At 28.8% G+C, this 144,179-nt stretch overlaps 11 protein-coding genes across 19 annotated transcripts; 7 read left to right on the forward strand and 4 right to left on the reverse strand.

The window, feature by feature from the left end:
• Positions 1–796: 796 nt before the first annotated feature.
• Positions 797–2,240, forward strand: LOC111027233. The gene has a single exon (XM_022305512.1). It carries the CDS (start codon positions 845–847, stop codon positions 1,481–1,483), a length of 639 nt encoding a protein of 212 aa, XP_022161204.1. The 5' UTR covers positions 797–844; the 3' UTR covers positions 1,484–2,240.
• Positions 2,241–7,023: 4,783 nt separating this feature from the next.
• Positions 7,024–9,868, reverse strand: LOC111027230. Its single transcript, XM_022305509.1, has 6 exons — positions 9,274–9,868; positions 8,847–9,215; positions 8,643–8,779; positions 8,298–8,514; positions 7,974–8,144; positions 7,024–7,890 (listed from the first exon to the last, which is right to left on the reverse strand). Exons 1-6 carry the CDS (start codon positions 9,706–9,708, stop codon positions 7,690–7,692), a joined length of 1,530 nt encoding a protein of 509 aa, XP_022161201.1. The 5' UTR covers positions 9,709–9,868; the 3' UTR covers positions 7,024–7,689.
• Positions 9,869–14,286: 4,418 nt separating this feature from the next.
• Positions 14,287–15,909, forward strand: LOC111027244 (succinate dehydrogenase [ubiquinone] cytochrome b small subunit, mitochondrial). Its single transcript, XM_022305527.1, has 4 exons — positions 14,287–14,505; positions 14,593–14,693; positions 14,761–14,963; positions 15,589–15,909. The coding sequence occupies exons 1-4, from the start codon at positions 14,472–14,474 to the stop codon at positions 15,764–15,766; spliced, it is 516 nt and encodes a 171-aa protein (XP_022161219.1). The 5' UTR covers positions 14,287–14,471; the 3' UTR covers positions 15,767–15,909.
• A 2,555-nt stretch (positions 15,910–18,464) lies between these two features.
• On the forward strand, positions 18,465–19,078 carry LOC111027246 (cytochrome b-c1 complex subunit 10-like). The gene is made up of 2 exons (XM_022305534.1): positions 18,465–18,649; positions 18,785–19,078. The coding sequence occupies exons 1-2, from the start codon at positions 18,594–18,596 to the stop codon at positions 18,909–18,911; spliced, it is 183 nt and encodes a 60-aa protein (XP_022161226.1). The 5' UTR covers positions 18,465–18,593; the 3' UTR covers positions 18,912–19,078.
• A 1,934-nt stretch (positions 19,079–21,012) lies between these two features.
• Positions 21,013–23,879, reverse strand: LOC111027245 (cAMP-regulated phosphoprotein 19-B). 5 transcript variants are annotated; one of them, XM_022305529.1, is made up of 6 exons: positions 23,768–23,879; positions 23,376–23,499; positions 23,166–23,313; positions 22,646–22,710; positions 22,446–22,565; positions 21,013–21,935 (listed from the first exon to the last, which is right to left on the reverse strand). In XM_022305529.1, the coding sequence occupies exons 4-6, from the start codon at positions 22,697–22,699 to the stop codon at positions 21,732–21,734; spliced, it is 378 nt and encodes a 125-aa protein (XP_022161221.1). In that variant the 5' UTR covers positions 22,700–22,710; positions 23,166–23,313; positions 23,376–23,499; positions 23,768–23,879; the 3' UTR covers positions 21,013–21,731. The 5 variants fall into 5 exon arrangements, with proteins under 5 accessions (XP_022161221.1, XP_022161220.1, XP_022161225.1 ...); XM_022305528.1 differs by lacking the exon at positions 23,768–23,879 and having other exon boundaries at positions 23,376–23,740; XM_022305533.1 differs by lacking the exons at positions 23,166–23,313; positions 23,376–23,499 and having other exon boundaries at positions 23,768–23,853.
• Positions 23,880–23,971: 92 nt separating this feature from the next.
• Positions 23,972–33,852, forward strand: LOC111027239 (protein mahjong-like). 2 transcript variants are annotated; one of them, XM_022305521.1, is made up of 27 exons: positions 23,972–24,118; positions 24,239–24,393; positions 24,654–24,804; positions 24,897–25,028; positions 25,092–25,219; positions 25,307–25,470; positions 25,980–26,128; positions 26,188–26,355; positions 27,416–27,549; positions 27,617–27,755; positions 27,822–28,055; positions 28,121–28,293; positions 28,353–28,623; positions 28,697–28,819; positions 28,945–29,098; positions 29,414–29,559; positions 30,496–30,672; positions 31,176–31,327; positions 31,413–31,631; positions 31,691–31,871; positions 31,926–32,137; positions 32,200–32,284; positions 32,355–32,564; positions 32,651–32,849; positions 32,944–33,098; positions 33,156–33,222; positions 33,325–33,852. In XM_022305521.1, the coding sequence occupies exons 2-27, from the start codon at positions 24,299–24,301 to the stop codon at positions 33,516–33,518; spliced, it is 4,212 nt and encodes a 1,403-aa protein (XP_022161213.1). In that variant the 5' UTR covers positions 23,972–24,118; positions 24,239–24,298; the 3' UTR covers positions 33,519–33,852. The 2 variants fall into 2 exon arrangements, with proteins under 2 accessions (XP_022161213.1, XP_022161214.1); XM_022305522.1 differs by having other exon boundaries at positions 28,121–28,287.
• Positions 33,853–36,554: 2,702 nt separating this feature from the next.
• On the forward strand, positions 36,555–41,204 carry LOC111027242 (deoxynucleoside kinase-like). Its single transcript, XM_022305526.1, has 5 exons — positions 36,555–36,986; positions 37,066–37,208; positions 39,849–39,967; positions 40,029–40,186; positions 40,406–41,204. Exons 1-5 carry the CDS (start codon positions 36,570–36,572, stop codon positions 40,613–40,615), a joined length of 1,047 nt encoding a protein of 348 aa, XP_022161218.1. The 5' UTR covers positions 36,555–36,569; the 3' UTR covers positions 40,616–41,204.
• Positions 41,205–41,408: 204 nt separating this feature from the next.
• Positions 41,409–45,698, reverse strand: LOC111027241 (cytoplasmic tRNA 2-thiolation protein 2). Of its 2 annotated transcripts, none has more exons than XM_022305525.1 (9): positions 45,203–45,698; positions 44,982–45,051; positions 44,725–44,924; positions 44,439–44,661; positions 44,237–44,372; positions 43,088–43,231; positions 42,869–43,018; positions 42,569–42,799; positions 41,409–41,531 (listed from the first exon to the last, which is right to left on the reverse strand). In XM_022305525.1, the coding sequence occupies exons 3-9, from the start codon at positions 44,906–44,908 to the stop codon at positions 41,433–41,435; spliced, it is 1,167 nt and encodes a 388-aa protein (XP_022161217.1). In that variant the 5' UTR covers positions 44,909–44,924; positions 44,982–45,051; positions 45,203–45,698; the 3' UTR covers positions 41,409–41,432. The 2 variants fall into 2 exon arrangements, with proteins under 2 accessions (XP_022161217.1, XP_022161216.1); XM_022305524.1 differs by having other exon boundaries at positions 44,982–45,056.
• A 122-nt stretch (positions 45,699–45,820) lies between these two features.
• LOC111027240 (ribosome biogenesis protein BOP1 homolog) lies at positions 45,821–49,591 on the forward strand. The gene is made up of 12 exons (XM_022305523.1): positions 45,821–46,075; positions 46,155–46,306; positions 46,374–46,491; positions 46,571–46,906; positions 46,970–47,137; positions 47,222–47,396; positions 47,518–47,727; positions 47,810–47,913; positions 48,080–48,253; positions 48,333–48,432; positions 49,110–49,305; positions 49,378–49,591. Exons 1-12 carry the CDS (start codon positions 45,971–45,973, stop codon positions 49,529–49,531), a joined length of 1,992 nt encoding a protein of 663 aa, XP_022161215.1. The 5' UTR covers positions 45,821–45,970; the 3' UTR covers positions 49,532–49,591.
• Positions 49,592–61,255: 11,664 nt separating this feature from the next.
• LOC111027211 (protein yellow-like) lies at positions 61,256–75,648 on the forward strand. 3 transcript variants are annotated; one of them, XM_022305474.1, is made up of 4 exons: positions 61,257–61,376; positions 66,502–66,784; positions 66,842–66,850; positions 70,768–71,876. In XM_022305474.1, exons 2-4 carry the CDS (start codon positions 66,508–66,510, stop codon positions 71,730–71,732), a joined length of 1,251 nt encoding a protein of 416 aa, XP_022161166.1. In that variant the 5' UTR covers positions 61,257–61,376; positions 66,502–66,507; the 3' UTR covers positions 71,733–71,876. The 3 variants fall into 3 exon arrangements, with proteins under 3 accessions (XP_022161165.1, XP_022161166.1, XP_022161167.1); XM_022305473.1 differs by lacking the exons at positions 66,842–66,850; positions 70,768–71,876 and adding an exon at positions 74,266–75,648 and having other exon boundaries at positions 61,256–61,376; XM_022305475.1 differs by lacking the exon at positions 66,842–66,850.
• Positions 75,649–84,505: 8,857 nt separating this feature from the next.
• LOC111027223 (acetylcholine receptor subunit alpha-type acr-16-like) lies at positions 84,506–132,296 on the reverse strand. Its single transcript, XM_022305495.1, has 10 exons — positions 132,234–132,296; positions 127,319–127,363; positions 118,437–118,546; positions 114,125–114,305; positions 112,609–112,681; positions 105,755–105,949; positions 102,717–102,803; positions 93,047–93,156; positions 92,587–92,749; positions 84,506–85,213 (listed from the first exon to the last, which is right to left on the reverse strand). The coding sequence occupies exons 2-10, from the start codon at positions 127,319–127,321 to the stop codon at positions 84,906–84,908; spliced, it is 1,230 nt and encodes a 409-aa protein (XP_022161187.1). The 5' UTR covers positions 127,322–127,363; positions 132,234–132,296; the 3' UTR covers positions 84,506–84,905.
• Positions 132,297–144,179: the final 11,883 nt, after the last annotated feature.

Consider the following 144,179-nt stretch of genomic DNA (forward strand, 5'->3'; position numbering starts at 1 on the left):
TCTGGCGTAATCGATGAAACCCCCGTGTGCTTACTGCCAATAGTAAGAACGATAAGATTTTGAAAATATTGATACTGCATGTAATGAGATCTTTTCCTCACTCGAAATAATGAAGTTTTATCTCATCTCCAATATGGGTATAACAAACGCTTAAGTGGTTTATATACTTGGTAAAAAAAAAGGAAGTTGTGTATTTGCTATGGTTAAAAGTAGAATATATCAATTAGAATAATTTATTGAAGCTGTTAAAATTCAATTATTTTAATAAGCTAAGTGTTATTAGGTACTTAGTGGATTGTTTTTTAAGCTTATTAAAGTTGTCCACGAGGACCAAATGCTTTTTTAATATTTCTGGACTTCTATACCACGGTAGTAAGAATTAGTAATCTGAAAAAAATTTCACATAGGTAGATGTAAAATTATTGTATTTAATTATATTTAGTATAGGTAGGTACTATAGGCGACGAGACTTTCGCGCGTTTCCGAAGAAACAGCGTCGTACGGTCGAAAACATTTTTTTTAGAAAAAACCGGTCTAGCCGAGAACACTTGTCGAAAATAATATTATATTATAATCATATACGCTCGTCGTCATCATATGTTGCGGTGTGCCCTCGTTATTGTGACGACGACGGCGGCGATGGTATAAGCCGGTCAACGGTTTTGTGGGTCAATCGGCGACGGGTCCTGCGCGTGGAATGCATCGCGCCTCCTCTCTACAACCCGGTAACTGGTGATCGCGAAAACCGGCTACCGCTCGCGGCGTCCGGACGGATCGACGAGCTATTATTATAGTATCACGGTCGCGGACGCCGTCGACGACGCCACTATCGTCACTGCCGCCGATGGTCAGTGTCTTCTTAGCAGCCGCCACGCGTACGATGAACGCTCCACGATCGGTTGGGGGTTCGCTAGCGTCGGTTCTTGGGTTCGCGCTCGTACTGGCCGTCGCCGCCGCCGAGTCCGATTCAGCCGGACCTGACGCGTCCTCGCTGCAGACGACCGAGGCCACCGGGCCGGCTGAAGGTCGTGGACACTTCAAGAAGATGATGTTGAACCCGTACATGCTGATACCGCAGCTGATCGCACTGGGCTTCGCGCCGATCGTTCTCGCCAACCTCAAGATGATGGTCATGTCGGCGCTGATGATCAACAACATGGCCCTGAACGCGGCCATTTTCATGACCGTCCGGAACATGGTGTTCGGTCCGCGGCCCAAGGTCAAGTACGTCAACCACGGTTATCATCACGACCACCAAAACCAACATCATCATAGTCTTCGCCAAGAAGACAGCGATCATCCACACCACGACCACAACGACGATGACGGTGTCCAAAGTCATCACGCCAGAAAGAGCGAGCAACGCGCGTCGTCGAGAAGGACGCATACGAGCATAAAACGTCGCCGCCGCAAGACGCCGGATACACAACCCATCGCTGCTTTGTTGCGGCAACGACCGACTCCACCACCGCCGTTAATTTAAAAACATTATTATTTATTTATTCTTTATTTTTTCAAGCGCCTTTTAATAATTTATTCTATTGTGTAAATATCGACTATCTAGTCTATTTAATTTATTAATTTATTTATTCGCATTTTATTCGTACGGTCGAATCAAAGCCCTGCAGAGGCAACCCCGGTGTCATATATACTATACATATAATATGTAAGTGCACACTGCACATGTGCCGAGTTGTGTAAAAAAAATCATTTAACATTTAATGAATCAATACCTAGTCAGCTATGATATACGTATCATATGGTCCCTCAAACACGATGTAGTTGCCCACGATTGGTTCGTTTTGGTGATGAATTTTTTTTTTTTTTATGCAACTCGGCAATAGTTTAATAACTGCAAATACCAATTATATATGGCCAGGTATAAAGTGCCAGAGTGGTGCACCTAGAGTGTTTCACGAAGATTCGCTAGTATAAGGAATGCCAAATGGACGTATATTACCCGGCGGTGACTTCATACATAAGACATCTTCGTGAGATATTCTGTGATCCGAATGCACCTCAAGATTATAGTATTATATAGGTTAGGAACGTGCTTGATGACATTATTTCATATAGTAAACTGTTTGTCAACATGCAAGGAATACGTACCCCGCGTCTTAAGTTTAGCGAGAAAAGTGCCGAACGTCGCGCAATATTGTCAAAATCGAGTTAGTGTTTTCAGATATTACCTTTATAGGTATAACCGTTCGTAGAAAAAAACAATATTTTTCCGATATGAAGCATAGAGGAAATCCGTTTTCTTAAAACTTTTTCGAGCGGCAATTTTCTTGTCAATATGTCATCGGAATATAGTAAAATCATGTATTTTACTAAATCCCTAACTATTCACCTAGGTGAAAATATGACTATTCCGGATATAGTCATTTAATTAAATGCCTATGTATCAAGTCAGGCAAATATTAAAAATGAAACGTTTGTGTATTATTTTAAAAATTAAACTATATTTTGTTACTAATTATTTATTGTTATTCTATATAAAAATAACACATAACTTATTAACACGATATCAAATATATTTTGTATAGGTTCCTATATACATATTATCTTAAATGTTTACATATTAATAAGAAAATACGGTTTAATTTTTAAAACAATACAAAAACATTTCATTTGTATTATTTGCTCGACTTGAAATGGGCATTTAGTTAAACGTTTGGGCATTGAACTAAATAGTAGGAGGATAAAAATATAAAATTAAATTCTTTGAATATGCATTTAGTAAAACTCCTTATTTGACTATATGCCCACGACATATTATATACTACACATATTAGAGAATGTTTGCCCAAAAGTAGGTTAACATTTATTTAATTTTTGTATAAACATAAACCTAATACTTAAATATAGTATAAAATATGTAAAGTATAAAATTAGCAGGCACCTGTACTTAATATTCGCCATTTTATAAAAAAAAATCTATTGAGTATTACCTATAGTATGTCAATGGTATACCGTAAACAGCGTAAATTATTATCCGTAGGGTATGTGTGTGTATACCTATAATAGGTAAATAATAATTATTGTTTTAATTTTTATAATATGTAATTATCTTTAGTCGTACATGTATAGGTAATTGCATATTCTGTATTTCTGTGTATGTAACAGTTCTAAATAAATGAAATATGATATTTTTAACCTTTGTTTGTATTTTGTTGCAAGATACTCGAACACCATTAGCAATATCAATACGATTATAATATAGATCTCCACCATAGGGCTTATAGTCTCCCCAATTTTGAAATATTTTAGCAGTTTGTGGTTCTGAAGGGCTTATTTTGTATATTAAACTAATTTTAACTTTTAAATCTGCTTCTTTTGACCAGGCTTGGCCTTTGAATTTTGGGAAGAGGAAGTAGATGGACAAGGCTAAGTACGTTCGTATTGAAAAAAAGTTTAACTGAGTGCTGAAGCTGAATCATATATATTAATGATTCAGGGTGGACGGTAGGGCATAAATTATAATGACCCAGATAAGTCCATTCAAATTTATAAGTACCTACCTATAAGATTAGATTACAAATATTGTAATTAGTTGTGTGCTAATCACTGAATAAGTAAAGTACCTAGTAAATACTAAAAAACATATGTTTATTTGAATGTAAATCGTAATAATTCTTGTGTCATTCCGTATTCGTCGTTATTGTATATTTCCATTAAGCCTTAGGTATAGGTACTTGGAGAGGCCACTGAAGAGCGTCAAACGGATAACTTAAAATTTGAGTTGGAAATGCGGAGTTTTGAACTTGGCACGCGCTCAAAATTAAAGCCAAAATATGTCAGAATACTGCGGTGAGATTGCTTATAGATATACGTATATCAACGTTTTTTGCAGTTCTTCCTGTTCTCGTTTCACTCTGAATCACAAACGAATAGAACGTTTCGAACAACGTATAAAATAAACATAAAGATGTACGCGTATAGGTCATGATGACCCGCCGTGCGTAGTGATTATAGTATTATATACACGAGAAATGGCACTCTAAACATATCGTACTTTGATACAGGTAGGTTTTACTACGGTGAAAGTGAGTTTACGCATTTTCCAAGTTTCACTGGAACGTTTCGTATTATGACGAAGAAATAATATATACATACCTACTACCTATACAATAGCGGGATAAAATGATATGCACGAAGTCAATTTAATAGCGCATCCTAAATGAAAAGAAAAAAAACCTGTTGGCCGTATAAATTGAATCGAGTCAATTTACCTATACCCCACCTAATACCTATACAATATTATAATATTTTACATAGGTACCTACATAGATTAAGAGGTAGGAAACGGTTAGTCACGTGCGCTTTTCTGTTTTTAAATGGTCTTCAAAAATATGATTATCGCAGAGAAGTCCCGATTTAATGCACGTCCGCTCCTATATACGGTCAATGAGAATATCATTGTTCGTTACATTAAACGATTAAACTACATAATATTTTATTATATATAACACGTATGTCGTATATATATTAAACATTTATGGTGACTATAAAGTACAGACTATAACATTCACAATAGATCTAGCTGTTTAATATATATATGTATAGGTACCTACCAATAATAAAAATGTATCATGATTCATGATGTTTAACGTACCTACATACAAATTATCTATTATGTTTGGGGCTTACCTATACCTGGATATATATATATTTATAAATCATGGGCGTTCTCACGGGGGGGGATATGGGGGATAGAACCCCCCCATGGCCTTTTTTTTTTTTTTTTAGTGCTAAATAACGGGTAGGTAGGTATAACTTTTTTAAGGTATCTGATATTGAACATTATAATGATATAATACCATTATAATTATTAATAAAAGCAAGTAAAACTGAAAGCAAATAATAAAAACCCTAAGGCAGCCATAGATGCTTTACGTTTATGTACACAGTCAATTTTTCCAAATATCTATAAATTATTAAAAATATTATGTACCATTCCAGTATCTACATCCACTCCCGAGAGATCATTTTCATGTATGAAACGACTAAAAACCTATTTAAGAAACTCAATGACTGAAGTAAGGAGTACATATTTTTATTAATATTATAACTTCGTATATCATATTTTATATAATTATATTTCATTCATAGAATCGTCTTAACGGCTTAACATTGTTGGCCGTTCATAGAGAAATTCCAATTGATGCCAAAGAAGTTCTTGATGTGATGGCTCAAAAATCAAGAAAACTGGATATAATTTTGTAGAATTAATATTTTAATTAAAAATATAGTATTGTTATAATTTAATGTATGTTGTTTTTTAATTCAAAAAAGGGGTGGGGGCTTTGCTACCACGGCTCACCGTTAAATAAATTTTCATATCCCCCCCCAATAAAAAATCCTGAGAACGCCTCTGTTATAAATATATAATATTATTACACATGTCTAAGTAGCAACACATTCTCTAACAACTATTGACAACTCCGTAATGATGTATAGTAAAAAGATTAAAATGTACTAAAAATATTTTTTGGTGATCTGATATCTACACTTAGTACCATCTGAGAAATGAAAATAATTTAAAAATATTTGTCTATGTATATCACGTCTATGAGCGTTCTAACCTTTACTATTTTAGGTACCTAACGTGGTTGCATACGGTTATTTACCAGTCACTCGTGTGGCCATTGTACATTTAGTGAGTTTCTGTCATAGACATAATAACTAGTGTATTATATTATTATAAGCTAAAATAACTGCCACTCAGACTGTTGTACGCTTGAACGTACCCAAAGGCGTCCCAAACGGCCACACTTACTTACAAACTCGTTTCAGCATGCAGCGGTTCGATGTACCTACAATGTGTTTCGATTAAGATTGTTTTAACCACCGAAACGATTCCACAATCAGTTTTTATTTGTAGGTTCCATTTTTTTGTTCTAACGTCCTCACTTCTCACAATATAATATACATGGGTAATAAATAATAATATAGGTATACAAGTATACAACAACAAGCATTAACTGTTCCAGTGTTCCTGACGAATTGTAAGTTTAGTTCCCGCTCCAGCGGACCATGCAAATATGCAATATACCACTATCACTATACTATCATAATTGCTGTGGATATAATTAAGTGCGGAACATGAATGGTGCGGAATTAATAGAGTAAGTATCTTAAATCTTATCTTAAAATATTAAATGATTCACCAGACGACATATACAATATACCACGTATTGGTAATTAGAAAGGAATTGGTAATACATGTATGAGAATCGGAGTCAACCCATTCATGTATGACAATTTGAATTGCAGGGTGACCGCAGATGCCTGAGTAATGGTACGCGGCAATTGGCCATATTCTAGTTCACAAATTGTTTGTAGTTAAATAAACTTTGATGTGCACTATTCAGATTATTTAGGGCATTCAAATCCTGGCCCTCGTAATGATTATGCTGTAATATTATATTATGTGTATTAGATTTGCCCAGATAACCAGACGCGTCATAAACATATTTTTGGGGGACAATCGCCTCAAACGATTTTAATTTTTAAGCCAGGTAGGCGGGTAATTTTGTTAGGGAGTAAAAATATTTTAGGATTTATTTCTCATTCTTAAAAGAGTAATATATTGATCTTAATTCAGTGTGATAAATTAAAATTATACAATAGATGTGCTTTATGAGTAGTGACACACTGACAATACTGAAGATCACCCATATTATGTACCTACATAAAATACAATAAAATGTTAGAATTTTTAAGCTTATTCTGTATTTTCTCATCTTCGTTTAGATTTTTGTGTAATTTTTATTGGTAGGATACACCTCTCTGATTTTTTTAAATTTTTTGTATTGTCTAAAGTGAATTTAAAAAATAAACTGAACCTAAATACACTTTAAAGAAAATAAATTAGACTTAAGTTACTTGGACAACATTGTCAACATTGGACTTATTGAGATTTCGACTAATTGTTTTGGATGTAATTATGTTTGTATTTGACCTAAGACCTAACATCTTGAAACCCAAACAGATATAATACTTTAAAAAAATATGTTACGATTTGTATTATAAAACTCAATTATTATTACAGTATATTTATGCATCTACATAAAGCAATTGTAAACAACATATCATTTTGTGGTTTAAAAATATCCTAGTTAGGTTGTTTCTTACATTTTTAACAGTCACATTCAAGTATAAAAAAGCTTACATATCGCATAAATAAAAAAAACAACAATGATAATTTTTAAGAATCCTATCACAGAAATTAATATTATACATTTTATCAATATATATGTATAATATATTACATTATAATTTAAGTGGCGTACTTTGTGGAGGAAGGGGGATTATCATCAAACAACCCAATTTTTTATGAATTTTTTTTTTAGTCAGTTAAGGTCAACCAATTCCTAGATACAAGACCTCTACCAAAATGTAGGTCAAAGTACGTCACTGTAATTTACTTGTATTAGTTGAACATTTAAAAACAAAATTTTAGTATAATATACATAATATCATAAGTCACTTAAATTAAGAAAAACCTCGAGAAAAACTTAACTTTAAATAAGCACCTTTTTTTTTACTCTGTTAATGTTAAAATTAATATAACCAATAATAGTAAATCCTACAAATGTGAAAGCACAACCTTTTTTGTTTTGAGAATTGTGACATTTTGAAATTAGTAACAAATAAATAAAACAAGCATAAAAATAGTGAAATAAGTTAAATTAGGGAGCTTTGTAAAGTTATACTATTTTTAAGGTGTCGCTGTATAGATTTTTTTTCAACTAATTCCAAAGCATTTAAATCCGGTCTTAAAGTGCACAACCATGATATGAATTCATCGCAACTTGATTTGCAAGAAAAATGCACAACCCAATCGTTGCAGCTTTCCTCCAATGTTGCATCGTAACAGGACCACTCCTTGTTTATGAAATATATCATAAATATTTTAACTTGTAAAAATTTTAATTTTAAATGAAAATATAAATACTTATTATACTTACAATTACAACATAATAGTGTGATGGAGAAGGCGATAATTTCAATGAATCCATATTGACTAATAACATACTGTCTGTAATTGTGTGAGGAAAATTGTACAAAACTATATGGCTATTGGTCAACAAACAACAGTACCCATCAGGTAATTTGGATTCAACATTTAAGTTTTTGTGCTGAAAATTTAATCAACAATAAAATAGTTTTGCTATAAGATAACATTTGAATACAATTTATTTATCAATAAATTGTTTATGTATTTATTTTTAACTTTAAATATTTATAAATTGAATGTTGTGTAATTTAGACGTAATATTAATATAACTTACACCTGCCAAAGAAGAGCTTAGAGCATTAAACCATTTTTCTTCTTGGCTACAATCAGCAGGTGCCAAAATGATTGGGTAATTAATTAGAAGAATTTCAATAGAGTGAGGTCGATCACAACGAATTTTTTTGACTTTTTTACAACGACCAAATCTTAAAGGTATCGATTCACACAGTAACTTTTGATCTGGATGTTCAAATATGTATAAAATATCTTCACTAAAACATAATTTAAGTTATTTTTTATCATTTTTTGTTATTGTAACTCATATTTAAATATTAATTGTTTTACATATGATTCTCAGTTTGTTTTAAATTTAATGACAGTGTATAGGTAATAATAATACCTTAAACGAACAAATCTTGGTTTCCATATAGATCCTTTTTTAACCATTAAAAATTCTTCTAAATGAGATTTTAAACTATTTGAAGATTCACTTTCTTTATAGTACCACAACCATGTATAAAATTTGATTTTTTCATCCTAGAAAAAAAATTAACTTAATACCTACATATTGAGTTGAAATAATTAACTATGAAGAAAGGTTTACCTTAGGTATAGAAATTTGACATTTTACAGCCTCATATAATTTATCATCATGGTTAATATTTATGACAACAAACGCATTATTTGGGTCATAGTGTCCACTTCGTCTGTAAGCATATTCAAGACTGCCAATCATTTGTAATGCTGATTGCACATCTATTGCTGTTATCAAAGTACACTTCTTTGATTTTTCGCTAACAAAGACTGCAGTTTGATCACATGGGCCTAAGGCTATTAGGTCTAGGCTTGTAAAATTTGAACTATAGAATACTTCTAACCTTTTGGTATATACATTTTTAGTTAAGACACAAAACCTAATATTTGTAATAACTACAAATAAAGGTGATCCGCCAGTGCTTAGCATTCTATAAATCTGAAATAAAATAATAATATTTAAATTGAATTTATGGAAGTAAACTATTTGGACTTACTTTATAAATAGATTCTTTGGTTTTTAATTGTAAATCTCTTTTAATTATATTAATCAGTTGGTTGGATCCAATATCCAAATGTTTACTCCAAACATGGCTCCACTGTTTTTCTTTCATTTCCAGTTCTATTTGGTTAAAAACGACTTGTTGGGATTTGAGATCGACGTTTAAACCATTCATGTAAAGAGAAGGAAACTTTAGTTTTTTTGATTTTAAAACAGAACCTTTGGACGATGTTTCAATTGGTTGAGGGTCTTCTTGTCCTTCAGGTGCTCCTCTTTCACCACATTCCCCAATTCGTATTTGAATGAGATTGCCATTACTGGGTTCAATAACGTCTTCGTGGAATGATACTCTTTTCAGTCCAACTACCGGATGCACCTGTTTGGTGTTGGACCGACGGTGGACGATCGAATCTGGCGAATGGGCCGACATCAGCGAAATGCTTACATCGGTAACAGTACATTAATTACTAACTAAAACGCATTTCAATAATTAAACAATGAAAACAATAAGAGTGAATAAACTAAAGTAGAAATAAGATTAAACTTCATGTTTATATTTGGTCACATTTGTTGTTCTTTGATAGTAAAATCTGTGATAATGTAGCATGATAGATAATAAATAATTGTATTAGTAGATAAGAACTGAAAACCATATCACGATATTATAAAGAAGCATCTATCGTGGACCACGATTATAGATTACCATGGGCGGATAGGCCATTTTTGGCCTACCAGGCAATTTTAAAAAGGGGCCCCACATGAAAAAAAAGTTGCTCGCAAGTACAGTATTAGATGAATTATATTACCTACAATATCAAAACAAAACATTGAACGTGTATGATTTGTATGTTATGGCAATATTAACATCTAGAAAATCTATAAAATATATTATAACAACATCTATATTCTATTATCAATTGACAATTAAGTACATCTAATTATAAAAGTTTAGTGTTTAAGTTAGGCTTTTACACTTTAAAAACAATAATGTTGAAAATTATAAATGTAATAGACACATTAAAAAACACAATTTGTGTTTTAAAAATATTAGAAAATTTATTTGACAACCCCTACTTATTTTATACTGCTGATTGCTATTAAGTGTAAAAATTATACTAAGATACCTATAAAATATAGTTTCTTTTAGTTAATATTCTACATGAATACATGATTATATTATAATTATCATAATAATTAATAAGCACCTATTTTATATATTTAGTGATGGGCCGCAACGAATAAAAACTAACGAATAATTATTCGATACCTAGTTTTTCCAAATAAGTTATTCGAATAATCCTTACGACAAATATTTGAATTATTATTCGAATATATTTTCAAAAGCAAATTCGATCTAGTAAGTACTTTTGGTAGATCAAAATTAAAAATCCTCCAGTACTTTTAAAATAATTGGGGGAAAAAAAGAAAATTTGTCAAAATTGTTTGGTAACCTTGGTTAAACTGTCTTCACTTCAATTGTATTTGATTAGTTTGAGTTTTTTTCCTACAAATGTCAATAAAAAATTATTTGTTCGGTTAAAAAGATAAAAATGTAATAGGTATATACTATATAAGTTTTTATTATATCTAAAATATTAACGATACATAGGAATGATTATTGTTTATAAGCATTTAAAGTTCAAATGTTGACAAAACCACAGTGTTAATTAATAATTTGTAGTTCAAAACTTAAAAAATATAAGATTATAATATAAAATAATATAATATTTCAAATTTGAAATTTCTTTTGTAATTATATAATATTAATGTGTCATTGCGTTAACCATAAAAAAGGCCCCATTCCCAAAATACAAAGCGGGGCCCACCGGGAAATGCCCGGTTGCCCGGTAGGCCTATCCGCCCATGTAGATTACTATCTATAATCGTGATCGTGACCATAATAAAATAACAGTTTACAGAGTATTCCATAGAGTTAACTCTATCCCTATGTAATATTCAGTTGCGGTTTGCGGATTTTAGGGTGGTGTTGGGTCAGAGATGGCCATGGCCCATTAGCCATGCTATACAGTTTTTCCAAATAGTCCCGTATCACCATTATTATCTTTATAAAAATATATTTAAATGCAATTTTGTTTACACTTATGAGTATGCAAATTCTAATTGATATCCATTACCTAAGTCCAAAGATAAATATATATATTTTTTTTAATTCAAGAATTTTCAATGTATATTTTAATATTTTATGCAATTAATTTTTTTAATTTTCAAGATGATTATATTTTTTTAATTATATTTTTTAAAACAGTTTAAAACGAAATATTAAAATTAAGGGAAAATCGACCAAGTTGCTAATTAAGTTATTAACTTCGCAAGAATAATATATTATGTACCTACCTATATAACAAAACACAAAACACGACTCGCATAAATTAATCTCTCACAGTCTCACGGATTTACAGCAATCAAAATTGTATACCTATTTTTTTTTACATTCAACACATTTTTTACTTTCTCGTTAGTACATGAATAGGTATACATCGAAGAAGCAAAACGTTACCCTACCCCGAAGTAATGAAAGTTTCAGAGAAGATGAAAAGCTATTGAGTTGAGTATCCTACAGATAACCAGCTTTAAGGTGCTACGAGGCCGGGGGTAATTTTTTTGGTGTGGCCTAAAGTATAATTTTTAAATTATTAACGGGAGACCCAAAATTGTATATAAATACGTGAGGCCTGAGCTTTGAGTCTCAATGCCCTTTCCTAAGGTCTGCCAGATTGTCAAAAACCATCACACAATGTTATATCAACATTTTTACGCTTCAACGAATATATGTCTCGATTTTTGGAAACATATATTTCTCTTTTACCGGACAACTTTTTTTTTTAAACGTCTGTAGTTTAGCATGCTGAAAATGTCGGTTAAGTCGGAATTGGGCGGTCGGGCTTAGTTTTGAAGTTATAGCTATTTGAAGTCAGGGACCCACCCAAGGTGGTTTTACATAACAAATCAAGATTTTTGAGAGATGTTGTTAATTGTCCAAGCCAGCAAGTGACCTCACACCGCGTGGGTGTGCAAATTACTATCATTTTCAATTAGCTGTTACCTGGACTAAAATAAATCTAAATATCTCAGTCCGTGGCTATAACTTTAAAAGTAAGTCTGACTTCCAAATACTGACTTTGCTAAACAAACTACATATATTAAACAAAAAAAGGGGTTAGGCATAGGCGAAATTTGGGGGTTGGAAGGGCTTAGCCCCTCCAATATTAAAATTAGCCTTTCTAAAAAATTATATTTAATTAAAGTTTTGAATTCTGCATTAATTAACTAATCTAAATAATTCAGCAAACGTTGTTTAAAGAAATAACGTTTAAACAATGATTCATTATTCGTGTGTTATCCATGTTGTCATATCGAATCATCCACAGAACGACAGAACATAAATATAAGCTTAATAATAGTAAATTTTCTGGTAAGAATGTGAATCTAGTTGGTGTATTCGTGAAGTCCAAATTTATAATTCCCAATAGTTTTGAAAAATGACAGGACATACAGTCTTCCCTGAAAATCGTTTTTCGTATACAGTAATATTATATCATTGAATTCAAATTTAATACCATGAATTACAACGACCTTCTAGATACTTAATTGTATAGCAGATCGACATCCACTTACCTGCTTTTTAAATATTGGTTTTGGTTTTACGTAAAGCCCCTCCAAACTCCAAAGTCCAAGTTAAAAACTAAAATTGCGCCTATGGTGTCTGGAAAACAAAGAAGTTACGGTGTTTACAAAATGTCATAAAAAAAATCAAGAGATTGATTAAATCATGCAATTCGTGTTTTGCTAACATAACGCATTTTCGAACTCGACAAATTAATTTGCTTTAACTGGGTCGATTTTCACTTAATTTTAATATTTCTTTTTTAAGCTGTGAATTCTGTGCTATTAAATTAAAATGTTTATATATTTATTAGATAGTATCACTGTAAAAAAATACTGCATTTAAATTTTAAATGTAATGATTTTCCACGGGGATATTAAGGGTGGTACATCACTTTTGGGACACACCATACTAATACATTATAAACCAGTCAAAAACTGGTAATAACTGGTAACTAAAAATTCCCGTTTTTTCCCATTTCTCTTTTTTTTGTTTTCCTAATTATTCTGAAAACTAAAATGTACAGTGAATTTTTCAAGGCTGCCTAGGCTGGCCAAGGTAATCATTTTTTTAACCCAGTTGAGTTAAGTTAATAGGTATTTACACAATTTGCATTAAGTTAAAAAAAGGTATTAATATAGGTAATAAAAATAAAAATTTCCTTAGAAATATAGGCTAACTACACTGAGGATCGTTCTTATGCAATGATGAATGATTTAAAGTTGAATTTAAATTCAGCACATCCATAACAGTAACAACTTTCCCCAGGTTTTTATTGTTTTTATTTTTTAATGTAAGGTATTATTTTATATTTTTATTCATATATTTTATAAATCTGTTATGAAATAATAGAGCGAGGGCTTTTCAGTCCCTCTATTCTCCTCTTAATTCTTATGCAAAGTTTGAATCACAGATCACGGAATACCAGAAAAAGGATGACGGATCTATCCAACAGAAAAAAAAATTATAATTATATCAATTATTGTTTATTAATTATTAGTATACCTAATTGTCTTAATTACTTGGTAATGACTTATGACCACGGATTAATAGCAATTATATATAGATACAGCACCAGCTGTAAAAGGTAAACACTAATGACTAAAAACTAAAAAGCAGTAATTAGCACGAACTAGGATTAGTTAAGATATCTTAGTTCGTGGTAATTAGTAATTTATCATGCCTAAAGTAAGAACACAGAATAGGTGAAATTTCACCCACCCATTCTGTTTTTGTAGTAAGAATCACGTGGTAAGAATATAAGAAATTAAGAATAAGAACAATCGCTTATCAGTAATCAGTCATCGATTTGGTCAACATTAGACTGCTATGAAACCATATGAAACTGATAGTAATTAGTAACTATGTATAATTGTTATCAGTGGATCAGGGTCAACTCTTGTCATATGTTGCCAAGCTGAGGACAAATGATATTATGCCATAATTATTACAATACTGAAATATTTGTGAATGTAATAGTGTGCAATAATTTAAATAACTATCGTCTAAATTAACGAACTGAGCATTTACTAAATACGATTATTGTTTCGACTTATTTCCAAAGTACAATGTTGAGCCTAAAACTTTTTCGTCAAACCAAATGTAAGTATTCACATCATGTCAAAACTATGATCTACCATAATCAATTTTCCAATTTTATCTGTACACTTATGGTATATTTTTGTGTAGGTTCGATGTTTGCTGCCCAAAGACCAATATCGTTTAATGCACTGTCAAAGTGTGTGAATCGATTTAATGTCACCAGTCATTTGGGCAACAAAACACTAACTGTAAGTTTGAAGTGTGAGCAATACAATTTGGATCCAATAACATGTTAGATGTTTTGTTACATTTTAGAAGCCTTTATTGACTGCTCCAATGATAGCACGTTTCACTGGAAGTGCTGCAGCTGTCAAGACCGGTAAAAATTATGCTAGTATTTGGAGAACCGAACGTATTGTTTCTATAGCACTAATGGGATTGTTTCCTGCCTCAGTATTATATTCATCTCAAATAGTCGACACTTTATTAGCAGCAAGTATTAGTCTCCACGTTTACTGGTAATGCCATAATTGTAATAAAATTAATTGTATAGTTTTATTTATATTAATTAATGCCATCTGGCATTTTGAATATTAAAGTGAATTGACAAACTATCAAATTTAAATGTTAAAGGTAAGAACATTATCTGTGCTATACATTGGTGTTTACAATGTATTAATTTTTAGTCAAGATGATCAACAGTACAATTTAAAAATGTTCATTGATCTATTAAAAATTAAAATATTGTATTACACCAACATACAAAACCTGATCATGTTCTTACCTTATTCACTCTAATATAAAAACTAACATCATAATTGCTGGTGTATATTTGTAGAACCTAGACAACAGCACAACACATGTGCGTTTAGTGAAATCACTTATCATTATGAAATTTCTACTGATAATTTAATGTCAACCAGCATAAGTATTAATTTTTTTAAATATCTGAAGTCTAGATATTTACAACATAACTTTATTGGAGGAAATACTTCATATTGTTATGATCGTTGCCGAAATATAATAGTGCTTGAATAGTTGAATATTATAAAATATAAATGTTAGCAATAATATGTTGTGTTTATTTTTTGAAAAAAAAAATATTATTATTATTTATACAAATATTTTTATTTTATTTTTAAGGGGACTTGAAGCATTGGTAGTTGACTATTTACGTGTACCAGTTGTAGGACAGCTGGCTAACAAAGCTGGACATGTAGCTGTTGCTCTTCTTGCGATTGTCACCTTGGCTGGATTTTTGCAAGTTACTTTTGTTGGTGATGGACTTGGCAATGCCATTGTTCAACTTTCGAAGTTGTAATAATACTTAATATTTTTTCATGTAGTGTAACATGTAAATATTCTGTTTATAAAATCGTAATTTTATCTTTTTATTTGTTGTATGGAAATTAAAGTCAAGTTCAATTATAGTAACAAGCAATAAAAAAAATATTCCACAATTCATTTTTATACATATTTTATCCTACTAATATCTAAAATTATAATTCATAGGTCATAAATTATCATTGGAATTTTTAGATTTTAGATAAATAATCGTTTTAGATACAGTAGAGTCTCAATAGTCCTGACCCCCAATAATCCATTGAACGTTGTAATCCTCATGGCACACAAATCCATTTGTACGGAAGTAGTTTCTTCGGAATTCCCAGAACACAATTAATCTATTATATATTTTTATCGACAATAAAAATGTCATCATTTTTTATTACCTATTGTCTCTACAACAGACTAACAATAGTTGTCAGTTTCTTCACTTCTTTCTTGTAGAGTGGTTATTATTATTGTTTGTTACAATGATCCCTCGTGAATACGTGACTTTAACTTTAGATCAAAAGGTTGAAATAATTAAGTTAATAGAAAATGGCTAGAAGTATGGTGTGGTTGCTGAAAACTTTAGAATAGTCACAAAAAATACTTAATTTATATGGTCCATCCAACAGCGAAGACACTACATTCCAATAAGTTTTAAAACAATTTCTGAAAAAACTCGTTTATTTCACCTTGAAATATCAAAGCAGGAAGATCGTTTTAGTGCTAGTAGAGGTTGGCTAGATAATTTTAAAAATTGTTTTGGTATTAGGGGCCTTAAACATTTGACAACTTTCATGTGACTAAGCATCAATTAAACAATTTTGAAACAAGTTGCATTTTGATAAATGAAAACAATATTTGGACCCAGAGTAAGTGATTTTATTCATCCGGACTATTAAGGCTCTACTGTATTTTCATTTGTACATTTTAAATATTTCATATTACATATTTACTATTATGCTGTACCTTAACTCCTGCTGTTGAGTGTTGACTGCTATCTAATGGCATGTATGCACAATATTTGATAGTTAATATAGGCACAGCGTTTATTTATTCTGTGATACATTTATATAGGTGTTGGGGAAATATAATAAACAACATTTTAGCTACTTTTATTTGATACTATTTCATAAAAGTTAAAATTAAATTTAAAAAATCAGTTTCTACAGCCATTACATACTTGACAACACAATTTTAGTTCCTGGGTTAGGTTTAACTTTGTTTAGAATGGTTACTGGATTACTGGATATCAACAAAAAAATTAAATTAAACAAATGTTACTAGCAGAATTTGTTTATTTTACATAATTGTACAAAATATTTAACAGTATAAGGATATATTTATAACACTGTTTATACTTGGTAAAGAGTTAATGCCAGTTTCTGAATATAGTTTTGAAATTTTATCTCATACAAGTTCGTCCGAGTCAACATCAAACAACTGCTGTTATCCGTCATACTCAATAGTCAAATACCAAAACGGGTTTTAAACTTATCTAGCCTAAATTAAAATTAAATAGCTTAGGTTCAATATTTGTAATTTTTAAAAGATCCAAAAAAAAATGTCAGATGATTTTTTTTTTACATAGTAGTATTTAACGATTATAACACAACATTAAATCACATTCACAAATTTGAATTTGTTTTATCCTCAGTGATCGGGACGCCACTATTTTATTGTTATGCACTTACGCTACAGGCACTCCTCCCAAAAAGTACTTTTTTAAATGTAGTTTTCTGCTTCTAACGTTATTTAAACATGCCCTTCCTTGCCTACTACAATTAAAAAAATCCAAACCCTCCAAAACAAATTCCTTAGAATTTTCCTTAAAGCACCTTGGTATATGAGGAATCGCAAAACAATGATACTGGAATATCCCTAATAAATATCTGGATTGAAACCCAACTTAAAAACTTTCACACCAAGCTGAAAGACTCGGACGGAGCCCGCCATTACCAACTAGGAAAGAAAACCCAAAATAGGCGACTGCCCCAAGACATTCTCTTACCAGTTACCAGACACTGAAGAGCTCTCATTGGAAGATGGAGAATAAACAAACAAATAATGTCAAATCTAACTATGAATTATCATAGCATTGTAATCACTAACATAAATGTAAATATTAAATTGTAATCGTAATCGTAATGTAATGTATCGTACTTGTAATAGCACCTAATGTGCTGAAACATTAAAAAAAAAAAAACATGCCCTTACAAGGAAAAAATATCCAGTCTACAAAGAGCCCATTTATGTACTTCCCAAGACCTAATAAATGGGCTGAACCATAGTTAACATCACGGACTAAGATATATCTTAGTCCGTAGTTAACATATTCAGTATTAAAGTATAATAAAATATAATATATATTGTTATTTATTATGTATGTATATGTAAAGGCTTCGATCCCCATACATAAAAAACACTCTTTTACATTATATCTGGTGTTGTATAACAGGAGCTAGAGAAATAGAGCTTGGGGATGCTTCATCAAGTACATATATAGTTTAGTAATATATTTAACACCTCAAGAATAAGGCATGTCAGTACGTCAGACGTTTGATGTTTGTTCGTATTGCCGCCAAATTTAGACAAAAATAAATACCCGTGATCCAAAGACGTTAAATACTAATAATAAAATGTTATCAGTCGAAATTTCTGATATGATATAACATATGATGAAGCCAATATCATTTTTAAGTCTTTTGCAAAACTCAACATTGTCCGAGTGTGACCTAACCCGTCGAACATTAAAAATTAAAATAGGGATCTGTCCATTGATTTAAATCTTTGCAGATTCGTCATTTCCTCCGTTCAACATGAGTCTTGTGTCAAATTTAATTGGTAGACGGTACATCTCCCAGGCAGTCAAGTAGTAAGTAAAATGTTCGAGTGTAGATTATGGATTAAATAAGGTGATCATATTCTAAGGTCAAATTAGATCTGAATTATGTCATTTTGACGTATACTTATACGGCTCAGTAATTAATTGTTCGGTTAAATTTTGCAGTGTTCCTAGCGCAGGCTTGTATGGCGCTACAGGATTCACCCTCTTGTGTTACTTTACTGACTGGAAATTGGTATTGCAATACTTGCCATACTACAACACAAAATTCCCAAAGGATGTGGAAGAATAATCCAATAAACAAAATGTAAAGCAATATAGTGTTCTTAATATCTGTTAAAATAATTACAGTACTTTTGATGAATATGTACCTAAGTGAATGATTTTTTTTTGTGAAGGATAATATGTACCATTTTTTTAATAATTATTAATTAAAATACAAATTATCATTAGCCAATTTATTTTACTTACTTTGTAAAAAAACAGTGTTATTTGTTATAAATCTTAATTTTTAAATGACCAAGAAGTAGAAAGTATTTTTTATAACACAATCACTGTGTGCTACACATGCTGAACAATCTATCAACTTAAAATATTTAAACAAGTAGTCAATTATTAGCATTACATTATTTTGGATAAATTTGAATATGAGTTGGTGTTATAAACATACAATTTATACCATTTTTAAGGGTTTGAACTTATTTTTAGAAAACATCAAAAGGAATATAGAATACAATCTGTTATATTTATTTTTACATGGAATCTTGAACCAACACTAAGTATATACCACAGATAATAATCAGTATACGTACTAAATAGCTAAACATTGCTCAACATTTAACTGTAAAAAATGATAATTTAATAGTGAATTGTTTCAAGTTTGTGAATTACAACTAAATGACCAACACTTCACTTGAGATCGTTTTTTTATTATCGTCAACTTTTATACATGAAAAAGTTTTGTGGCTGCATGATGAACTTTTTTTGAATTTCTAGTAAAAAACATATGAGAAAACCTAAATTAAATGATCAAGATTCTTTACTCATTAACGGACATTTTATCATACGTAAATCAAAACATTTAACTAAGATCCAAATATTTTGATATTTTTATCATGGTTAGAAAATGCTAATTACATACATGTTTGATTAGGAATATATATTTTGAAAAGATTTTAATCTAGTTATTTGTTTTTGGATGAACTCAAAAACAAAATTGATTTTAAAAATGCATGTTTTGCAAATTTTCTTCAGCACAAGTTCCAATTGTTTATCGAAAGATGACCAATAATCATTGCATGATTACCTAACACCTATTCAGAATCAAAAACTAAAACATGAATAATATCATGTTTGTGTTTAGTGCTGGGTTCTGAACTTTGAGGAGCCCTAATTTAAAAAATGTTTATTTTCTTATTGACGTTGCGCCCACTGCAACACGACATATCAGTCATATCACATATACATTAATGTATATCGGTCAATTGGTATATCAGCATACACGATGTGTATGAAAAACAAATACCAAACAATCGATCAAACATTCACAATATTATAATTTACCATCAAAGTGAATAAATTAAATATAGTAAAACCAAAATCCAATACACCATTTGGAAAAACAATACATACATTTTACCAATTTAAGTCCCAATACTATTTTGTAGTACTTTGACATAAATTATGACAGCTTATATATTCAAAAAGGTGGGGCCCTGCTGCAATGCACCGGCGGTAAACCCGGCACTGTTTGTGTTAGTAGTACTGCAGTAAAGTTGAATTATTGAAAGTAACATCAAAAAGTAAGTTGTAATGATTGCATTTATTAATAAATAATAGATAATAAATGTTGTGGCCATCAGTAATGCCACATGGTAATTAAGTACCAATCAGTTTTTAGTTGTTCTTATTGAAAATAACAATGTCGAGTTGAGTTCACAAATATTGAGACAATACTCATTATTTACATACATTTCATATTTCCTATTTATTCTTACACCAGAACCACTATAATTAGACATGGTTATGTCAAACAATTTTTTGCTTTAGTTTACCATATTACATGTTAGTAACATAACAAAAGCAAAATTATTTTTAAAAGTTAAATTTATTATTGCCCTTAAAAGTACCCAACACATTGAATCAAAAAATAAAGTTATTAAAATATATTACGTAGAATTTATTTGCCAAAACTTAAATTAAATTAATTATTTACCACAATTAAAATAATTTTACCTTGTATATCTAATAGTATGCAGTTAGTTTTAGTGAATTTGCCAAAAAATCAGATATAATTTTTTTTGGTTTCATTCAATAGTCAGAACTAAAAATAAATAACAAGTTGGTAATCAGTAATCAGTTATTTGCTGTAGTCATCAAATAATTTAGACAAATAGGTACTTAAAAACATTTTATTAAATTACCAAATCACAAATTTTAAATTGTGTATATAATATTATCCTTACTTTGAAAAAACACAAATAAGATTTAGTTATGAAACTTAATACGTCATAAATTTCCACTTAGACATGTCTATACTCTATTCAGAAATAGAATAGAAACGTCGACAATAATGACCAGTTTTTGTCAGGCGGTGGTCAGATGCTTCTCCCACCAACACAGGTGCGCGAGGGCTTTATTATATATTTAGTCTTATTCCAGATAGAGTACTAGATATAATACTAGATTACTTGTATACTGCAGTTTTACTGGCTTACTTTGATGGAATTTGGTTATAGATTGAAGCAACACTCACGAGCAAATGTGCTCACATCCAAAAACATTTTATGAACCAATAATTAAAAAAAAAAATATAAAAAAACGATTACTTTGTTGAAAAAAAAATGCTTTATTATGAGCGTTAAAATAGAATTAAAATATTATGTAATAATACACATAAAATTCTCTGTAAAATTCAATTACTTATTAATGATAAAATTATTAAGAAAAAAAAAATAGTTTAATCAAATGGCCATTTTTTGTTTACTCCATAAGCCATAAGTCATAACATTAACAAAATTAAAATGAATAACATTTACATTTGATTGGACTAAATTACTGAATAATAATAAAAAAAAAATTAAATTAATTTATAACCCATTAGACATACAAATCACGTAGTGGATGATGGAGTGGAACTTGAATTGAATTTTGGCTGAATAATAGAGGTCTTGCGTGCTGGAACTGTTTCTGGTGTCGGTATGGTATCTCCAGTACCAAAACCCAATACTTGTTGCACAGGACGATTATTAATCAATTTATTTCCATTGCCGGCCTGTTTGGCCATTTGATAATCACCGGAATCAAAAAATTTTTGCTGAAAACCAAATTAACATAATTTAAATGTATTATAAAGATAAAAATTGATAACTCAAATAATATATATGCTTTGTATATTAGTATACTATCAATAGATATATAATAATTATTTTAAATGTTCAAATACAATTAAAATACAGCATAAATCATATTTTACAGAAATACACTTATGTTGAAACTAATAAAATACCTCATAAAACCCAAGAACACAACACAAAAAAATGTTTTCTCAAATTATTATTTAATATAAAATTATTGTAGGTAAAACTATTAAAAACAAATTGGTCAAATATCAATAGAAAGAAAAATAGGTATTATTCATTTACGTAGATATTTAGAAAAGCTAAATGACATCATTGGACTTGGTTCGATACTACTGGCTATCTTACACATGTACAAAATTGAAAATGATATCTAATTATTTTAATTTTCAAAAATCAATTAAAACAAATAATTAACTAAAATATTAAATATTTAAACCTATTATGATTAATGAAGTATGTCATACCCCTTTGGCTAAACGTTTTTGGAGGAGGGCAGAATGACCACTGACTGGAGGCCAATTTGACTTCATTTGATACTGTTTCTTCATGCACTCTTCTTGGGCTTTTTCAACATCTTTGGGGTCCTAAAACAATTGTATAAAAAATAACTTGTAAATAAAAGAAAAATATTGTTGAATCATTCAATCAAACAAACAATTCTTACCTTGGGCTTACAAAATTCTGGATTTTGAATCTCATTTGGGTTTTGATCGGCCATAGCTAAAACAACTGATTATAAACAATAGTAGATTAAAAATACTGTGGACATGTTTAAGAAACAATTAATTAATTTAAAAACAAAGTTTGAAGATGAAAGATTACCTATGTTTTATTATCCAAACGTACCCACCCCAAATCAGTGCAATCGAAAAATGAACAACGGGAGTGCCAGCCACACAAAATGAAATGGCGGATAATATAGCATTGAACGATTCGGTAAAGGGAATAGTAATAATTATATGGAGATAATATAAATGGCGTTGTACTTGACCTCGGATCGGCGGAGAAGTAAGCGAAAAAAAATATACACAACTATACGAAAGGACACGACAAATGGTTATCAACAATTTTTTTTTTCTTGTCCAATTCGATCTCAATAGATGAATGGTCGTAGTAAATGGACGTGCTAATGAGGAAAATTGAGTCCCGAGGACTGTCATTGTCAAAATATTCAACATGATTACCTGTGCTGCGAGCGTGGTGGTGAAGGTGATGGCGGTATCCGCAGGTGGACTGTCGACGGTTGTTCGAGAACGACTAACTAGCAGCCGATTGCAAAACGAAGGGATGGAAAAAAAGCGCGAAAACCGTAGACGCCGCTTTGTTTTTGCTCTAGGGAAAGAAAAATGTAAAATATTTTTTGAACAAAAAACAATAATATTGTAAACACGCACAAACGGTTGGCGTAATGTGGTAGAGTGGTACTACGGGTGAAGACTGAAGAAGTGAAGAGCCGGAAAGATTGGGCGGGTAAAAGACGTGTGAGAGCAGTGAGACTGAACAGCCAATCCTCTTAAACTAAAATAGGTACAATATTATTCCATGTTATTATCGTCGTCTGTTGTTGTTTTATCTGTTTATCAGCAAAATACGAGAGCCACCGCCGTCCGTATTGTTATTATTATGGTCGACAAGAGAGAGAGAGAGCCGCGCAAACTTCGGCAGTTTGGGGTACGAACTACGGTGTACGAGTTGCGCAGTAATTGCCACTAGCGCGTGCAAACAAGACAACAATAATAGAATGGCTGAATGGACGAATTGTAATCAGTACAAAGTACAATTATACCTTTAATATACGTCTTATATACAACTGTTCTGTATGTCTTCGCAATGGAAACTACACAAAACAAAACGTGAGCGGCTGCAGCTGATGTTGTTGTTCTGAGCTGATAGCGTTGGACAGCGCTCCCGGTGTCTACCTCGCGGTGACATAACCTCGAAAAACATTACGGTCCGTCCAGACAAGAATCGTGCGTTGTAGTTGGTGACTGGTGTTGCTAGTCGTTTCTGGTTGTTAGTCTTAGTTTATTGCTTGTTGTTGTGCTTGCGGTGTCGGCGGAACCGACTAAAGAAGAACCGTGTGCGTTTCTTATGTTACCGTCGGCTGCATCCCGAGCCACGAGTAGTCATTATTAAGGTTCCTAGTTTAGTTTTCCGTAGATAAAATAGAACCCGAAGTCGGTTTTTCTATTTTATTTTCATCACTGAACGGACGCCGCTGTACATCGTTATTTATTATTGTTAATATTTTCAACAGGGTTGAACGTCGTCCCGCCACAGTGGTCGCTCGGTGTTTTAGTTACCGTAGATTAGAGCTATGGAGCAGTCCGTCAGCGAGCTGACCAACTTGCTCCGGAGATGGGAAGAAGAAATGCCGACCCCTAACTACAACCCTATACCGACGTTGATCAAGTAATTGAAATCGTCATAATATTATAATGATGGAATATCTTTTCAACATTTATAAGTTAATTGCTTGATGTATGGCTTCTTGTTCAGGCCTTTTTTTAATTTTGAAATTTATGTAATACAATTTCAAGCAAATTTATGGTACCCATAATGAAGTAGGAGTATAATTTTCTTATTTATTAATCAAAATTACTCTCCTATACCTAAACTATTTTCTGACATTAAATGTATTAATGTCAATAATATGACTTAAATTTTTCTAGATTATGTGAATTATTTGAAGCAGAATCAAAAAATTATCTTAAAAAAGATCCAGATCCTTTTGATGATCGTCATCCATCTCGAATAGATCCTACCTGTGTATTGGGTCAGATGTATAAGATTCTGTTTCGCAAAGATTCTCTAATGAATAAGGTAGATATTGAAATTATTCCAAATTTTGATTTTATTAACTTAATATAATAATATTTATATTATTCATATTTGTACTATTCAAATATTTTTAGTTAGTAATGGATTATTTAAAAGAACATCATTGGCCAAGACGGACTAAGGATAACCACGATTTAAATGTTGCTGCATGCAGGCTTATAATGAACCTCATACCCGGTTTAGAAACTACTGTTGTTTTTGAAAGTGTAAGTAATTCTTTTATTTATAAACTTAGTGTTTGGAAACATAAAAGAAATTATGTTGTTTAGCCTGCAAATGATCAACTTATTCAAAGGCTTTTCACTTGGGCAGAAAATAATAATGAACCATTGCAAACTTATGCAACAGGATTATTGGCATCTTGTATGGAGTTGACAGATATTGCTGCTAATTTCAAGTGTGTATATATATATTTTCAATATTTATTGTAATATATAGACACATACATTAATATATTACTAAAATATAATTTAAAATTATTTAGAGAAGATAATAATAAGCTCGTGCCAATTATATTGGATCGTCTACATTCATATTATACTCAGTTTTGTGAAGAAAATGAAATCAATCAATGCACACAGCCATGTAAAAATGTCAGTAGTGATCAGCTCAGTGAAGATGTAGGTGCTCCATCTCCAAAAAAAAAAAGTAATTTTTCATTCTTAATATAGATTATTTATAAAATATATGTTAATTTACAATATATAATGAATTTTAAATATCAAAAATTATTAATTGTGTATTGGGTATTTTAAATATATTCGCATTATTTAAAAGTCTCATCAAAATATTTTTCAAATATGCTTTATTACATTATATTACTTTAAAATTGACCATTATGATGTACAAAAATATTTTCTTTATGACTGTTTAGTGGGTCACAAACATCAGAGTTCTTTTACTACTATTTTATTTAGCTTCAGTCTGCTCTTATGAGATAATTATATTTATTGATGTACTTCTGAAGAATCAAAAAAAGTTATTTATTTTCTGCAGGTTAAAGTGATTCTGTTCCATAACTAATTCTTTTTTATATTAAAATGAATATGTTCGACACATAAAACAAATTATTTCTATGAATTCTCCACTCTTCCAAACACTGTAATTCACTTTTATACTATTTTATTTTAATTATTCTATCCCAAAATATGTTTCAGAAAGAGAAGAAAATGGTATTTGTAGTGATAGTAATTCATCTTCTACTGAGTCTAATGCAAGCAACTGGATACAAATCTATCCACCCACTTTGACAACTAAATTAGTTTACTGTCTCAAATATTTAGTACCAACTGGGGAATATCAAGAAGTATGTATTTTATGTTATAATGTATATTATGTATGATAATGAAAATAATTTGTTTCTAGTTTTTAAGCCATGCTTATGAGAAAAATGCACTCAACTTAGTTATGAAAATAATCAATTCTTCAGAAAAACAAAATGGTTATTTAACATTTGAAGCATTAAAATACTTGGCTGCACTATTATGCCATAAAAAATTTGCTACCGAATTTATTGGTTCACAAGGATTACAAGTATGTTTATTATATATTATGTAAATTAATTAGTGTTAAACTAAATTGTGTTTGGATTTGCGATGGTTCCAAAACAAACTTTTCTGCTTGAAAAATTAAAACAGCCTACTATAATATGTCATACATTATTGTTAGTGCCGGTTATGGTTATGCACTTAATATATTATTATGATTTAACTTACCAAGTACTACTGATGTGTTAAGATTGTCAACCCAACTGTATTAAAGTTAGTTTTTGATACCTGCCGAAAATTATATTTGGTCTGGGACCTCAAATACTAGTATACTTGCTGGTAAATACTAAATAGTAGATACATATTTGCTAATTTATGTATGGTTTACAACTAAATGTGGTGACAATGTATGCTTTAGATCAGTAGTGGTCTCTTAACTAAAATTATTAGTTAGTCATATATTTATATACCAAAGTATTTTTGTACTTTTTTGTTTTACTCATATTAATAAATTATAATTAAAATAAAACCGAATAAACAAAAATTAAATGTATTGTTATTAAATATTACTGTAGTTATTTATTACTAGGTATTATATAAAAAAATGTACATAGGTGTTTTATTTTTATTTTTAAATTGCTACACTTGAGACTTGACATCTCTTCTTTTGTACTAGGCTGCCTATATTTGCACACACAATTTGGGATGTATGTCAAATGTAAAACATCTTAGTTCTTAATATTTTTTATTACTTAATTTCCTACAAATTTATAGTAAATCTCACCATGGTTAAAAAAAAAATATGTCCTTGACTGATTTTACATTTAGCACATATATTGACGAACAAGTTATACATACTCCATACAATATACCGTACCTACACTAAAAAACCAGTAGTTGCAAATCATCGAATGCAATTAATATGAACAGCACAATTTTTCTCATTGGTAATTGTTTCAAACGAGCCACATTTGAAAGGGTTTGAGGGTTGTATGTTTGAAACCACTGCTTGAGATTTATGTGAAAGAAATAATTACGCTTTTTCATATATTCAAAATGTTGAATGTACGTCATTTAAAAAATCTATTAATTTGTTTTATGTTTAGAAATTACTTCTAATTCCCAAACCTAGTATTCCATCCACCGGTGTTTCAATTTGCTTTTATTATTTGTCATATTGCGAGGAAGCAATGGAAAGGATTTGTCTTTTACCCGAACATGTCCTTGTTGATCTTGTAAAGTATGTCAAACTATTTTCTGTTAAATAATATATTATATTTAACTTGTCTTTAATCATCGCTCACAAGGTATGCACTTTGGATGTTGGAATGTTCTCATGATTCTAGTAGATGTCACGCAACTATGTTCTTCAGTTATAGTTTTCATTTTAGAGTTATTCAAGAAATATTTGATAACCATGATGGACTACGTAAGCTGGTTAATGTGGTATGACTTACTAATTCCAGGTTAAATTTAGTAAATGAAATATACACCTTACAATTATTTTTATAGGTTAGTACATTGCCTATTCTTTCATCTGAAGATCCAGCATATAGTTCATTAACTGAAGATGCTGAATGTTCTGCAAGACAAATTATTCGTCATGTCTGTGCTGGTTTGAAACATTATTTTGAAGCACATTTACATATAAAAGCTCAGCAAATACGTAGAGCAAAAATGAGAGATTCTGGTCTGTTAATTTCATCAACAATGGTTCATAATTTTTTCACAGTACCTGGTTATAAAGTAAGACATTTTAATAATTTAACTAAGCAAACAATATATATATTATATGTTACATGTTGTTTTAGTCTACAAAAAAATCTCGAGCTGAAGTCCAAGAAGAAATAGAGCTATTATCAAATGCTGTGTCCCTGAAGAGCCATTGGACACCGATTGATCAATTGCTTAAATTGGGTGGCTTAGGTTTATTATTGCAAATCATCAGTTTGGCCCATGAATGGAATTTTTCCGGAAGGCACGAGTAGATATAATAATTGATTTCTTTAATTATGCATATTAAATCATTAAATTTCATTACAGATGTGAAATGATTAAAAATGCTCTAGAAGTATTAAACATATGTGCTGTACTACCAAAAGTTCAATTGGCATTATGTGAAGTACCATCGCCTAAAATTCCTGTAGATAATCAAAATGACACCTCTACAAACGAAGAAGACCCACAAGCTGAAAACGACAATGTTGGATTAAATATTATTATAAAAGCAGCAGAAGGTGATCTTTTGGACGCTGATATTCAAAAAGCCGCACTCTCTGTCATTATAACTTGTGTTTGTGCACCAATACATAGGGTATATATTTGTATTGAACTCTAAATTTCAATTTGATTTGGTAATATATTCAAATAATAATATTATACTTTAGGAAAGTGGAAGTATAGCATACTATTCATCATATGGATCAGCTAAAAAACGAACACCTAAGACTTATGATGATGCTGTGATAGAAAAAATTTGGGATTGTATCAGAAATAATAATGGAATCATGGTAAGTTTAGTTTTAGTATTTGTGATATGTTGAGTAGTTTGAATATTATGCGAGTATATGACTCGAATTATCCAAATGGTTTCGCATGTATAACTTAGAGAAAACTTATCATTTTTTAATCATAGGTTTTACTTACTTTAATGACTATTAAAACACCAATTACGGATGTTGACGCTATACGAGGATTAGCAAGTCGTGCTTTAGCTGGATTGGCTCGCAGTGAATCAGTTCGACAAATTATTAGCAAATTACCTTTATTTACTAGTGGCCAATTACAAAGTATGTAAATAATTATTTTTAGAATTTTGATGTGAATGCATCTTTAAAAGTGTGTTATCAATTAGAAAATGCAATATATTTTATACTATCGCCACTGAGAGAGCGTTACTTCTTCTTGCATCCAAATGATTGAGCTCCACGGTTTTCGTACCCAAATTTCTCCCACTTAACCACCTAATTGCTGCTGTAAATGCTCAATAACTGATAACTTTTGGTTGCCTCCCATAAGTGCTCTCTTAATGGCCAGAGTATATACATAATTTTGTATGGATTATTTGGTTGAAGAATACATATGTTTCTTATTATATGTTATAGGTTTGATGAAAAATCCTGTGTTGCAAGAAAAACGTCAAGAACATGTAACATTTCAAAAATATGCTCTAGAGTTAATAGAATTAGTTTCAGGGAAAAAAAAAAGTAATGGAGCTGAAATAGAAGCATCATTGGCAAATATAAATCGAGTATGTTTTTAAGTTGTATGATTTCTTACTCAAACTATTTTTAAAATATTTGTTTAAAGTATATCCATGGAATGTATTACAAAAATAGTATTAAAAAGGAAATAGACATTTTCTAGACTAAACCTGTTAAAAATTATCCCACACTTGAATAATGAACCACGTCAATGACATTACAGTGTGTTTTTTTTTGTCTCTGCCTTGAGTGTGCAAATTTCTATACTAAAACTTGTATCAAAGATGATTTGACTAGTTTGTTTTAAGTATAATAATGACACAAACTTATTCTACTGGAAATAAAAGACCATATAACTAGTTACTTATATATTAAAAAATAAATAACTTAACACATAATTTAGTTTTAATTCTGAAATTTACTAAAGATCTGCTGTCTGGCGCGATTGACTAACCAACTATTTTATCACTAATTAATTTTAAAGTTTCTCTTTGCCAAACCCGTTCACACATTCCTACATCTTCCACCAATTGTATGTTCAATGAATCAATTCGTTGCCATTTTAGACCCCCCCCCTTCTGTAAGTTAAACAATTCTGTGTTAACACTGTTCTGTATCGTATCTTTTATGTGTACATAGCTTAATTGTAATTATATAATTTATAAAAAGGTTTTCCTACAAAACAATACACAATAACTAATACTTTCTTTGTTATCTTTGTTCTAAATTTTTAAACTATTTATCCAACATAAGATTATCATGTAATCAGCTTTGTATACACAATACACATACCTATAAGTATTACAATATGGAAAAAGCATACCCTATCCAAAATTTGTTGGGTAAGGGAACATGATTCTCTTAAAACGACAATCTTGTTTAAACAGAACATATGATCATTCTAGTTTGGTGCCACTAAATGACTAAAATTATTTAATCATAAATTTTAATTAATATCTGTATACATTATTTTATATTTGTAGGCAAATGTTGTTGCACAAACTAAAATTCATTTCAATGAACAACAATTGCTCCTTTTAATGCATCAACATTTAGTGGCAAAAGGTTTGTCCACAACTGCAGAATCATTAGTTCAAGAGGCTAATCTTAATATAGCTGAGAAAAAGTCTATACCATTTACATATATTTCCCATTGCCGTGTAAGTATTATGATTAAGAGGTTTTGATGTCTGCTTTTGTTGTCTCCGTCTCTCCAAACTTAATCTTTTGTTTATTATAAATTCAGCAGAAACTATTTTGTGTTATTAGATTTAATATTACCGTAAATTGACTAAGTATCTAATTATTCAAAGGTAAAAATGTTATCTGTTGTTACTAGCCACTTTGGTTTTTATATATTTATTTTAAAGCGAGTTATTAGTGTGTTAATTATTAAAATTTAAAAAAGTTCATAAATTGCATTTAAATTATGAAACAAGAAAAATTAGATTTTTTTACCTTCAAATATGATAGTTGTTCTATTTAGAATAATATTAAAATGAACAATATTATAGAATCTGGTGAATACAAATTTTCTATGCTAAACGTTTGCAAGATAGAGACACAATACATGCTGGTATCACATCTTCTTAATAAACTGTTTTAATTATGACAGTTCTATTGGCTAATTACATAAATACTAATAAATATTTTTATACTAAAGAATCGGTCAATTGGAGGAGGAATATCCCCAATAAGTTCTAGACACTCGATTCAGAACCAAAAATCTGAGTTAGCCAATTCGTCAAATGGTCCTTTAGGTGCTGGATTTAGTGCCAGAATAAATTCAACCCCAATACGTTTGAATGTCAATAGGTATTTTTTATTTATTTAATATTTGGCTTATTAATCATGTTTATATATCTTAGACGAATGTATCAATTGTATTTTATTTATCTAGACGATTAGAAAATCGTCCAAAACCAGAGCCAGAGCTAGAACTTGTGTCACCTATGTCTAAGTCAGTTCATAAAAAAATTGACCAAGATTTAACATTACCTACTGATAATAATACTAACTCAAAAGTTAGTTTAGAATCTATTGTTACAGAATACTTAACCAATCAACATGCTTCATGCAAGCATCCTATGGTTACATGTCCTCAATTCAACTTATTTGTGTAGGTATTTAAATATTACATTTTCAAACAAATATATACTTCATCATATATTTTTATAGTCCACACAAATGTCCTGATCCTAAGCCAAGGAGCTCAATGTGTACAAACTTTGCTATGCGATATTCCAAAAACATACATTCTAGAAAACTAGACCAAAGACTCATACACAGTCGTTTTTGTCCAACTCGCAATTTCCACATGGATGATGAGGAAGCATACTTCACTTGTTGTGAATTTTTGGTAAGTCTATTTAAATAAAATGTGTTGTTTTGAAAATACAATTATTAATTTTAGAGCCAAAATCGTGTTGCTATTGGGACATACAACGGTGAAATTAAAGTATTCAATTTATTTACTTCTCAAGAAGAATTATCATTATCAGCCCACGATTCATATATTATAGACTTACAGTGCAGTAATAATGAAAAGCTGTTGTTATCATCTGCTTCTTGGCGATCTCCTTTGACATCTCTTTGGTCTATAACTGAAAATGAAATCAATATTAAGTAAGTTCACTTTAACTTGTTTTTTTTTTAAGTCTTATGTTCTAAAATATTTTTTTGTTCAGATATTCTTTGGACCATGAAGAATACTGCACTTTTAGCAATTATGACCAAAGCAAAATACTTGGAACTAAAGCTGAAATAGCAACAGTAATTACTGCATTCCAGATACCCATTATAATTATTATAATTAACTTCTAATTTGTAATTTTTTTCTTAGATATATGATTTAGAAACCAGTAAAAGAATAATATCATTAGTTCCAAGACATTCTAATCAGTACAGTAGAAATCGAGCAACATTTGATGCTACAAATGAATTAGTGTTATCAGATGGTGTATTATGGGATGCCAACGCTGGAAAAGAAATCCACAAGTTTGATAAATTAAATCAATGTGTGAGTGGAATTTTCCATCCAAATGGACTTGAGGTAAGACATATTTTTTTTATAAAATATATTAGATTTCTATTGTAATCCAAAAACTATTTTTTTTTTGCTTTTTATAACATTCAAAGATTATATCAAATACAGAAGTCTGGGATATGCGCACATTCCAGTTGTTGCGTACAGTGTCAAGTCTTGATCAATGTGATGTGACATTCTCTAAATCAGGAGAAGGAATGTATTTGTATGTGATTGATCAAGAAATTGAAAATGATTCCTCTTACCAAACTTCATTTAAAACTTTAGATCCTAATGACTACTCAAATATAGGTAGATATAATGAACATAATGTTAAATTTGTATTTATAAAACATTTTAGAACATAATAATAATTTTTTTTTTATGAATTGTTTTACGTGATTAGCTACTATTGATGTTAAAAAATTCATATATCATATGGCTTGCAATAGTTCTGATACTCAGATAGCTATTGTTGAAAATCAAGGAATGTTTGAAAATATCGATGAGTCAATTGTACGAATATATGATGTTGGTAGATCTAGAAACGAAGATGAAGCTGTAAGTTTTTTTGTGATTATTTTGATAAACTATAATTAATCATATTTGTAATTTTAGGTTGAAGAAGAAGACGATGAAGAAGTTGATTCTGAAGGTTCAGGGTCAGAAGATGAAGACATGTCTTGTACGTATTGCAATAATTTATTATTTTGTCTTACATAATGAATAATTAATGTTTAAGTAAACAGTAGTTTAAAATAAAAGTTGCGCTCATATGTTTAATTAGTGTTTCCATCATATTTGGAAGAAATGATAGCTGGAGGGATGGCAGCAGGTGGGATGAATGATCATTTTTCAAGTGGTAGCAGTAGCAGCAGCAGCTTTGAGAGTGGTGGAAGTTCTCCTGGGTCACTTACTCCATTATCTGATTCAAGTTATGATGCTGGCGAAAATTCAGACCCAGAAAACGTAGGTGCTTGATTATTATTAAATGTAATATATTTTTATTGTTTTAATTTAAAGAGTGATATAATATGTAATAAGAAATTACTTCTGAAATACATAAAATTTACAATTACCAAATTATTATGCTGTTCAGTTTTATATTTCTGTGATTGAAAATAATGTTTTCTATTATATGTGTTATTGTACTATTATGTTTGTATGTATGATAATATGATAAAATAGTTGTAAAAGAACTTTTTGAAGACTTACTGAACGCTTATTGGGAGTAATATTCTATAGTTTGTTGTTGACAATACAATTTGTGTACATAAATGTCAATTATACCGTAATATATCATTATTTCATAATATCTAGTATTAATACAAATTCCTTTTCGTTATGTTTTAATGTTTTAAATATTTAATCTGATTAAATATTCCAAACATAGCTTTATTTTTTAATTTTATTTAAATGAAAACTACCTACTATAGTGATGGAGTCTGTACTTCTGTAATCCCTCCTCAGTAATGATCACATTGAAGAAATGAATACTTTTGTTGGTTCCATCAATACAAAGTTACAAATTACCAAATGGACGCCAACGCTAGGAATTTTGTTCTTTTCACTCCTATGTACCTCATACTTGCACATGCTCTCTCCACAATCTGCTCTGAGTACATGCATGACAATATATATTTTCTTATGAGAACTAGTACATATAGCTTTATATCGGTACATACCCGGGGTCAGCAACTTGGGGCATGTGACATTTATTGTAATTTCATGTGGCTCATGAGTAAAATTTATTATATGTATAAAATCATTAACTAACTAGTGGATTTAAATGTTTCTTGGTAGTCATTGTAAGTACCTTGTTAAATTCATAAGCCTAACAGTTGTGAACTTTAATAAACTAAATTTAATATGACTATACATTTTTGTTATAGAATATTTTTGTTATAATAGGATATTCAAAGTACCTTAGACAATCCATAGTAACATTTATTCCCAGCTTGAATTCTTGCTGCTACCTCGTGAGATACATTTTTTTTTTCAGTCAAAAAAGTCGTATCACTCGTATGCTCATTCGTTACCAACTTGTGAAAAAAAAATCGCTTAATTTTAACACTAAATAAACGTAACCCTTGAATACAATTCCCCTCTCCCTTTCTTCAGACAAAAAAGAAAAGAAAAAATCGGACGACTTATTGACGCTCAAGAAGGTATTTGGACAATTCTGTGAAAAAAATTGAAAAAATATTAAATAGTGTCGTCACGAAATTGGTGCCTACGTAAAAAAGAATAAATAAATCTTTTAAATAATATATAAGGATAACAACATTTAAGCATCATCGCTGGATAGTCCGTTCTACCATGTCGACATGCTTATACAAATAATATTATATTTCTTCGGCCCATTATACTGTTATTATTTAAAATTTAACTGCGTACAGATTGTTTAATAACCCAATGAAAATTATTAAAAAAATAATTTGAACATTTGAAATTGAACCTAATATTGTATAGGTAATTATAACAATGACATTTATAATCTAATAATGTATACAAAATATGTAAACAATAGGCAAGTATACAGCGTGGCTAAACAAACCATAAATGGTATATTTAAACCATGGTATATAGGATGTACTATCTATATTCTATGGGACGTACTGACTACTGATGAGGTATAATACTATAATAATTAATCATTGTATAATTAGTAGGCACATCGTGTATCTGAATATTCCTAAATCATAATACACAGGAGCGCCCGCAGAGAATCAGTTCAGTGGGTGTAAAATTATAAATGTATGTGATACATACATACGTAGTCACATACTCACATATTTAAATTATTACACACTGATTTTTTGGTCCAAAAAATCCAAGTGGGTGCAATGACTCTTTGCTGGCACCCCCCGATAATACATAAATGATGCATCAGAAAACTTGAAAAGTATCTACAAGGTGCCGGTGACTAGTCGACATGGCACTTATTATATGCACCTCTGGTAAGGCCATCCATAAATCATATATAATGTAATTATTTTTGTTCGAGGATGAATGGTGTAAAAAATTGTGTTTTGACTATTTGGATCCCTAAAGTGTTGTTGTGAAAATGTTGCGACCGGATAGCGGCAGAAATAGTGGGAAAAATGAAAATATAAAGTGCAAGTGCGCAACAGAATGCGAACAATATTTAAATATACAACTACGAAAATAAACATCTAGGAATTTCCCGCGATTACTCGGTATGTCGCATGTGGTGACAATTATACTGTGTATGACTCAACCGTTAACTTGACTCTCGATATCTGTTAATATATATTATTAATTATAATAATGCACTTATCGGCGAGTGTTATATAGTGCTGTACAACGTATTATAATTGACGATAATCGTAGAACTATAAAGAATAATTAATAAGTCAATGATGATTATATGTAGACATAACTGACATACATAATATTGTAATAATAAATTACTTCTGAGTTGTTTTTTATTAGTTCTTACCAGTCAGTAGTTACCATGACTATAAATATTTTATATTTTATATAGATTATTATATGCGATGCGATAGGTATTGTACACTGAAAATTTAATTTAATAATATATGTATGCAGTTCGGTGATCTAAACTCAATATTACAGCCGTATAGATATCGAATACCGGGGAATTGCTTTCAACAAAATTAATGAAATGATCATAAACAGTAATAACTCGTTTTTTTGAGTTTCAGATGTAAAAACCTAGGGGGGAATGACCTACGACCATCTGTCCATCCGATTATATTATTATTATTAGTGAGATAGGGGCGTAAAGTGTTCAAGGTTGAAACCCACTGTTCATAGCTCCACCGTTGTGGTGTGTTTTTTTTTTCTTTCGCGGTTTTCAATTAAGAAATTATTACCCAAGTCCCAAAGTTCAAAACCTACAAAATTATGGCGGGCGGCGTTGCCGGTCACGCGCACGTCCCACGTGATGACATTTGAATTGATAATAGTCTCGACTCGAGAGCGATAACAGCGGCGGCTTGTCATTAAACGGTTGGGTTGTAATTGGTTGTAACTTGTAATGCAGGCATGCAGCAGCAACAACAACAACGACGACGACGGGTCGTCAGGGGGGACAACGCGTTTTGGCGGTTAAAAGCGATGAATTCGTTGTGTTTGTGTTGTCGACGCCGCCGCGGCCTGTCTACTTTGTCTACAACGTCATTGCTTCGCTGCGCCCCGCCGGTTTCGCGCCTCCGTGTCCATCCACCGAACACTTCACGTCCCGGTCGACTACCGAACGACATCGCCGCTGAGTTTATTTCCAAGACTCGAGCAGACATGGCCGCCAACAAATACTGCGACCGGCCGTACACGGTGTTCGTCGAGGGTAACGTGGGCAGCGGGAAGACTACGTTCTTGGAACAGTTTGCTGACTGCCCGAACGTGTTCCTCGCTAAAGAGCCTGTACACAAGTGGCAGGACGTGCGTGGCCACAACTTTTTGGTGAGCACGTCGTAACGGTCGCGGCCGTCCCTACGTTACACCCGTGTACGGTGTGTTGTAAAAGCTTTCGTTTTTCCAGGGCCTGATGTACGAAGACCCGAAACGGTGGAGCTTCGCGTTCCAATCGATCGTGCAGAGGACCATGTTGGAACTGCACCAGGCCAGGCCAGAACTACCCGGGCAGAACATCAAGATAATGGAACGGTCCATCTTCAGCGCCAGGTAATTGGCTCATTTTTGAAATTTGTCTATTTATCCTAATATTTTTTTTTCCCGCCCATTCAATCTCGTTGTTCTTAAGTATCGTATTGTTTAAATGCTATTGTTATATTAGCGGTGGACAACAAAATTGTCATGGGCTAGCCGTTGCATTGGGTAAAACTGGCATGTAATGGGATAACAAGTATATAATTGGTGAGAGTTAAATTGACGAGGGGATACTCGTTTTTTTTCGGTTTGAATCTTGGGCCTTTGAAGTCAGTAGTTGTTTCGAGTGTGCGCTCTACCCACGGTCGTATTTTCGTACAGTTCTACAGGTGTTTTGGTAACTATTATTATGTTTTTGTTTCAATTTGCTGTCACAAAAATCATTTCATTTAGCCGGATGCACTCGTATTAAAATATTCGACAATTTTTTGGTAATGACGGCGTTGCCTCATGCTTGCCTAATGCCTATATTGAGATACATACATATATATATATACATAATATTTTATTATATTGATAGTGGGGGGTATGGCGGTTTTTTTTCTTGATTTAAACAAATTGATAACCAGATGTGTTTGATTAATGATTACAAAATATTATTTTAAATGATTCAATGACTGACATTCCTAACCTTAATGAGTAACTAAAAAAAATGGCAAATAGCAAATTACTAGGCACGATTACATTATTACCAACAGCAGTTATTTAAATTTTAAATTTCGTTTTAATTTGCCTGCACCTATTATTTTTCAATCTACAGTCATAATATTATGGAAATGTTTTCATGCCAACTTGTCCTACAATTCTACTTATTATCATTGTTGTTAAAAATCTAAATTCTAGGTACTCTTTAACTACATTAAAAAATAATAATTTCAAATTTTTCTTTAATTCTGTAATAAAATAATGCACTGTTAAATAATCTTTTATTTTTGAAATTGTATGGTGTAGTCTATATTTTAAGCATTTCAATGACTTGTGTATGTGATTTGTGTTGACACGAATACAATTTTAAAATATGTTTATTAATCATTTTAATATTTGACTGGGAAAATATATATTATTAGTACCTAAGTTAATGCCTATCAAGAGTAAAAAATATAAATATATAATAATATATCACAGTATTCAATAAACATTGTCATAAATATTCTTATATTGAAACACCAAATAATTATTATTTTAAATAAAATATTGAAATATGTTTTTTTTCAATATTTAATCTAAATTTTATAGTTTTATAGCATTGCTTTAATGTTCCCTAATCGGTAATCGGAAAAAAAAGTCCCGAAAAAAAAATATTATTCTTGTAGGTACTTGTACAGTTCTATAGTAAGTTGTGCTTTGTATTTTAGTGTGTAACTGTGTAAGTGTAATGAATAAAATGCTTGTACATATATTTGTCATCTACCATAATAAATTATAGCATTTTATAGCATTATTATTATAATTATATTGGTACTTTAATTGTATTATTATTATTTACTTTTATTTGACTTAAGTACTTATTATTGACTATTTATTATTGTAATAAATTGTAAGTAATTAACATCTTTTATGATATTATATGACTTTGTATGTATTTATATATTCATTGGGACTTTTTTTTCCTAGTGTGAGACTTTTTTTACCGGGACTTTTTTTTCCGCGATTCTCCCTAATCATGATGAGTAATAAACATGAAAATGATTTTGCTTTATATTAATTAACTATTATTATAAAACTATAATGGTAAAAATGATTACTATATAGTTATTACTTATTATTACTAAATAATTAACTATAATTTTAGTTGTTAGATATTGTCAAATTTCCTTTTTAGCTAAACACTTCATAGATAAATGTAATTATTTGTTTACGTTAAATATCAATAAAAGATAGCTGATTTTTAAACAATGATGTTCACAATCTGAGTAATTGAATTTAAATATACTTAAACCAAAAAATAAAATTTGTTTATCCTAATTTTAAATTAGTTAACATCGAATAACAATTTTTGTTTTAAACATAAAATGTACAAGTACATGAATATTATAACTACTTCAATTAATATAAATAGAAATGTATACTCTGTGCCATGAGAGAGTAACCCGTTTCGCTCATGGCCGCGAATGTTACAAAGCCTCATTGCCCCCCTTTTCGTGCCATTCAGTGTGGCGCTGTGGAGTGTAGAGCATTAACAATTGTGACCTTAAAATGTCGATATGTCAAATAGGTGGGAAATGTTGGGAATCAAATTAAATTTGGTTGGGACACGAGTTACTTCTTGTGGCTTGGAGTATAGTTGATTTGTACTTAAATGTATGCTATTGTGGTTTTAAGTTGTGTTGAATTTTATCATACTTTGTTCCACCAGAAAACATACTGTGGCCCAGCCAAAATCGGTTTTTTTGTTCATCCCAATGCAACATCCTGCTATAGGGAAAACAGTATTGATAGTAGGGTGACATGAAGGAAAGGGGACTGTGCAGAACTGGTGTGTTCTATTGTGAAACATAGTATATACTATATAATAAAAGGTGCATGAGTAGGTACTTTTAATTTATACTTGGCAATTACAATTTAATGAATACAATTTAAAATGTTTGTATGATATGACTAATTTGATGAATAAGAAGGAATTTAAATAACAATATAAAATATTTACATTTCCAGAAATATATTTGTTGAAAACTTATACAAAGACAACCTTATGGCGGCTCCAGAATATTCTGTGCTAGATGCATGGTATAAGTGGCTAATAGAAAATGTTCAAATCGAATCTGACCTCATTAGTATGGCATAATAAATCTAATCATAAACTTTTTTTAAATATATTTTTAAAATTTTTTTTAGTTTATTTGAGGACCGATCCAGAAATAGCGTACCAAAGAATCAAAACCAGGAATAGGGTTGAAGAAAAAGATGTTTCATTGGAATACATACAACATTTACATGAATTACATGACAAGTGGTTAAATGTACACAATACTGACGTACCAAAGAATATACCTGTAAGTAAATTTATTATAATGTTAGATGAACTATAGACTTGACAAAGGTTGAGGTAAAAAGAATGCAAGTCCTTGTTATTCTTAAGATAAACATAATGTATGTTTATGTTTTTTATCTTGTTCATTTAGAAAACTACTTTTAGTTATAGAACTTAGTTCTGATTGATAACAATTTACCGTTTAGATTTTAACAAATGTGTATTCTATTGTTTGTTTTAGGTAGTGATTGTTGATGCTAATCAAAGTATGGATTTAGTTAGAAAGCAGTTTAAGGGTATTAAAAACCTAATAACTAAAAATGCGTCTGCATTTGGAGAGCCAAAAACAACTACAAATTCTGAAATTGGTAAAACTAAAAATGACATTCACCTTTCATCTAATTGTAAATTGATATCAGACTCTTCTATTATTCCAGCCCAAAGAGCTTAATTTAAACATTCTTTTCTTTTTAAACTTAAACATATAAGACATGTATTTCTTACTATATATTTAAACTTTTATTTTCATAAATATTTTTGATGGATGAAATTATAATATTGAATAAGGGACATGGGTTTCACACGGTTTCCTATATATTTTGTAATTATATATGATATTGTATAATTCATATTGCAATATGATTAGTTAAAGAGAAAATCTATACATTTATACTTGTAAAAATTACTATTATGATTTTTTTTTTAGTATTATAAATTATTTTTTTGTTTTAACTATTTTACTGGTAAAAGTTACTTTTTGCACATTTGAAATATCTCTTGTTGACTTGAGCACGCCTTATTTAAAAATGTATATAGGCAAATTAATAAGTTTCTACATTTGACAATACAATACTAGAATAAAGTAAAAATTTTACTTAGTGCTAGATATATTTTTTTTATACTATTATATAAAAATGCAAATTTTCTTTATAGATACCAATTGGCAATTACCAATATATTACTCGATAAAGTTTTAGAAATTGCTGTGATAACTGATAAATAAACTATGTATTTTTAATATACAAGTTGTAATTGATTAATATTATGTTTATTTATGTACTTCATTATTCCTCTTTAATTAATAAAATATTACCTGTCATGTGATGTAAGATTAATTTTCAATGAACAATTTAGGTTGGAGCAACACTCAACATATTAAAAATGTTATTTTTCTTATACGATCGTTTATCTTTAAATAAAGATAAGTGTTTTTACTAATGTAAAAAAAAGTATAATACAAGGAACTTAGTTTAACCATTTATTAAGAATCACAGCAAAAAATCCTTTATTTGTTCTTCCATTTTTTTAAATTGTAATCTTTCTTTTTCTTTATTAAGTATGTCTTCTGGTAAATCATCCAAAGATTCCTGAAAATAACATTAAATTTATAGTCGTATTATATATTACACTTAAAAGTGTTAGTGCACTATTTGTTTTTTCCTGCCCGCGAACGGCATCAACAATAATTTTTTTTTATGTATTTGAGTTAAATCTTGGGTGTATAACCACTTATCACCAAAATTATAGGGAATAATATTTTTGAGAAGAGACGTCGGATTCGTCTAAAACATTGTCTCAAAACAATTAAATATCCATTTAAATGTATAGCATTAATTTTTTTAAATCAAATAATATAATAAGAAAGTTTAAAACTGTTAAGCCAAACCATGGATAAAAATGTAAAAGGTGATTTTACTAAAAAATATAAGAAAAAAAACGATCTCACATGAACTCGATCTATGTTGCGCGTGAATCTGGTAAAGAAAACTAATATTGCGCCTCACTTCCTCTTATCCCAAATGTAACTATATTCCATAATCATGTGTTTTTTGTTTTAAAAAAATGAAGGCTTTTTATTGAAAGCAAACCATTTTATATTGGATTTAGGCAATAATCTATATCCATCGTGAGTGATGTGCAACGGTGTGTGTAATGGCTGATCATTAGTGTGCATGAGTTCCCCTAACACTAAGTCATTAAAGATAAACTATGGCTAAGATACTTGGAAATCAGTTACGTACATATTTGCAATCATAAAAGTGGAAGAAAAATTCACGCAGTACCAAAGCCTGATTTTAATTTTGAAAACATTTGAATTTCTTATTCTCAATTCTAGGGTATGTAGGAAATGGATTTTCGATTTTTTTGTATTGTTGCATTAGTATAGAACCAAATTAATTTAATTTTTTTTTCAAACACTACTTTTATTTAAGTGTCAATATAAAAAAAAAATCGAAAATTAATTTCTTTCATAACCCAGGAAGAAGAATAAGGAATTACAAAATTTTTTCCAAATTACAATTGGACCTCAGGAAGCTTTTTTCTCCTGCTTATTGGTCTAAATGCAGGAAAAACCCGCTTTTAACAGCCTTAATTTAATAACAATTATTAAATTAAACCTTACTAAGTCTTGAATTATATGTGTGCAAGCATAACACAAGCTTTCAATAATTTCTTCTTTTAAATCCTGTTTATTTTTACATTTGCATCCATTACAAGTTTTTTCATTGGTCTCTTCATTTTTAAGTTCTTTTAAACTAAGTTTTAATGCTTTAACTCCCATTAGCGAAACATATTTTGAATACTTTGTTGCTTCCATAGCTGAAGAAGGTGACATGTTGACTTCCATAATGCCCTGTGAACATTATTCAAGATATTTTAGAATTATGAGATGCAAAAAAAAAGAAATAGAATAAGTACATACTAGACATAACAAACAATATGCTATAGCTGATGTTTTTTCAGATATTTTTTCTCCAGTTCTAAATATTGTTGATACAGTAGAAGGAAAATCAACTTGCAAATCATTTACAAATCGTTCTGTAGTTTTTTGTATTGATTCATCTTCACTAGTCTAAAATCAATTAAAACCTATTTAGTTCTTCAGATGGTCGATATACACATAATGCCTTTGTATACATACAGCTGTTAAGAAATTTGAGTGCATAAAATCATCTAACTTATTGAATAAAGCATAATATGAAATTTCTTTAGCAGACAGATTCCTCATTGGTCGTATTGTGACTAAAGATGTTTTGTCATTATTTTTATTATTAACTGCAAGCCCCTATAATATATATTAATGTAAGTCTTGAAAATGTAATCAGTTAATAATTTAAAATTTTAACATTGTACATTTATGTATACACACTAATGCAATGGCTATAGAAATTCATCTATTAATTGCTTTATTTATGAAATCATATTATAAATATAATATTGAATATACAGTAGAATTAGGTTACAAAAACCAAAAGGTAGCCAGTTTTTTTTTTGTTGCATTTGGTAGTTAGTTTACTGTTAGGACGAGTCTTAATATAAGCTGAAGACATGACATATTGATCTCAGTGATCAAGTTATCGTGCTCCTGATGCTACATTATAAACTTGAAAACACCAAAACCTCAGCATATATTTGAATAAATAATAATGTTCAACAAATTCATATCTACAGAATAAAATATAATGATTAATTGCTCATAGTAATCGGCAAACAGTAGTAGATTGGTGTTAAGCTCATTAGGGTTGATATCTTGTTTTAAGTTTCTAACCATTTAATGAACAATCATATTATGGAGTTATTGCTAACATTTTTAAATTGTTATCATTGCAAGTAGTCTTTTAATGTAATAAAGCTCATGGCGGTGATTTATGCTGTATATTATATATGTATAACTTGTATAACTTTATTTTAGTAGTTTTCTCAATTTAGAGCATTGGGAGTAAAATTAAATTAAAAAAATATATCCAATTGCATTAAGTGTAATGTATTATTTAAAATGTTTAAAAATTAAACAAAAAAAATATTAATTTAATTTTATGTATTAGTTACGATAGTGTCTTTAGATTTATTACACAGTGGAAACTTTAAATACCAGACACTCAGTTGCTAAAATTTTGTCTATTTGGTGGGTTCAACTTGAAGTTTGTTCCTAAGAAAACATCCAATGCTTAGAAGTGTTTGTTATAGGAGGTTTCACTGTATTATGTTCTTATTAAGGAGTAAGGAATGTAGTAGGTAACCTGTATTAGATTATAATATTAATAAGAAAATAAATTTAGTTTTTTTTTACTATGTCCAAAGATATTTGAGATCCACGACCTAGAGCTACATTGGAAAGCAATCGAATAGATAATTTATGTTCATTTTCTGCAGTCATGATACGGGTACATTTTAACAGATCAGCTAATTTTGTTATTGCACGTTTTCTAAAAATGAAATTTAAAAATAATGAATAAATAAAAATATTATATGGATGTATCTATGATAGTTACCGAAGTTTCATTAACATATCTTCTTTTAATGTAAGGTCAGATAAATTGTTAAATATATTTTTTAGTTTATCATTATGTTGGTCAATATTAGTGTCTTCATTCAAACAATTATCCGAATAAACGGCTGCAGCAAACTTTACTATGTGGTAAGTTAAACCGTATTTTTCAAAAAATTCTTGAATTTTATTCACTTGATCCTGGGGATAATCATGTAAAACACTTTCTGAAATGTTTTAAAATGAATTAATTTTAATCAGTACAACATTAACCAAGTAAATGTCATTACCATCAATATATAACACTACAGGATCAAATGTTAATCTCTTGTAAGTAGATTGCTGTAGTCCTGTCCATATCATATGTAGTAAAGATACTGAAGATTGGGAGCCACTTACACATACCAGTACACGTTCACCTCTATTGACTAATTTTGATTTGCCAAGGGTAGCACGAAACTTATGAGTAACCATAGGTACAAAACAAGTCCTATGATAAAAGTTATCGTTAGTTAAGGAAGTCAATTGTCGAATAATTTTTACTCACTTGCAGTACACAAATTTTTTTTGTAAGACAACATTTCCATCTTCGATAAGACATTTACGACATTTTAATTCTAATCTGTGTAAAAACAATACCGTCAATATCTCAAAATAAATAAAATATAGATTAAATTTGGAATTTTTAGTTTATAAAAGATATTAATAAATTATGATTCTAGATTCGATGTAAACTCATTAAAATAATAAATAAAATGATAGTCTTACGGTTCAATAGGCTTAAGTACTTCGAATGCTTCGGTTCCTTCTTCGTTAACGCTACACATTGTTCCAGAAAATTCTCAAAATTTCAACTGGGTAATGGGTATTGAGCAAATTTTTATGTTTAAAAATTGTATGCAATTATTTGATGTACCTCATAAATTAAAACTTGAGAATCGACTACTGAATTCTTATATTTCAGATTCAGACTTAGATAATACGCACATGTGTATTATCAATATTCCAGAATCAGATAGTACTATCACAGAATAGATTATATCATTATCAGATTGTATGTATTTTCCTTAGATCATATTATGCCATGGCTAAATAACTGTTTTGCTTTAACTGCTTTAGTGCTTTAAGTGAAATGTATTTGATACACCAGTAGAAATTGTACTTACCAGGGCATACGGTAAGCTTTACTAGCGTATAAGGTTTCAATAACAAAATGAATTCATTAGAAAAAGTAAAATAACCAATTTAAAACTACATCTATACATCCCGAATCGGGGGGTAGAAATTGTTTCCACTAGAGCGCGTTTCGTTAATCTGTTTTCTCCATAGTATAAGATGTTAGCAACGGCAATCGGGCAATTGGCAAAATACATGTGACTTCTTAACACTGACACGGGCACTCGGCAATACGGCATGTCGGCATAATTATTATTTATTATTATTTATAATGTCAGTTTTGTAGTTAAAACGTGTTAATAATTAATATAGTAATTTGTAAATTAAAGATATAAGTTCGGATTTGTAATAAAAAAAACAATGGAGGACTCCAAGCCTGCTGAAGAGGTCAACGGCCTACCGCCTGCCGAAAAACCAAACGACTATGTAGAATACGAAGCTGAAATGGACACCTCAGACGAAGAGGTGGGTTTTTATTTCCTAGCTATTTCACTGTTTAGATTTTGAATATTATTTTTTGACAATGTAAATATTATATTTTTAGGACATCAGGAACACTGTGGGAAATATACCAATGAATTGGTATGATGAATATCCACACGTTGGATATGATTGGGACGGTAATAAAATCATTAAGCCTGAACGTGGGGATCAGTTGGATAATTTTATGGAAAAAATGGAGAACCCTGATTTCTGGTTGGTATTATTATTTAGTGATTGTTTCAAATGTACCCACTCATAATTAATAATTCGTTTATCATAGGCGTACGGTTAGAGACTTACAAACTGGACAAGATGTCGTCTTAAGCGATAAAGATGTAGAATTGATTCAACGAATAGAATCTAGTAAAATACCTGATTCAACATACGAGCAATATGCGGTAGTGTTTTATATCATCTTAATTACCTAATGTTTTTCACTTTTCGTGTATATTTACAATCGTATTTATATATATTTAGCCATGGGTTGAGTGGTTTACATCAGAAGTGATGAACATGCCCATTCGTAATGGAGCTGATCACAAACGGTCATTTATTGCTAGTCGACAGGAAGCTCAACGTGTTGAACGTTATGCTAGATTAATAAGAGCTGGTCTTCTTAAAACTAGAGAACAAAAGCGAAGGGAACGCGAGAAGAAACGGGAACGCAGTTTCTATATGATGTGGAGTACAGACGATGCTGAAGATAAACATATGAGGCGCATTACTGATCATATACCTGCCCCAAAGAGAAATTTACCATCTCATGCAGAGTCTTATAATCCTCCACCTGAGTTCTTATTCAATGAGCGAGAAGTAAGTTATTATTATTGTTCCTGTATGTATTCTAAACACAGTGTTTAATATTTGTCTACTTAGATGAGAATATGGAAAAAACAAGAAGAAACTCCTTGGAAGCGCAAGTTACATTATGTACCACAAAAGTATTCTAGTCTTAGGCAAGTTCCAGCATATCCCAAATTTATCAAGGAGAGATTTACAAGATGTATGGATTTGTATTTGTGTCCTAGAGCTAGGAAAATGAGAGTAAGTACTGAGTATATTTGTATATTTCATTATTAAATGACAAATGTATTAAATTATATAATAATTTCAATAATTTATTTGTAGTTAACTATTGAGCCAGAAGATCTATTGCCTAAATTGCCAAGTCCTAAAGATCTACAACCATTCCCTACGATTCAATCATTGGTATTTAATGGTCATACTGATATGGTCCGTTGTATATCTATTGATCCACTTGGTCAATATTTGTTGTCTGGATCTGATGACATGACCATTAAAAGTAATAAACACTAATAAAATGTTTGGATTTAACATGTAGAATAGATGATATCAATGAGTGTTATATATTTATTTAGAAACAATCTAATTTTGTACTTGTTTAAAAAAAAAATTATTTTCAGTATGGGAAATTAGTACAGGCCGTTGTTTGAGGACAATACCAGTTGGAGGTATAGTGCGTAGTGTTGAATGGAACCCGAACAAAGCATTATCATTGGTTGCAGTTGTAGCTGATCGCAAATTATTAATCATAAATCCAGGTGTTGGTGATCATCTAATAATTTCCAAAACGGATTCTATTCTATCCACACCACCTGTTCAAGCGTCTATTGGTATGATTTGTTTTGAAACAATTATTTTTCTTGTCTGATGAATAATTTATTGCTTTACTTATTTATAAAAATTTATTTTCAGTCTCTGATAAGGTCAAAGCAGTTGTTCAGTGGGATGATGCAACACCTGAAGAATGGGAAAATGGCATTCGTCTTGTGTTGAATCATTTTAAAGAAATAAAACAGGTAAACAAGTAATTTTAAGATAAATTTATAAAAATGCATTATTCAATATCTTGTAGCACATGACTTAACAAGACTAATTAATATTTTTTAAAACGAGTATAAATATTTTTTATGGTATTCTAAATTTTGTTTATTATTGCTCAACCATGATAAATAATTTTTTCAGGTGACATGGCATGGCAGGGGAGATTATGCTGCTACAGTTATGCCTGATGGCGCTAACCGATCAGTTCTCATTCATCAAATGTCTACTAGACGATCACAATTACCATTTGCTAAATCTAAAGGATTGGTGCAATCTGTTCTTTTCCATCCAATTAGGCCGTTCTTATTTGTTGCAGTAAATAATTATTTCATTTTATAATTATAACAATTGTTTTTTACTATAAAAAAATTAATAAATCTATTTTCTTTTTCAGACTCAAAAAAATATAAGAATTTACGATTTAGTTAAACAAGAGTTATTCAAAAAATTAATGAGTTATGCAAAATGGATTTCATCAATGGCTATCCATCCAGGTATACATATTTTGAATTTTAATCATTTTAATAGTTAATGCTTGAATTATTAGAAATAAGTTAATCATTGCATTTAAAATTTCAAAACAACACTAAAAGTTGTACAAGATACAAAAAACAGATGATGGTTTATCGTTTGCTTGTTATCCCCATATAAAATAGTGATTTATTATTATTCTGTTAAATCAGTGAATTTGAAAAAAATTGATTCAATATAGAGTTGTGTAAAAAAAATTTTACCGGATCAAAGTTTTTGAAATTGTGTAACCATAACAAAAATATTAAAACTGTTTTTGGATTTGAAACCTTCAACCATTAAAAATATAAATACTTAACAATATTTTAAAAATGATACTCAAAACCTGATATTATAACTAAATGCTTTTTTGATTCATCTTCCATTATTGATGGAAATGTGGAATTATGTATTTAAAGCTTATTTTGTTTCACAGTAGGTTAGGTCTACATTAGTGTCTCCTAATTAAATGGTAATTAGTCAAAAAATGATTTATTTTTACATTTTTAACTTTCCTTAAATTCATTCAACACCTAATAATTTATTGGTTTTTTAAATTAAAATGCTTTAGTTAATGTAAACTTATTACTCTGTGTACTAGTTATATTTATCATATTTTGTTTTATACCACTGTATAGTCTTATTATTATTTGTTATTTAGGTGGCGACAATCTTATTGTTGGAACTTATGACAGAAAAATGTTATGGTTTGATCTTGATCTTTCCACCAAACCTTACAAAACTCTTAGATTACATTCAACGGCTGTACGTTCTGTTGCTTTCCATAAACGTTATCCTTTGTTTGCATCCGGCTCTGATGACCGAGCTTTAATTGTTTCTCATGGAATGGTGTATAAGTAAGTTTATTTGCTTTATTCTTTAATTTTCTCATACCAATGTTTTAAATTATTTCATTATTTTATTTTTAGTGATTTGCTTCAAAATCCATTAGTTGTTCCATTAAAATTATTGAAGGAACATGAGGATTGCTCAGATTTTGGTATTTTTGGCGTGACATTCCATCCTACTGAACCATGGGTGTTTAGTTGTGGAGCAGACAAAACTATTAGGCTGTTTACGTGATTTTTAAAATTTATTATTTAAGAATAATTTTGAAATATACTTGATCATACACGTTGAATATTAATGTTTTTAAACCATATTTGATCCTTCTTAAGCAATACAGTTGTACATCGCCTAAACACAGTATTTGTATTTTTCACAATTTTGCAGGATAATTGTTTTTGTAAAGTATTTGGGCTTAACATATCTGTAGTTGCTGTGTGTTTACATCTCACAGTGTGGTAACTTTTGAAATTGGATAGAAAAATTCTGAATGAATTGTCACAAAAGATTATGTATTAAAGTCTTTTTTGATAAGAATGCTGGTGACTGTGTTTTTGGCTTTGTACAGCTGAATAAGCATTCCAGTTTGGATTACCAACTGACAGTTTATTTTTATTTCTGATTTTTGATAAAATTTCTTAATTTTGTAAAGAAGAAGAGAAAGGGTTTGTGAAGGATAATGGTGAAAGTTGGTACCTTGATGAATCACAGCAATACACTGATACTACAGAACAGGTTGTAGCTGGTTAATATTGCATTTATATGAATTATTTATTTGATAATATGTGATAACATGTGAGTATTCAGTATTCAGGTATTCTTGTAAATCATTTTTCATTATTGTATTAGCCTTGAGAGAAAATTTGATGGGTTAATTGAACTTGATAAATAAAGTATTCATGTTAATTTTATTTTTAAAAATAATATTGGGAATATGAAAATTGCATATTAAATATTTCTAATAATATTATGTTTGATATAAAATTATTAGTTTTATATCTCAATGGAGTAAATAATCTGAATAATTTTCTTTGTATTTAACCTATCTAATATTATTGGACACTTTACATTCACCATTATAATATAGCCATATTGGTACAGGTATGTTGGTATAGTGTAAACCAGGGGACAGCAACCTTTTTCATGTCAAGGGCTAAAAGATGATTACCTACTTATACATTTTTCACGGGCAACAGCTTGAATGTGCTTACCTTAATTTATTTAAAACAAAAATGTATGGTAATTTCAAATTTAGTTTATTTTAGTTCAAAACTGTTAGGTTTAATTATTTAATTAAGTATCTACAAACAAAGCTACAATAATAATAACATATGGCCTTACGACAGGTAACCTATGTTTAAAGTTTGAAGTATGTATCTTCCTATATAGTACACAACTTATGTCTGGCGTAGATACTTATAACATATTTATATATTAGTTTTACCTGTATTATTGTGTACTTGGTACCATACTTGGTATCTATGTGTTAAGTAAAAGTATTTTTTTTTAAATACCTATATAATATCTACCTAGTTACCTAGGTATATACTTATATACCTACTTGTTTCAACTGAAAAAACTTATTTTTTCTAATTATTAACGTTGTTTCTAAGTTTATTTAATTTGAATAATTAGGACAGGTGTTGTTCATAGATGATAAGATCCAAAATATTCAAACGATTAGTAGGTACCTCCCATTTGTACATCTATCATATATCTTAATCCATGTACTCGTAGGTTTCATGTGCTATGTGGCAGACGCCAGACTTTAGATTATTTTGTGATGTATTTTTTTGGAATCTAGGACTCGCTGCCGTGCCTTTTCGCCCCCGATACAATGGATGCCCCCCCCCCTCGAACGGTACAAATTTCTTCCGGACAAAAAATAAAAATATTAAACAATAATAATAATATACAATGCAAATAAATTTGCTCAATAAAATTCTATTAAATTAATATATAAATTGAATTCAATTATACGTCATCATAGTACTTTTGCTATTTGCTAAATGCTAATAAAAATTCACTATCATAAATATTAAAAATATTAAACAATACACAAATACAAATTATAAATATGACATAATTAAATAACACAAGTAAAAAAAAACGTAACTTATATTTTTTATTCTGGTAAGATATCTCATGAAATAATAACATCATATTAACACTGTTGACATTATAATACAAAATTAAATAATACAAATCAAAAAGCCTAAATAATATTTAATAATATTTTTTACTTAGGTGGTATAGCTCACGGAAATTAAAAAAACTTAAATATCATAAAAAATGATGATTGTATATTTCGGATAAAACCAAAGAACATATTTTCCAATCCATTGGTATGTGTAAAACAAATATATATTGTTTCAGGAGGGAAATGTCTCTGTCCGGGGGGGGGGGGGGGAGGACGTCCTAGTACCTACCATTTTTTTGGCGTCGAATGCTGAAGTTCTGTGATCAAAAACTTTTGATCACTGAAAGATCTTGTGAAATACCTATTATAATAATTGTTTTTTTAACCCCAAACAGAAATGTTACATAGTATTATTATTACAACAAATATGGAAAAATAGTTTATGTCGTGTGACTGGGTGAGCAGTTAGTTTTTATCAAATAATTTATCGGTTTGTAAGTATTATAAATTAATAGGCGTTTCCGTATATTTACTAATACCTATATAATATATACCTAAATATATAGGCTAGAAGTAATTATAAAATAGTTTTATTAAATCAAAGTATACTATACTATTACCTATAGTTAATAATTTTTTAAAGCATTTTATCCAAGTCTGGTATAGTGGTATCTATAATATTATATTACATAGAAGGAAAACATTGGTAGATATTCTATACAGAAACGCACATGTCAGAGTACATATATGTAAATATGGTCATTAATTATTTTTTATTCAAGTGAATTAAAGTGCATTTGATGTCTGCGGCAATCCCCTTTAAAAATGTTCAGTTAAAAAACTAATTATGACACCTATAAAAAGTTTTTCTACAAGACACGACGAGGAACCGATATCCTTGACGTATGCGTGGACATAAAATAAATAATTATAGTACCGCCTTAGGTATTTAGTTGCAGGTAGGTAGGTAAACATAATAATTATTATTTATTGGACGCTGTTTTGATTACACTGATATTTTAAAGCGTATTAATTATAAATTATATTGGATTATGATCGATTCAATTTAGTTTTTTTTAAATACATAAATATGGTAAAATATTATACTGATAGTACCTTAGTACCTACCTAACTATTACAATAGCCACTTAATTGCATGATTTTTGAAGTATTATTGTCTATGGAATCTCCACTCACTCAAGCCATCTTGTCCTATCTATAGTATTTTTTAATTGCTTACAAAAAGTACCTACTAACCAATCTCGGAGTCAACGTGAAAAGTGTAATAGACTAGAAACGTTTTCGTTCATCATTTGATGGTGTGGATTGTTACGGACACAGTTAATGTAATGCAGCAAATAATCTGAGAGATTTACCAGGAATCCTAAAATTTACCTCTGCAAGAAATTCATGTGAAACTGAACACGGAGACCATTAACAAGTTTGCTGGGAAAGTCCAAGTCGGCTTACACCCTTCGATATAAACTACTATTATGATTGGATGTAACATTAAACCTGTATTTTATATTTGATAAAAACAACCCAAATAACTGGGTTAAAAATCTGTACAGCTTATATTATTTTAACAGAATTTGAGAAGAGGCCTCAAATCTACGGGGACTCCCGTTAGTTTTAGTGTCAAAAAGAACAATAGTTAACACTCTATAAAATGCTTAAATAATTAGGTGGATAAGTGGTTTATAAGGTTAAGAGAGAATGCGCGTTAAAATTAGTCGAGAACCACTGTAACGATTGGGACGATTCTTTATTACTTACCGTTTCCCGATGGTGTAGTGGATGGTTTTCAGCTATTTTTTATCTGTTATATTATTACAACTGAACACTTTAAAGTTTTATATCCTGTTTTCTGTTTATCTATTCATCAAATCGTTGTTATGCACAAATGCACATAATAGTTTCCCCCAAAATAGATGGAAAATGAAAATGGGTATAAAAAATGTAGAAAAACTAGGGATAAGTGAGTCATACAGTTCATAATTTTAAAATGCTCTGCTTTATGTGCATTATTTTCAATCTCTTTTATAAAGTCTAAAATATAAATTAATTATTACAACTAAACTACGTCTACACACATACCTGTGGGCTATGATCTTATCAGTTTGGTGAATAGTCATATGGTAATATTATGGTATGTAAATATATTTGGGGCCCTGCCAAACCATTTGACATCTACCCAATTCGAGCATTCCAAAATATATCGGTCCGTATTATTAATGGATAATGGTACATTGCCACATCGGTGATCCATCGTATTTAACTAAAATATTGTTGCACAAATCACAAAGACTACCATTCCATGACTGTTAATGACCTTGCTAAACTTAATTGCATACGCTTACGTTCCAAAATGTATCTCCACTGACCCTTTAACATCCGGGAGGCAATAATCGCAATATGACCCCGGTCATCAGGTCAAACGAAAATAGACCCTTACATAAGAAATTTGGCCTTCCTTTCTATTTCCGATTTCCTCGCCTCACTGGTTAAGACATTATTGGCATCGCGATTTATTAGACAAATAAATAATTTAATTAGGTAGGTATTAAACTTGCAATGAGTAACTACTTGTGCGTGATGTGTGTGTTTCTAGTTTCTACCTATGTGTTAGCTGTTATTTTAATGTACAAAGACAAGATTAGACGTTACATTGAGGCCGCTACAAATGATTGTATTCAAAAAGTTATGACCTCCAAAGCTGACTTATAATATTATAACATAATACGTATTATAGGTAGGTGCCTGTCGAGAACAGTTTTATTTTATTGACGATATTGTAAAAATATACATAATATTGTAAATTGTAATATATGGAGGTATTATTCAAAATCGTAAAAATATACGTACATCTTATTGTTACAGTTTATAATGCACCACAAAGTCAATATAAAAAACAAGAGTAGTCTATTTGTTTTTTGTAGTTAAGATTTCGAATTATCATAATTTGTAATGGTAATGTTTCTAGCATAACATAACCATCGTGGTTACTTATTACCTATTATTTACCCACAAGTCACGCGCATTATAATTATCTGTCGTTTCTGCACCTTGATATTTTTTTCGAAAATTGAGGACGAGTCAACAGTATAGGCAATATATCGTAAACTGTCCTGAAAGCAACCATCACTGAGTGTTACATTATTGAAACTTGTTTTTATCTCGAACGCTGCACTCGATAAGGTCAACCAACTTGTTCGTGTAATACATCAAAGTGTAGGTATTGATTCGGTTTGTACGTAATATAGAAAATATGTTAATATTCAACAGCTACTGTATATTTAGCTACACCTTGTTTGGTTTTAAATGAGCTCTGATAACTTTTCGGGATTTCCAAAGACATCGTTTGTCCAATGTAAGTTATGCGACGCGATTGCGGCAGCTGTCTATTAATGTTTTTAGGTAGTATATACACGTTTTGGTGGAATTAAAATACCCCATTTCCTCGAAAACAGGGTACGCTGTGTAATTAATTATTTAAATTATCAATATTACTCAGTACCCTTTTCGTATTTAAAAAAATTATATTTGAGGGGCACGAAACTAGACTATTGGATCATCTGCAATATAGACAGAATTAGAATCTTAGAGAGACGCAGAATTCTAAAATATGTATAGGGTACCGAGTACAGGTATAGGTTACTGAGTTATAATAGAGTGTAGGTAACCAGTTTTCACGGACATGTGGTATATTAGAATATGTTTAATCGTTTAACAGAATAAAATTAATGTTATGTGTTTATAATGCATATTGGATATGAAATGAAATATGGTATATTGGTGTACTTGTAACTTTAAACTTGTAATACAATTATACAGATATTATACAACAATATATTATAAATTACAGACATTTTAAAGAAAATCATTTTACCATATATTTCTTAGATCAAAACTCTTTACCTATGTATGTAAGTGCCTACTTTCTGGTTTGTAATATGTATTATTGCTTGCGTAATGAAGCTGAAGACATTTTTATGTTAAATTACAGGAATTAAATATCCAATCCAGACAAGCCTCCCTTCACAATATCGGTATAAAATTGTGGAAATTCACAAACAATTTTCATCTCAACCTAACTCATATTGTGAACAATAGTTCGGTGCTGTCACCCGTCACATTGATTTTGCACACCCATACAACTATTGTTAGTATACATTATTGTATTGGTTCAAAATGATTGATTTGGACCTTATTCTAAGACATTTTACTAGTAAACGCACAGAATATATTAATAATAAAACCACTGATTATAAATACTATTATTTCTAGCCTCCGAGGTATTGATTATGGACCATTGGCGTATTGTATTATATTATTTATGTGCTAAATTTGTATTGGACTATTTTATTTAAAATAAAATTATTTGGCATATTTATCGTTATGTAGGTACTTGAATTCATTTTTTTTTTCATTGCGTAAATCGTTATTTTTATACACGATAAACATTTTTCAAAATATTTAGACTTATTTTAAGTTATTCTACTTATTCTTGCACAGTTTTTTCCGTTCTTACTGTTCGTCAGTATTGACAAATGAATTATATGCGACATTTTTAATAAAATATATTATACATTTACAACTTATCGTGTTAAGGACATATTAATAGTATAATAATATGACTTACACTATCCTAGTAGGTAATAGAATAAATTCTGATCTACCTAATATCCCTTTACTCAGAATCGTTTTTCGTATAATTAAATTCAAATTTATCACATCCATTAAGTCCAGATCTTCCTACTAACTTACTAAATTACAAAGTACCTAACTACACTCTAAACCTACTCTACAACAGAAGTGAGTTCCCTGTTTTTTTTCTAAATTTAATTCCTGTCCTAGTTCTCGAAAATAAATGGAAATGATTTTTTTGTTTAAAAAGAGTTAAAATTAGTTGTATAGTTATATATAGTTATACTTGATAATAATTCATTGTTTTGGTACGTTTTCGATTTTTTCCCAAGATAATTGCATATTATATATTATATGCTTATACAATAACACCAATGTAATTATTATTCATAAAATAGTTAGTATTTACATAATTTTTTGAATTTTTTCTCAGTTAAATATTAATGGGTTTTGTCAAAAAATAATAAAATCGCTTCAAATATTATAACAGGTAGGTACCTATAAAATGATTAGTGAGAGATATTGATTCCAAGGCTACGATATAAATCGATTATAAATATATAATCTGTGTGACTGCGAATTTGAAGTTTGAACATCCGGACTTCCTGCAGTTAATAATGGAGAAGTAGAGGGACTTATAGAACCATTTCGGTCTTCGATTATTAAAATATTAACAATTTCCTGGTTTTGCGAATTATAACGTTAAAGTAATTTTATCGGTTTATATTCATCATATTTATCTTTTTATTATTATTAATAATAAAAAAAACACATTGGCACATCGAACGTTCAAAAACGCGAGTTAAAAAAAATGTTAATTTGTTGAACAGAAACGTTCATACAATTTGGTCAGCATTTAGTTTAATCGAATTTTTTAGTTTTTTATAATGGTAGGTATGTTATAAAATATTATAACACATTAAAACATATGTGAGTAGTAATAATATTGTTATCAAGAGTCAAGACACAATTTTTAACCCGAAACGATTACCTATAATTAATACACATTTTTAAAAGATATTGGATATCAACGGTACGTAGTTTGTACTTCAAAATACAATTATTTTTGAATATTTTTGAAAATGTATTTCATTTTGTATTCGATTAAACAAAATAAGTACCTATCTTGTTTAGCCGTTTAGGTGCCTACACTCTTTTAAAAAGTTTTAAATATTATAACCTATTCACGTATGTGGTAAATATAATCCATGAATGTAATTTTAAATAAAGGTTGTAAAATCGATATCTTTTTTTTTTTTGTTGATAGTGTTATTATTGTGTTAGGCGTATAAACACAGTCCACAGAACAGTATAAGTGATTTCAAGGACGAGGAAAAAGAGTGGACAACAGTTTATTGTAGTAGGTATGGTAATACTATATAGTATAATTTATTTTTTACTTGCACTGTAGTGAAGGTGAAACTATTTAACCATGTAAGATGTACTATGTAATAAGTTTAGTACTCTAAACTGTGAAATATGTCCAAATAATAATATCTATTATACTATTAATCAGAATAAATAATTCGTTTATAGGAACAAACTACCTACCTAATATTATTCTTGGTCATGACTTATAAATAAAATAAAAACACGCAGTGCATCATTTCAGTATTCGATTGACGATTTAGTATTAAATAGGTACCACCTGTAGGCATCAATAATTTGACTAAAATTGTATTTCAAAGTTGAAGGGGTGGAGTCTATTAAACGAATTTTACCCTTATATGTAATGTGTTTTGTTCGCAATTATTATTAAAGATTTTATCATAAACTATCCCACCATTCTAACTAGAACTGGAACATAATTTTTACATAGAATCGCCCAAAATATTTTAATTAGTATTAAATTATTTATTATTAACATTTTTTAATTTTTCAATAAATATCTAATATTGATCTATCTCAAATAAGAAACTATTTTAAATTTTAATGCCTAGCTATTATGTTTTAATTTTTTGATTTTTACTACTTATTAGTACTTCTTATTGATTGGTTTATTATTATTTTTTGACATCCAAATGGCTATTGTATTTTATGCTTCTACTTACATTCATAATTTATAACTTTTGGTGATCATTATACAATATTATACATTTATACAAGTCCAACGAATATTTCATAGGTACATATGCCGACTATAGTTCTTATTTCGTTTTATAACGTTAAAACTTGACGACAAAATATGATAATCACGATATTATGTATGCTAACATTTCAAAAGCATTCAGAAAAATGTGAAAAATATTATATTCTTAGCTGGTTACGTTAAGTACAACAAGAGAAGATTACTCGAATAGGGGAAAAATATTAGTATTGTAACTGGCGTTTTTATATTTATTAAAGATATATCGTCGTACCGAATGTATGCAAATTAGGTACGCATTCGGAATACTATTATCTGAAATACTATTGGATATTTTATAATGTACCTAAGTAGCTTGATTATATAGATACACATACATAATATTGGTCACGAAATTGTATAGAATAGTATATTGTACAAACATGTCAAGTTATCATAATTTTAATTTTGAACTAACATCTTTTAATATTATTCATACCTATTAGTTATTTTATTTATAGTTTATAAATTGGGTGAAATATTAAAATTACGTAAGTATACAGGCATACAGTGCGTAGATATATTGTAGTTATCATATTATTCATATACAAGTATGCAACCATACATAAAGTACCTATAAGCAGCCAAGCAGGTACCTCGCTGTATTAAATTATCATAATCCACAGTCCATTTAATTTTAATCGAGTTCAATGCTTGTACATTTATAGTTTATCGCTATAAACCTAACTCAATTAAAGTGTTTTATAAACATGTTTATTTAAACAAATTTTTGTTATTCGACAACACAATATTATGTTTGTAGCTTAAACTTGGTCTAAATATTATTGGACCGACATTTGCCCATACAAATACAGACTAATTTTCCTAATCTAAAATAGAGGTAAACTCGTATACATTTGTCGATTGGATTCTGAGCAGAGCGGTAAATGTATTTTTATTATTCATATTATTATTATCTGTACTCTGTATTCTAAAGTGTTGGTATGCGCCCCGTATTTATGAGCTATGTTCTAATAATGATTGAGACTTGAGACATTTTTCAAAATATGTGTTTGCTATACAACGCATTATCGAATATATTATATGGGTACACATAAAATACAGTCAAGCAAAAATCGAATAATTTTGTAATTTACATCCTCCTGAAAACCGTGCACCAATCGCCGTGACCAACTTTGGAAAAGTTTGCGACGTTCACTATAATTGTAAAACCTTTAATTATTACATTGGTATGTAATAATATTGCGCAGTGAGTAGGTACATATGCTATAGATGGTTGTAAAAATAAGGTTGTTTACAATTATATTGATTCAAGAACTAACGCGAGATCGATGTTATGTTCATTATTACGTTATGAATATTATGTTTAGTTATATAATAAATAATAATATTAGTTGGCGTATGTAGAGTCGGGTTGTTTTATTTTTGCGTGTATAAAACTTTCGGAAAACAATGATAACAATACACCTATACTTATCATAATTCATAATAATATAGGCACGTATGTTAATAATCAGACGGATTTACGGAAAAGTAGGACACATAATATTTAGCATCGCTATATTGATAGTCATTGTGCGCTGTATCTAATAGTAAAAACACAGATTAAAAAACACCTACCTAGTTATAGCTGAACGAAACCAAACAGGTTCAATTCATTTGATGTTTCAATATGTATATCGAGGCTAGGGTCATACCATGCGTTTTCACCACAACGGATTTTTCATAATTTATTTTTTTAAGCTTATTTGCCGCACATAGAACACTGCCATACTGTGCGAGATTGAACAATTCAGTTGTAGCTCATAATAAATGAAAACCGGAGCTGTAAAACCAAATGTCATCATAGCATGACCGCATCCTAAGGATACAAAATAAAACCATAAAATGTTTAAATACCTAAATAATATTATTGTTATGTATATACCATATTGTATACCTATACTATTGTCTATTAAATCAAATATCAAATACAACGTTACAAAAAATGTAATTATAAGCCGAGATGAAAAGTACATACTTTTATAATTATATAAGATTTTATCGACAGGTAGTTTGAATATTCAATGTTTATTTTTTTTTAACTAGAAGTTGTAGCTCATATTTTTAATAAATATTCAACACACGCATACCTACTAACGCCCTTTTCTTATAATCGAGTTTTTTTCAATCACACATGCATATAATGATTAGTTCATTCTACTGGCATTTTAAAGGCCGTTCAAAATTGTCTCTTTTTAATTTTATTACACTTTAGGTAAAGTGCAGATTTTTACTCCAGTAGTTTTAAGGAACAAATCGGATTCAGTGTGTTAATACAAATTTCTCAGAACTTTTTTAAATAATCGGGGGGGGGGGGGGGTAAAAATACGAACGATAATCGGTAACCATGGATTCCAAAATAACTATTCTACCGCCTCCGCTCAGAAATGTTTTTCATTATATACAATGATTCATCATTGAATGCAAATCGAATACTTCATTACAGTGAACTACTCAATGACAAGATACACCCGACATTAACTGTAGGTAGGTACAGTAGAGCGGTCACCTACTTGACGGCTTATTTAGTTTTGAATTTATAGGAAACTATGTTAGTATATTATATTATAATTTTCCGGCGTAACAAGGTCTTGTTTGGTATCGTTAATGTGGTTTAGAACTCACGAATCACAATAACAAACAATTTATTTGTAACCACACATGTCATACTTATACCGTCCCAAATCACACACATTCTTCACGATACATGGACATTACAGAGTATTAGTATAAATACACGCACTTGTATGTCTACTGTTTAATGTTTATTGGATATTATGATTAATGTTTATGTAATACATCGATGATTATTGATGATTAAATATATATTTGATAGGTTTAACTAACTACAATAATAATATAATAGTTGTACTTGTTAATCAATCAATATAGAATTACCCATTTAGGTTCATTGAATTTGGCAATACTTATAACAATATAACTATTATGATCGAATGTAGTTGGGTACCAGTTAGTACAGTAATTATTATTAATAATAATATAATTATTGGGGCGGGGACCTCTTAGTCCACAAGGCCTTCGAAGGTGGAAACTGGTTGCCCCTTCTCATCCACTGCTGCCGATGGTTGTCTGTTCGTCGACGACTCTGCGGTCTGCTTTATAGACTTTAGTTAATCTGTTCGTACCATTCGTAGCAGCACTAACTGGTGAGTTTTTATGATTTTTTTTCATATTTGTTATTATTAGAATTATTTTGCTTATCATAGTTGGAATTACATGTCGTGTACAACATCAAAAATATTTTGGTATGTTAGTTAGCGTTAGGTTAACATTCTATTTTATTTTTGTTTATGAAATTAAGAGCAACATAAACTTTACATTAAAAATAAAGACATAGTATGTAATATGTATGTATCTAAAGTTAATATTTTTATTATTTTTATTGTTTAATTATGCATTTACTTAATTCCATTGAACAATATTGTCTGTATTAGTGGAAATTATTTTTATTGTGTATAAAACAGTTAAAGTTTAATTCAATTTTTTTTTGAAATTTTACAATAATCTAGATAAAAAATGTAACTGTTTTTGAATCAGGTTTTTTTGAAATAATTTACTACTAGCTACAAGTCTTAGAACAAAAATCATTAAACATACATGATGTATTGTTTTGTGTAAATACTTTGTTGTGAGAAATCAAAAAAGACCTAACCTAAGAGAAAAACAAAAGACAAAATGAGAGTAGAGATGAACTTATATAAATGTATAGTTATTTAGTGGATCATACCTGGGATGTGTTTTTTTTACTAAAAATTTAGTTGCATAACGAATACATATACTTTGACATTTCATTTTAATTCCACTAGAGGCCTACCTAAATGCGAGAAATACCTGAAATAGTTATATTATTCGATATATGGAGGAAGTTCGGAGTGAAATTGGGATATTTGTTAAAACAGAAATAACGAACACATGATTAAAACAACTTTTAAAAACCTGTCTTGTACACTTTCCGATTAATATATTTGTATTATTAATAAATACTAAGCATAACGCGAGAAGTCATATGACTTTTAATCATTGAATAATAATAGTTTATTTTGGCCTACCTATATATAATATAATTTTTGTATAATATGCCAATAATGAAAATATTTGTGAGCGAACATCAGAAAAACAATATCATTAGGTATTCACACGATTCATATATTAATTCATACATATTATAATACAATTAGACAGTATAGATGTTAAGAAACTAAAAATCGATTTTTAATTTATATAATACACACAAGCATAACATTTATATAATGTATTATATTATACTTATTACGGTAATGACATATTAAAATATGTGTTTTGAAAATTGACACAGATAAAACTATGTACCTATGTAATACGATAATTGTAATTTATTTCGTGTTATAATAGGTACGTCAATAAACATAGATACTATACGTATATTGTATTTTTATTAATATTTAATGTAATCCTTCATAATATTTTAGCATATTGGTGGTATTATCCTGCGCAGATTTCTCAATATCAATAATAGCTATATTATATTATTATGATAATCGGGACCTTGACGTTTCAACGATCTTTAACGAGTTTTGATGTATATAGGTGCCTAGACCTAGTATCTACCAATTTAGACAGTGTTGTACAATATCTATATACTGTTGTGTATATCATTATTCATTCCGATGGGAATCCTCTGGACCGTTAATTTTAAGATAAACAATGTTGTTTGTTTTTACTTTTAAATTTAACTTTAGATAATCATCATAAGACTTGATTATAAAATACGATAGTAATAATATAATTTCTGATTTTCATAATAAAGTTAATGTCCTTTGGTCGAAAAGAAGATATTTGTACATATTTTTATTCCTAAAATTATATTAACATCTATCCGTCTACGATAAATTTTAAGTCTGACAATATTTTAAACCATTTAATCATTTAATGTCTTCTTAAAATAGCTATAGTTAATTTAAACCAAACACACTAAATCCATTTTAAGTTTTTAAATGAAAAATCATAAGATTTCTGAAATAATAATATATATATATCTGTGTAAAATACAAGATAATTTTAATTGTCGTTACATAATTATTGTATATAATTGTAAAATGTTAAGTATAACACCGTCCTTCTCTGTGGTGGAATGTACAGGGTTAGAATATCATTGATTTTAGATGATTAGCGATTAAATTAAAAAGTGAATCTCAATCGATCAACTATTTACGCAGAGGCAATGTTTTAAATTTCAATAAATAAAACAAAAAAACGATAGAAACAATAGTTGGTGCCTATTATAATTTCTAATATACAAATAAATTAAGTTGTGTTGATATAAATCAAAATTAAATTACCTAAATAACTAATTTTACATGTTTTCTGTTTATTACCCATGCACCCAAAATGGTATGAAAATAAAAAAAAACATTTCACCAAGAGAAAAACAACATAGGTAATAATATATAATATATTATATAGGAACACAAAGACGAAACGATTAATAATACTAGTTTTGGCATTTGCCCGGGGCCATCGAAAATATCTGTCGATTTGCTGAGATATATAAGGGGGAAGCCTCGGGGTAAAAAAAAAATATAATATTTTCGTTTCGTAGAAAACCATCTGACCACTACCTACGTCACATTCTGTTATATTTGTCGGGTTTAAGCACGCTACACGACGTTCGACTTGATTTCTCCCGCTGCACGGACTGCAACGCATGATATTATCGGCTGTTGCGCATAATATTATGCATTTATGCATTATATATTAGGCGAATAACGTTTAAGTGTACGAAATTATAATGTTATATCGCAGGGAATAATAGAAAATACGGTCTTAGTGGTTGACACAATTTCGTGTTATTATTCTGATGTAATAATACGTGTTGAATAAAACGGATTCCAGTCGTCGATGTGTTTAATATAATAATCATGTTATGATGAACAGTGTTGGCGGTGCCAACTATTAAATCTTAAGTGGGTGCCTGGTATATTATAGTATTTTTGACATCCACCCCGCGTGATCAAATTAAAAAAAAAATGCTTAAATACTTATACGACGTATATACATATACATTATTAATAACGGCCATTTTAATACAGACCTATCGCCTCCCTACCATACTGTCTACCCAATGCATCACCCGCCCTGTAGACTATAGGCTGAGTATTGATAGTTCCGTGCCTGAAAAAAATAATTACCTTCGAACTGCGCAGGTCATGAATATTATTATAATATTATTTATACAATATCGTAATAATACAATTAATGTACACGAAATTATTATTCGCGTACCCAAAGTAGGTTTTCGTAACAATTGAAATTTCGCAAAAAATAAAAAAAACTTTACAATGTTATACGCCGGCCCCGGATGACATGACGCCTGTCGACCTTCTGCGTCGGCATTTCAGTTTTTCCACCGATCCGGATTCGACGGGCTCTCATTGTTTTAAATAAAACGGTTCGGATGCCGGAAAACGTGAGCTCGATGTGAAAGCCGTACACAATATTGTGTACATATTATTATAGTAACAGCCTCAGGACACGGGAAACGGCCGAGACCTTGTACCCGCGTCGACGTTCTCTGCAGTAACTATGCATGTAGGTACTGTAGATAATAATAAACGACTATTATAATAATAATATTACTATCATTGTTTTTTTATTGTTATTTCCATTACTGTATAAACACATTCGAAAATATTCACTGCCGACTTGTCCTCGGGTCACAAAACGGCGGCAGTCTCGAGTGCACGTCCCGACGACGCTTGAAATCGTGGTTTATAATTGGTATACCTATTTAGCCATTTAGATTTACCTTTATAATTTTCTTGGATACCTTCATGAATTTATCGTACTGCTGAATTTCAAATTTTTTACATTTTTAAATTTTTTTTATCACGAAATACGATTTATTTTTACCACTAATTTAGAAAAAAATTCATTTTACTATAGTAGCATAAATTAAAATATACGAGCCTTAGGCTCTGGAACTTAAACTTTAGGGCCTCAATCGCAAAATTTCAATGGGTGCCACAAGCACATCCAACAACCCCCTTGCCCACGGCTTTGAGTCCATGACCACTATGAATGGCCACAAGCCATGTACCGATATATGTGCATGCAGCGTAGCTACTACGGACTTCCGCGAGGTAGCCCGTGGCAACCGATGATGTTTAATATAACTACGTTAGTAACGTTACCATAGCAACCTTTTTATAAGTGCATTTTTTTCGAAGATATTTGTACTTACACCGCGGACTGGAATAAAAAAAAACTTGGGACGGGCTATCTCTATATAAAGGAAATATTTGTGTGCGCGAATTGCAGTGATAAACTCAAAAATAAATGCAATATCAAGTTTTTAACATTGGTACAATGGTACCTAACAAAATATGTTATGATAAAACCTAAGGCGCGCTTACAAATTTATTTTGCATACCTACCTATTTATTTTTTAAACGTAATATTTCCATTTCATGGTTCGCTAATTACTGAGCCATTTTCAATTATAATACACTTATGAACATTCAACTTATATCAGTGCATTGGGGAGGGTTGAGGTTGTTAAGCTTCTACACAACACAGAAGTCCATGTCTGGTCAATATTCCAGATTAGTTCTAGGGAGTTATCAAAACAACCAAATTAGGTACCTATGCTATATCTAATAGTTATTCGCAGAAATTGAATCGATACCCCGACTTTTACTCTTATACTCTTATTTTACAGTATAGTGTCTCCTATAGTTGAGTAGGTTACTTTCAGATTAGTATGCGGCGAGTCACACAATTAATCATTATGTTCTGGGCTTCTGTACAGAATAAATATATTTGTATAATCAGTGGGTTCAAAAATATAGTGTACATTTTAAAGCTATTTTAGTGTGTCAATTACTAACATGCACAATTAAACCAGAAACGTAAAAATTATGTTTGTCAAAATCAAAATGTATTTTTTCTAAACTTCGGATTTTTAAAATTAATTTAGGTAGTAAAAAATATAAAAAAGCTAGACCCTCCTCCTTTAAAAAGTTTTTTCATAGCTCAGGGCATATTATCATAATTATTTTAACCAGCTGGTCACTTATCCCGGGATATATTGTAAAATATCGATAATATAATATAATGTATATTATCTCTACACGCGATAGAAATGGATTGTATTATTTTGTTAGCTGTATAGTCGTCCGGGTTTCCTTTGACTTTAAGGGACAACGATAACTTTCACTCAATATTAATGAATCTTATTTGCACAACAGATGATAATGGGATAACTATACATAGGTAATATTATACTGTTCTCAGGTAAAGATGGCGAGAATAGCGCTAGCGATACTGATTTTGGGGTGCTGCACATGCGCCGTGTGGTCGGTAAATGACCGCCTGCGGGAGGTGTACAGCTGGAAGCAAATGGACTTTGCGTTCCCCGACCAAAGGACCAGGCAGGCGGCCATCGCCAGTGGCGAGTACGTGCAGGCGAACAATTTGCCACTGGGCCTGGAGGTGTGGCGGGACAAGCTGTTCATCACCGTGCCCAGGTGGAAGTCCGGAGTGGCGTCCACGCTCAACTACGTGTCCCTCGGATCGGGTAATTATTGTTTTACGCTATGCCCACGCGATAATAGATTATAATAATATATTTCAGATGTCGTAGGTACCTGTACAACGAAAATAGTAATAAATTAATAATATGATAACGTCAAGTGCGCTGACCGCGGCGTCAGAGGACTGCGTGGGTATTATATTAATATTTCGTGGTGTAATCGAGTAATCGCATACGATGACCACCGCCGAGCACCTGACCCACATGACCCTAGGCCGTGACGCCGCAGTCCGCGTATGCACACCACCCACACGACACACGCATAATATTTATTATCTGTCCATCGCAGAAACCGAGAAACGTCGTAGACTTTCCGTCGCTTTTTTTTTTATTATTGTTTATAAGCCTACTATTGTCCATCACTGTGTGTGCTGCATTGCATGTACTTATTTGTTTGTATAATAATAATAATACACAGGCGCCTATATGGCTATGACTATTGTTTATTCGCGTTATTAGAATATAATATTATTATGTTAAACTTCGGTGGCGGTCGCCTGAAAGCGGTTTATTATATAATACGCATATAATATATTAAAATATGTGCAGGTAATGATGTAATGATTATGATGATGGGTAACAGGTGGTGAGATACCCGATCGATAAAATAATAATAATAATAAGAAAAATAAAGTAATATAGTAGGTATGTCCTAATAAAAAAATTAATTCCGACCATATTATAAAATAACGTAATCGCCCGGTTTGATACGTTGTTATACGAGTAGGCACCTACAAAATATAAAAACAGACGATATGATTTTAAAATAAACCGTACGGTTTTAAGCGTCCACGTACGTTTCGCACTCACTCACGTAACAATAATAATAATATGACCGCACTAATGATTCGAACTGAATGAAAAAAATTTTGTTTTCGAATACTTTCTTTTTCTTTCCCGATATTTTTTCAACGATCCGCCGTGTATGAGAGGGTACTCTGATGTCGTCGCTTATATATAAATGTATAGTGTAGGTATAATATAAAAATATAATGTAATAAATTATGATAGTATTCAAGTCCCCAATATCCAATTTTGGACTCCTATAATAATTGATTTTGCGGACTCTATACGGCTATACTACAAGTATTATTTAATATAAAATAAGTATGCCTATCAACATTTCAAAAATTACAAATTCATTTCAACGGACCTCCAAAATAGTCGAGCCCCTGAACTCCATGTCCAACAGCACCCCCTCCCCCCTATTGGTGGGGGAGAACGACTGAATTTGTAGGCGCACAGGGTGCGTGGTTTATATGTTATGGCAAAAGTTGAGCTTCTTGTCATGGACATGGTAATAATCGCGAACATAATAATATATTATAGTACTGCGTCCGATTCTCATATAATAATAATAATAATAATAATAATAATAATAATAATAATAATAATAATTATGGTAATGCAAACGTTATTCGATTATTGTAAACATTGCAAACGGTGTACACCAATACACGATAATAATATACAGGCTGTTCAAAAAATGTTAAATACATATTAAATACATATCATTATAGCAATAACAGATAACACTATTGTACATTTATTAGATAAAACATATTTTAATCACCTCATTAATATTATACCAAAATATATTGTTATCGTTTATCAGACATTAAGATCTAGTTTGTATTAGTCCAATGACCGTTTCCAAACTTTTTGAACACCTTGACCTATATTATAATGGACGTCCGGAAAACGGTTCGGGACTTATAGTGCGAAACGGGACTGCGCATATAGAACCTTCAATATAAAAACAGCGATAATACTAAAGAGTAATAATATTATATTATATTATCTAGCTGACGAAAACATTTTATGCGCTCGTCCGACGATTTTTTTATTATTTCACGCGCCGCCGGACGGACCTCTGATTATGCAGCGATAAACTGTTATGTCCGTTACAATATGAACCACAAATCGTGTAATTATCGTACGTCGAAGGACTATTGCCAGGACGGGATTAGGTAGATCAGGCACAGTAGCATCGCTTACAGAGTTTTCGTGTGCCTACGAAAGTGCGATAAATATTATAATAACTGCGAAAAAAAAGCAAAAACCGTTTGTACATTCGTTGTCCCGTAGTAGGTACAAACCGATAAAAATATTTGGCAACACGCGAGTTACAAAATCATTGTACTCTGCAGACACACGTACATGATCGTGTGTATGACAATAATAATAATAATAATAATAATAAATAATAGAAATAATAATTATTATTGTATCGGTGTTCTCATGAAAAGTGAAAACGACATCATCGTGTCGTAACACCGTGTCCCGTATTCGTCCAATGACTATACAGTCGAATTATATTATTTTATATTTTTTATTCTCACGCGCGTCTCATCGTAACTCGCTCTCGTATCCTGTTTTTTAAATATTTTTTTGCAACAAAATCGTAATAACAATAATTGATCCAAACTACAGTCCGTCGGAGAGTAGGTCAAAAGCGGGTGGGCTTGTTAAAAACGAACCGTTTTAACAATAATTATTGTTGCCGATTGGATAATAAACCATAGATAGTAGGTAACCCGTGTGGTGGTAGAATTTTAATCCATTAGTGTCTCGTCAAATAATAATTATCCAGGTGGCTGACAAAAGGCACATACGCTTCGACTTTGGTTGTTTTTATATTATTATTTTTTGTAGTTAGATGTTTGACTTTGCTTCCATTGTGTAGTTAGTTTTGGCCGAGGTATAAATATATTAAAATGTATTCATGTGGCGGTACAATATATTTTAACGTTAAAATCGATTAAATTGAGAAAACGGAAGAATACATTTTAATAGAAGTTGATTTTTCACGCAAACGGGAGAAACAGATTTTGATAAAAAAAACTGCTGTCTACACTGCGGCAAAAATTGTTATCTTACATTTTGTGATGTAATGAGTTTGAAGTAATTTCCGTAGTTATTGATTTTGGTAATAATTTTAAATAATACTTTTGTAAGACACGCTACGCCGTACGATTTACTTGCTATTGCATGATTTGAGTCAATCGTTAAATTTCAGTATATTTTAAATGCAGAATAACAATTTAGTATGCATGGTGGTGATAATTCGAATGTACAGAAGATAAAAACTAATATGCCTACGTAAGTATATTGAAATATTTAATTTGGTATTTATTTATATGGTGTGGTTAAGGAAAATAAAAACATTGATTTCAGATTTAAAATTAAACGGTTATGGTTTAGTTCAAGACAACTAATTGTCATTAAACGTTTGAATTGAATAACACGTATAATACGAACTATAACCGTGGGACATTATTTCAAATTATATTATAATATTTTATAGCATTTTAGGTATATAAAATAATAATTGCTCTCAAGTGTTGTATTTTATCAAAGCATATTTTAATTAAAATTTAATTTCGATTAATAGTTTAATCTCCTCCATACGACCGAATAAAATATTGCAATATTTATTATTCGGTGAAAATGTTAAAATTTTAATTACATACGAAATAATTTCTTTCGCGTTTGTGTATTTATTATTTCACAGACTTGCACTCATTATAATTACTATGCATGTACAATATTTTACCTTTATTGAAATGTTAATTTTCTTTTTCGCACGTGGGCTTAAATTTACGTGTGAAAATCGTGCCCACGTAATACACTTACTGATCCTTATTAGAAATCCACGTTATCACAGTCGCAAACCGTTATATGATATGGAGTGGGTTAGTGTGGCACGGTGTTCGGCTTCAGTCACAGACGCGTTCTGAGTGCCAGCACCGACCGGTATCGCTAGTTCCCGGATGGGTGACCACCCAGAAGCTCAGTGGAAAATCTTTGCTACACGTATATGTGTTCCGAACTAACCATAACCTCCCCCCCACAGTAAAACCGGACAATAACCACGCAATTGATGCTATATAATAAAAACCATAATATGATTATATTTCACGTTGCACACGAACAAATCGTATTAACAGTTTTCCGTTTATTTTCAGAACCAGAAAACAGATCGCCCAATCTGATACCGTACCCGAACTATGAACAGAATCGTTTGGCGCACAACGGTTCCGATCGAATTGTGTCCGTGTTCCGTATCAACGTCGACGTGTGTGACCGATTGTGGCTGGTCGACACCGGTCTGAACGACGTGTGGGGCGAGGCCAACCTGGTGCAGACGCCCAAGCTCATGGTGTTCGACCTGAACACGGACACGCTGATCAGGCAGTACACGTTCAGAGACGAAGACATGAAGCCCGACTCGTTCTTCGCCAACATCATCGCGGACACGACCAAAGACACTTGTGACGACGCGTTCGCGTACGTGCCAGACTTGGGTGGGTACGGGCTGGTCGTGTACAGCTTCGCGTCCAACACGTCGTGGAGGGTGAAGCACCACTTCTTCCACTTCGACCCGCTGTCCGGCAACTTCCACGTGGGCGGCCACAACTTCCAGTGGACCGACGGTATATTCGGCGTAGCCCTGTCTCCGGTCAAGGAGGACGGGTACAGGACGCTGTACTTCCATCCACTGTCCAGCACCCGGGAGTTTTGCGTGTCCACCCACATCGTCCAGAACGCCAGCATCGCGTCGGACAGCTACTACGAGTACAAGGTGCTGGGCTCCAGGGGCCCGAACACCCAGGCCAGCGGGTCGTCGCTGGACGAGGGCACCGGAGCTCTGTTCTACACACAGATTAACAAGGACGGCGTGGGCTGCTGGAACTCGTTCCGGAACGCGGACGAGTACTCCGCCGACACCAACCACCTGGTGGCGTCCGACAGCCAGACGCTCGAGTTCCCCAACGATCTTAAGGTGGACAAGACCGGAACGCTGTGGGTGCTCTCCGACAAGCTACCGCTGTACTTGTACAAGGGACTAGACCTCAACGAAACCAATTATCGGATCTTTAACGCCCCCGTCGTGGACGTAATCAGGGGCACCGTTTGCGACATCAAATAGAAGATGCAACAAGTGATTATGGCGCACGCCGTTTTACTACCTACCAATCATCTAAATCGCTGGTTCCTCATACCTCACGAAATCCAGTACTTATTTTACACTACCTATATATGATACATGTATATATATTACGTATAACAATAATTGAGTACATGATTTTTTTTTAATATGTATTATTTTATATTTTATTGAAATAGACGCATTACAGTATTATTGTTTGTATGTTCATTTTTTTTTCAATAAAAATATTTTTGAACAGTTTGTGTTGTTTTTTTACCCATTTAAAAATCGTTATTAAAATATTATTCTATCGAATGCGTACTAACCTACCTGTTGTTGTAACTGAAGCATATTTGGCAAATTTTGTTTTCACGGACAAATTTAATTGTTTTGAAGGAAATTATACGTTATTTTTAACCGGTTATGTACTATAATTACCTAGGAAGCTGTATTTTTATTTTTATTTTGTTAAAATGACGTGGTTCCATGCAGTGCTTTGATGAATACTTCAGAGTATAATATTATGTAACTGAATACTTGAAATGTTATGGATAAAAAATTTAAAACTTCGCATTTCGGTTGTTGGAATAAAAACCACATGGGAACTTCGGTCTATGTCCTTACATAGGTGAACAAATTGCCGTGTTGTAAAAAAAAAAACCAAAAATATTAACTGCAGTGTAATTACTCGAATAATAAACTACATTGCTAACAATTTTCAAAGTCTTCTTTATTTAACTAATTTGTGTCTACTTATAACTGTTTTCGTTTTATACCTTTTAATTTTCTACACAATTTGATCATAGTTTAAAAAAAACAGTAGTAGTTTATTTACTATAAACTATACTTAACAAATAAATTATGAATTGTAAGAAGTAATAACAATTATTAATACTCAATAGTTCGTAGTACGAAAACAAAATCGAAATTTCCGCCGTCATCAAGTTGGCCGCCAGAGTACGATAACCAGAAAAAAAATAGTAACAAAATAATATTAATGTAATAATTGAAAACACAAAATAAATTATGTTACAATATTAGTAAAAATACATTTATTACTTGTATAATATGGACGTCATCAACACTATTAGATCTGTAGGATGGGTTTTCCTAGTATTTCGATTTATTTTCGATGTTTTAATATGAAGTTGTCTTTTCCAAATACCTCTTATAGTTGTAAAAGTACTAAGTATTAAGGGCTTCAAAAATTGCCTCAAGTTATGTATTAATTTAAATAATATAGTAAATACGCAGTAAACGTCGAAACAATTATTTTATAGTTTTATACTTTAACTTTTAGAACGAGAAAGTTTGTTATTTGTTTCTAATTAATAACCATCACTATTTTATGATATAATTATGAACTGCGGTATTGCGCTGAGGTGTGCGAAGCGAGACAAATGCATTATGCACTTTTTTAAAATTATTATTTTATTAATTCATTATGAAATATTATGATGAGTGTCTCGCGTTACTGAAAACGTAGTTATAAGTTTTAATACCTATGCTTATAATAGTAAGTACTATTGGTGTGTTTTGGACTTGAAACGAGTTATTGAAAACTACTAATGAAATTTTAAAATAATACTATGAATACTATATTATATTGTGTTTGAGTGGAAGTTGAAGATTCCGTTTCCTCTTAATTGTTGACATTTTCAATTGATTTATGTTATACATACTAATTATATGTCTAATAATATATGGCCGCGCGTTAACAAATTATAGTGCTACATTTTTTTAACAGCTATTTTCAAGTTTCTATTTCAAAAATAATATTATATAAGTGTGCCTGTAGCCTGTTTGTTTGTATGGTTTGTGTGTCCATCGTTATCCAGTTATAATAATTAGTTAATAATATTATGTATAACTAAAACATTGTTAAAATGGAGTATATAGTTATCATTATTATGCTATAATATATTGTAAACATAGAGGTTCGAATAAAATAATTATATTGAACTAATATACCAGTCAAAGTTTCAATTTTTATTGAAAATAATAATTGCTGATGCTTAAGTTTTCGTTTCGGTTTTTTTTTATGAGAAAGCGTTTCCAGAAGAAGTGTCTAATTTTAAGACGCGTTGTCAAAAACAAAGTATACAGTCATGTCCTTATAACTCGAATCGTAACTCTTAAGTAAACAAATTTGACTTAGGGGGGGGGGGGAGTCAAAAATCTCTGACAACACGAGCATATACAATTTTACATGACTTGATAAAACGATTAATAATAACTGAAAAAGCGGGGCCATGTCAATATCACTGTCAGCCTGAAGTTGTATACAAATCAGTTCGTTTAATTTTTAACGTGCATGAAGTTGACCCCACCACGGCACTATCATGTTGTGATAATTGTACAAAACTTGTTGGTACCAATAGTTCGTAACTGTTTGCAGCCTCTAATCCGGAATCCAATGTTAAAGTAGAGGGGGGGTTGAAAATGATCTATATGCACATTATCGTGCCTATATACGTACCTATCAATCTCAAATTGTTTTCATATATCTTATCAACAATTTTGAATTTTGCAGGTCCAAATCATAACCGTTCACCTCGGCTGGTGCCATATCCAAACTACAAGATGAACCGGCTGCCGGCCACCGGTCAACCGACCACCGACCATCTCATCAACACGTACCGGATAAGTGTGGACAAGTGTGATCGCTTATGGGCGATCGACATGGGAATCTCGAACGGTACGAAGCTCGGCCAACCTCAGCTGTTCATCTTCGACCTGAACACTGACCAGGTCGTCCGGCAGTTCGTCATCACCCAAAACTTGTTGCGCCTGGACGGCAACACGTGGTTCCCGGGCGTGTTGGCGGACACGGACTCGAGTTCGTGCAACCGTGCATTCGCCTACATTCCGGACATTGGCGGTGGCCTTTTGGTGTACGACTACTATCAGAATACGGTCAGGCGGATCGAGCACCATTACTTCTACTTCGACCCTCTGGCCACCGTGTTCCACATCGGCGGTGTTCGGGTTGAGTGGCCGGACGGTCTGTTCGGCCTGGGTTTGTCCGAACGTCATCGAAACGGTTACCGGACGCTCTACTTCCAGTCAATGTCCAGCACCAGGATGTTCTCGGTGGACACGAGTGTCCTGCAGTCGAACACAAGCGGCACGAATACGTTCGAAGAGTACCGGCATCTCGGCCACCGCGTCGCTGGAATGCAGGCCGGCCCCATGACCGCGGACGAGGTGACCGGCACAGTTTTCTACTCGCTCGTCAACCAGGACGCTATCGGCTGCTGGAACCCGAAGCAGCACGACCACCTGTCCCCCGAGACCTCGGCCGTGTTGGCACAGGACTCTGAAACGCTTGAGTTCCCGGGCGACATCAAGGTAGATTTAGACTCCAACCTGTGGGTGCTCAGCGACAGGATGCCCCGCTTCCGGTTCCAGGTTCTTAACTTTGACCCGGAAGACGTCAATTACCGCGTGCTCAGAGCGACCGTCTCTGACGCCATTCGCGGAACGGTTTGCGAATCACCGCGGACCTTGACTCGGCCGCCTTCCGGTCCTAATAATCCCTCTCGACCGCGGCCCATCTCCACCTCCACCAGCGGAAGTGGATGGAACACGCCGTCTCACAGGATGAAGGATTTCGATTAAGGAGTTCGTGATATTGTAATGTTGTGTGTGAACATGCAACGGTATTTAATGTATATTTTATTTATTATTATTTATATTGCAACGCGAAATAATGTTTTAAATACAATTAGGACTAATAATGGTCGATTTTGTGTTATTATTTTTATAATTTTATACTGATTAGAGCATGTTTGAATATTCTTTGTATGGTTTACAACAACTGTGAACGAAATATATTTTTTAGTTTTATGTAAATGTTATATTTAATAATGTAATTTATAAGTGGAAAACAATTATTAAACGCAGTAATTTAATTGACATAAAACTGTTGTATTATTGTGTTATACAATGAGTCAATCACTTCAATAGTTAATATTATTATACATAGTCTTTGTATGCAAATAAGCAATCCACAAACTTGGGGAAAAAACTGATAACAAAACAAACTATACATGGGTAATAGGTACGTATTACGAACATTATTGTGCAGTCGAAGAATTGAAATACAAACTATTGTTGTTATTTATCGACCAAACCATAACTTTTGGTTGTCCGAATCTTTATATTTTTTTTTGCGTATCCGGCCTGGTAATAATTTTCCGGTACATACATGGTTTGACGAAACCAGCGAAGATGGTGAGGTCAAATCTGATGACGAATTCAATGATATGGTAAACGGAACTGCTGCGAGTGGCAGCAAAGAGAGCGAAATGCTGGCTGGGGTGCCCTTGGGGTTTGTATTGTATTGAAAATTTAAACAAAACAATCTGTACAATAATGTGATACAATAATAGTTATTATTATGGCATATGATTAGATATGAGGCCCGGTGGCTTGAAAACGAAATTATATACCCATTGGCAGTAGATTATCGTAAAGTAAAGTACTAAGTTCCTCCATTACAACTTAATGATCGATACTATATGATTAATATTATGTTTTTTCTGACCTATTCGGCTATTCCACCTAAACGCCGAGTTTAGATTTATTGGAATATAGAGAATGCATCGATGTTTTTTTTTTGATAATTGTTGTGTTATAAGCTTAAAACTCAAACATCTTAGAGGATGAACAATGTACAAAAGTATAGGTACCGTGAGAGTCGTATAGACAAATTACTTAGATAACATACATTTTTTCTAAGATAATACATTAAAAAATGGTTTTTTTTTTAACTATTTGGATAGGATGTACATTTTAAGATGATTAATTTTGTTGTATAGATAATGCTGATTATATTATAGCAACAATAATAATTAACTGCCAACACTGATTCATCTATTTGAACAAAAATGTTTATCATATTTCCAAAAAAAGATAGTTTCATATTAAAATATTAGTAGTATTAAATATTGCAATATAATAATATTTAAAATTATTTTAATATTATCATTGATGGGCATGTTTTTTAAAGAAAAATAAAAACAATTTTGTTTTAAACTTCAGAAATGGGACAACAGTAGTCGCTATTCGATGCGTACTGTCGTATATTCAATTTTTCTTATACAATTCACCAGATAACAATTTTTTTTTAAATTTTTTGGGTAATATGTAAACTATAATTTGAATAATTATTTATCTAGAATCTAGATAATGCTGTTTATTAAAATAATAATTAACAGCCAACACTGATTCATTTGTTTGAAAAAAATGCTTACCATATTACCAAAAAAATATAATTTTTAATAAAAATATGTGTTTGATTAATTATTGCAAAATAATATAAAAAATAATTTTGATACCATCATCAGTTGGAGGACTTAAAAACAAAAATAAAAACAATTAAATGTTGTTGGGGCAACAGCGGTGGGTAGGGTATTCGACGTGGCTACCGTAAATAGGTTCTTATTTCTTACTACCTATTTATTTATTTTTATTTTTTGTTTGTAGTAGGGACATTAACATTTCACATACAGATAATATATTATACACATTATACAGGCAATAGAATAAATACGGTGTCATCTGTTTTTAGGAATCACATGACCCAAGTAAACTCTAAACATTTATCAAATATCAAAATACTTTTATCATCTGTACACTCACACACACACACACACACACACACAGTTTCTTATTCTCAATAGATATTATAAAGTTTCACAGTGTATCAAATGTTGGTAGGTAACATATACCGTGATACTGTGAGTTTGTTTTTGACACACGAGCACTTTGTTTTGATTCTGCAAGACAACTTAATAAAAAAATATAAAAATTGATATATTACCTAATATTATAATTTTCAATAAATACATTTTGATTAAATTGTATACTTTTATTTTATTTATTTTCAATAAATTAGTTTTATCATTATTCAACAGTATTATTATATAACGATAGGTATCAAATCGTCATTTGCGACACTGTAGTCTAAAATAAGGTGCAAACCTATACAATATCCTAATATAATGTGAGATTAAGATTTTCATTTAGGTACTGATTAACTTGTATGGTTTATTGAAAATGACGGAACTGACGATAATATGGTTAGTTCTTAAATGTACTTATTAGGTAGTAATATTTATGAAAATCTTAACTACAACTTTTTTTTTAGTGCTCCGATTGAAAAATTATCATACGTAACGTAGACGTTGTAGAGCAACGGTTTTTAAACGATTTTCGTTTTTTATTGACAGACTTAACTGCTGATAGCAAACGTATACGTATTACATTGTGAGGTGCTACTAAAACTCGCGCAATCTAGCGTTCAACTCAACTGTTTTCGAACAAAATATTACCATACGAGAGAAGTTACTTAAACATGGTCGTCTGTATAGGTATATAGGTATACGGTAGTTACGACAACGCGTAAATACTACTTACATGCAACATCTCCAGGGACACCAGCTCGCTAAACTTCCATGCATTTCGATGATTTATTATCATTAATGTTGATGTTACTTCAGCTTCTTGGGTAACAAGATCAGCAGAGGAAATAAAGGTATTCAAATGAACAATATACGTAAATTACGTTACCGAAAATATTATCATCTGAATGTTGAAATGTTTACATTACTATCATTTTTTTTTTGCATGTCCTTGTTTCCTACTTTGCAAATTGTAGGAAATCAGTTTTTAAACATTTTACAGACTTTCTAACATGTTTTTATTATTTTTTTTAAAACGACAAACTCTCTTATGATTGATGCGGTATTGATCAATGCTAGGGGAAACTAAAAATTCACATCAGTCTAGGCCATTTCCATGAGTCAAATCATTATGTCACGCATCGATTCCAAAGCCTTTCTAAGGGATTATTTTTGTTTTTTTTTTACTCTTAAATTATTCTTTTAACTTTAATCCACGTTTAAGAACAAAAATTTAGAATAGCTTAAAGTACTTAAAACTCAATAATAACTACCTACCTATAGTAATCAAACAGTTTAAAACAAATAGCAATAAGAATTCAAAAATAAAATATTAAATTATATGCCTACACGGGATTGATTAGAGTGGGTCATCGACTACGTATATTGTATATATGTATAATATATACATGTCATGTATATGCTAACTCAGAACTAAACAGCATTGGATTTTAAAAAAAAATGATTATTAAATATAATACTCATTATAATTGAGAAAATTGCACGTTCATGAAAAATTAATTATTTTACAAAGCAGTCATGATATGTTCGAAGTTGGCCTATTCGATACTTCTTCAGAATAAGCTCATACAAAAATAATTGCCTTAGCTTTACTTCGATGTCCAGTAGAACAATATATACATGAGAATTTCTAAAAAGCACAACTGTACTGTAAACCGATCAATGATAACTAAGATAACAAAGATACTACAATACTACATATTCTTGTTAAAAAATTCATAAATATTACAGAGACTATTTTCTGTACAGTTTTGTTTATAAATATCATATTAAATCATAATGATATACCTGTCAAAGAAAAGTTGAAAAGTTATAAAATAATTTGAACTTATATATATTTCCGATGTCTGTCGTCAATTTGAATGAACAACAGTCGTCACCGGAAGCGGCAGTAACTATCGACTATCGGTGTCTTTTGATTGAACTGTATTTTACCTATACATATATTATATTTAAAAGTAATAGCATATTATGAAAAATAAAATAAATAAAGAATAGAGATCGGTTAGTACGTCGACCAATGATTTTTTGTCTCTTCCGCTGCAGACCTATTAATACCTATAACATATTATTATCACTATCTATACCCATAGTCCATAATATACCTATATTTTCGAAATGTTTGATACATCTGTGTACATTTTTTATACAGGTATGTTTTTAATATACCGTCATAAGTCGTAGTTAAAATTCAACTCGTCTGGTATTTATCTCGATTAAAATGAATTTATCTTTATAGGTATGGTCCAGCTCAACTGTATTTATTATCTTTATTCAGATACAATTTACCGCATTAAGAAGATGACTTTTTATTTCCTTTTTTACCTATACTATCGGGGCTCAACACTATTTATAGTCTTGCCGAAGTCTGTTTACGACCAGGCGGCTGAAATTGCTGGAGGGTGTTGTTGATTTATTGATTTTCGTACCTATAAATAAATATATATATATATATAAACGCCGTAATTATAATGAAGTCGGCGGCCGCATCACTGGTAGCCACATTTTAGGATACGCTGAAACTTATAAAAAATATTATTGTCACCTCTTCCGACTTGTGTTAAAAGTTAATAAATATGATTATAAATACGAGACGTTTAGACAGCCATTTTTTTGCTGGGAACAACGCTCGTTCCGTGGTTAAGATTTATATAACAGGAACCACCGGTTGGCATGTAATGTAGGTACCTAAGTAGGTGAGTAGGTACACAAATAATTAAATACAAAACTTCGTAACATTGTCTACATGTCATAATGTATTTTAACTGGTTATAGTCATGTTACATAATAATAGTATACAATATTATTATTTTAGTACATACAATATAAATAAAAAAACATACTCAAGAAATAACAACCTCTCTTTTTGAGGCTTTAGATATACAAATATTATTGTTTAAAATTATCTTTTTTTTTATTTATACACATCATTTTTTTTAAATATATATAAAAACATGTTTAACGATTTACTTCTTAATTATTCTTTGTACACAGTTGTTATTAAATATTTTGTTTTTATTTTACACACCTAATACGGTGTTATGTTTTCCATGTTTTATGAGCAACAAATTTAAACAAAGAAAAGTTATCTCAAACCAATTCGCTAGGTTTCTAACATAATAAATTACTTATTTTAAAAACTTTAACCTACAATATTATTGAAGTCATAATCTAATCAATCAATAATTTAATATCATTAATTTTTTTAAATTAAATTCTCAAAGTCATATTTTTAAGGATTTGTTATTTCCTTAACCTATTTTAATGTAAAATTATTTTACGAAAATTACTATCAGTAAGTACATTTGTCAGACACTAAAATTACTTTTGCACATATACTTAAAATATAGTTACCTACATACAATTGATTTTTTTTAAATCAATTTTATTTATGAATATTCACATTATTCACTTAGATACACATTTTACTTAGAGCCGAAATTTTTGCCGTTAAGCATGGAACATTTACACAATTTTTAGTTATAATTATTGTATTATTCTAAATGGTGTTTTTAAAGGACTTTGTTTTTGGATAGGTATATATTAAAAAATATATTCAAGTGTTTGTACTAATTCATATTTTAATGTATACAACTGGTGGTCAATCGGGTTAATTTAAAGTTTTGTACTCCTTTGTGACGAACGATGACAGATTTAAACATGGGTTAAAGGATATATTATGGCTCACAAATCAAATATTATGCGACAGTATAAATATTAGAGATTTAGCACTTTAGTATAATAATAACATTTGGCTAAATTTTACAAAAATTAAAAAAAAATAATTAGGTTTAAAAATAATAGTATTTATTTTTATAGCATAGTTTTAATAGTGAAAATCAGGAGTACAGTTTTGTTTGGTGTTTTGCAACGATGCATTTTCGACATAAATTAAAAATACGTTATTATTTGTTATAATTCATTATTCCTCGAATTTTAATGTCATTTTAATAGGTACTAAAATCAATTGTTAAATAATACAAAATGTGACAAAAAACAGTTACATAAGTATTTAAAATTAATATTCCCATCACTAGTTATATTTTCTATACATTTTTAATTTTATAATCCTAACTTATATAGTTTAAAGAGAAAAACATCTAACCTCAAGTCAAATAACTTAATGCAATATTATTATAATTTATGTTTCAGTATGTTATAACAAGAGATTGTATGTCACTTTTTAAAACGATTTCATCATAATATAATCGGTGAAAATTGCATTGATAAAAGCAAAATGGAAAATAGTTAATTTATAGTAATACAGTTACTTATTGAGTAATTATCATCGATTTTTTAAAACTTTTTTTCAATGATAGTTTGGGTTTGGGAAAAAAATGTTTCAATTATAACTGTTTTTTTCTTTTTAAATAATAAATAATAATTGACGGTTGATTTGTCAATAGATTTATAGATCTTAAAGGATATTTAATTAACTGTAAAAAAAATTATACAACGAATATTTTTTTAGCTTGTTGAGAAAGTCACCATTAGGATTACAAATATTTTGAGCAATTATTGCTGAATTATCAAAATGGTTCTCAAATGAAAAACAAATTTGAAACAAGCAAAGTATTTTTATATTTTAAAATTAAACTTAAAAAAATCTTGATATTCTATAATGTGACTAATTTATAATTTATAAAAATGCAACATGAACATTTTGGAGAATACTCACTATGCCGAAAAGCGAAGGTAATGATAAAAAACCACATTGTTCTTACTTCGCATACCAATTGCTTTTTCTCTGTACCTAGCTCTAAATCGGAAATATGAGATAATAGGGAATACAATCCTCCAGTGTTAGTTAATTTACAATAACTAATATTTTAACATGATTTATAAGTTTATTAGTATCTATGAGTTATGCGGATGATAAAAAAATTGAAACCTTTGAGAATATAATTGAAACAAATATTATAAATATTAATTAAAAATAACGATATTATTACTATGATATTTATATAATTATATCTATAAAATAATTTCGGTTAATTTTTTTTTTATGTGATGACCATTATATGAATTGCACTGTAATCGAGTATTTGGTAAGACAAAAAATATCCTGTTATTACTTTTAATCCAATTAGTTCAGTTAATGACATAGGTACCTATAATATATATTATTGTTTTAATTTAGCTTAAAGTGTATCACAGTGTAAATACAAATCGAATGAAATATTTTATTTAACAGCTTAATTAATTATAACTGGTAAGTTTTATGAAACTATTTTATAGTAAGTGGTTTTATTAGTTTTTGAATTCTATTAAAAAGTAATTATAAATGCCTATGTAGTACAAATTTAATAGTAAAACACTTGGTTATAAATTACATAATATATGTATAAAAAAAATATGAACACATTTTTATCCAGTAAATCTCAATTCAATAAAATTACTACCTATTTCACGTTTTATTATGCTTATCTTTACTTTTTAAAACTCAATATTCAATAATTAACGATACTATTTATTTAAGTGTGGCCATATCAATACCTATAATATAGAAATACATTTAAAGTAAATTATGCATTCTCATATTCATTATTAATGAAAATTATTATCAATGAATACAAGACCTGAGATCTGATGGGGCTAAAATTCTTAACAAATTATATAAACTTAAATGATTGTGGTAACGATAAAATATATATAATATTTAAAACAAGCTCGTAAACAATATAGCTGGTACTTAAATAATATTATTGGTTATTTATATTTTATTATTCGTAATAAAATTATAATATCTACATAAAAAAACTATTATTATAAAAATTAAATAACCTTAAATGTTAAAGTTAATTTTTCTATACTAATTAATGCTTGGAAGTCTTTACTAAATAACGGATATAAATTTCCCATGAAACATTATGCTTAACTATATGATATTTTAATATAATGCATTGAACAAATGTACTTCACCATCAGACTTTATCAATCGAATACCACAAAACGCAGTGTTCCTTGATGAAACAATTTTGAGAGTCAGATGTCGGCATTAGAATTTTTTTTACATTCATGCATATTCCAAAAAAAAATTCTTAAGCCGATGTAATATGATGACATGCCGTAGTATTTATTTGGCTTAATATTATAAACTCCAATTTTCGATTCTGTATAATGGCCCTTTAAAACATTGCTTATCTCAAAGAGCTAACGACTTGGTGTAATTTCAATTAAATAGTTATCAAAATGGTTTAATTTTCTCTAGTTTTAACAGATATTTATTATTTATTTTCTATGTTTCTCGCAGTATCTGATGAGTGATGACTGTATTTTAGTATACACAGTAATAGGATCCTATTTATAACACTTTTATTATCTAATCTATATTTTAAGATACTTTATTATTTTGGCTGTTTTAAGATTAAAAAAACTAATTTAACTTACTCATATGTAAAACAATTAATAATAATATCCATTGGATCAATGAAAAACAAAACAATGTTTCTGATATTGTTTATACTGTAGAGAAGATAGTGTCGGAAAGACATATTCGTATAATTAACATATCTTAAATTATCCTACTTTAGATTTAGGTATAGCTTGGAAAGTTATAATATAATAAAATAGGTGTATAGTATATAGACGCAGGCATATTTATACCTACCCAAGTTCTAAAATAAATTTAATGGTTAATATATTATGTTATTGTTGTTAGATATTTTAAAATTACCTGAGATCGCGTATCGTCTGTCAATATCCACCAACTATTAGTATCAAACAATTTACTAAAAATTATATAACATTACAGATTTTTAAAATGTTAGTATTGCGAGTGTTAAAAATAATTCATAATAGAAACTTAAAAAATGTATAGATGAGTATTTCTAGGCAAATAAATTTGTTAAAGGGCCTAATATAACATATTTTGTAATATTTGAACCCTCGCATAATGTTTAATGTTAAGACTTATGAAAGACAATTATTTATAATAATAATTGTAGGTATTCAAAATAACCATAATTTCAAATTATATTTAAGTTATATAACTTAATAATTATTATGGGCAGTAGTGATAATTTTTACAATACCAAATAATAATGAAAAGAATAATAACCATTTTGATAAAATTGTTATTATCATTATTGCAGTATAATAATAATAATAACCAGATAAATAAATAATTTTTTCCACTATTCCGTTTAAAATTTGAGTACGCAACAAAAAACAATCTAAATAATATTTTAAAAAACAGGGTGTATTTGGGATGATTAAAATTAAAACACTGTAATTTAATTATTTAGAAGGACTTATTCTTGGCCCGTGATCTTTTTAACACCCTGTAAATGCGTTGTGTATCATAGAATTTTTTTTTACTAAGCTCTTCGTCGATTTTTTTTATAGTATTACAAAAAAAAACTTTTAATATTATATTTCAAAACAACTCATACTCTCTGAAATAAATATTTAACAAAATCATGACTGCCATATCGACATCCAAAAAGTGAACACAATGTCTGAGTCACTCAACGATTATGTGAGGCGCTGAATACATTACGGCAACAGTGGCGACTAATGTGAAAAAAGTGAACACTATCAAACAGAACCTGTCCACTACCATCGCTGCGTATTTCCAGTCGTTGATCACTTCTTGGTCGTCCTGTTGCTTTCGCATGTGGTCGGTGATGTACCGCACTTCTTGCAATATCAGCTGCAATTCTCTGGCCGAGTAGTTGCAGACGCTCCTCGACTCGGACGCCGGCGACGACGAACTGGCGGCCCCGCTGTTGTACACGCGGTGCGATAGGACACTCGCTCGAAAATCATCGTCTGCATAATAGTAATTAACCGTGAATTAGAAACAAATACAATTCGATTGTCTATCGCGATTTACGAGTGACGATAAAAACCCGTATCAGAAAACATCAGCCATAATACACGCCGATGAACAATTAACAATATTGTCCATTAGCCGGCGATTTATTAGCAAACGCCGTCATTTCGGTGTAGAGGTATTCATACTAGTACAACAATATGCTGTATATAGTATTGTATACGAGCAACACAGTGTAATAGAAGTAAAGCTATACAGCGGAAAGGGTTTTTATTTATTTGAAGGCTATAAATAAATAAGCCAATCCGAACCGAACTTGGCTTACTCTTTCAAGATTTTATTAAAACCGGGTGATTAACTGTATGTAATTACGGAATTACGTATTTATACACCGTTTATCGCTTGTTTTTAAATAAGTATTTCACTTAAGAGTACCTAATAAAAAATTTGAAAAACTACTTCTTTCAAAAGTAAAATGCCCGTCCAATTCGAAATCTGTTGAGAATCTAAATAAAACATTTTGAACCTATGTAATGACGAAAATTGTTTTTAAGCTCGTAAAAAGGTCATACACAATACATGTAATTGTAAACTCTGCACGCTTAAGATTTAAAATTGGCACTTCAATTCGCAGCTAAATCATAATGTCATAAATAACAGTACTGAAATGTAAGTTGTAGCACAAAAAAATCTAGTAAAGATTATATTATGTGTGAAAAATAATTTTTTAAACCTATTTTTTCAAACTCATTATGTCACAACTGATTAATTACAAACCAATAGTAGGTACCTATATGGCTATAAATACCTCGTGAATGAGTGAAAATATTGTATTTTTAATGATGTCGATAATTTTTAAATTTTATTGGTTTTATTTGAAAAAGTATTGGTCACTCATCAATAAATAAGTTAAATATATTATATGTTCTGCATGTTAAGTCAAAACTATGAATTGATAATAATTAGTTTGTAACCGAATAACTGGTATAATAGGTTAGGTGAATAATATGACCACGGTCTATATTACGTATCGGGAATTTTTGGTCTGTTTTTCTGAGAAAAAAGTGTCATCATAATATAAAAAAGTTATTCCAATGAAAAGGTACAAACAAAAAAAACTTGGTCTTAAAAATATTCCCAGACAATTCGTGGTATGCGGTGGAGGTGGGAATACAAGTTTCTCAGCCCCCCCCCCCCCATAAAGACGCCTCTGTTGTAATATACAATAAGATGATGATTTCAAGTGCAATACACAGTAGACACGCAATTTTCTAATGAAACACATATACCACACCACAGCTATTATTTATCAACATGACGAAATTTAGTTTGGAATCTCCCTTAAGAAATAAATCGATGTCGCCATTCGTGAAATCCTCGTAGTCCGTATAATCAATTTACTGTTATAATCTTTGCATGACATAAATCTTAGAATATCTGATGCAATAAATATCATTAAAATGGTTCAGAGGTTTTTAGTAATTGATAAAAATATATTATATCAGTAAAACACACAGATATTCGGTCACCGGGTTTTGAAGTTGTGAGATTGAACAAATTTAGAACCAACAGACCCGCAGAAAGCTATGCAGTAAATACAACAGTTCTGTGTTATAATTGTTCATAAAAAATAAGTATTTTACTATAATTATTAGCGTACATCAGAAAATTCAAAATTGTTTAATAACTTGTCTATTTGATAATTTCCTTGAAAACTCTCTTTTTCAATCTACGAGTTGATTAAAAAAACAGACTAGCCGATTGATTAATTTGTGGAAGAGGTTTATGTTTCACTATATTGTAACTATGTGATAGGTTAATTCGAGTGAAGAATTATTCAATATATTTCGACATTTCGTTCTGGTCCTACTCTTATAACGTCATTTGGAATTAAAAATTGATGAAAACTAACGAAGATTTAACCATCTTAACCCTGCCGTATATTATCCACTAAATGATTGTTCTACGTCGTCATACTACTAAACATCAAACTATAATATAATGATCTTATACCTCCTGTATATAAACAGCATATAGCTGCGTAGGTACCTTAACATAGACACATTATTAATTATTAAGAACACTGAATAATGAAGGAGCTCTATCGGTGATCGCGTTAAACCATGATCCTGGTGTAGTTACACTATATCGTATAATATTATAGCTGATGCACTGGCGTGAGGTCATAGACGAAACCGAAATGTTTAATATTTGAAGTCAAAAACAAAGTACGACGGTGGAAAACCGAGGTACCTATATTATATTATAATACTGGGGTGTATCGCGGAGGTATACCAGCCGTGGTGGTGGCCGGGGTCTAAGTAATATAATAAGACCGCAACAAGCTCGTGACACGTGTCAATGTAATACTATATATAATACAATATAATATAGTTTATACACTTATATGTAGGTATAGGTTATTACCTATGTGTGCGTACAGTGTGCACGGTGGGTTCACGAGGTGTGTGCAAATATTTGTACTACAGACGACGATATTAAATTTAGCAAGTAGCGAACGTAATAATATATGTAAATATTATACTTGGTGAAGCTGGGAGACAGAGCATTGTGTTATAAGTTTTAATTGTTACCTGGGTATAGACAATATGTATTATAATAATATAATATATGTATGGCAACAGGTGCGAAACGCGCGAGTCTCCGAATTAACAGAAAATGACGTGGACCGCGATTATGATATGACTTTGCGAAATTTTTCCGACAACAAAGACCGCAACCATGCCGCACGATAATAACTTGAGACGTGAGCCTGTACGTCGGCAGAATTTCGAGTCTACGTCAATTTTGCATTAGGCGCACCATTCGGAATTGATGACGAGTACACGCTGTTCAGAGCGATAGTTCTAACACGGAACTTTATACTACAATGATAATGACAGCAGCATTGTTGTCAAATTATTGAAAATAACTGAACTTTGTAACTAACATGTGTTTTTTTTAATTTCAAAAGACGAAATAGAATACCGAGAACGTGTCGATACACCTTCAATATTATTGGGTCCTCTCTTAACAAGACATGTACATAATATTAATCAGTGGTATATAATTATTAGGTACTAGTACCAACTACCTAGTTACATATTTCCTTAGATCTAATATTTATATTTCTAAGATAATTGCAATGTTTATTTATTTTTCTACTTATGTAGTCAATAATAACATCTATATTGCCGTTTAATCATAATAAGATATTCCATTCAAATTTAAACTATTCTAAGTTGTATTCTTTATTTTTATCACGAGACATATTTTTCCACATATTTTAGAAAAGATTACATTTTTTACTCTAGTAACATCGATTAAAATACGGGCTCTATGTTCTGGGACTTAAATTTTAGGGCCCCAGTTATAAAATGTCATAAGTACACCCGGAACCCCTCTTGCAAACATTTATGATGACAATATTGTACTACATATACCTATCAATTATTATAATATTAACTCTCACAATATCGTGTATTACCATCACCGTGTGGATCCAGCACGCATGACGCAGTAATGGATATTAATTAAATCTTATAATGTAATGATGTCCACGTAAAAAAAACGAAAAGGTATTACAAAGTGGTTTTAAAGTAAAACAACTTATTATGAAATAGGTAATTTCTATAAATAGAGAACAATTATATCGGAGACATCTTCAACAGTCCCCAGAGTTTTGTGTTATTCTAAATACACAGCTCGTTCTAAAAAAATGATTTTCTGTTACGCATAGAGTTTTATAAATTATAATTTTTATAGTTCTAATAACTCGTATCAACACGAAAGTGTAGATAACATACGAAACAAGTCCGAAACAGTTATTAAACAAGAATTTTGTGATATGAATGATACCTATTAAGACGTACTAAGTAGGTAATATACCTCAATAAGTTAGACTTGAGTTTTGAAAGTTGTTCACATCTAATTGTGTCAATTAACTTAAGCTAACATTTTAATAACTACTTGTTTTCATAAATTATTCTAATACTGTATACCACCATTGATACAATTTCATTAAAAGTAATAATACCATGCAATAAAATAATCAATAACAGAAAATAAATGCAACTTAAATTAAAGTTACAAATAAGACTAGATTTCATAAAGGCATAATGCCTCAGTATAATAGATATAGAACTTGATATTTCTAAGAAATAATTGTATGAAACAATTTTTATCGAACTTGGCTAATCACCCCAAATAGTATTAAAATGTCCAGTATAAAACCTAATCTAACCTACTTAGAAATTTTGAAAGTCAGTATTTGAATAAGTTTATTATTGACCTTTCGTTAGTCACCTAATTGGTTTGAATAATGTAAGTCACTCGGGGTAATATTGTACCCCATGTGCTAAATTGATTTCTGAAATTAATAATTTCATCGATTATATTATTTTTTTGCTAAATATTGCCTTGAATGTATGTAACTACAATTAATATTTAAATAATTAAATGCGAATTTTTTAAATATTTTACAGGAAATATGGACCAATATCCGGGTACACTTTAAAAATACAGATTTAATTTGTGGCCCAATCTCCGGGTTGTAAAATGTAAGCGAATATTTTATACAAACCAGGTAGTTAAAATGTGGCTCAATTCCCGGATGCCTTATGAACCTTCTTTCTATATTAATTAAAATATAAAAACATACTATCACATTAATACTCTTATCACAAATGATATCAGGGGCTGTGGAGGTTCATTTATTCTTACCTCCAGACAAATAAACAAATGTTTTTAACATGTCAGGGGTATTTAAATACCACGTGGTGACTAACGAAGGGTTAAAGAGACATTTGTTGGTGAGTGTGCTTGGTAAATAACCCTGTATTGTTTATGCTTACCGTTCAGCTTTTAGCTAACCTAACTTATTAACCTTTCGTATAGGTAGTTTTAAATTCCATTTTTATTTTTTCATGGCTAACTTAAATAACATTGAGTGAATGTAATGTTTGAAAATAGACAGTAGAATACTTTATTTATTTTTGGTGTTTCTTTGGATGATTTTTAGGGCTAGTTTTTATATACAGGTACGTTAGTAAAAATATCTCATAAGACAAAGCTATTTCTATCATTTTCCACACCTACAATTGTATTCCAAGATAATTTATGTTATGGTATTGTTTTAGTTCAAGCAAACTAAAAACAGTATTTTTAATAATTTATAGGTAACCCCAGCTGATTAAGTTCTCACACCTCGAGGTTGAATTTAAAGTTTATTGCAAATAGAATTTTAAATCAATTCAAAAATTAAATTAAACTGTATAATTTATGTCAAATATATTTAGTTTGTTTAAAGGCACACACATATTATACATTTAAGATATTACTCGATCTGGAAATAAAACAGTTAAAGTTTGTTACAAGTGTTAGCTGAAAAAATGTTGGGTTTTATATACATGTTCACTACATGAAAGTCAATCAAGAAAATGTTTGTTTCTCGGAAAAATGCTTAAAAATGTAAAATATAAAACGTAAGTTGCACCATATTATAATCATAATAGTATTTATGATAAATGGTTGCACTTATAGAGATTAACAATATCGAAAATATGTTTTTTCTTTTTATAAGAGTTTGAAACGTTCAAATTTTAACGACATATTTTGTCAAAATCATTGAAATTATAAAAATAATTATAAAAATAATTATAAAAATACATACAGTTTTTAATTTTTACACTTAAAGCATTTTGCATTTATTATACCTAAGGTTGAACAAAATATAAAGGTCATCATAACTTACAAGCTTTCTTCCAACCAGTTAATTTTTGCAGGCGTGCGCGTGACTATAGCAAAGCATGTATTTTGTATGCTGGAATATCCCTCCAACAAGAGTTATCAGCAGAAGTAAAAAAAAATTGTGATTAGTCTTTCCAATCAGTTATTTCGTTTGTTTGTTTAAATTCACTTCTTAAACGGGGTTCTATTAATTTTAATTTTTGGAATACATTCTCTGGAGAGAAATTTGAAATTGGAAGTATTAACAGCGGACTCAGCGGTCATAGCGAGACGGGATACGGTGGAGTTTACCAGTTGTCTTTAAAAGTATCCTTTTTATACCAATCTTCTCCCCCCCCCTCGAACTACTTTTAACAAAATATTTTCTGTATCATAATACAGAACAATGTCATCCTAGTGTAATTTGTGGGGAAGTCTTGCAAGGTTTTGAAAACTAAAATATTCACTGAAAAATTTAATGTAGATTTTTGTAGAACTTAAGCTGCAATTATTTTATGATAAAGACTTTACAAAGCGTTAAAAGCATCCAAGGGCAACTAGCAAACTAGAAGTAAGCTTTTTGTACTTATTTTAAACACTTCCTTTACAAAGAGATAATGTGTTTTAAAAATATAATTTCCATTTTATTATAATAATTTGTATTGAAACGTTCACTTATTTTGTGTACCTATTCAAAGTATCTAAAACTGGAATGTAAGTTTTTGTTTTAAAGTTATTGATGAGCTCGACACTTTGACTATATTTTCATCTAATGCTTTATCCTTTGCCAACATTTTTATGTGTTAACTAACACTTAATCACGTGTTTTGTTACCGTAAATCACTAAATAATAAATTTTAAAATATATCTGTGTGGAAGTATTTATCACTGTTATTTGATGATACAAACGGGTTTCTATTCCACATTGTTGTTTCAGATGATGATTAACAAGGTGTGTGTAATTATAAATTACTTACAAATATTACAAACGGCAGTCATTACATTCATATTATTTTATTTTAGAATCCATAGTTTCATCATAATGGTCATACATCTAACCATTCTAACCAATAAAACTACTGGTTGTTGGCTACCCACCCATTAGTAATGTATTTTCGATTTTGATGTTACCTACCTATTTCAAAATATGTAAAAACTAATGGACATAGCTTCCGAAGATATGTGTTAGATCCATAAAAAACAATTTATCTAAAGTGTATTGGTTACTATTTATTTAAAAATCATTAGTCCATTTTTAAAAAGAAAAAATAATATTTGTATAAGATTTTTTGATTAATTTATACTGTTATACATTTGGTATCTAATATAGAAGCCTCGTTTTTATTTTTTTAAATAATTTTTACTTAAATATAAAAACTAAACCTAAAGTTAAACAGTGAGTTGTACTATTTTACAATGACTGTGGGTATTGATTACAATTCAGATAAATGCATGTATTATGTCACAGTTATACGGCCTACATTGTCTTGAATTTTTCTTTCAAAGCTAACTATAACATGCGATTTGTATAGGTAAATGTGTGAAACATATGACGTGTTGGTATTTTAGTACAAATTTAATAAACAATTCAATTTAAATTTAGACATTTAACTAAAATACAATACAAATAAAACTACTTTACCGATATCCAGAACGTTGGCTAATAAACTTCTTGACGATCGCTCTCGGAGTTCGATGCCTCTTCGATCTGTATATCTACTTCTGATGGCCTTGAACGATATGTCTTTACCTGGCCTTTGCATACATAAGATCCATGGCAACCATAGCAGGAAAAAGCACTTAACCTATAATGAAATAATGGAAACGTATAATATACTATAGTATAACGGTAACAATTATATGTGAGCTCGAACTCGGTAAATGGCGAGCGTATACAACATGTCAATATTATAATTGGTTATTGGCAATATAATAATTTTCTTATTAATTTTTATCATTGTGTAAGTAACTTTCTGGTGTACCTACAATATATTTTATAACATAGGATGTCATGCATGCATTGATTTAGTTGTATAATAAATATTCAATTATAGAAAATTGATAACATTTATATTTCGCTAAACAAAAAACACACAAATTACCCATGGTCCCATTGTATGTATGTCAGCTGTTCGGTGATGATAGTTGAGCACCACCAATGTGAGAACTACCGACGAAGCCACCATAAACATTATGCAATTGAAGTAGGTACCTATGGAAAAATGTATTATTTTCTTTTTGAATTTATAATTTTTATACTGAGGACTATAGATCATTCCTTAACGAAATATGTTTTAAATGAATTGTCAGTGCTCTAAAGAATATTAAGGCTCTAAATGACAATTTTGTATATTTTTTTAAATTAATATTATAGTAATGATTTTGTAAAGCATTACAGTTATTAAGACGAAAAAAAGTAAATAAAAAGAAATCATGCTTATCTAATATTATTTGTGTATGCACGCAATAAAATGAAGAAACTAAAACTAATTCTTATAAATAGAAAATAACCATATTAAATTTAAAACTACTTATTTCTATAACTATTTATTATTATTATATAAAATACCTATGTATTAGTAATTTAATATAATTATAATGTAAATTAGAAAAGATTCTATATTACGTCTATAAAACATACATAGGTTATGGTAAGTACAATGAATATAATTAACTATATATATATTATAATATGAGTTTAATAACCAATTGATGTTCAGTTCAAAATATGACTAAAAGTGTAATTAGTGTTTAAAAATTATTGTTAATTAAATGTTTTTCGGTTAATTTGGTTAATTTTTTGGGGAAGTTACAAGATTGGTTTTATATTATTTACGTACCTCTTGTACTAATGAAAAAATAATTTGAAAATAATTACAGCTAAGACAACTTTAATTATTTCATTTTATGGAGTGGTTGTACGAGTTATTTAACCATATTCAGAATCTATTACCATGTTAATAATTATATTATAACGTGTTTAAAAATATGGATAGTTATCATCTTTGGTAGGTACTAGATATTATCTTTCTAGGCAACCGTTTGAATAAATAATCAACTATCAAGTGATGTAATAGAATTTTTAATAATTTTTCAAAATTTATTTAAAAAAGATGGAATTTTCTTATATATATACATTAATTTATGTATATTTTTTTTAGTTAACTAACGTACATAACTGTACAATTAATATAAAATAACATATTGTTTTTAAGTATTATAATGTTACATCAATTATCTAGATTTATTTTATTAAATCATTGAAAACATATTTCAATTTTAACAATTCAGAAATTGTTGTAAAAATGTTGATATTGATTTGATTCATAGTTTATCCAGTTTAAATACAATTATTTTAATACGGTTTTCCTAAATGTATTTAAAAGATTTACAAATTATACATTATTAAAGAGACGTACATATTTTCTTTCGGTATGGAATAAATGTTTTAGAAATTATTTTAAACTGTCATTAAATTAATCAAGTAAGCATTTATCGTAAAGATTATTTATATTACCTACTGTTATACTGTCTACTAATTTATATAAGTTAGGTATACAAATTATACAAATAAATTCAAAATATTACTTGCGAACCTACCTATAATGCCATAAGAAAAATAAAGATACTAAATAAAACAATACTAAAAAACAAATACACACAAAATAAAACACAGATATGTAAATATATCGTCGTTGTCATGCATAATATGTCGAGTGAAAATTTTATAATTTTAAATTTGTAATTTTTATAGCTCCAATATTTTGTTTTATTTTTTACTTAGGTATGTACTTTTTGCACAACGTTGATTAAGTTGCTATGACGTTGTGCCAAAAAAACCAAGTGCAAGAAAATTATAGATTGATGTAAATTTTAAATTTTAAATTTAATAATACAATTATTAAAATTATCACTTGACCACTTTTTGCATGACCCGATGATATATAAAGCTAAAAAATTTATATCAGGTTTAATTAAGTAAATATATATAATATTTTTTTAATACTCAATTATTATTTCCTCGTCAGATCAGTTGATACTTGGAGTGAGGTAGTATGTATCAACTACAAAATATCATTATTTAATGTTTCATTTGAAACTGGTTTAAATATAAATAGTATTATTTAAATTTTAGTTAAAACATTTTTTTATTTAAATATATATTTTATGAATTATTTAAACTTGGAATTTGTTAAAATTGTTATTGTATACAGCCTGTGTTAGACTAGGACGTCAAAATAATAAAAATTCAAAATTATATTAAACCACGAGAAGCCAAACATGAAACATAAATAATTATTAGTGTTATGCAGGAAATACGACAGGTATAAATTTAATAGAAAATAGAGGAATGTAATAGAGTTTATGTCACATAATGGATATCAACTTAAGCCAAATTCACTTTGGTGGTTTATTTGTTACATGTATATAATATAATATTATATATTATAGTTAAAGGTTTTAAGAGAAGATACAACTGCGTGACATGTGTGCCAGATTCCATAATATTATAACGTAACTGGTTACTCTAGTCACGTATTAGCTTACAGTTTTCCACAGACAAGAAGCACAAAAATATTATGAGAAAAAATCATTCAAATATTCATAAAAGTTATAGAAATTACATTTATAAGTATCAATTGCGTATTTTATTACGGGGTTCATTCCCACCCCACATAGAAATAATTTTTTCAATAAAAAAAAAGTCGATTAAAATACGATGATATATTGACAGACAAAAGTATTGATAATACACATGAATATTACAACGAAAAACGTAGTTGATTTTCTTCTTATTCTAACAGATATACCTGTAAGGCTATAACTATAAATATAACTATAACAAATCTTCCCCATACTGTTCATTATGTATAATACAATTTAAATTGATTAAATGTGTTTGATTTTATACTGGAATGGTGAATATATTTTTTTGAAACTATGCATAAATAATGATGATCAGACCTCTATTATATTATTAAAAGTATGAGCTATAGGTCCGTGTTTGTTTATATCTGTTAGAATTATTATTGTAATTATTGAATTAGTATTTGTTTATTTATTTTATTATTATGGTGGTTTTATAGTTCATACGATTTATGTTAACTAATGATCTATTTTGAACTAGATTGTTTCTTTGAATTACAAACAAGTATGGTTTCGATGGTGTATTTAATCATAATTGACATTAAATATAATGTCAGCAGTAATTAATAATTATAGGAAACAGGTAATTAAAAATATTCTACAAATAATATATCATTATTTTCTGTTGTAGGTACCTATAGGCTATATTGATTTGTTTTTAGTCATATTTCTTTTTTAATACTATAATTGTAGAAAGTACAGAACAGTATTTTGACATCTGATATACGGACATGTTCAAACACGCGTTCTATTTTAAATGTTTGTATAGGTCATTTGTTGGAGTATAGGATAATAATTATTTAGATGAACTATTATCAAATTTAATTATGGCAAAATTTACAATGTTGTTGATGCATTTTATAACATTTCGTTTGAATTGAATTTCTTTAAAATATATAATAGTATATGTTATTTCAATTTCATATTTTAGTAGAACAAATAATAAAGAAACTGAGAAAAATAATAGGAAACCGAAAAATTATGACTTCGAGTACATAACTGTCTCATTACATTTAGTGTTTGGTATTTTATTATTTAATACTCGGAACATTATTTAACCAGGTAATAATTATAGTAGTTTAAAATGTTCTTAACGCAAAAATATTTTGTTGTTTTATTACATCCATAAATAATTTATTTTTAGGTTATTACAATTTAAGTGAATCCAGTACATTTTCCAAGATCGTTAAAAAGTTATTACAAATATATTTATAATATATACCTACGAACAAGAATAAATAAAAATAATATTATATTTTGCCACAAGACTCACTTAAAATCGCTTTAAAATATTATCAAGAATTTCATACATTTTAAGTATTTGGGGTACATTGTTATTTTGTGTGGAATTTTTTAATGAATATTAATCTAAATTTATGGATATTCTATTTAAATGATATTATATCTTCATGATCTTCAATAGATTGAATATTTAGACCGTAAAGAAATGAAATCCTAAAAAATTGTTGTACTGCATGTTATACTTTATGTGTTATTTTCATATTATAACATCAGAATTTAATAATTTTATATTGATAGCTTTGATAAAAATCAGAATTTAGTACCTAACTAAAAAACTAGATTTTTAAAAATATTTTTCGATTTCTTCAGTTTTAATTTCTGATTATTTAACACTAAAACCAACACTGTATTAAAATTATCTGGAAATAAACAAATTAATATATTTTTGAAAGAATTTTTAATAAAATATGTAATACGATTTTAGATCACTGTTAAAACTTTAAAAAGTATTTTTATTGCAACGCAATGTTCTTAGAATATAAAATGAAAATACTTTATGTTTTGTTCAGTAACTTTATGTTTAGTATTATACATTGTATCATTTGTGTTAGAATTCTGAGCATATTTTATTAGAAAATATATGCAAAATATATAATAACCATGTTTAATTAATGATTACAGATGTACATATTTATATTTTAATTCTAAACGTAGAAGGCAATTTTGAACACTTACATGGCTACATATTATCATACCATACATGATTGGGTTAATTTATAATTTAATAATTTTTCATTAGATTACTACAGTATCTTGGCGTTTAATAATTTGTATAATGAGATGCCTATGCATTTTCAAACCGTTTTGGTTGTAGAACAATAAATCATACAACTGTAATGTAATATATAGCAGAACCTACCGGCTAATATTATGTAAATAGACGATAACGTCACGAGTACCATAATTTTACACAGATCTAAACTTATTGTTATGTACCTACCTAGTACCTACCCTTAAATCTTAATGTAGTATAATGTATTTATATTAAAGTGGCGTTGGCATATTTGAGATACCTTAACCAAAGTGTATGAAGGTAATGAGTGTATTAACATGTATTCACTATGTCTATTGTCTATATATACCATATAATGGTGTAATAATATAGAAAACACGTGTTTGGAAAGTACCTATACCAAGAATTGTAAAATAGCTTACTGACCCATATTTTAGTAAAATATTTTGGGTTCTGACCTCTGAATAAGTAAACTTTTGTTTGTTTTGAAATATAACTTTTATAGATGCTTTTGTTTTCTGATTTATTTAGGCATTCTATTAAATAATACGAATTAATTAATTTGTTTTCTAAGAAATCGTAACTGTACATTTTTTTTTTAAATAATTAAATTAATTTACTCCACTGACTGCCGTATAATCGTTGGTTTCGAGTATAGGTGCCTACCTAGTGATTGAGTAGGTCATTCTTGAGGATATATTAAATTTCAATTCAACAATAAAGTATTAGGTTGGTATATATATATTGTTAAAAAAAAATTCTGTGTGAAGAAGATGGGTTGATTTGCATCCATTTAAGATTTCTAAAGAAATAGTATAATATTGTTATTATACATTAATGATTCGTATTTTCTTAAATTGTATGTAGCTTGAACTAATTTTGGCTAACAACGTCACATTCACATAACTTTAAAGTCAATACTAAAATACCTTAAAATGGTGTCAATTGTTTATATAATGGTTTGTATATTTTGAAATTTTATTCTGTATAAAAATTAATAATTAAGTACATAATATAAGGTAATGACAAAATATTTCAAAACCATAGGTACAATTAATATTTTTTGATTAAATAACATATTTCTTAACTTCAAAATCTTATAAAAAAAAAATTTGACTACCCATGTATTTTCGATAATTTTCAACTTCTAATAATAACTTATGAGAAACCTTGTACTCTATTTTCAAAGTTTTTGGCCAAAAAACAATATTTAATCAATATAAATCGAAAAACAAATGAGAAAAGTTGATGATTCAAAATTACTACAATAATAGCCCAAGAAGAACCCAAATATTAAAAAAATGATACCATGCCTCGAAAATTGTAATATAAATATTTTATGAAAATTTCAACTCTCTAAACCTTTCTGAGTAGGTAACAATAAAATCGATTTTGTCAATTCCGGTTTTTCCTTTTTTTTGTTGTGAATTTTTTCCAACCATTAAGAACAAAACTGGATGTTTCTACCCTTTGAAAGTATCAACTTGATCAAATTTGTTATCAGATATCTACTCGATGGTAAAGATTGAAGTACTTAGTACAATATTATCTTATTTAAAATTCAAAATTTGACTTTAAGTGGTAAATATTTAGTAAAGAATTATTAACATTTTATCTTTTATATATTTTATTTGTGTTTTAATGCAATTATGATTTTATATTAAATGTGAGTTGCTTACTTAGTAAGCTATGTAAAATCCCATACTCAAAACATTGTGTCTCTAAGGATATAATATTTAGTGGTAATTTTAACCACAACCACACGGTATCTCTGTGTATAATAAATATGTATTACAAATGTCAAATTAACTGTAGTACAGAACATTTTAATGTTTTATATAATATATATTTCTACCCTTATAATGTATAAAAAATAAAATACTTAAATTGATAAAACTTTCCAAGCATTAATATCATTGATGACAACATTTACTGATATTTCTATTAATAAGTTTCACTCAAATACTCTCAAGAGTCAATTTTACTGTTTTATTATTATTTACAATTCACCATAACATACTTTTTGATCTGAAAGATGTCTTTATTTAGGTATAATTTTTTTTCAATCCGATGATTTAAAACGACTATAGTAGGTATCGAACTAATGGAATAATATGAACAAAATATGCATTGTTAACTATTGTAACTATACACGGAAGATAGAACATAGAACATTTTGATTAATACAAATAATTACTATATTTTTATAAAAATTTAATTTGGAAAACTAGTGAGTTGATAATAAAGTTATTGCACTTAGTAAAAATGTAAAATATATCACTTAATAGTCTTGGTTTAGAAATATTTAATGAAAACCGTAAGTAAATTATGAAACACAAAGTTATGTTTGACGTTTCGTTTAATTGTTAGTGGTTCTCGCCTACTCAGAGATAAAGAATTAACTGACGCATGAATTATGTTACACATTTTTAAAAAAATGTTATGTATTTATTTGCATATATGTAGACGCATTTAGATGAATACAATTTAAAAAGTTAAAAACCACATCAGAAATACCTTATACGTTTTAAAAAATAAAATAAATTACGGCTCACCTATTAAATATTTGGTGTTTTCAAGATTAATAAAACACTCTAGACCTGTTGTACATTCTAAAATAAAAGGCGAAATCCAAAATGAATTTTTTTAATCCAAACATTTTATATTTTAATATTTATATATATCATGACGAAATATATTAATAAATATCGGTAAATTATCGTATAACATTTGTTCAAGATGGGCTAGCAAATTTTAAGTTTAAATTAGGTATTTTGCGTTCTAGGAATTATACTTATTTTTATTGGCATGCAAAAAATGTACAAATCGTTAGTAGTAAAAATAGCAAAAACCAGAGAAGACAGTAAAAAAAAAAAATATATATATTTTAAAGTAGAAGCTGACTGAAAGTTTAATACAAAAGTGTATAATATATGGTATAAAATAATAATATTATATATATAACGTATATTTAATAACTGACTGAAACAGGGTGTGACAAAGTTTTGATATTATAACAGTGTTTGTAATTTATTTAATTATAGTTTTTACTTTTATTAATGATTAATTTATCATATTACTCAATATATAAGATATATTTTTTTTAAATAATAAATTATATTTTATGAAAATCTATACTTAGTTTCAACTAGATAATTATAGAAATCTAAATAAATCATAATAGTAATCATAGTCTAAGAAGAATATCAAATTTAAGACAATAATATATTATTTCAAAAATAACAATTTTCAAAACGAATTTTCAAAATATAAATTATAATTAACAAATTGTTCTTCACTGGTTTTAGGTCCTTATGGAATTATTGAACAAAAGGCATAGTTGTTTTTCTCAAATTAATCACATAAATCAAAAGTAGTGTTCCAAACATTTATATTAAAATATTTGAATATTACCTCCTTCAACGATATGTGATGTTCTTATTACATCATAAATTAATAAGAATATATTATATTTTAGATTAAATTTAGAATATTATGTGTTATTTTAAACAATGTAATCATAAAGCTAAAAATGTGATGTTATCTAGATTTATCTTATTTATTTAAATATTAATTTTTTTAAATTGAAAAATTACGTGACTATTATGTAGGTACAATCTTGGGTGATGTAAAAGATAGAGTTATTGCAAAGGTCTACAATTTTAATTTTATGACTAGATTTTAGAACTTTAATTAGATTCTCATATGGTTAAATATTTGATAAAGATATGATATTTTAATCATCCATACGAATTACCGGTGTATAATTAACCATATCTTTAATGGGGGCTTAAGTATCAGTGTTAATGTAAAAAAAAACTATCCAAAATCATGATTAAATATTCAGTTGACAATTAATTCATAGATAATTATTTGAAGAAAAAAACTAAGTCAATATTAAAACATCACTAGATTCTTAAAACCATAAAATGGAGAATGTGTAGGCACCGTCCAACAGTTTGAAGAACGATGAAAAATAAAAATGTAAAAAAAATATCTAGGTACATTGAGAGTCGGGATCCCACTCTTACAACCGATTTTCCTGTTTTGTATTTGAATATTCATTTTTAGTAATGTTGTGTTTTAGATTGTAAGTGAAATTTGAAATTATGAAGTAGGAGAGGTGAAAAGTGAGCCGCAATCGGAATCTCTCTTACGGTATATTTCCCTGTGTTCAAGTGTTCGACGTTTGGGAGAAATGTTAAGGTTTAACAGTTAACCATAATATTTTTCATGTATCTGTAACATTTCTGTATCATTTCATTAAAAGTAACTGTTGGAGTGCACTTTAAAAATTGAAGGTGGTAATCGCTTTTTAGGCGGTATAACAGTTGGAATAACCCCGATGGAAAACGGCCGCTTAGTGCATTCTCGCTTTTTGCCTCTCCCACTATAAAGGGTTCTATAATAATGTTCTTTTTGTATATATATCTAATTTGTTATTGAATATCAAAATTTGACATAGGTAAAGAATAAAATCTGGCCAGTTAAGGTATTTAAAATTGTTTTATTGCCAAACGTCTAATACAGGTAATTATTGAAAAACTGACAGCTAAAAGGTGAAGGATTTATACTTAAGACTCGAAAATAACTTTGTGCACTATTTCACAATTTATTTTAAAACTGAATTGGATTTTTCACTAATATTATTGTTTTTTTTTTTTTTGGTTAGTTGTTTTTGGTACTTACATCAAATTTATATTTTATTGACATTTAATACCCATCGTATTCGATATGTGATAATTTTAACAGTATTATCTTAAAAGACTTTAAGAGTTAACTGATATTACATCTAATTGTTAAAAATTGTTTTTTCTAAAAATACATGTTAGTCTCACTTATTTTAAAGATACTTTCAGTAAAATAAATTATGTATGAAAATAAGTTGGATTCTTCTACATAATTTGTTACTGAGTTTATTAAAAAAAAAGTTATTACAAATAGGAATACTTGTCACACCCGATGCGAAATAAGTGATTAGGTTACAGACCAAAAATATAAGAATACTGTTAGAACACAGAGAATTAAGAAAAATGAGCGTGTTGTTAAAAGAAGTGTGTCTGTCAATATGGTAAACACTAAACTCTAACCTAACAAGGGCACTGCGTCAGAGGATTCTGGCAACACTTCTGCCAACCGCAATAGATAAACTACTTGTGAAAGCAGTATTGCCACACCTGTAACACAAATAACGTTAAAAGTAACCGGTTTTTGGTAACTTAGTAATGATGTGAGTACATATTTGATATTATTATTATTAAATCTATGACATTCCTTAATCTATATTTAAATTCATCACGGTTCCATTATCTTAACCACGAGATTGGACGGGAATATTAATAAATTTATAAACATTCATATATGTTTCTTGTATATTATGTTTTTCATAACACCAATAAATATTTTGCATCTTTAATTTTAAGATATTGAATTTATATTTCAAACTCGTACACGAATATCACATTTATTGTTTTGTTAAACATTTTGAATGATATAAATGTAATAGCATTTCAATTTTGATGAAATTTATTTGTTATAATACTCATATAAATTTACTCATACCTATTATATTATCATAGGCACTTTATTTTAACTCACGATAATTAATTGATGATGGTATTTTGTATTTCCTATAAAAAGTAGATACACTTATCTTAACAAATTAAACTGATATTCTTTAAAAACATGAAATAGGTACCTGACGTCTTTCATCTGGAATCACAAGCTGTATTATTTTATTTTGTTTATTTTATGCCTATTTTTTTTTTAATTGATGAGAAAAGGCAAACAAATACAATCACAAACTGCAAATTCACATCGATATTAATATGCAAAAAGACACACAAGTATTATTGTTCAAAGAACAATACAAAAATAAATATGTAAAAAATGTCTAAAACAATAACAAAAGAGAGAAAAGTGAAGTGAGAAAAAGCACTCGAGCGAAAGAATCAAATGGAGTATAGTAGGTACACCAAGGCAAAGCCGTATTAAAATGTTTTATTATTAAACTATTTATTATTTATTGTTGTGAAACGAGTAGGTATATAATCTTTTCCAAGTATACGGCTCGGCCTCTGGTGTTTCGTTTAAATAAAATAAAAATCGTACAAAATCAATTAAAAGAAGAGTTACGGTTTTTTTATTATATAGTTCACTTATTATTTTGAAACGAGAGTAGGTACTATCATTTAACTGTTAGGTTGTTGTACCTAAATCGTATAATTAATTTATAGTATTGTGTGATGATTTTATTGAATTGATTGTTTGATAGTTCACACATGAATTTTTAAAATTAACGAACAAAATGTTTATAAGAAAAACTGTTAACGAAATCGGACAGAAAATACTTCAATAATATGCTAAATAATTTTTTTAATGTATTGTAGCTATGAATTTTAATTTTTGCTTTGAATGAAAATTATTGATAGTTAATGCTTAAAAGCTGTAGCAATGTGAATCTTTGTACTATGTTTTTGTACGATTTCTTGTTATTATTCATTCAAATGGTAAACAATATAAAATATATATTCTATTCAAAATATAAATAGATAGATAAAATTAAATTGTAAACATCACTAACTGTCACAAGATTTATTTTTATTTGGGAGGAATAGGGTATTTTATGGTACCTAGCAAGGGTATCGCGTCGGAGACTTGTGGAAGCGTTTCCGCCACCAAATTCAGGAACACTGTCAGTGATAGCAAGATGGTCACTCCTGTAACAACCAATTTATTTTTATGACCTAGAAAAATACATCTGGGAACATTTTTTTGATAAAACAATGTTTTATTTAAAATTTAATAAAATGGTTTTCTGACTAACATTAATAATTGCATTTTATGATATAATAGTATTTGGGAATATAGGTAAGTAATGTATTGCTTGTCCAACGAAGTGGTTCCTCCAAGTATCAAATGACAATGACATATGTCATCATGCAAGTTGATATTTTTGCTTAGTCCTACCTATAAGGGGAACCGCTTCGGACGTTGTTGGCATTGACTCGGCGACCAGATTCAGAAATACTGTTAGTGACAGTAGTATAGTTATTTCTGAAATTAACACTTTGATTATTTTTCCTAATCTGATTTCCTGGTTTTTAAAAATGTTCCATAATATATGATTAATTTTCAAACAGGACTTGGTCTTCAAAAATAGATATTTCAAAAAGCATAAAATAAAATACGTCATGATTATTATGTTATACTTATGGAATGAGATTCATTTTGTTTGATACAAAATACATTTTAAATTAACATAATATGCTTTATTGGAAAACAGATCTTTCTAATTCTATCGTATAACATCTGATAAAACGGAAATCATCGAAATGTATGTATTTATTTATGTAAATGTACACAGATAAGTAAACCAAACCCTACAGAAACCCATTACATTTATTATGTGAATTAATCTTTCAAAATGTTGATGTAGGTACTCCGCAACATACGCTAGCTGTAGTAGTCACTAGTCAGACGGTGGTGGTGATGATGATATAGTTGTCGGTAAATAACTAAATATGTGTAATCCTAAGCAAATATATTAATATTGTGGCCTATAGCTGATATATCGAAGGATTTGCTTCAAATAGCGTTTACACGTAAATATAATGCATATATAATGTATATATAATGCATTCAAAGGGTTGTATGCATAGACTTATTATATTTTTTATGGTTTTATGTCAATATACAACGTTTGATTGTTGCTATGTAGGTAAAAAGTACCACACTATCGTATCTGATAACTATCAAGAGAATAAAATGAATAAATCCACTTGGCACACTCTCCGATAATATGACGTCCATATATTATGCTGCTACGGATTATACGTACATAATATTACCTATGATCAACTTAGTCTGGAAATCCTTGTATCCATTGTCTGTGTGTATTCAGGCGCCGGTGTGAAGAACCAAATATTATCTATCTCGTTTTTATTTTTTATTTTTATCCTTTAACCATCCATTTGTGCCGCCTCATCCTTATCTCTCACCCTGTCCGTCACACGAAAAACCCACGAGCATACACACCTTCACGCGCCACTTTTACCCGCACTGTGCAGCTCAGTCCGCTGTAATAAAATGTTTGTCTTTGTTTCCGGTTTCTATATCGCGTTCTTACCTAGTGTGAGCTTTTCACCGCAGTCCGGAGGCAGCGTAAAGCCCAGGAGAGCCATCGACGAGATGAGCACGCACGGCACGATCAGGTTGAAGAAATAATACAACGTCCTCCGTCTAATCTTTATGGTAAACGTGATGTCCACGTACGGTTCTGGGCAACAGGCGTAGTTTATCACATTCTTTTTTCCAGGCATACCTGTAACGTGCAGTTTTATTGGGTATTGTAAATTATATATATATATATATATATATATATAACGAGTTCACAGCAGGAACAGTAATGATCTGGGCTCAGGACTTACCAAATAAAATATAATATTATCAATTATGACATGATGATAAGAGCTTAGAATATAGAACTTACAATCGGTAGACCTACAACTGGCTACACAACACCTTGTACGTAAACCACACGCTTGTTAAGTAGGTTAAACGCATTTTGATTAGAATGCTTACCTATGAGTACATTTTGAAATTACAATTAGGTATCATGTGTTTTTCATTTAAAATTTAATGAAAAATGATACTCATAGTTTATTAAACATTGCAATAATATATTCACAAAATCTTAATGTGGTTCAAATATTTTGTCTTTCGTGTTCTGAAGTGCTAAGAATGACAAAATATATTATAAACTTTTGTTTTAAACCTTGTATGCATCGACATTTTGTCGTTTCTAAAAATGTTTAGAATATTATATTAAACTCAAATTATCTGTTGTAAATACAACTATTATAGGTTTAAACCTCTCATTGAGTATGTGTTAATTATTAGCGAAGGCCAATAAGCAATCAACAATAAGAATATTTTTATTTAAAAGAGTATAGTTATAATTACTATATAATTATATTTGATATAAAATATTTTGGACAATATACTACGTTAACACTCAGTAAGTATTGTATTGTTATTGAAAAAAAGAAAATTAAATCTCGTTAGATATAATTATACGGTTATTTAAATATAATGCATTTTTATAGTTTATTTTATAGGTAGGTACTACTAAGTACTTGCTCATAAAATAAACCCTACTAAAATATTTGTATTATTATTACAAAGAAAATAATATGATTTTATTAAAGACGAAATGGTTACCTACACAATTCATTTTTGAATTTCTGTGGTTTTTCTCCAATTACTTTGTATTTCATGATTCTAAGTCAATAAAATAATATCACACGTATGAAATATATTACTTGAAATAATAAAGTTTCAAATTATAACTTTTGGGTATTAGGTTATTTTTTCCATTGTCTATTATACATTTTGGAAAATATTTTTATAAAAGATAGCGAGGCATCATGTTAGGTTAGGTTCGTGGAAGTAATGCAAAAACAGTCCTCTGGACTGGGGGAAAAAGGTGATGTCCGATAAGGTTTTTTTGTAGAACATAGTGTTTGATTGTACTTAGAGGCTAGAAGTCAGTCATTGTAATAGGTAAGAAAATGAGACAGTTAGTTTTTCTTCGGATTGGAAGTGACACATAAATAGGTTATACGACGAAAAACACTCGAAAATTATTTGTGCTCGTTAAAGGTATTACCATTATACCTATTGTGTTTGATTATACTTTTGGATTGAGTAATGGATATTACTTCCGTCATAATTTAAGTAGATCTGTGTTTCTCAATTTTGGGCAAACCTTGTCACCATTGCGTATTTTGAATTTTCTAATAATCCCGGGGCACCTTTCAATGATAAATTCTATTTTATACAGTTTTTGAGTTTTGTAAATCAACTCACTACACTTCGAAAATTATAAAATACAAGGTAAAGCTAGATTTAAAAAGCAAAACAATTATTTTATACAGTCATAAACTCATAACTCATAAGTTATAACTTATGGCCAAACACAGTATTATTATTTTAAAACAAATTAAATTCTTTCAACTCCATATTTTCCACGAATTCTCTTAATCCAAGTTCACGGTCATGACACCCCGGCTGAGAATCACTGAAGTAGATTAAATACGACAATATTATGATAGTTCCTAAATTAAGTGGTTTAAGTAATAAAAACCACGCATTAACTGCAATGTAGTGATAAAATACCCAAGTGCCAGATGCAATGGACATACAGTAACAGTTTCCAGTATCAACAATACATTTAGAACATAGTGCTAGTCTAGTACAATGTTGGCTATTGGAAATGTGGATTTTTCATTTGTTAATAATACAGAGTGTACCCCGTAATTTTGTTCGCACACAATAATATAGACCTATTTGCCTATTTCACGTAATCTACCTATTCTCTGATTAAATTACAAATAACCATTGTATGCTTAATCGAAATTGATAATTCAAAATTTCAAGTATACCCTATAATAAATATTAATCTAATTGGATAGTCAACATTTTTATTAAAAAAAAACCTTTATTTTATGTTAGTAAAAAAAAAAAAAAAATACTCAACAGTTGAAATTATAAAAATGTGGTATTTTAATATTACAAAAACATTTAATAAACATTTGAATCATGTAAAAATAAGTAAATTTATTGAGTAAGATAATAAAATAGGCGAGGTAATATGAGTGTAGACCATAACCAAAAATAGACTATCTCTTTAAAAATTTTATTATATTTATGTATTATCAAATTAAGATAGTAATATATATTATCATTTTTGTGCGAAGGATCGTTGCCAATGTAATTTTATCCACAAAAATATATTTTACGGGAATAATTATCCTGTTCTGTAGAATCAATCAAATTTGATAATCTTTTTTTAACTAATAGAGGCAATATTCTTCAATGTGGTCTGCAGGAAGTCTTTTTCTAGGTACAAAATATTTATCAATATCCGAAAATTCTACAAGGGCTGAGAATCATTCCTGTGAAATCGTATTATCTATAAAATACATTGTATTTCAAGCCCTCCCACCTTAAATAACTATCGGACAGCAGAATAGGGGACGAATATTAAAATTAAAGTGTCAACTAAACATAAAATATTATTTTTAAATTGTATAGAATTGTAAACAATTTTGAAAAACTGGCACCAGCTTCCCTACAGGATAAAACTTTGAAGTAAAAAATATGAACTATTTTAAGTTATAATTATTTGAAATCTAAAAAAATAAAAATGTTAGTAAAATGTGTAAAATTAATAAAAAAAATATCTACGAATACTGTTCATGATTATTTTGAACATTAAATAACTATTTTGAAATATCCCCTAGAGAGGAAAATAAAATAAAATAGTTTTTCATATTAAAGTAGGTACTTAAATTATAATGGTATAAATATTCTTATTATAGGAATGATTAAACTATATTATTTATTAAATGCTGATTGTGCTCTTTAATAATAATACCTATATGACTTTATAGTGTTTGCGAAAGACCAAATACCATTATTCATAAATAATAAAAGTTCAATGAAGTGTATATTATAAGATAAGAACCTAACCTATTAAATACCGGAGTTTAGACACACTGAATGTCCAGTGTAAGTTTCTAAGACATTAAGGTTCTATGTCTGTATTTCGATCATAATGTTTCTATAAATTTCAAAAATATATTTAGTTGAATAGTTGATCGAATTCACAAGAAATTGTTTTTTTTTTAAAAATCAAAAACATTCTGGGTAAAATCAATATATAATTTGATGTTACAAAAATACATAGTTCAATTGATTCTATTATTTATTATGATTTAAATTAACGTTTAGCAAAATAGTTAGGTATTCATTTTATTTTAAATTTAAAGTTTACTACCTACATAAATGAATAAAATATAATAAACTGAAAATTTTTTAACTACTTATATTTTTTTGTTACTAATAAGTTCATTATATTGAACGAAAATTTATTGAATTATATTTAGCCACTTTAATCATCTGAATATTTTTGTAGATTTAAATTTGTTGTAGTGTGGTGATTATTTTACATTTAAGTTTGTGTATATCAATAAAATTAAAATGTATTTATTTTTTTAGACAATAACTACCCCTAAAGTTATACACTAAACAATTAAATTGAAATAAGTATAATCAAAATAATTAACTTATTAAGATACCTACATAATAACTTTATTCTAATCTGCTGTTCATCAATATTCACATAATAAATTTTATCTCAAGTCTCAAGTCATGGTAGTCTTGAATATCTTAAATAGTTGTGGATTAAATAAAAAACATTTATGCTAAGTAAAAACAGATATAAAAAATTTAATTAGTTACAGGTTTTCAATAATATTGTTTGACCTTCCTTCCCGTCCCAAAAAATAAAAATAAAATTGGACATTTAATTTTGTTAAACTTTATTCAAAAAAAATATTGTAAACCATTGTATAGAAATTCTATCCAATTAGGTAAATAAAAAAAATATGTAGCAATATTTAACTGAATTGTGAATATTATATGAATTACTCCGTTTAAAGGAAATAATACTGTAATTTAAAATAAATTATTCACAATCGAAACCGATTTGTGCACTCAATATATCTTGTAAACTAAAATTAAAAACACAAATTATGAATAAAAAATACTATTTTTAAATTTACATTATAAGAAATAAGACCATAATAGATCATATTAAATGCATCTCTTTAATTTTTTAAGTGGGAAAAAAATATTAAAAACCTCATGAAAAAGGTATTTTATTTCAATCAATTTTCAGTTTTTATTGATGTATTAATTATCATAATAATTAAAATTTAAAAGGTTAATATAATTTTTTAATTCTTTCATTTTTACTTTTAATACAATTTGATTTTTAAAAATTAGTAATTTTGTTAGACTATTTTGACATTTAACAAGGAAAACTGTACCTATTCGACTATTTCTATTTTATATTACATTGATTTATTAATTGTTTTCATTAAATTTGGATGTCACCGGAATATTTGTAGTTAAAAGAGGATTACTATAATATTACATTTTATTGTATTAATAAATAAATATTCGAAATCCAGAGACCCGGTCAAGAATCGAACACCACATTTTTAAATTTTTTGAAGATGTTGGAATTATAAAACCTTATTTAATTTAGCAAAATATTGAAAAATATTGATTTAAAAAAAATGTTATTAAATAACTGTACTGTAATAATAAACTAATAAGTAATAACCATTGCCGCTGAAGCGTTTTGTTCAATAAAAAAATATAAATATTATGATACATGGTAGAGCTTGTGACATAACAATGAAACACACATACACATACTTTATTAAATTCTCGTTATCATTTAAGTGAAATTATTTAAAAAATAAAATATGTAACGATGTAGGACAATGAATATTAAATTCTTAGAGAATTATTTAAATATTAATACTAACTGTTATTTATGATATTTAAAATCATATTAAATTGGTTATTTTAGTTAACTACTGGATTAATATGAAAATTCAAAATACTGTGAAATCAAATTCTTCGTGCACATCGTCCTCAGTGAAAATTTGTGACATGTTTTGATTGAGTGAAAATAAACAAATTTTATGATAAATGTAAATTTTTTGCAGAGACATAGTGGTTGCTGATGTCTTATAATTATTCTTTTAATAGTCACAATTCTGTTGGAAGTGTTAATTTTCCAAGTTCTAGTTCAGTGAAATGTTAAGATCTCACTAATAAGGACACAGTATTAGGTCTATTTTTATTTATTACTCAATAGACAATTTTTTTAGAGAATAAACACAAAATAACTAATTCGTAGTTTATTAAAATTGTTAACATAAATTTAAAAATGGGATTGGAGAACTTTATTTTATAAAATCACGACTACAAAGAATTTAAAATTCAAAAACTAGCACACCTACCTATTTATTTCTGTATCGATTTGTGATTTCAGCTTAGAATAATAATATATAGTTTTCGGTTTTTGACACCTACTACCTATACCAGATAAATACCACTTAAAAGTATTTTTTTTAGTATAATACTGTTGCGTTCGGACATACGGTACTGAAGGTGGCACCTTTTTTTATAACATGATTGCACAGCTCAATTTTGCCGAACACTATGAATTTTATACAAACATAAAAAATTATAAAAATAAAATAAATCTAGAGAACAATAAACAGTCCATAGAATTTCTACAAAACGTACTATTGGCTTTATTATCGGAGATTCAATTAAAATTATAAATATAAAATTCACAAACATATTTCGATGTTTTTATTTTAAATTGGTTATAAATAAATTATAATAATTTCTTTCAGAAAATGTTTATTTAAAATGGATTAATACTTGACGATTAAGGCACTGATAATTGGGTAAAATTGGAAAAGATAATTAATTTATACCCTTAAGACACGGTTGAATTCTTTCATGCTTACCAATAACATTTTATTTGATTGCGTTATTTCAAAAATTGTATTATAATAAATTTAACAATTTTAGAATCTATTTAAGTTTACGACCGTGTCGTATTTAATGGGTTCTTTGTTATTTGACAATTAATATACGTTATAGTTTTCTCAAAAACGTACGTACTCCATGGATTCTATCATTTGATTTTTTTTTAGTTTTAAACTTTGCTGAAGACATTTTAATATTTAATAAATATGATGTATAATTTAATAATACTAATTATTATTATCACAGTAAATATAATAAAATATATGTTAAAACAAATATTTATGATACGATTAGTTATAGCCCATACAATATTTAAAATTATTTCATATTTTTTATGTCTTTTCTTAGTCGTGTGGGATCTTTAACGAAAATGTTTTGTTTGCTAGTTTATAATATTTTAGAGGGTTCCCAGGTTCAGTTCTTCATAGGTGTATATTTTTTGCAAAGTCACCAAGGTTTATTATTAAGTAACTAATATCGTAACTACATAAATCATGAGAAATATTTGATTATTTAATTACAAATAAAAATATTGATGTTGATTTTATAAATATTTACCTAGCAAATACCATTCACCGTTCGTTGTGAAGTCTGATAGATCGCCGCCATCTGATTTGAGCACTAAATCAATCTGAAAGCATCATTTTAAAACATTGACTATTTCATACTAGAAAAACTGACATACAAATATTATTGGCATATTATTGACACTACTTCAAACTGAAAGGTTTATATTTTAAAATTTAATTTGGTAAATTATTTATTATTTTCTTTTATTTATCTATCTAGTCATAATTATTAAACTATAATATACGTGTATGATAAAATAAATAATTATTTTAATTTTAATGTAATGCTGTGATCACCTATTATTTTTCATTTGAAAATTGTATATATAATAAATTATTTTTGAAAAATCGTTTGCAGTTGAACATTTTTTTATAGCTTAACTTTTCATAGAATCGATATTTGTTCGGATTAAATAATTAATAAGCATTTAGATTTTTTATCCAAACGACTAATTATTATTAGGAGTGTTATAAAATTAAAACAAATAACTAAAATTTTTTTTAAAGGTCTAATACGAAAAAAATCCCATAAAATACAATCCAAGAAGAAAATGAATATGATTTCAATTTTAAAAGAAATAATTGAATAATTGTATGTGAACTGATTTTTTTGAATTACAATGAATAAATATAAAAATTGATTTTTATGAATTCAAAACATTAAAATATTTATTTTATTTTTTATTTACTTTCATTTAACAATCACGTAATATTGATGATTATAAATATTTTAGTTAAAAATTATTCTAGTTAGGAAAGTGATTTTAACCGCCAAATTAATGTAGAAGTCAACGCTACTATGAAATCATATTAACAATTTTTAGCAAATAAATATAACTAAGTGGGTATGAGTATTTAAAACACACATAGATATATGTATATAAATATATAATAATAATAATAATAATAATAATATATATTATTATATAAGTTGTTTTATGTTGTAAGAATTATCATTCTGTAATATTTGTCTGTAGATGATTATAATCTATTCATTAATTTTTTTATATAATTTATTTTGGATGGTTTTTAACGTAATTATAATTTTAAAAAAGGTACATTCAACGAAAGCATAAAAAATGAAAAGTATAATATGCAACATGAAAGTGTAATAAAAATGCAAATTCATTGATAACAAAAGAAATAAAAAAAAGAGATTTTTAACAAGTTATAAAGACCCTTTTCTCATATAAGCTCAAAAAGCGATTTTAATTAATGAAAACAATTGTACTTTTTGGTTTTAAGATTTTTTATATTTTAACTATGCTTTTTATACAGTTTAACTCGAATTAAAAATTATTGACCATTAATCGGTAGGTATATGTAACAGAAACATTTTATACAAAATAATAATATTTAACAAAACAACTCGAGAAAAATGTAATTTAAATAATACTATTATAGAATATTAAATATTTATAGTTTACTTTTTGATAACTAACATATGATTATCATTTTTATACAGGAGCACACAAAATTGCTTATTATAAAATGAATGAGTTTACCTGAAAACCATTGTATGTCCAACTACCAAACTTCATAAGGCAATTTTGGTCATCAAATGGGAACCATGTGATATCAATTTTACATGTACTTTTGAAAATACCAGGTGGAACGTACAGGCATGTACCATTGTGCCTCACTACCACATTGGTTTGATAAGTACCATCAAATTTTTCGTCGGCACTGTTAACATTCAAAAAAAAAAAGCAACATAATACATTTAAGTTATTGGTCATTAACGAATTAATTATTAATAATTGTTAGCAACTAAATATTAACTAAATATCGATCTGACTTGGTAGTTTTTCCATTGTATTATAATAATGAAAATAGTAATAGGAAATACTTCATTACAGATAGAATAATATCTAATATTTCTAAGTACCTATCTACATACCTATTAGTATTCGAGTAAATGGTTAAAAACAAGTAAATACCGATCAAGACGTAGAACTTATTATGCAGATCTACAATATAACTTTGAGATATTGACTCATTTTAGATTTCTCTATATATATGTGGATTATAATTTAACTCTTATAATAGATAGATAGTAAAATACAGTACATACTTAAAGTAAAGAATTTTCTCGAACTACATTAATATAATTCGTCCTTTAAGTGTTTTTCGGTGTTTACATTGATTGTAAAGTTCCCTATTTAAAACTTGAATTTATCTATTATAAATTATAATTTCATAGATGAAAATCGTGGATGCAAATTACCATGTATGAACATTTTCCTATTTATATTCGTCATATAATTTTTATAATTCTTTTGTAGTTTCATATAGATATAAATAATAAATATGATATACAAATGTTACCTTATATTTTCAATTACAGATATAATATCTAAAAATCATTAAATAAATTATGAACATTATTTAGAGTGATTTCAAAGTTAGTTAAATTAATAAAATGGTGTACGATTTTTGAATTACTTAATACATACTTATTTATTACTTTTTATCCAAATTTACTAAATGTATCACACTGCGAAATGTCAAAACAGTGTATAAAATAAATTCCATAATTCTGTAGAATTTCAGAAAAAAAACCGAAAAAACAAGATATTTGGCAGAAAACATGTTTGATTTTTGTTTTTAATCATTTTAACAGATCTAAAAGAATACGACCAAATTTGTGTTATTTATCATTGGCTAAAAAACTTCATACATTTTGTATACACAGTTTTTATTTAATAATTCAAATTGATTTCTGTTTATACAATATATGATTTGTATAATATAATCAACACGGACTTAAAATAAAATTTCAGTGATGAAAATTATTAATACCTTCTACAAGGCCCGTCGGCCATTACCATCATTAGACTTGGTAAACACGGGAAAATTAAACGTGATTTTTCAAAGTGTCATAATTTCCAATCTTAAAGATACACACATAATTATTGTGACTATAAAACCACATCGTGGTATACATGAAGATAACCATCTCATTAGTCGTTAGTCAAATATTTACAGACCAACAGTGACCCATTAAAAGCACCCACTCGTTTGTTAGAAATTATGTATCTAGTTATAAAATATGACTCAACTATAAATCATTACTCACTAAACAAAGATCAATCAATTTGAGACTCTATCTATAGGTCCTAGAAGTTGTCAAATGCATTATATCGTCGTCAATCCACTCATCTTTGAAATGCTTTTATCTCTGAATTTAATATTTTCACCCTTGTTCTAAATTTAGTTGTACTTTTAGTAAAGTTACAGGCTTAAACTCATTTTCCGTTTACTGCAAATAGTCTCCCTTTTAAGTGTATTATATACTTTCTATACTAAAATTAATTTGGTAATGGTCCAGTACGCGACGGCACAAATACATTTTTAGCGTAAGACACTGCCTACAATTTGTATGGTAAAATATGAGGCTAAAGACAAAAAAATTATGACCTAAAAACATCAAAATTTAAATTTAAAATAATTTTAGGAGTGGTAAAAATATGTATTTTCTGTTTTAGTTGAAACAATGATGTTTATATCTTTGTAAGACTCGTCTGCCAAATTTAAAAATTAAACAAATTCTACTTGGGACACTTTCACATAATCAATATTAAATGTACACTTTAGACACAGATACATTCACAAAACTATAACATATTTATGTAAAAAATTTCGCTACCCCTCTAGTCCTCTACTAGATTGATAATTGAAGGAATAATAGTGGAGATCCTGCCACCAAAACGTAACTGTTTTCGACAACTTCTTGGCAAACTACTTTGGAATGAAACTTTTTGTCGTTAGAAAAATGAGATATAAATAATTTTGATGGCTTCTAAACTTGTGTAGAATTAAATTTTTAAGGCGAGTCCTTAATGTTTTTATACCTATAATTTAAACTTTAAATAAAGTTGTCTCATGTTCTCCACATAATTTAATATTATGTTTTACGATATAAATTTTAAGATAAAAATGTATTAGTATTTAGTTTAGGACACGTACTGAATGGTTATCGACTTTCTCAATGACATTGAAAAATTGCAAATATTTTTTATTACAATTATATTGTCTAATCTAACATAATATTATTTTTTTATATACCTATAATTATTAAGAAGTATTAGAACTGTAGAAAATATTTTTACACAAAGATGAGATTTTATAATGATTTTAGTTATTGATAATAATTAAATACCTACTTAATAAATCAATTTAATAAAATAGAATAGCCCGGTATAGAGTTAAGCATAGCAGGAGAAACCCTAATCTGACTTTTGAATGGAAAAAGTGTACCTACACTTGGTCACTCTATTAATAATATAATTTAACAAATTATTGTTTATCTACTGCACTAGTCTTACAAAGATGATTAAAAATAAAATATACATTAATTTAACTATTGTTATTGTATTATTTTAATTGGTAAATTATAAGGCTTGCAATTTTTAAATGAACGAACTGGTTAAAAAAATTTTTTTATAAAAAAAAGAGTATATTGACTATTCCAAGAGGTAAATACGATTGTTCTTAGCTAAGTATTCAAAGCATTTAATTCTACTGTAAATTGTTTTATGAACAAAAGCCACATCATTAAGTAAAGTCTTGAAGACAATGTAAGTAAATTACAGCACTTAGCTACATTCTCTATATTGATTTTCCTTAAATACTTATCTCAAACGTCATCATCCTTAGAATATTTCTTATAGTAATAGTTTTTTATATCATCACATTTATCATTTGCCCAATGGTAATACGAATTTATAAGAAAAGATCTTATTAATGCACACCTCAGAAAATTCTTATAGAATAATATTGAATTATATTAGTTTTAATGAGGTTTTTCTTCATTTGTTTTTCATTTTTTTTTTTTCATAAAGTTGCCTTAAATAGCATAAAAATGTTAAATTAAAATTATAATACAACATAATTTAATGTATATAAATTGTTATCAAGTATAACATACAAGTTAGGTATATGTTATTTTTGGTTGAAATGTGTTTTTGTTTGTGTTAGAAATAAAAACACATGGATAAGAGTATTATTATTATTATTTTTTTTTTTTTTAATTGATCCTGAGCCCGGCAACTGTGGCCATTAGCTATTAGTAGGTACTGTAGGTTTTTGTATTGATGGTTTGTAGGTTTTTGGAACGGTAGGGGGAACACGTGTGTGTTTAATTTGGCAGAATTTCGAATGGGGCACCCGTAGGTTTCTGCCATGCCCCGGGGGTGGGGGATGGCAGCACTTGCTCTCCGATCACCGCGACTTGTCCGGAGAAAAATGCCGCCCGGTGGCCGAGGATCGAACCGCGACCGGCTGCGTCGCAGCGGAAGAGTCAGACCACTCGGTCACCTCGTCGCCCAAGAGTATTATTGTAAGCTATATAATTAAAACAATTTAAAATTTTTAGTTAATTAATTAATATTTTATGTCAGTTGTCAATTGGAAAAATAGCTATTGTAGAAAATCAATGAAGTACTGGAAGAGCATTTTATTGTAATGCCGTTCTACTATACAATATGCCTTTTTTTTTAAATACCTGTGAGATTATGCATAATTTATTATTAAAATCGTTACAATTTATTGATTGAGTATTGTATATTAATAAGAAATATGTAATGATATTTTACAGTGTTTTAAAAATCATTATGAAGAGTACCTACTAGAGAGTCGTATGATATTATTATGATATGTAAGGCTATACAAATAATTGTTGGCCACTGCTGGACGCGAAAAAAAGACGAAACAATTAGTAATCCTATAATCATGCCTTTTTAGTTTTTTTTTTAATGAGAGCTGTCCAGTAGAGTAACATTTTGTTTTTCTAAAACTATGCAATTAAATACTAACCTGTTATACATGAGTATGTCTGGTTTCCACAGTCGGTTTGGATTGAGCCTGAGATCCTTGACACCACCGTATTCGGAAATGTTCCACCTCATATTGTAGTCCACCCATTCCTGTAATAATAGAAAATAATGTTTTTTTAAATAATAAATTTATAATAATATAAACAACTAACCTTAATCTAACCCTAAATACGAAATGCACAGACTCCTTTAAACTATTGATATATCTACAAACTATTCTGTCCAAAACCCAAAATTACTTGAATTCCGTTGATCCCTGGGAGCTTTTGTATATACTATATTCTGCTGGGATACTTCTAATGACAAAACCAGATTAAATCGAAGCTTTCACAGGTTGTTTCAGAACATAGAAATTAGTTTTCCGGATAACTTTTCTCAAAGGGGAAACCGTGAATTATGTTATGCGTATTGCTGTCACAACGACATTTTCTCATTCGAGATGAATATATTTTACTTTATGTTTTGCAGTATAGTTTTCTATGTAGAACATTTTCACAATGTACCTAAATTATGATTTTATAAACGTATCTTATTATAACGTGACCTAATGAGTAATGGTTATAAGTTATAACTGTTTAAAATCAGTTTGGTATTGTAATTAAAATATTTAACTGTTCATATTTATTAGAACACAAGTTGAACAAAAAGTTGTAACTTTTAAAGCTACATTATGTCGAATATATTTATCTGATCAACCACTAACCATAGGTTAGTGTACACATATAATAATGTATTTTTTTCAGAATTCACGTTTTAGTGCATTAAACAAATTATTAAATTTCGTTTATTTTTAATTGGGTTATGTTTATTTTTACTTTAAAATGTGTATGTATGTACCTGTATCAGATAAGTTTTATTTAACAAATAACAATATTAATTAGTAATTTTTATCGTATAGATGACTAGACCGACGAGTGAAATATAAAATTGAATTATTTAATATTTGTATAAAATAAACCAAAAGAGTAATATTTTAACATTAATAATTATTGGTAGCTACATTTTGGAAAAGGTTAAATATACATATTACTAATGTACATATTTGTAGTATTTTAGTGATTTAAAAATAAAAAATGTCAACTATACTTTTTATTTTATTAATACATAGTAATTTTTTACAATTATTAGAATATATTATTAGGTTATAACGAAAAATTATTCATATCATTAATATTGTATTATCAATGAAACTATCAGTTTTAACAATAAACATGCAAAATGTAAGATTAGCAATGATTTAATAATACCTACTTTATCTACTTAATGTATTTTATTAATCTATATATTTAAAACTTGTAAGTTTGAGTAAAAAGAGTGATAAAATGTTAGTGTTACATCTTAGACGATCCTCTTGGCCAAATATGTTTAGGGGCGTGAGAATGTGTGTTTAGAAAGGTGACACTTTTCAAATTTTAAAACGATATATCATCAAGTTATAAAAAAAACTCGGAGCTTGTGTATTATGGGTTTTGACCTCATTTTCTTAGTTTTTGCATTTTTATCGACAAATAATGTGACTTATGTGCAATTTGTACGTAACCCAAAGTACCATTTCATACATTATAGATTTTCGATAGATTACGTACTTTGCTGAATAAAAACTATTAAAGCCCCTTTACTTACCCAAATAATATGTTTTTTGAAAACAAACATGGTATTATTGTAATACAAAAAAAATAGTTTTCTCTTTAGATCTGGGCTTAAATGTTATCCATTAAAAAAGTAATTATATTATGCAAAAAATTAAAAATACATTAACTCGCAAGTCAATAATAATAAAAATAAAATACAAATTTATGAAAAACAGGATTCACTAAAAACTGGTTTTGATTACTTGCATTACTATTTTCTATTAGATTGATTTGATTCAAATTATAAATAATATGAATCATTTTCCTATAAAATAGGGTTCGTTGTTCAACATGAGGAAGTTTTTCCAGTCGTCTTTTTTTGCCTCCATTACGCAAGTGAAGATTAGTGAATAAAGATATTATAATATATTCAACTGCTGATGTTGGTTGCTCTGTTTTATTTACTGGTATTTGCAATCTGAAATTGTCTCGATTTTTATTATAATTTATAGACTTAATTGCATACACGATGGTGATACATAAGTGACGTGACCAACACAACAAATAATTATGAATAACCTGTGTTATGCATGAGCTTGCCACAGTAGCAAAAATAAAATTGTAAATGCGAAAAGGTATTTACAAATTAAGTTAATGATTAGCATAATAAATCTACAGAGTATAGAAAAATTGCGTTTCTGGAAACGTTCTCATAATGTGTGACGAAGTTCAAACTCTCAGTAAACAGTAAACATGTCTCATGTCTCTAATATCATGCAGATAGGCGAGTTTGTAGGTGCCTATTATTGTATACCCCGAGGTTCAGATCTTATAACGTCAGTAAACACCATAACTGTTCATAAACATCACTGACCACGGTATTCAAAGACACTCTATCTTAGACCACCAAACAGTTAACACAATGTCAATCAAAAATTAAACCACAGGTCATATGCATGGTTCATTTTTAATACATTATCGATTCTTAATGTCTTATCTATCTATAGAAGGTATTCGTTGCAAAATGTCAACCATTACGGTCAGGTGTCGTGTGTTTCCCGTCCAATTGGCGTTCGTACATAACTGATAACCATAAGGACTATTATGGTTTAATACTCTTCATTATTTTCATTAGGTATGTCAAAATGTTTTAAACTTGAACTTATTTGTACATTTTTTAGTAAAATGATGAACATAATGTATGCAAAAAATAAATGTAGTCTGCTACTTGGGGTGTCATTAATATTTTTTTGGGTGTAGTGTTGTGTAAACATAACTATAGTAGCATGTTTTACATTTTGTTAAAAAAATTAACGAATCAATAAAAATATAGATTGATTATAAATTTATATCTTATTTTCTTATTGATTTATGGCGATAAAAAAAACGTTATGCAAAAAAATCAGTTTAAGAAAAGTTTTGTCCGCCCCATAACATATTATCTGTGTTAAATATGGTTGAAGGCTTCAAAAAAATCTCTAATATAATAATTTTTATTTATATATTATAAACTTAACAATAGAACATTGAAACAATCTTAAGAGTTAGATAAATAAGTACAATTAAGTACTTAGTACCTAAGTACAGAAATGTCATTACTGGGTTGAAGAAGGTGAACTCCTCAAAAATTGAACATCTCTGACTCTATATACACTTTACAGTATACTATAATAATACTTTGCCCGTTTAAACCTTTGATAATATGTATATTTTTTGTTGTTGAAAAGTTAACTAACAGAATCATTTATTGTTACCTATATTTAGAAATAGCACGAAACAACAAACGTCTGTTTAATTCAAGTTTCAAAATTCTGATTTTTTTCTTTATATATACAAATATTATGATTCTGTAACTATTCTTTGATTTAATTATATTATACAATTATTAAATAAAATAATACTTAATCATTTAACTTTTGGAGGCGTAATATATGGTGATTTTTTTTTATTAAACCATGATGTTATTTTTGCGGCTTAATGTTTGTTTCATTTAAGACTTATTTAAATGAGGTATATTCAAGTACGCATTATTTAGATTAAAATAACAAATTAAAATAATTAACTACCTATTAAAACATTTAGACTAATCAACTATCTTACTTAAATCTTTTGTTGTTTTTCTTTTCTTTCTCTTCATTTAACATTATTAATGTAAATCTTAAATTTTTAGCACAACTTATTTTGCAATGAGTAAATAAAAAGTTTTTTTTAAACATTGATTCCTTTTGCAGTTTTACAATACCTTTTATATATTATAAATTAAATTGCAGTAGTTATTTATGATAATGCATTAAAATAATAGAATATAAAGCCTTAGTATTATATTATTTTAGCGTAGGATTAGCATTTTATATAAATAATGTCATACACTTAAGGTGTGTATGTAAAATGATAATGATATTATAATTTATAAAATGTTTACTTTGGTAGAGTATTTTAGTAATATCAACGACAACATGATATTGGAGGTTGTTTATAATTCTAAGAATACCACTGTTTAACTGATAGCTTATGATTGTCATTATAATAGTATTATGGTGTTAAGATTATGTACATTTAATGTAATAAATTCAATAATGCAGCTATGATTACACGGCGTTTTAGATAGGCAATTTAGGTACGTCACTTTCATAGGTCCATTTTCCAGTATTCTATTATAGTATGAAATATGAATTTTGATCTATTTTAATAGATCAAAGCACAGCGTGGGTGAATAAATTTAAGCGAGATGAAATTAACTATACAAAGTATATAATATTTCTATGCCGACTGAATACAATTTTAGGTAGCTGAAAATGGCTTAATTATGAATACTAGTAGTATTATTATTTTATGGGGGATCATATAGGGCAGGCTTTAGGATATAAGTGAATAACAGTGTATATATATGTATATTTTGTATAAACAGTCTTAGATTATTTTTAACCATATACTTTTGAGCACTAAAAAATGTTTATTTTAGAAGTAACAGAAAGGGATAAAAAGATTATTCATTTTTATTTATTAGTCATGTTTTCCATAGTGTAAGTACGTAATATATTATATAAAGTGATTTATAGTATTATAATATATTATAGTATTACAATTGAAAAGTATTATACAAATATGAGTAAGATAAAGGAGTTTTATACCGTTGTATAATTTATTCAACTTCTACTATTTTTATTAAACAATAATACTAACTCGTGAAGTTTATAATTCATACTCAATTATTTTTGTTACGCTATCACGATGTGTTAACCTTTTTAAATAGGGGGAACACTTGGTAATTGGATTATTTCTATAGTGAAGTTTCCTCCCTTGAATAAATCAGAAAATCGCAGGCAACTATAAAGTATTTAATATTTATAACAAGTATAACGTGCTTACATACAGTAGATGTATTATACAATCAAAATTAAGGTAATGTTTTTCTCAACTCGTTTTAATTTTATTCTGTCCTTATAGCAGCAGTATTTTATGTTTAAATTCTATATTTCAGGATGTTAACTTATTCAAAATACGTGTTTTCTTTAAAAACAGTTCGATCGGTTGCTTTCAGCTCTATGGCGTTATGTGTTGTATATTTCATGTAATTGGCTACCTATAATATGTGAGTATTGTGTAAAAGTAGGAAATAAAAAGTGAAATGTTTTGTTGTCGGTGAACTCTGGAAAAAAATAATCGACGGTAAAATCACATTCATATGCAATCGGAATGGATCTGTGCCAAAATGGGAAGATAATAATATCAGGAAGATGTTTTAAATGACTTCTACACATGCAGTAAAGGTTTACTCGGAGTGAGATAGTTTAAATGGAGTAACAGTTTAGTGTCGGAAGTTTAATATATTTTTTATTTAATACAAGCTCATGTTAGAATACTAAAACGTAAATTATTTCGTGAACGTCTGAAAATTCAAATTACATCAGTGTATTCTATAATATATATAAAATTAATTAATAATCTACAGATCATTGTTGTATTGAGCTAATTAATCTAAATAATCCAACTACCAATATTTCGTTATGTAATAGATAATAAAAGGGATCAAAATTAATTGTCGTGCTGGAATACAATCATTTTACATAATAATATAATTTTACGACCCATAACTAACCTATAATATTGTAATATAAATGTTGCATAAAAGTGTACAAATTGTTTTCATGTTTTCATGACAGGTAATAAAACAATAATTAATATATTGTTAAAGAATTAATGTTGCATAGGGGTGAAATAATATATTGTCCGTTACTCAAGTGAACGGACACGAGTACAGATTTGGCTCAATTTATTTTTTTGGTCTCCGAATATCGTACGAGTCTGTCACTTTATTGAGATCGTATATTTTCGACAATAGCTATTGAGTTACGCCTGTGGGGCGCTGTCGACCTATACCTACCGCCATATCGTTTGCATAATCCTCGACCCGGGTGCTTTTAAGGATTGGTCGGGCTGATAAATATAACACAAGATTATGAAACAGAGGAGGAAGCCATAACTGTTCTGTTCTTTGTGGAATACCAGATTGTATATTATTATATTATGAGCTGCGAGCAGGAGTTCAGCTGATTAGATGTGAAGGGCAAAATAAGTGCATTCTCTTTGGTGGAATTTGATTTTTTTGTAACGAGATTGAGGCTGGTTCAATTTTATTTCAAAACATCAGATGTCAGCATTTTGCTGTAACACGACTCCATAGACTTGTGAAATGTCTATAAAATTGACCATGAAGTATTATTTTTTTATTCCAGCGTTGTCGCCATCTAGTCGTTCATATAATAATATTATCATGGTAAGATTACAATTCTTGAGAAATATTCACTGGCAGCCTAATTAAAATAATAATAAGTACAGATATCTAATGACATATAATTAAAATACGTAAGATATGCAACTATCTAATATTACACATCTAGTTTATTTTGTTACTTTTGTGGATGCTCTTGAAGTTATATAAATTAAAAAATCTTTATTATTTTTCATGAAAGTTGCTAAAACTTCTGAAGTTATCCAATATAATTATTAGGTTTCGAAATATTATAATTAAAGAAAGTAATTATCAAAGCTGCTTGAGTAAACCAAACTGAAAGATTTTTTTAAATATTTTATAAGGGTGTTAACATTTTTTAATTTTAATATAATTTTTTAGTTTATCTTACAATTTTTATCCATCGTTACTCGAATAATTATAATATGCTAATATTGCCTTCATAAAATCCTAAATCAACGTATGTTTTATGATGTTTTATTACTTTGGGATGAAGTTTAATCACTAAACATACAGCATATTCAGATTCATCAAGTAAGTATTAGATTATTGATTTAAAGTAAAAAAAAAAATATAGTCATATTGGAGCTTGTTAAAGTATGCTATTAATAACACATTAACACATGTCACTCTTGAATAAACTTTTCTTATATTTTTTACAAATGAATAGTTGATAATAATTAATGTTTGTTTTCGCCACCAATCTAATTAACAAGGCATAAATCTTCTCGACGTTTTGTTTACTATTTACTTTTAATATTATTAAATTTGTGAATAGATATACCTTCATATGTTACCAAAATTATGTAATTCAACCTTGTCAGTATCACTCAATGGCCACCACTGTTGCCACAAGTTTATATGAGAAAATAAAAATGTTTAATTTGAAGTTTGTAGGAATTTTAATTGATTTTGATTAAATCATAACATAAAATGTTGAACCATAAATAATATTACATATTTAAAATGGTTTAATAATAATTTGTCTTACTTGATGGACGATGACTTATTTTAATCCAATTATTATTCTACAGTAATGAATAATGATAAGAAAAAGAAGACGATATTATTTTACACAATATCCGAATATTTTAAATATGATACATAATATTAAATTATCAATAGAACACCTATGCGTAAATAAATAAATCTATCTTTTAACTGTTTATATATATTATATATGTATGTATGTATAGGATTGGTTAATGTCATTAAATGTAGTGTGCCGATAGCCTAATTACATAAATTCAATTGTATTAAAAGAATTGGAAACAAAGTATAATTAAACTGGATAAGTGAAACGTTCCTCTTTAAATGATAATAATAATAGAAGAAAGGCTATACAATATTTACTGACGCAATTCGATTATTCATTTAAAACCACCTTAAAAGTTTTAAACAAAGCTTTGTTACTGTTTGTATGTTATATTTTGAACGGAGAGTCGAATCTATTGGTTTAACAGCTGTGCGTTTTTTTATTGTATCACTTTTATGGGCAGCAGGAGTGCTTTAAAATCCTTAATAGACCCGAAATAGATTGGAAATTTGATACAAATGGTACTTTGAAGAGGTAATTTTTTAAAGTGTCTAGTCGTTTTCCCGAAAATCACGAAAAACTATCAAAGAACAAACCACCTTAACAGTAAGGTTAAGTAGATCCAAAGAAAACTGGGTATGACGAAAACTTCTCTCATTATTTTTCAACTTTTTAACAACCTTCCTATAGTCCTATTTTTATTGATTATTTTATTGTAATATTGTGTATTCATAATTTAATATCAATAAGTTTGAAAATCGTGAAACATTTTTAGGATTTAATCTGCGATTTTACTTTAACATTTATTTTAGCATTATTTTTAGTTTATGAGTTAATCATTCAACCTAACCTCCATTAAAAACAATATTAATTATATTATAATTTTAATTATTGTATATTTTTAGAGCATTTATAAACTTTCTAGTACCTAAACATTTTATAAATCCTATATAGTTTTCAAATCTAATATTTCATATTTTAATTTATACAAAACGCGCTGTTTATTTTTGGTTTGAAATATTTAAATAAAATAGTACAACACTGCATTTAGTCATTATTGATGAAATGAGACAAATATATCAAATCTATTTTCTGTGTAATAATGTCTATGAGATTAGATTAAGAATGAGTTATTTATTGGTTTTATAAATTATTTGATATTTAAGTAGAAAAATAGTCAAACAAATTTTTTAATGTTATCTTTTAATTATTACATATTAATGTTGTATAGTATATCATATTATAGTTCTCTAAGAGAACAACTTTCGAATTCTTGTAGTTTTTTTATATACTGCAAAAATTGAGGAATAAATATAAGCAAGCATTTGTTTTTGACAAATCTTGAAAATGTTTGGTTCAACCATTAATTACAAAATTAATTTTTAATCAAATTACTAACTAAAAATATATATCATAATTCATAAGTATTGGAACGAATATCAAATGTATACTACTTATGTAATACAAATATATAATATACTTAAAATAATACAGGTACTCACCATGTTTAACCAAGCATTTGTTATGACGATTTGATTTTTTTCATCCTAAAACAGTATAATGGTAATATGAAACAATAGAATTATTTATAAATATTATTCATTGAGACAAAAATTAGTTGTCAAACAGTATTAGACAAAAAAAATGCGAGCTAGTAAAAATAGTGGATAATATTAACAAGTTCCATTTAAACATTTTTTAAATCATTAAAAAAAAATATAATACAACAATATAAATATAGCATTACTGTGCAATAACTGAATAATAGTCATTACAAGCAGCTCTAAATGTCATAATAATAACTGAAATTATCAAATAAAAAAAAGTAAAATACATTTTCGAGTTAAAAATAAAACGTATTTCCAATTTTCAACTGAGTAATTCAGAACACTGTCAGAAGTCATAATTATATAAGAATATGTATAGAAAAATATTCTAAAAACTCATATAATTCTTTTATAGTATTGTTATAACAATTGTTGTATTGTTATTTTGATTCCTCTAGTACAGTAGTCTATAAATTAAATGTATATTTTATGAATTTTGAATGACAAAAATATGGTTATTTTCTATCTGTTAAGCTTCTCATTTTCTCATATTATTTTTTATCGACTATTAAATATGAATTAAGTTTTTAATAAACATGTTAATAACTAGTAATTATCACAAAATATCGAGTTAACATTCCGAAAGTATTTAAAAAAAACATCTTTTATATTATGTCTTACAGATTATTCAGTGTAGTTCCAACTTCCATACATTTGATTACTGTATTTCGATTGTATTGTATTTTAAGAACACCAATCAAAGAATATAAATAACATTTCGCAGTCGTATTTACATTTTTGGTAAGCACTTATGCTATTTTTATTCAGAGCTCTAGTACATACAATATCGTTGATAATAATATATAGGTTGGTAATATTGAATTGTATTGAGATCGATTCGAGATGAGTCATCTCGGATGACTTTAAATTTTGTAAGTCTACTCTGTTTGGATTTACTATGCGGTAAGATTGGGTTTGATGCTCATAAAGCCAGAGTATGATCGGTATAAGCTGGCAGAGTAGTTTTTCTGGATAAGTTTATTTTTGCAGTGTCAAAGGTATAAATGTTATAAATAATAGGTGACAGATCACTGCCCCGAGGGACACTCACATTTATCTTGTGGCCGGGGGGAAAAAAAAGAGTTGATGCATTTCACTAAAAAAATCTATTTTCCGGGGAGGACTTCTGCAAAATGAGGTGCCTAATAATAAGGAGCAGGTAAAAAAGATTCCAGTGTGAATAATAAACCAGACAATAAACGTCAGATACGGATGTGAAATACGCTTTGACTCTGTTGCTTTTTTACTCGTCTGACAAGTGACAGTAGTATATGGTATGAGCATTAATTTTGAAATAAATAGATTTGACATGGTACTTATAAAATGTAGCTTTTAGCTTATTATTTCATTCTACACTGTCAACAGTACTGTACTATAAATTATTATGATTGGCGTCTGTGATGCTGGTGTGGATAGTGTTTGAGAAGTCGGGATGTTATGGAGACGTGGGATTTAGTGACGCGGTCGACAAATAGCTTTGACCTGATTACTTTTCAATTTATTTATAGTGTCAGCATTTACTTTGTATTATATAGATACATTGATGAATAATTAAATGATATGAAATAAGAATTACATGTTATCCGTGTTTCAGCGGTTTATTATAGGTGTAACAGCTAGAACTGATATTATTAATTACTGTCATTTTTTTTACCGTCTCGATTCTTCCAGAAAGTAAAATTTTAATTTTTAGACAACAATTCCGTAAATACTAGTGGATGATTTTGTTACTATGAGTTCATAATAATATTACTGAGTAAAGTGTTAAGTGTTAAAGAGTATGTACATTTTTTTTCGACTTTTCTAATCCATTTTTTATTCAATTAATGGTTTTTTATATTATGTTTAAAAACTTGAAAATACAATGTATCGTTAATCGTAAATTGTTACTTATAAATATTTAAAATGCATAGGTTCAGTTTTTTTTTATAAGTGTTTGAAGTAAAAATATATAACTATTTTTTAGGTAGGTAGTATATTCATACAATTTTCAATTTTAATAGCAAAGGCTTGACAATTTAATACACGATTTCTCATAAGTTTTTTACATTCATTTAAAAAATATAATTAAAAATAAATATGCATGGTTTTTTTTTATTTCAGGTGAAATTGGATATTTAAATAAAAATAATGATTTTTTCTCTACCGAGTTTAGTTATTTTGTTGTAATTTAAAAACTATTAAACGCGGAGAGTTGTAACTTTTTGTCATTATGACGTTACATGTACAATTATAATATATTCTATACGAATTACATTTTCAGAATATTTAGATGATTTTTAGTTATTATACCAACTAACCTATTTACACCAGTTCTATTTACGGGTTCGATTTATTTCATAATAATAATTATTGTATAATATTATATTCGATGTTTTTCCTAACCTAACCTAACCTTAGTTACTACTAGATACTAACAGTCTTTGTAGGATTAATCAATTATAAAATATCCTTGAATATAAAGGTTGACATTACTGACATATAATACGGTCTGTCCGTCTCCCTTCACTTCTGAGAATCGATTTTCGTATTCAGTGAATTATTAATTAATTCAATTACAATCATCCATTACAAAATATGGATCCATATGAATGTATGCCACAGACCTTCCAAGAAAGTTCGAAGTCATTCTAACAGGATTCCGGATCGGGCACACACAAATTACTCACGGTCATCTAATGAGTAAAAATGACCCTCAAATATGCAGATATCACGAGGCACATGTCTAACAATATTACATATTTACACTTAATGACGGAATGTCGTTCATTCTCCGAACCAAGATCGATTTCAAAACTTCCGGAACTCCTTGCTGAATCTCTCGGATACAATATAGATCCTCATTCCCAGCCACCATCGAATTGATCATAAAATAAAAGTTTCGAAACAAAATTTAAAAAAAATCCTATAAATTCTATAAATATGTGACAATAACTTGTCTTAATATCACTAATTGTAATTTATCGATGTAAATAATATTTGCACCCCAATGGTCTATGTCACAGGGTATAATTTTATCAATAATAATAAATAAAATATCATTAATTACACAAAAACTTACTCAATGACGAGATGTACTCGAAACCTACTATACAGCATATTGCTTTTTATTATGTGTTTCGACTTTATAATATACTGTAATTATTAGTCTACGAACTTAGTAGTACATTATATTATATTATAATCGTGATTTATGACTTACACTTCATTAGGAGTTAAAGCTCAGTAATAAAATAATCACATATTATATTGTGAACAATTATATTGATTCATTAGTACAACATTTTAAATTATTTATTCTTATAATTTTTGTTTAGTATGCTTTCACGCTGAGTTTTAGGGCGGCTGAGATTTAAATAAATAATACAATATCAAAATTGTTGGTTGATCGATCGTAGCTTGTTAGTCTAAAAACCCTTATCCAGCCGCAATATAGTCCTCATGCACATTTATGTTTCCGTTTCGCTTTGTATACGACTCTTATAAGCCGTCAAAGCCAAAATGTATTGTAATATTGCTTATACAATTTGCATTGTGTTAAAGTTAAACCTTGTCAACCGATGCCATTGATCTCGTATGGGCGACCTCTAGGGATTTTTCGTAACATGATCAGTCCCTTGCAAACCTTAGCTAGGAAAATTGTCTAGACAGTGCCTCGGGGGATAAGGTTTGTAAATTATTGTAAAATATAGCTTAAATATTTAAAGAATAGATTCATTATGAATTTATTTTGAGGTCACGTTTTTGGTTACCAGTTATTTATTAACCACTACGGTTTCTTTATATATTTACATTAAATGTTAAAATGTGCAGTTGTTCAATTACAACGGGTAAATAATAAATATTTTTGTCTTTCTGTAATAACGATCTATGGTTATAAATTGGTATATTATTTTTGCTATAAGTTGCAGTAGTGCAACATTATGTCGACGTACTAACCGATCAACTCCATGACTGATTTATTTTTCTACTATAGCAATATTATTTACTAGCTCGCTTAATATTCTTAATTTTACACATTAGTGCAACTATTTTCTTGCTTGTTTTCTTATATCCAAGTAATTTAAGAGAACATGTTGAAATACAGTGTTTCTATGCAATTTTAAGATGTTTCGAAACGTACTTTACTTTCAACACTACCGCTATTGTACTATTGAATAGTTACGATGTATGCATTTTAAACTTTTTTTTTTTTGATCCTATTTGTTCACACCTTTGTTTGATAGTTAAACCAGAATAAAATTTTAATTTTTAAATAGCAATCGATTCTTTCTATATTTGAAAACTACCTGCCAACATTTTCTTAAAAATATTGTACTTCAGATTATAAAATTGAAAATATAGCTTGCCATTTAAACATCAATAGTTAATAATGGATTCATTAACAAATTTAAAAGTAAAACAATTAGGTTATTAAGAGATAGTAGAATCGCATGCATTTTATATTTTTAATGAAGTGCATTTCAGAATAAAAAAAATTTTTTTTTCAAAAATGAGTATTCCTGTTAAAAAATGATGCTGTGAATTTACTGTTCATTCGTTATATCATATATTAATATATTTTACATACTAACATACAATATAACGAGTGATCGCAATCGTATTTTGTATATAAATCATTAACCGTTATTCAGGCAGCGTAGTTAATTAAATTATGATTTATATATTATTACGCTAAGCCGTTTCAAACTAGCTACGAATTGACGCCACTGTGCTATTTGCTTTTTGTATCGAGTAAATTGCACTTTATACTATTGCCACACAATAACGTTTTATGATCGAATAAAGTGTATAGCCCAAGTATACGAACCACGTCTATTATCTGTTGTAGCGTGATGCCAAATGTAACTTCGAGTGGATCGGATTCGTTGGATACAGGTCTCTCCAGAGGGTTGTATTCTATTAGGAGGTCATCCAAAAGTTGCCTCTCGAATTTACCTTGAACGCTTTCTGAAACACAATGAAAATAAAAAACTTAAGTAATGATCTCGATATCTGCACACTTAATAATAATACAATGTGCACGTTTCACACAGCCTTTCTCAAATTCATAACAACATAATAACAATGATTGTGTATTACAATTTACTCATTTTTTCACCAATACTGGCTTCTGCAAACTTAAAAGTAAACAGTAAGTAGGCACTCAGTTATTTTACCACCATTGGAATCTACAACTAGGTAGTATAGATCAACAAAATCTGCCTGATAATCAAGTGGTACAACTTGTATATAACTTGTATCCAACTTCACTTTATTTGATAAGGTTTTGCCATTTTTATTTATTTTTTCATAAATATTGACCAATAATATACATTTTTTTTAAATAATTTTAGTCGCTTATTATTTAATCATATTTGAGTAATTATTTAGTTCAAAAATAACACAGGTTGATTACATTTATTGTAAAAAGTTAAATTAACTTATTTACATGTATACATTTAGAAAGCCATTGCATCAAGTACCAACTCACAAATAGCGACAACTATTCGAGTACAAAAATAGTTTATTCTTAATATACTTACCCAGTGAAAATAATACAAACTTAAATTAGTTTCTATAATCAAATGGCATGGTTTATCTCAGAAGAATAATGTTCATTTGTTATAATTGTAATTATACCTTACGGCCTTACATGTTTCAGGGTGAGATACGTTGTACGATTATGGAAATATGTTGTACGAATTTCCAATTGTGGGACTTATATAATTTATAAAATAGTCAAATTATCTCATCATTAGATATATTTTTGTGCATAAAAGTGTGAAGTTCGAAGTTTTTTTTTTGTTGATAGGAACCAAATTTGGCAGAACATATCTTGGATTCTGATTGGAGTAATTAATGTGTTGAACTTATGATAATGTGACAGAAAAATTCTTCAAAATTTGTGTGGGGTTTTCGGAAAATTCCCACTGATTTTTAAAATAATCGAAAAAAAAACTAAAACAAAAATTAAGAAAAAAACAGAAATATTAAGGTAATTTTTTAGAAAATAATATTTAATTTGCCAAGTTCTATATCCCATCCATCACAGGCGGATGCCCACCTCGATAAAAATTTTTCTCAAAGCGAGATGCACCGATGCCGATTTTCATTTTTACTGCTGAACCTTAGTGGTATACACTACAACCATACACACTTGTTTTTATAATAAAATATAATATTATTATAAGAGTCGATTTTATTTCTGTAACCAATGGTAACCCTGTAGACAAAAATGTATTATTTGATCTTCTTGAGCCAAAACAAAATTTACGTGTGGGCGCCATCCTTTGGCAACCTACAGGAATTGAAAAACGCACCGACATATACTTCTCGAGTTTCGAGGCACATACGCATGCAAAATTTGGTGCCAATTGGTTCAGTATAGTTTCAAAGTCTATAAGCCCCATGAAAACTTACATTAGTTGAAATATTATATATATATTTTACAGGTTATCTTATATAGTTAATACTTTAATAGCATAAAATATTTGACATGGTCCCCCCGTGCGATAATATTTTAAATTAATAATTGCATTTTTGATACTGCAGTATTTCCAAGATCAATTAGTAAGCAAAAATAGATTTCCGCCCATACCTAAGAGTTGTGGGGAAATCATAATGTTAACAACAGCTGACGATATTGGACAACAAACAATTCGGATCACAGAACAATTTTACCGGACAAGATTTTTGAACATGCATTTTTTTCCTCTACACAATACAAAGTTATTATTTATTGTCCCGGAATAAGTTTTTCTTTTAATAAATTATACTTTTAATGTGTCCTCTCTGCCTGGCCCATTGAACTCTCTAGCAAAGTTGGCGTTTGCCGTTTGCGTTCCCTTTCCAAACCCTCTGTTGCCACAGAAAAGCCGGTAAAAGTCGTCGTCGGTTCGGCCCATAATTAAACTCCGTCCCTGCCGTAGAAATCTCGCGTAAGCTCGCCAGATGTCGTATGGACAACAATCAATAGTCGTACCCGTATTTTCTGGACCACTTTGAAATGATAAAGTTTCTCACCTACCTCTCCATCCTCTGGCTCTTTCTCTAATTCTTTATTTTTATTTTTTATACGTTTTTTCCTATTGCCATCGAGTTATGACGTATAACTTATAAAAAATATTATATATATATATATTCAACCTGTATGTAAACTTATATGCTTATAAAATGTGTCATAGTCGACAAGTTTTAAGTTTTTAACTATAAATGTGATCGCTACATTTTTTTATTTAAACAAAAGTTTCGAAAAATTAAAGATATCGATTGAAATACTCAGTAGAGAAAATGGTTTTTGTATATTTCCCAGAGGCGATAATATCATAAAAATGTTGAAGACTGTCAAATCTAATGTGGGTTTTTTTCTCATTCTGATAGTAAATATATGGTACTTTATTACTTTTTGAAATTGAATAAACTTTGAGATTTATATCTTTAGATTAACACTTTATCCGAGTACTACGATTGTAATATATTAACACTAATTTATACATTATTGGATACATAAAATATGTTACATCAAGGACATTTTATCAAATATATTATTATTTGTTAGATAATGACCTATAGACCTATAGCATTTGTTTAAAAATATTGCAATACAATCGCTTAATTCAACAAAACTGAACAAAAAGTTTGGTAAAACAAGTAATATGTTCTAAAGTTCTGTGTTCTGACTAATAAATCAAGATATATTTCATTGAATGATTTTATGGAATTAAAACACATTATTATTATGTCAGTTTGTACTTTGTCGATAAAAAACTAAACATTAACTTGCTACAACGACGAAAACGAATGAAAGCAAATTGGCACTAAAGCAGTCTATTATTTTCACACTTCATATAATAACACTTTTTTTTAAAAGTAGAAACTTTTAAGTGTTGTTTTCATGCTCTAGTTCTTATGCATGAAATTATACCTAACTATAGTTTAAAAGTAAAATGAATATAATGGAGTTATTTTAAGATAGATGAAGCTTGAAAACGTATTGTTCTTTGGGTAATAACACAGACAAATTACAAAAAAATTAAAAACAATTAAACTGTCAAAACCATAATCATTGAGATGTATTTTTAAATGTACTTTTAGGTTTGAACTTTTAAATTTTGAAGTGTATCAGAAATCTTATTAAAATGTGATGCAAAGTAGTCCCTTGAAGTAATCTTTTTGAATTTAATTATAACATTGAAACTTTACAACATTTCTTTGGTGAAAGTTCCTCGATCAGTAATTTATACGTCTGGCGTTTATTTTTTGCATTCAACACTGGCGAAGTCAAATTTGTTTCAGTTACAAAATTATAATTTTTTCTTATTGTTCTGTAACAAACTTTTTGCGCAATAAGAGAATAAATATGGTATATTAAGAAACTTGCAGGTATAATTATAATTATAAAATATTTTTTACTAAAATAATTAAGTTATACCTACGTATTATTTACTTTTAAATAATAATATAAACATAATAAATTGAATATAATACTCAAATAATAATATCGGTTAATCTACACCTTTATGGTTATAAATGTAACAATGCCGTTCGACTTTGTATACTTCGAAAAGTTGCTAAATAAATTGTCTGATAGTGTTGTTCGTGGCAACTTTATTTCCATGTTCATTTTAATGAAATTTATAGTGCATTTCCGTACCATAAAAAAGGTTGGCCGTGTTAGTTGAATTAAATTTAATAGCGAACCAAGTACAATGTTTAATTCTTATTTAAATTTTTATCCAAAAACACGATATTATTAATTTGGTAAATAGTCATAATAAAGCCGTTTATAAATCCGTATGATTGTATATGAATTATAAATGCGTTAATTAATAACTGAAAGTCATTAATATTTAACGATAATTTTTTTATGGTCATTATTTTGTGGAGTTTTTTTAATTTTCAAACAGGGATTATGTGGTCCATATATTATACAAGTGTATGGGCGAGAACCAAAATAAATATGACAGTTTAAAAAAAAAGTATCGACTAAGTCTATAGAGAATTAGAGAACAATCAATAATACTTATTTAAGAATATTAAGAAAAAATCACTGTAAATAAATGTCTATCCGAATATATATTATTGATATATATATATTCATTATTGCGTATAGTTTTATTTAAACTAAACTTATTTTTCGCCTTGTCAGTTGCCAATTATTATTTTGTTAGTAATTATTTGGTCGATTAGATGAGTGTTATTGAAATTACACTTATGTACATTTTATTTGAGTACTTGTTTTCCATGGAAATTATAGTTTAGAATGAATGTTGAATTTGGCATGTGTTTACGCTTGAACAAAGGTTAAGAATTTAGTGCTTATTCCCTTGTTTACATAATAAATACACAGTTTTGTCAGTTGATAATACCAAGCGACGACACAGATGCTTTGAGTAAGCCATTTTGTAATGCAATTATTTTCTATTTAATATTTTTCATTCATTTTTTGGCGGTCTAATCTAATTTCAACTCATCTCGGTACATTTTGTGATATTGTAATGGATTTTAAAATAAATATTTAGAAATTCTTTTTCATGTTGAAAATATTTTATTAAGCTGTGTTTAATACGATCACTATAGTTGTCTGTATATTATTATGATAATTTATAACTAATTTGATTTTAACCTTTTTCAGACACAAATATTGTGTTCCTGCAAGTATCTCTATCTCTTCCACACTACTTTCTAAAACCATTATTTTAAATCCAACACAATATAACTATACTTATAATACAACTACATTCGTTGAACTTATACATTTTATTACATATTACACTGAAATCCAATTTATTGGGACAGATTAAAATGTTATAAATGTTTTATGTTTCAATAGTTGGTAAGTTGAAATCACATATGCGACCATATTTTGATATGGGGAGGTCGGTAGATATTTATTTTAAAAAACTGAGTTCAATCATCGAATACAATTTTTGAAATATTTTGATCATATATTAGATAAAAATAATATTTGGTATATATTAGGGACAACTTGTTAAAATAACAAGTCCAAATTCTAAAAATGGCGCATTTTATAGAAAAAAACCTCAATAAATTTTGTAAGTCTATACAAAGCTATAAAACCATCGAGTCTATTTGAAAATTTAATGATGCTTAGAACGTAATAAAATAAATCTTCAGTTCTTGTTTCAAGTCTCTTCCCTCTATAACCATTATTTTCAAAATTATTACGAACTCACTACCAATTATATAAATAGTATTATGCTATTAAGCGTACAGTAAATTCAGAATTTTCTTTTAAAGTGTTACTCGTATGTTATTATTTATCTTTGATAAGAATTTAATTTGGAATAGAGTCTAAAACGAATACATTACATACAATTCAATACTTCAAACGCATAACAATTTTTAAGAAAATACTGAAATTATTAAATAACTATTAGGTATTGCAATTTATATAGAATTTTTCAATACATGTGCATTTTTTAATGTACATTAAACATATCCATATGACTTATTTACATTTAAGATCCGAACGAGTTTCTTTAAATATAGTTCATTTAGTTTATAATTGTGTTAATAAATTTAATTGGATGTGGATAAAGCTCCTTTGTAATAATAAATAACGATTGAGCATCCCTCTTTTTTTTTTTTGAAACGAAAATAATTATTTAACGAACAAAAATATTAATAAAATTGATAAAAATATTTGGTAACATACGAAAAAAAAATGATACATAAATTAATTGAATATGAATGTGATATATCAAATGAATCACGTTATATTATGTTTTTATAATGAAATCTGCAACCTTCACAACTTTTATTTACTAAATTATTTTTAGCCCCGAAATGTAGGTACCTGTAGTATAACGCGAAATAATGATTAATTAATATTGGAATGAAGAGTTTATCTTTTAGACATATTAAATTACGAGGGCTTAATTACTCGTTTGACAAGTAATAAACCATGTACAAAAACACACATACCTAATATCAGTGATGTGAAGTTTATTCAGGAATATACGTCATGCATACATTGTGATTACAATTTATTATCATTATATGGCCCAAAACATAATACAACGGATATGCAAAATATATTACATACCTACCTACAAATTTCAACAACAGGCAACAAGATATCGGAAAAAAAATCTCAACAATTTATTAGTTAAGTGCCTAGTTACTTAATTAACTCATTTGATCACCAATAAGACGTGATGTACGTGCATCACTACACGATTAGTATAATAACAATAATAATAAATTAATAGAAAATATGATAGTGGACAAGTATTAGAGTTTCTCGAGGGGCAGAAATTCAATGAAAATCACAAAGGAAGCTTAATATTATTAATTATTAATTATTTCGTAGGACTATTTTTAATTGCCGACGCTTGATAAAATAATAATACGTCATATGCACGTTCACAAAAACACACGCAATTTAGCAAATCGTTATCGTTACTTTAAAGTGTCAACTAAAGAAGTAAAGAGTATGACATTTGTCTTTAACACCTCGTCTCGGAGGAAAGTCTTTAACGATATAATATGAAAAAAATAATGACGGTACTTTAAGAGGACAAAATGCGCCAGTATCCCCTACGGCTTTTCTAGAAGAAGAAAAAAATAAATATAAAAGTATCCACATAAACGTTGCTGCACAGTCGTCCAGGTGTGTAGGTATTGTAGGCAATTTTGTGTGGTGTAAAGAATTTTTCGCAAGGAGAGATAAGTTAACGATCTCTGGCCATGCTGACGTTCAAGATAGAAATTTAAAGCGGCCGGGTTTTAATGTTATTATATGGATATTTATATACATGTATAAAAAAAAATAAAAATAAACGATATAAAAAACAAAGTATTTCTTTTAAATATTAAAAACTGAAAGGGCGAAAGAAGAAAAGTAATTAACTGTCGTATTTATTAAAAATGTACGCTCTAATTTTTAAATTTAATTAAAATGAAAGAAATACTTGAGAATGACAATGTCTCCACGAATCCACACCACATAGAATACAATAATATAATAGGTAATAATAATAATAATAATAAAAACAACATAATCAAACTGAGTTGACGATCATAATACTATTGCTTATTCCATTTATAATTTGAATTAAATCTAGAATATAAGTCAATATTATGAATTGATTTAAATATTTATTCATGGCGAGTACAAGAATACACATTTATATTAAAATGAATATATTAGACAGAATATTGTGTCACTGAGATTATCATTGTCAATAACTTTTTCTTCGTTAATTTTTTGATACTATAATGTCTACGAAGATTGTAATTAGTTTAGCCACGATCATATTATAATAATCACTTTAACTTTTCGTTTAAATAAACTCAAAACAAAATAATGTTAAATGTTCCTTGTTTTAGAAAACAAATTGTTTATGCTAATATTAGAAATTATTTATTAATTTATATTAAATTAAAAAAGTTGTGCAAGTTAAATGAAGAAGTAGATGGAGCGAAGAGTAAGTTGGTGGGCAGCTGTGAAAATGTCAAATTATTTTATTTTAAAAGCCGTTAATAATTTCTTTAATAATATTTGATTGGAAAATATAAGGATATTATTCCCACTTTTAAGCATTGAATACCTAAATATTTTGTTTGTTTATTATTTTTATTTCATTAAGTTTCAATCCCACATGATATTTCAATATAGTAGTATTAAAAAAAACTATAATTTGATGATAAACTACAAGGCTTAAAATACCTAAATATGGTAAAATATGTTGTTACGTTTACTTAAGCATGAAAACTCAGTCATTTTTACTTTTAATTAATGCAAAATGTTAAGTGAAAATATTCAAATTTAAAGCCATTGTATTTATTCAGTATTTTAGCTAGGATTATAATTAGTTATTATAAGATAGAAAATGACACTTAATTTGTATAGAACTAATTACCTAAATTAATTATTTAAATTTAAACGAACTGTTGTGCAAGGGTGCGGAAATGTGAAATTTACAAATTACGTGTTTCAGTTATATTTGCATACAATAATTGCTGTAGGTATATTCAGTTGCGGTACAGAAGTATACAAATTAAGTTATAAAATATATTGTTGATTGTATATTTGCAATTGGACCTACCTACTACAAATATACCCACCCACTGTTGTAGTTGTTATTCTACGTCGAATGGTAGGTACAATAACAAATGAAACAAATGTGTTAATCAAACTTTTCCCATCAGTTTGAGTAAAGATCCTTGAAAATTTGTCGAATTGTATAGAATAATAATCGGTTATGACTTATAAGTGGGTTTTAAATGTTTTAATGACACTCCGTACAAAAGTGTAACGCGGTAGATGGTATTACAAGATACGTTTGTTTGAGTAAGATCGTATTATTTTGGTTTGTAATATTCAGTTTTGATAACAAAAAATTCACAGTACTCGAACGTCCTGTTTGATTAAATATAGGTAATAGTATCAATACCAAACGTAAAAGTTTGTACCAGAAATTTTGTAAAATGTAAACGCTGTCTGCATTCATAAAATATAAAATCAATACACATGCTTTATTCTATATTTGTCTATGAATTCAATTTTTATAAATTTAAAATCGTACTAGGTATTAGATTTATAGACTTTTCTATATTTTAGTAACCATATTATCAATTCGATGTAAATGAACAACGGGCTTGTGAAAATGTGTTCAAACTAGCTGTTGGATAAACTGTGTTACTTCGAAAAAATCTTTTATTTTATACAATAGTTAAGTAAATATGGTATTGTCTTAATTTATTATAAAAATGTTTTTTTTTTTGATAATCACTGTTAAATTTAACTTTAAATTTTTCAATTAAATAAGGCTCCTTGCTGATTTAAGTAATTTATTGTTCGATGTATTATAATATTAGTAACAAAATATTTACCTATACTTATTTTATTTAGAAATAGGTAGGTAATAAAATATCTAATGTCAATTTGAATGATGATGTTTTTTTTTTTTTTATTAGCTATTAGTATATACTATGATAGCTCAACATTTACAATTATACACGATTCAACATAATACATTACATTTTAATATTATATAACAAAGCCAGCATCCAATATGAAGGGAATGATGATGTTACACTTAGTTATTACATTAGTTAAGTTCATGAACATAGAAGTTCAAGGACATGCCTTATAATATGACAAATTAAAATCTTTAATGTTTTGGTGGGCAAAAGTACAAGTTTGTGGTATTTTTCTGAATAACAGGGAAAAAAGATTTCGGAAAAACTTATTTGGAAATTATTTTTAATTAATTCATAAAATATTCAATTTTAATACTAAGGGCTTGAAAATGTTAAAAAATAATTTTCTAATAAAACGTTTTTCTTATAGCGATATTCAAAAAAAATAGTGATAGCTAGTGATATTATAATAATTATGATATATTATTACATAGGTAGGTAAGTGATTTATTTTTTAAATCAGTTCAACCTACTATATAGTCAGTATTAATAATAGAAAAATAAACTACTATTAGTAATATAAATATTATAATATGCATTATAAAATATCCATATAAATATAGACCGATCAGAAAATCACGTTTTTAATCATTTTCGGTTTGCAATGATTCAGTATAGAATTTGTATTTAACACATCTATAACACAGTTCTACTTATTAGTTATTACGTCATACTCAATGACGAGAAACACCCCACATTTACTTACAGCTGCAACTTCCTTTTTTTTTTATTTTTTGCTTATAAAAATCTAGTTAAATAATTAAAATATGGCATTTTATTTTGTTTTTATCAGCCCAGTAAGTTATTTCAGTACCAACGTTTTAATTAGCGTTTTTTCTTCATTTTTACTCGACACCCATGAGTCAAGCCGATCAACTATTAAACTAAAAAGTTTGAAGAAGCGAGATATTTCAAACAACTTTAGTTTTCATAGAATTTAAGGAGCTCTACAAAGTTTTTAATATATATTTTCTTTTTGCACAAAATCATTAACGGTTTTGAATTTTAATAAATACCATCGATTATGTTGAAGTGCTACCTAGACTTCAATTTTAATTTGTATTAAACTTGAAAACAGCTCACCGTTGAATTTTTAAGCTTGATAAATATTTACTTTCGCTATACATCGTTTATGTGCCTGAACAATATTATATTTATAAATAAAACGTAATATGAATATGTAAATTTGTTTTTGCAATCCGATTGGGCAGTGAAGTTGGCGCCTTGCGCCATGGACCTTTCTGACAATAACTACTGGATTGTGTACGGTCTTAAGAATTGTGAGCTGGGTTGTATAGGGCCGCCGGGAAATCGGAAATTTTCCGATTGGTTTTTGCCTATATTAATAAATATTGTGGATCCTATCTAACTATTGCATGTGACCCTTGATTTATATTGACAGTTACGGATTACTTTTTATTTATTTCAATTATTTCAACAAGCTCAAAAGTGTAAGGGATACAACCATACGCATAATTCTGTTTGTCTTGGTGCTATAATATTACGTTAGGTATATTTTACGTTTGAAGTGAATATTGAGGTAACATACATTAAAACTGAGTCAGTTGTGTGATTTTGTATTCTAAATACAATTGTTCACGAATATTTTTATATAACACTTTAGTGAATGACGTACTTTGTTGATGTTATTTCATCACTCAGTTATAAATTATTGTAGTGGTGAATATTTGGATTGGATAGGGCGTGACTCCTTTAGTATTCTATAAATCTAAAAACCCAAATTTTTGAAAATAATATTGGGTATACAAAGTTCTGTATCTATGGCGTAAAAATATGGGTTTCAATATTTTGGACTACAAAAAAAAAAAATAATAAATAAATTATGATTGAAAGTTTTACTTCTCTTTACAATCTTTTTCTAGTTAGATTATGATATTATGTGTGATTATTTGTAAATTTGGATGAAAAATATTAATTTTATTTAAATATTAAAAATATTAGTTAATGAATTTAAGGACACATACTTAAATGCATTGTATTAATAAAGTTTAATTGCTGATTTTTGTGATATTTGTTCAATTGTTCAATCTTTAAGTTTATATAACTAAAAATAAATAATACTTATTTAAACAAAATTAATTTTATTTCTGAAAGGTAGTTCCTATAATTAATCAATTAATTGGTTTCTTTATGGACTACATCGCAATAGTTAGTAAATGTCACGTTAGAAAAGATGGATCGTCGTTTCGACTTTAATAATATTTTGTACAAATCATTTTGTCTTTACTTATACTATATGGTGTATATATATATTTTTTTGAAGCAGGTAATTTATTAAACATTTAAAAATTGCTACTGTGTGGTTATTTCTAAATTCTTTGGTTTTTAATTTTCCCTATAACCTTACCAATAAATGATATTTTCACAGTTAATACCTTGTTATAACATTCAGAACGTGGGTTGGTGAAACTTTTTCGTTCGTAGGTGAAACTGCAAATAAGTAACTATGGAGTACTCCATGGCGAGTGCTCTGTATTCCAATATACTACAAAGGATATCATTCAAATGATTACTTTTTGAGGGAATGTGGATCAATCGAACACAGTTTCATATAAATGGCAAACCTAAATTGAGTTTTGATGGGAGCAATATTGAGAGGTCCTAATTGAAAAGACTTGATCAGTGATCACACGAATGAATGGTCATTTGCGGAGGTACTATAACCATTATGCAACCTCTCTGCAACATAATGATATTTGCATCAACGAAATAGGATCCATATTAATTGGAGATTGTATGTTAACATTGATTGATATTAATTCATACTTTCACTAATTTGTCGAAACTTAAGAAATCTTTTAAT

This window comes from Myzus persicae, unplaced genomic scaffold, assembly GCF_001856785.1.
Source record: "Myzus persicae strain clone G006 unplaced genomic scaffold, MPER_G0061.0, whole genome shotgun sequence".
In the NCBI taxonomy this organism is placed as follows: domain Eukaryota; kingdom Metazoa; phylum Arthropoda; class Insecta; order Hemiptera; family Aphididae; genus Myzus; species Myzus persicae.

Bases quoted from the DNA above. Each gene is read 5' to 3' on its own strand.
- LOC111027233 (XM_022305512.1), top strand. From the start codon at position 845: ATGGTCAGTGTCTTCTTAGCAGCCGCCACGCGTACGATGAACGCTCCA.
- LOC111027230 (XM_022305509.1), bottom strand. From the start codon at position 9,708: ATGTCGGCCCATTCGCCAGATTCGATCGTCCACCGTCGGTCCAACACC. The intron at 8,145-8,297 runs GTAAGTTATATT...TTAAATTTTCAG, and splicing joins TAAGCTCTTCTTTGGCAGGT to CACAAAAACTTAAATGTTGA. The intron at 7,891-7,973 runs GTAAGTATAATA...TTCATAAACAAG, and splicing joins CACACTATTATGTTGTAATT to GAGTGGTCCTGTTACGATGC.
- LOC111027244 (XM_022305527.1), top strand. From the start codon at position 14,472: ATGTTGAGCCTAAAACTTTTTCGTCAAACCAAAT. The intron at 14,506-14,592 runs GTAAGTATTCAC...ATTTTTGTGTAG, and splicing joins ACTTTTTCGTCAAACCAAAT to GTTCGATGTTTGCTGCCCAA. The intron at 14,694-14,760 runs GTAAGTTTGAAG...GTTACATTTTAG, and splicing joins TGGGCAACAAAACACTAACT to AAGCCTTTATTGACTGCTCC.
- LOC111027246 (XM_022305534.1), top strand. From the start codon at position 18,594: ATGAGTCTTGTGTCAAATTTAATTGGTAGACGGTACATCTCCCAGGCA. The intron at 18,650-18,784 runs GTAAGTAAAATG...TAAATTTTGCAG, and splicing joins ATCTCCCAGGCAGTCAAGTA to TGTTCCTAGCGCAGGCTTGT.
- LOC111027245 (XM_022305529.1), bottom strand. From the start codon at position 22,699: ATGGCCGATCAAAACCCAAATGAGATTCAAAATCCAGAATTTTGTAAG. The intron at 22,566-22,645 runs GTAAGAATTGTT...CAATTGTTTTAG, and splicing joins CAGAATTTTGTAAGCCCAAG to GACCCCAAAGATGTTGAAAA. The intron at 21,936-22,445 runs GTATGACATACT...TTTGGTTTTCAG, and splicing joins AAAAACGTTTAGCCAAAGGG to CAAAAATTTTTTGATTCCGG.
- LOC111027239 (XM_022305521.1), top strand. From the start codon at position 24,299: ATGGAGCAGTCCGTCAGCGAGCTGACCAACTTGCTCCGGAGATGGGAA. The intron at 26,356-27,415 runs GTATGTTTATTA...TTTTATGTTTAG, and splicing joins TTGGTTCACAAGGATTACAA to AAATTACTTCTAATTCCCAA. The intron at 31,872-31,925 runs GTAAGTCTATTT...TATTAATTTTAG, and splicing joins TCACTTGTTGTGAATTTTTG to AGCCAAAATCGTGTTGCTAT.
- LOC111027242 (XM_022305526.1), top strand. From the start codon at position 36,570: ATGCAGCAGCAACAACAACAACGACGACGACGGGTCGTCAGGGGGGAC. The intron at 39,968-40,028 runs GTATGGCATAAT...AATTTTTTTTAG, and splicing joins AATCGAATCTGACCTCATTA to TTTATTTGAGGACCGATCCA. The intron at 40,187-40,405 runs GTAAGTAAATTT...TGTTTGTTTTAG, and splicing joins ACGTACCAAAGAATATACCT to GTAGTGATTGTTGATGCTAA.
- LOC111027241 (XM_022305524.1), bottom strand. From the start codon at position 45,261: ATGTGTAGCGTTAACGAAGAAGGAACCGAAGCATTCGAAGTACTTAAG. The intron at 44,925-44,981 runs GTGAGTAAAAAT...CTTTTATCATAG, and splicing joins AAAAAATTTGTGTACTGCAA to GACTTGTTTTGTACCTATGG. The intron at 43,232-44,236 runs GTAAAAAAAAAC...TATATATTATAG, and splicing joins CTCAAATATCTTTGGACATA to GGGCTTGCAGTTAATAATAA.
- LOC111027240 (XM_022305523.1), top strand. From the start codon at position 45,971: ATGGAGGACTCCAAGCCTGCTGAAGAGGTCAACGGCCTACCGCCTGCC. The intron at 46,492-46,570 runs GTAGTGTTTTAT...ATATATATTTAG, and splicing joins CAACATACGAGCAATATGCG to CCATGGGTTGAGTGGTTTAC. The intron at 47,138-47,221 runs GTAAGTACTGAG...ATTTATTTGTAG, and splicing joins CTAGAGCTAGGAAAATGAGA to TTAACTATTGAGCCAGAAGA.
- LOC111027211 (XM_022305473.1), top strand. From the start codon at position 66,508: ATGGCGAGAATAGCGCTAGCGATACTGATTTTGGGGTGCTGCACATGC. The intron at 66,785-74,265 runs GTAATTATTGTT...TGAATTTTGCAG, and splicing joins CTACGTGTCCCTCGGATCGG to GTCCAAATCATAACCGTTCA.
- LOC111027223 (XM_022305495.1), bottom strand. The intron at 114,306-118,436 runs GTTAGTATTTAA...GAATGTTAACAG, and splicing joins GACATACTCATGTATAACAG to TGCCGACGAAAAATTTGATG. The intron at 92,750-93,046 runs GTAATTTGTGTG...ATTTCATTATAG, and splicing joins TACATACAATGGGACCATGG to GTTAAGTGCTTTTTCCTGCT.